Source organism: Seriola dumerili, unplaced genomic scaffold, assembly GCF_002260705.1.
Source record: "Seriola dumerili isolate Sdu_G_001 unplaced genomic scaffold, Sdu_1.0 BDQW01000113.1, whole genome shotgun sequence".
Classification (NCBI taxonomy): Eukaryota; Metazoa; Chordata; class Actinopteri; order Carangiformes; family Carangidae; genus Seriola; species Seriola dumerili.
This window is the reverse complement of record NW_019174368.1, coordinates 2,268,413-2,373,419: the sequence shown is the minus strand read 5'-3', so window position 1 is coordinate 2,373,419 and position 105,007 is coordinate 2,268,413. Positions and strand designations below refer to the sequence as shown.

Sequence of the window (105,007 nt, the reverse complement as noted above, 5' to 3'; positions counted from 1 at the left end):
GCAGCCGCAGAGCAGCAATAAGACACTCTGCACAGGTGACATGAAAAATATTCAATTTCTGTGTGTAATTACATCTATATCATTATACACACAATATGAGTCAATATAAAATGCTGGTTAGACCGGAAAACACCAGCGAATGGCACCAAATTAAATCAATTCCCTGGAAACTAATGATGATATGAGTATGATATTAGTATGACATATAATACGATAGATTAAGCTCGGTGCGATTGAAGCTCATGTGGCAACGCCGTTCATTTCAAAGACATCCTGTGTTCTAAGTGCCTGCCACAGAATCAGACAAACACATGCTCGTTCTGAAAGAAATCTGTTCCAGGATATAAGAGCAGCGCACGTTAATATACGCCTGCAAACTTAACTCTGTGCACAGGGAGAGGAGACGATAATCGCGAACATGTTGTGAGGTGTGTGTGTGTGTGTGTGTGTGTGTGTTGTGTGTGTGTGTGTGGTGATTCGTGTGTCACAGCCGAGTGTGCCAAAATGACAGTATCATCGCTGGGCGCTTCATTATATCTAGGTAGAAAGGAATGAGGAGAGGAAAACCGCTGGAACTGCTGGTTGCCGAGCAATCCATCTCTCTCCCTCTCCTCTTAACCCTTTCTGTCAGCACTCCTTTCACCTTCACTTGGTCTTGCCATTATGTCGGTCCCCGTTCTCTCACTTGCTTGCTACTGTCTCTGTCACTCCAATCTGGTCCCCTCTCTCTTAATCTCCACCCTCCCCACCCCCCCCCCCGCCTCTGCAGTACAAAAAATCTTCAGCTATTCATAGTATGAATCATATGGTCGATTCATTCATCCCCATCATGTCGCACACCTGTCATTCGTTCTGACAATGTGGCTCTGAATCATTCTGTTAGAGAACAGTAACAATTTGTCTGCTAACCTCAGTCATCATTTCACGTGACAGGTGTTAATGTTGGTTGAAATCCTCAACATGCTGCACACAACATGACATGCGCAGCATAATAAACTACCCTGATACATAACTCATCCATCTCGAGACATAAAGGATACGAACTGCTGACACTAATATACTGATGCGGTGCGTTTGAGAGATTTTTGTACATGGAAATGGTTGCATTCTGGAACATTTTATTCCTGTTTCCAAGTCTTTGGAAGCTAGCATAAGTTAGCCGGCTGCTGGCTGTAGCTTTCACATTTGCCACAATCATCTGAGAGTGGTTCCATGCTCTCAAACGACTCTGGGCAAGAAAGAGATTAAGCAAAAAAATATTTCCCAACATGTTCAAAACTATTCCTTAAAGTACTGCCACCCAAATTTTAATCAGGTGTGGAATTTGTGAACTTCTGGCCTTGAATCAAATCAAACTTAAAAAATCACAAAACAAATTAAAGTTCACTCCTGTGTGAACATTGATATTGATGATGTCTGCCACCCAGCAAAAGGTAAAGACGTTTAGAGGTCACGATAAAAGAGCGCTTCACACGCCTGCAGTTTCCAGCTATTTACTCTCTCCGCTCTTTGAACGCCGTGCGTTATGAACTGAAACTGCCATCCCTTAAAGCTACAACTCTACAGCCTGCATGTGGTGTGTATTTGACATCACATGAGGCACCTCGCTCCTCTCTCCACCGTGTGATCATGAGATCTGGTGTGTGCTGTCTATAGCTGCTGCTGTGAAAAATCAGTATCTATGTGTGATGTTTCCCACAAGGAGCTCAGTTCCTACACACACACACACCACACACACAAGAACAATCAGTACCCAGCCAAATTAAAGACAGTGTGTTAGGATTTAGTGCATCTAGTTGGTGACGTTGCAGACTGCAACCAACTTGATACCCTTCCCCTCCCTTTCCAGGCATGTAGGAGAATCTACAAATAATAGAACTTCGTGGGAACGTAAAAAAACGCAAAAGCGTCCTCTATAGAACCGGTGTTTGGTGTGTCCATTATGATGGGCTACTGTAGAAACATGGCAGTGCAAACATGGCAGTTCCCTGTGCAGAGCTCACTCTAAGCCTAACCATGCTAACGGAAACACAACGATTCTTAGTTTCAGGTGATTATACACCGAAGGAAAAACATAATGACGAAGTGTTGCATCCACTAAATATCCTACACGCGCGTCCTTTTAAATCTCATAGGAGCAGTTTTGTTCGCTGTGTTGCAAGTGTGTGGATTTGTGTGTGTGTGTTGTGTGTGTGTGTGTGTGTGTTGTGTGTGTGTGTGTAATCAGCATGTTGTCAACACCAAAAGCAGGGAATTAGGTTAAAATTTAAATAATTCATCTGATTCTTTGTTGGTTCCTCCAGACCCTCTGTCTCACATTTACTGAGATGCAACACATTATTGGTTTGTTCCTACACTGTATAAATAATATACTTTACATTTCACTGGCTTGCCTCCAGACCTTTGACATTAATATATCTTGTTTGCAGGTAAACTGGTAATTGTAAAAAATGTAGACTCGGTACTTGAAGATACTCTTCAGAGCAGAAAGCGAAGGGACGGACAATGAGAGATGTAAAGTGAGAGAGAGGAGGAGAGAGAGAGAGTGCTGCTGTAGATAGTTAGACACAGACACAGAAAAAAAAGCTGAGCAATTTTCTCAAACAAATGACTCTCCTGGAGTCTAAAGTTTTCAAGGATAAAGTGAGTTGTGTCACTGAAATAGAAAAAGAAACTTGCTTTTGCTGGATCATGGAGCCTACAGTACTGCAGCACCGTCATCTGTTCCTTTTTACCCCTCTTCTCCCTCCATACTCGCTCTCTCTCCCTTCCCTCTCTCTCCCATTCTCCATAATCCAGTGAACTCGATCCATAACTTCACAGAGCTCTCTCTTTCTTTTATTACCCTGACACCCCGCCCCCACACAACACACACACACACACACACTACACACACACACACACACACATTATGCACACACAACCTCTCCCTCCATCCTATAATTCAAGCTGACGCACAATAGGAAGGTGAGCCTTGGACGAGAGAGGAGTGTAAAAGTGGATAAAAAGACAGTTAAAGAGAGCGGAAGGAGAGCAAGAGTGAGAAAGTCATTAGTGTTGGAGAGAAGTATCAGGTGATGGGTGGAGAACAGGAGGGGAGGGCAACACCGCAGGGCCAGACAGGGAGCAAGTTTTGCCTCTGAGTGGCCTGCTGAATTCAACACGTCAGGACTCAGACGTCCGGCTCTCCAAACCGGGGACCGACAACGACAACGGAACAACGGAAACGACAACGGACAACGGACAACGACAACGACGGGACTAATCCTAGACAGTTAAACAACAAACACAAAAACTGTGGCTCTGACAGCCTTTGTCAACATTTAAGGTGCGCGAGGTGGTGTGCAACTTCACACGTTGACTCTCTCTATCTTACTTAATAGATTCTCATCCTTTTTCCCCCTCACACCTCACCCCCTCCATCAATAATTTAATAAGTCTTGCTTTGCCAGTGTGACTGAAAAATTAATGTTTGAGCTCGTGGATGTGTGTGGGAGCATTGGGATTGTGGTGTGTTGTTCCAGGGATGATGGATGGGAGTGTGGGCGTCATTCATAGCCGGGTGGGGGACAGAACGGGCCGCTGCGAAGCAGGAGGCTAGCAGGGCAAAAAGGCCAGAACGAGGAGAGTAGGTCAGAATAGTGAGGCATACAGCAGGGACGTTCAGCGCAGTCAGTTGAAGTGTTGTTCGTATCAATGAACATGGTCTCCCTTCAAATGCGTGTTGTTGCTGCTCCCTGGCAGACACCTTATTTTCTAGCTGTTGGTCTGTGGGAGCGCAGGGTGAGAGGTCTGACACCCTCCAGCCCACTTCATCTCGTCGGTCACTAATTGTTGGGAGGAAAGTAGCTGAATATTACGGTGGAGGCCCTAAATTGGACTCCTCTTCTCTTCTCTCTCTCCTTCTCTCTCTCTCCTCTCGTCTCTCATTGTACCTTCAAAAAGCTCTCTCTTCCCCAGATCACCAGTCTATTCACTTCTACAGTCTTACAGCCAGGCTCTCTTTTAGCGCCGCTAGCTTACAGGGCTTACACCAATTTGCTTTAGTTCAGACTGAATTATATCTCAACAACTTCTGGATGTTTGCTGTAAATGCTGAAGAGACATTCGTGTTCCCAGAGGACAAACTGTGGCGATCACTGGGCTTTTCCTCCAGTGCGGTCAGCAGGTCAACGTTATTCACTCGTCCTTGGAAAAAATCTTAATAATCTACAAGTGGACTGGCTTCAAAAGCTGTCCAGACATTGGTGGTTCCCAGAGGCATGCGCCTAATGATTCTTGGTGAATTCCTCTTGACTTTTCTTCTCCACCTCCGCACCCTCAAACTGAGGGCCAGGGAAATCCCGTAAACATGGTACAGGGTCTGCGACCAGAGCTTCGATGCTGACGACAGGACCATGCACTAAATCTCAGGGCATAACATGGAGAGACGGAAAGCTGATTTGACATCACAAATGCAGAAATGCCACAGACACTTTGATGCGATCAAAAAAAAGCCAAAAATAAGAACTTGTTTTGTGTTTGTGTGCTGGTTTTACTCACGCATGCAACCCGTCCTCGTCTTATCCACCAAGCTGAATAATGCCAGGGGTAAGGGGGTGGATGGGTGGTGGGGGTATGCAGAGGAAAGAGGGGAGTGTGAAAAGTGTCCTCATGATACCTGGCAAAGGTAAGCGGTGAGCTCATTGGCATCGAATGAACATCAACCCCATGCAGATATATCGTGGTCATTTTTGTTACTATGTGGTGGCAGTAAAAATCTTAATGCATCTTTAAGTCACTCAGATAAGATTGTTGCTTGTTAAAATGCCAAAACCTAAAAATTTACAGCCTTGCAACGAAACCAAGCTCATTCACAACGGTGGGAAAAACTTACACGGCTGGTATGTTGGATTTGAGTGGTTGTTTTTGTGATGAGAGAAAGTCAAAAGAAAAAAAAAAGCATCATTGAGAACAGGCTAATCACTACGCCCCACAATAAAGCTCTGCAATATTCCAATCTTCATCTCTCATCTCCGTGAGCATTAATTTCAAATTTCAAGCTACCCTGCCGTTCGTACGTTCTACAACTTACAACCATGGAATCCTACAGAGAAAAAAAAAAAAAAAGAGGGATACATCTCCTGACATTAGCAGGCCGAGCTAATGCACATGGTTTTTTTAGCTTTGATTTCCTCTGGGATGTTTTGCCTGTATCCTCCTGATGTTTATTCATACATTTAAATAAACATGTTGTTTCAAGGGAGTCTGCTCAGTACAAGCAACAATATAACTGAAAATAAATGAAAGAGCAGTGGAGACTGCTGGAAGATAAATGCCACTTCTCAAATGACAGTTGATGGCAATTGCTTTAGACAGGAGGGTTTCTCTCATTTACTTTCCATCATCCTGATTATTTTCCAACCTGTCCCGCTCTCCCGACCTCAGATAATTATTATGCATTCGTTGAAAAGACATCCTCAATCTCACGTTGATGTACTGATTTAAATAAAGGTGAACAAAAAAAAGAAAAAAAAAAGAGCATAACATTGTTACACCCACCAGTGTTGTGCTGAACTGAAACGGTGGCCTCGTTTTTCAACTTTCAGACACACAGCAGCTGTGCCTGAGCGCGAGGAGAAGAAAAGCATAATGGGATATCTTACTTGACACAGGTCCACTGTTACTGCTGCGCAGTCCAGCGCAGGTAGCAATGATGGGTGTGTGTGTGTGTGTGGTGGGTGGTGAGGGTTGTGGGTAGGTGGGGTTGGGGTGAAGAGAGCAGCCTGAGAGAGCCTGAGGGGGCTGGACGCCATCAGACGAGGCTTGTGCAGTAGCGCCAGCAGCAGTGTGGATTGTTAGAGGGACAGACCCAGACCCAAACCATATCCACCATACCAGTCACCCATATGGGCCCTGGTCTTCTCAGCAGACCCCCCCCACCCGCACCCACCCACAGGAGACTGCGGCCGGCCAGGAGACAGAGAGAGAGTCAGCTTCGTGTGTGCGGGAAAGAATCATTGTTTTGAGAGCACTACAAAAGATGTGTTTTGTGAAAAGAAAGCGAAAAAAGAGAGAGGAGAGGCAGAGAGAGGAGAGAGAGAGAGAGAGAGACCAGAGCATGCTCTACGAAGAGTCGTGTGTGTTCAGAAAGAGAGATAGAGAGAGAGAGAGATTAAAGACAAGAAGCTAGAGAGCCAGACAGGACTGGCTTGTGTGTGTGTGTTGTGTGTGTGTGTGTGTGTGTGTGTAGTGTGTGTGTGTGACACTACACGTAATAGTGTGTGTGTGTTCACTTACAGTGGGCAGACAGACCCAGTCAAAAACTGCTGAGACGTGAGAGAGACATGCACAAGCGATGCAAAGAAAAGGGGGGAACATTTCTTCGGGGCCCATACAATGAAGCAGCCGAATCAGACGAATTCAGCGACCGTCTGTGCATGTGCGTCTCACAGCACTTCAAAATCCAGAGGTAAGCACAAGAGAAAGCTTAAAAAGAGACTCACGTATGCCATATGCGCTGAAACTGTATAGTTGTTTTATATTAATTAATAACTCAACACTTCATTTGTTCATCAGTGTAACAAAAGAAGAAAGAAATAGTCTTATTGAGCAACTTATAATTGTAGATATCAGTATTATCCTTATTAGAAGTACCTTAATGATGTTTTTTTTTGCAATTTTTGTCATGACGTGGTTAATTTTTGTATTGAGATTAACTTTGATCGTTTCCATACAAAAAAAAGAAGGTAAAATTGTTTTCCCCCAATATTCAGTATCTTACACAACCTGTACAATTATTTGTTTTGTGTGGTTTTTGTTCGTATGGTGTAAAAATTTTGGTATTATTTCAAAGAAAAGAGGGCCACAAAAAAGAGAAAAAGAATGGCCAAGAATAATTATGTTTATCATTTATGTATACAATTGATACTATTCATATGTTACATTTTTTTTTGTTCAACCCACAGTAAATTTTAATCAGGGCTATGTGCAGCTCTCAGTGAAGATGTGTTTTTCATAAACCTGTTCACCTTGTTGAAATACATTTAAGGAGCAACCCCTTATGTCATGTTATCATCAGTTCATCCAGGTGAAGCGCATCCACTCTACCTGTCACATGGATGATAAAGATGGAAAACAGCAATATTAACAAAACAAATAAAACTGTACACAATTTAATAACAAAAAGTTTGTATGCATCAATATAAGCCAATATCAATACATATTAATCCACGTACCACACAGATAAGAACTTTAAAATATTAGTAAACAAGTTTTGTGTAATGGATTCGGGTGAACTGCTAAAATCACATGGGACTTCACGACACGGTCAGTCATATTCACAGTATAATTTCCTCCTGTCTGCATAGATGAAAATCACACAAGTGACCTCATTGAATAATAAAAAAATAAATAAATCAATAAAATCAGCAGTTACAACTCAGTCTTCCATGAACAAACATGTCAATATCTTCCCTCAAAAAAAAAGAAAAAAAAGAAAAAAGAAAGAAATACTAAATAATATGCAAAAATACATTTTCACGCGTCAGTTGAAGCGGCGCTCGATCCCTGCAGCCGACCACGTCACGCTGTTATTTGGTTCCATGTGTCAGGAATTCTCCTGACAGATAAACACACGTCAGCTGAGGTGGTATTTACATCTTCCACCTTCAGGATGTTCCAGCCCACTAACTTTCCACGAGCCATTTTCTTGTGTTGTTCAAAAAAAAAAAAAAAAAGAAAAAGAAAAAGTGACACAGTGTTTTTGCTCTACATGAAGCGTTTGAGTAAATGTGTTGTGGCATGCTCGTGTGCAGAGAAGGAAGGCTGGAACCAAACCTGGCCTTAAGGGTAACAAAGACTCTGACGAGCCCCTGCTCCTCCGCTGTCCCGGCGACCTGCGCATGCGGCTGCACAGCAGAGCAGAGCGGAGCAGCTGGAGGTGGGTGAAGGCCTGATGATAGCATGTTTACCACAGTGTCAGGTGCACCTCCGCTTCCCATCAGTAGCTGTAAACTCGGCCCTAGCTCGCCTTCCAGTGCAGGACAAAACAAAAACAAACAAACCCCCCCCCCCAAAAAAAAAAACGACATGAACTGATGTGGTTGGGCACATACAGTGTACAGTAATTACAAATGCTTATTGCAAATGAGGAGAATAAACATGGTGGTTGTGTGAAAAATATGCAAACCTAACAGAGTTTATGTGCACATGGATACATTTTTCACTTGTTCAATCAACCCTCAAGACATGAAAGCAGTTGAGAAGAAAACAGGAAGAGAGAGATGAATTTCTTCTCTCAGGGCTGTGGAGAAGATTATTAGAGACTTATTGGAATCAGTAGCACACAGAAGAAGAGCAGGCGGAAATAATTCCTGACTGCTATTGGGGACAAAATTGCATATGTTACACAACAAAAATTACAAATTTAGTACTTGTCTCATACAGAGGGAACAAGCATGCACCAAAGTTTGCACAAAATAAATTAGAATCCAAAGCATTAAGTGTTTGCAGCTGTCAAATAACACAGTTTAGTAAATATGTGAGTAAAATATAGCAACAACAAGTTGATTCCCCTGAAGCGAAGCTCGACATAAAATGAAACATGACAGAACAATGTTTCCACTTTTAATAAGGGTTGCAAAATGCAATTTCAGCTTCAAATGGATTCGTCAGTAGATGAAACTTCATCGTATCTGGTGCTGAAATCCTCAGCAATAGTTTAACAAATCAACACTGGGAAATCTCCAGGTGTGCTTCGGCGTGTGTTCATAGTGTGTGCACGTGTGTTGCGTGTGTTTATATGCGTGCGTGGGCGTGCGTGCGTCGTGTCGTGCGTATGTATATATCTTCCTGTTTACCACAGTGATGCTCTATCCCAACGTAGAGGGGAACAGGATAGGCCGGGCCGACTTATGGCTCTAAATTTCTGTGTGCAATCACCGTTAGAGCCCAGGTCAAAAAAGAAAAAAGAGAAAAAGAAAAAAAAAAGAAAAACAGAAGAAAAAAAAAACGGGGCAAACAAAAACACAAATGTCTCGTAAGTTTTTTAACAAAGGATTGGTGTTAAAAATGAAGGATCACAATATACTGCCCTCTATATGCAAAATTATCATTCTATGTATACATGTAATATTGTATTACTAGTAAATGTGTTAGATAAATTGAATTGATCTCAAAAAGCATGAAGAAGAGCTTACCTTAAAAAGAGAGAATATCTAACACAATTCAACGGAAACTTAGCAAAGGACTCCTAAAAACTAAACTTTCCCCTTTTATCACCAAAGTCTACACCTCAAATAAGCATTATCCTCCAATTTCCAAACACTTTAGTGAAAAATAAGAAAAAGCATAATTCTTAACATAAATCAGTATACTGGTTGGTAAACTATCATAATCAAGTAAACATGAGATTGAAAGAAAAAGAGGTTCAATTATATCACTTATGATTAGTAATAATTTGTGTCTTAACTATATTTTTGCATATTTTTGTTCATGTGTTTTTTTTGTTTTTTATGAATTTTTTATTATTGTTTTGTTTATTTCTTAAATTGCTTGTAAAACATATTGAAAGTTACATCCTGTCTGTCTGTTTACTGTACAAAGTGAAAAGAGTTTAAATATATTTATTTACAAGGAAAAGATTGAACGTACTAATGCTGACACTGATTGATGCTCCATCCCACGTCTCGCTTCTGCTCCGTTCTGATTTTCCTCGTCGTTTCCCCTCGCTCTCCCCGTCGCCTTCTCACAACCTTCATCGCTGATTAATGGTTGACCTGACTTTCAAAAATGTGTGCGTATTAAAAATTCCAGAGATCCCAATGTATTTTATTGGGAGAGTCATTTATTGGGGGTGGGTTGGGGGGGTGGGGGTGGGGGGGTTTGGTGGGAAGGGGGGGTGATTCTGTTTGATTTAAGGCTAACTCGATCAGTCTCACTTGGACAGTGTTAACAGAGGCTGTTGGATTTATGAATAGTTATCAAGCAGGTTAGTGGGGGTGTGGAGGGGTGGCGGGTAAGCTGTTATCATTCAATCGTGACTTGCTTTCCTTCACACACACACACACGCACACACGCACACGCACACTAACCTATTACATTGGTGCATTTAGATGCGGGTATAAGATAGAAGAACGCACTGACAAAGATCACACTCTACACCCTCCAGCAGCTCCAGTCTCAGGCCAGCACTCCTGCACAATCTCCTGCAGCCCTTGAACTTCTGACACCGGCAGCTAATCGAAGATCAAACCTTTAAATAACTAATAGAGGCTTCCTTATTCTGTAACAGTTAATATGATGGAGTACATCAGACAGCTGCGGGGGGGGGGGGGGGGTGGGTGGGTGGAGGGGGTGGAGGGATGGGTGATTGGATGATAAGGCATGTCTACTGAGTGCCTGAACCTACACTGAGTAAAAAGGTCCTGTGCAATAAATGAGGCCTCTTCAGCTAAAAAGACTATCTACATTAGTCAAGAAAAAAAAAAAAAAAAGAAAAAGCCTTAAAAGCTTTTTGCAAGATGGCCGCCTTACTGACGCCTCAGTCAGTGTTCAAGAGGCCTCTCTCAAATAGACATCCTCCTTCGGCTCAAGCTTTTATCAGCATCATTGTCATGGGGCAACAACACTTCTCCTACACATCTCGTAGCATTTGGACTACATAAACGACAGTGCATATATTGTCCGGACAGAGCTTCCTGTGCGCGCCTCTCAGACTGCTTACGTGAGTGAAAAGTAATGCCGTCTACGAGATACTAGTGAGAGGCCTGAAAAAAGTAAGTGCCTGGTGACTGTTGTTATGTAACCTGAATAAAAGAAGTGGTCTAAAGGCTGCCGTGTTGTGAAGTGAGACCCATCGGTCTATCCGTGACAGTGGGACATCCTGAATACAACTGCTTCATAAAGCACTGCCCATACTTGACATATGAAATTATTTTACGAAGTTATAAAACATCTCCAACGGCGTCTAGTATCTAAACCATCGGGGTGCGGCGTCTCAAGCCTGCCGTAAAATGTTTACTGCAGTTTTGGCTCAATAAATGTGAAGAAAGAAGAGAACGCCGCAGCAGCAGCCTAAGAGCATGCTGGTCCGTCCCGGTGCTCGTCGCGTCGAGGACCACGTGTGAACTGGAGGACTCATCCACTGGAGACCATTAAGGCACGTCCTTCCTCTCAGTTTCTTCAGCCTCTGACGAAAAAACGTGTTGTTCACAGTAACACAAGTTCAGACCGACAAAAACTGTTTGTGTTTAAGTGTGTGTGTGTGTGTGTGTGTGTGTGTGCGCTTGATTTGTAATGTCTTGAAACATCAAGTAAGGATCTGTCAGCTCAAAACGCGTCTTCCAGATCCGGTTTTTCCAAGAGGAGCAAATAAATGAATGAGCATGGAGTAAAATATTCTACAGAAAACAGAAAAACAGGAGTTAAGGACTCAGTCTTTCTGGCTTGTTGGTTGAACTCAGAACAACCTTCCTGCTGCCACCAGGGGCGACGGCAGATACTGAAACAGCAGTGAAATATTCTACCAACAGAACATAAAACAGGAAAAACTTAAGTGATATCATAAGCTGTGTTATCATAATCAATACTAACATCTTTGTTATTCACAATGTTATCAATATTATTGTTGTTCTTATACCCTGTTTTTTTCTATAAGAATATCTTATTATCATTCTTGATTGTATTTCTCATAGCAAACAAGATCGGCTCTTTTGGCGTCAGGGATGAGGAGGAGGAGGAGGAGGAAGAGCGGGAGGGGGGGCGAGAGAAAAAGAGGGGAGAGAGGGAGAACAGAGGAGTGGGACGCAGGGATGACGGAGAGAGAGAGAGAGAGAGAGAGAGAGAGATGGACAGGCCGGGCTGTCTCCTTCCAGAGAGAGAGCGAGCGAGAGAGAGAGAGGAGGAGGAGAGAGAAGCACTAGTCATCTCTTGTGTCGCGGCTCTGGTAACCGTGACAATGTCTCCTCTTCCGTTGTGACACAGGGGCAGATGGGCAGTTCGCTTCTCCCTCTCTCTCTCTCTCCCTCTCTCTCTCTCTCTCTCTCTCTCTCTGCGCTCTCGCAGTCTTTCCTCATGAGCCCCCTCAGCGGGAGCTCTCGGACGGCCGTCACACGTCCAGTATCAAACCAAGGCGAGGTGTCGTCTCTCTCTCTCTCTGCGATAATAACCGAGCGCGCTGACTTCTGCCTCACTGGTGCAGGAGGTGATGGACTTGTTGCGTTGAGTGCGTCTGTGAGCTCGAGGGGAATGTTAATCGACTGTGTTTGGACATTAAAGTACAGTAGCTTTGGCCGTTTCAGAGTGTCCTGATTTTTTCTTTTTAACCCACATTTTCTTGCCAAAAAAAAGAAAATACAAAAAAAAATAAAAAAAAATAATCAAGACTTTTTCCATTTGTCTTTCATCTTATTTTTCTACTCCACAGTCTCTTCCCTCTCTGTCTCTCATCTTGCTGTCTCAATATGGGCTCGGTTTGCAGTGTGCGGACAGCGTCTTTAAAAATCATCCCTGATCTCCTAACACTGCAGGCCTCCACTCCTCTCCTCCTCCTCCTCCTCCTCCCTCGCCTTCATCCGCTCCTCCTCCTCCCCCTCCCTTTCTTTCTCTCTCACACGTCAGACTCAATGCTGGAGAGTTTCTCGTACACATGGCCATTGCTTCCATTGAAGGGACGTGGGGGGCCGACCCCCAACATGGAGCCGTGGTGGTTCATTCCACCGAGGCTGAGCTCTTTTGGGAACCGGGGGGCTACGTTGGACATCACCCCAGCCGTGGCAGACGCTGGCAGGTATGACGTCGTGCTCATCTGGCCCCTGAAGTCACTTCGGCTGTTTTTGGCAACTTGTTGCTGCTGCTGTTGCTTTTTCATGTAATACTGTTTGGCTCCGTGCATCAGACACTGGTCGTCCCCAAAGGTGGGTATAAAGGGGTTTTGGTTTACCCGGTCGGGGTAAAGGGATTTGGATAAAGAGAACGCTGCCCCACCTCCTCCTTCCATCAAAGACCTGTCCCTGTCTCTAATGTCTCTCTCTCCGATGGAGCGGCGGTGGAGGCCGTCTCCGCCTCTAAACAGACCAAATGGCGAGCCGGGTCCTTTCCGGCCCTCACCTCCATAAAACAACGGGTCCCTGTCTCTTTCCCTCTCTCTCTCCGAGCCCCCGTGGCGCTCAAATATGTGTGCGAAGGGGCTGGTGCCCTCCATGTAGCGTTCTTTCTCCTTCAAGCTTACACTCCTGGGTGGGGGCAGCATCCCTCCCATACCTGGACCGCTCATCCCTCCGCCTCCTCCTAGACCCCCCATCAAACTTCCCATCCCACCTGACTCCTCTTTCTGAAGGTCGACAAATGTGTCATAGGAGTGCTGCCGCCTAAGTGGCTTGCCGAATCCTCCGCTCTTCCTCCTCTGCTGGGCCTGAGATTGAGACTGAGGGCCTGCGCCCATACCTCCTCCTCCTCCCCCACCTTTGCCTCCCCCCATCTGTTCCAAGAGGTGGTTGTTGTCCTCGCTGATATCATAGAGGTTTCCTGTCTTTTTACAGCCCTCGCAGCGCATGCAGGTGGCAGAGCTGGGGCGGCTGTTTCCTCCGCCTCCCGAGGTCCCGCAGCTCATACCACCACCATACCCGCCGCCACCCCCTCCATGCATGGACATCTGCTTGCCCCCTCCTCCGCCGCTAGCCCGACAGTTTCTGCACTCCCACTCTCCCCCCGCCAGCCCAGATCCTCCCCCGCTCTTTGAATCGGACTTTTTGGGTTTGCTCTTAAGAAAGTCATCCACTGGAACCAGGGTGGTGCAGGCCCCCACACCCCCGTCTCTGTTCCCGGGGCCGTCTGTCAGGTCCACATGCTCCCACTGAGGGACGCCCTCTTTGGGCCGAAACTGGTCCAAATAAAAATCCCTAACGCTCTCCTTTTCTCTGAAGATATAGGAGTTCCCGTCGTTGTTTCCTCCTCCACCTCCTCCTCCTCCTCTCTTGCGGTCAGCGGGCAGAAGTGGCGGGGAGGTGGAGCGGTGGCTGTGGTAGTGGTGGTGGCTGATGTGGTAGGGTTTCCTCCTGTAGCCCAGCTCAATCTCGTCCAGCTCCCGTCTGGACTTGGCAGAGGCCGGCCTCTTCTTCAGGCTATCTCGGTACTGTTTGCGCTTCTTGGCGTTGCCCTCCAGGTTTCCGTAAGTGACCGTGTGCGTGGAAATGTCAGAGACGTCGGAGCGTATATTCCCATCGTCGTCTCCTCTCCCTCCACAGTAACCATGCCCAGGGATGAAGGTGGAACTCGAGGCGCCTCCTTTAAAAGAGAACTTCCCGTACAGGTCTGGCAGGCCTCCCTTGAAGCTCTGGCCGGAGGGAGGAGTCTGTCCGGACAGGAGGTCAAACTTGCTCATGTTCCTGTGGGTCAGTGCTGAGCAGGGCTGGGTGGTGAAAATAGGAGCCACCCCTCCACCCAGGCTGTCACAGTCGAACATGCCGCCCTCCAGAGAGCTAGCGCTGCCCAAACTATGGGGCCGGTTGGCAGGAGGTCCACTGAGCCCCAGCGTTGAGCCGTGGTGGTGCAGGTAGTGGTCCTGGTACAGATTACTGTCCTTCAGGTGGAGGTTGCCAAACGTCCTCTCCACCTCACTGATGTAGTCACTGAACATGTTGTCTTCTGGTAGGTACGGAGCCTTGCAGTCCGAGTGGCCCGCCAGGCTGCGGCGGTGTTCGGAGATATCGTAAACGGAGGATTCGCGTCGGATGAAGTCCAGCGCGCTGTGCGGCGAGCCGTTCACCCCGGACAGGGACGCCATGTTCTTGGCGGTGCGTAGGAGGCGCATGATGTTGGAATGGGTGTTGTTCATGGTGGCCGACGGGGAGTTCAGCGCCGAGCTGCTCTTCTCCTCAATCTGCACCCCGTGGATACAGCTGTAGATGCCCTGTGAGGGGGAGACACAGGCAGGAGACGGCATTAAACGCTGCACAACGTCAACTCTTATCATTCACCGCCCGCCCCTGCTTTCTTGATGAGGTAAAGTGAGAGCAGCTCTTTCTGCTGATGCTGTCAATACCTTTCCCAGTAAGTGCTGTACACTGTACAGTATGCACATGTAATTTATAGGCAGTGGAGATAAAGTGAAAGTGTGCGAGCGAGCACACAGCATGAAGATTCAGAGAGGATCGTGTCGCTGGATGGAGGATGATTGATAAAGGCAAAGAGGCCGTAAAAACCCTCGAGTCTCGCTGGTCAATACCTTTAATCAATGTGATTAGAATTCAGCTGACAATATCCTCCGGCAGTTATTAAACACCTCAGTTCCACTGGCCCTCGGAGCCACCGGCCACAACACAATCCCCTCTGAAGATAAAGGCCAAGCCGAGGAGACGCCGGCTGAGCGTCACAGTGACAGAAAGATGAACTGCCCCATTTGCATTCAGTGATGTACGATACAATATTCAGATAAAAAATGGATGTACAGAGGAGAACAAACCAGCGCGTGACAGATGGGGACGGTAAAGGATCAGATCAATTCCAAACAATGATTTTACTCTGTTTTCCTGGACGTCTGTAGATGGCTGTAGGAAATAAAGGGACGCTGCCCACTGTTAGAGATCAAAGATCAGCCGACCTACGCCCTGCTCTCCACTGCGGGGGTCAGGACCCTGCCGAGAGGTTAGGGGTCAGCGGCTGTCAGATATTCTCCACTGTTAAGCTACGACTCTTCCCCGTCTCCTCCCTTTATCCGCTAATATGACTCGTTGACCCTTGGTTCTCCTTCCCCTGGCCACTCGTTTCTGCTAGTTAATTAGCTGCGCGGACAGTGCCTGCATTGCAGCAGAAAGGCCTTCATCCCTCACTCCGGGTTTTATAGATAATGTTATTACTTCTTTCAATTTCACAGTCTGTTAACAGCCAAGTATGTAAAGCTTGACAGTGGCTAAAAGCGAGAGAGGTTAACATAAATACAAAGTGACTCGACGGTATTTGAACCATCTGGGATTTGGACGAATGTATTCCCCCACCTGCGTGATATTATTTCCACTTCGAACATCTTTCAGTGTTTGTCTGGTCCTTATCCGTCTCATCTCTGTTTCTCTTTTCCATCTGCCTGTTTGTATAATTTGTCACCACTTCATCTCTTTTGTTTTTCTTCTTTTATTGTCCTGATTACACCCCCACCTGTTGCTGAATCTGTCGCTGATCTTCCCTCCCGTGAGATCTATGACATAATCGCATCTTGGGATGAATTTTTTTTTTCTTCCCCCCCCCCACAAGCATCCACCTTAATCTGAGGATTATCTTTCCCCATTAGGTTTTCACCTGTGTAGATCTCAAGATTGTGTCGTATTGAGCAGTGGCGGTGTTGGAGGGCAAGGTCAGACACACACTCGCACTGCACTCAGACGGACAGAGTTAATACTGGAGTGCATCAAATCTTGGACATTTAACAAAGCCATTGCTGCTTCGTCTTCGGCAGCAGATTTTGTCTACTCCACATGCCCACATATTGTAACAGTTGGCAGACTGCTGCCGGCCTGGTGCTACAGTAGCTGGTTATTTGGACAGAATGTGTGAATAGCAATAATTGCGGCCTGAGGGTTCCTAAAAATTTTCAATCCACCGGGGGATCACAGTAAAATCTATAAGTGATTACACCAGTACAGAGAGGCAGGAAATCAACAAATAACTAGCTGCCTCGTATGTACCGCTGCATATAGACGACTACTGTACATGCAGCAGCTTATACTCTAATACCGCCTGTGTGAGGTGCAAGTATATGGTGCTAAATGGAAATGAACGCAGTCATGATGCGACGTGAGGGCTGCGAGAAGAGGGGTGATTAAACCTCTAATACATTTACCGTTCTACAGTCATTAGAGGCTTTTTAAATCGATATAATTAATTTGTTTCAGTGTTGCAGGTGGGAGCTGGAGGAGCAGGTAGCCAGGGGAGAGCCGCTCACAAAGCCGCCGAGCCCCTCCGAGGGAGGGAGCGTTTAACCGACCGTGAAGCCATGACTGAAGCCACGTGACTCACGCCGACCATGACAGATGTCTCATTTTTTACACTGCCGGGCCTAAATGTTAATTGCGGCAATAACAATAAAGTTTATTGGATTATGCTGTGAAATTAAAAAAGCGGAATCAATCTGAGTGGCAGCGCAAGAAAGGAGAAAAGAAAAGGGAAGAAACGGCCGAAGCTGGAGAGACAACACTCCAGCGAATGAGAGAGAGAGACAATGTGACGCTGTGGCCGAGGACTGTGGAAAGATAATAAACGATAATTTCCACTGCTGTTGTTTCATAATGCCCGAGCTCTGTGCCACATATGCAAATGAACATTCGATGAATATTTTAACGTTGTGATTCATTTGATTTTATTTGTGGAAGCCCATTGTTCATTTATGTTGTCACACTGCAGCAAAGACAGAGGTAATTTCTGTAAATGACAGCAATCACTGAATGTTATACAAAGCATAAATTGCTCGCAGATCCAGTTCCCATACAAATTATAATGGTGTAATAATCAAAAACAACGCCAAGCAGCCTGTCTTTGGAAATGAGAAGTCAGCTGACATTTTAGCAACTGGTACTTTGTGCTGCTTCTACACAAACAGACACAGACACGCACACACAACCGTAAACAAGGCAGCAGCAACGACATAAAATTAACACCATACAAAATAATCAAAGTTGGGCACTGGAGCGTAATATTAGAGCAGAGAGGGGAAAATGTTATGTTGGTTTTTTTTTTTTTTTTGGGGGGGGGGGTTTTCTGAAGCCTTGCTGTCTTGCACAAAGCAGCGCCGGCACGACACCAGCATATCAAATGGGAGAGAGAGAGAGAGAGAGAGAGAGAGAGAGAGAGAGAGAGAGAGAGAGCAGCAGTGTGTGTGCTGTAAATTAGCCACGTGGTTTAGCCCGCAGCGGTTCACCTTCAGAGGCACACAGTGAATTACACCGGAGCCATGTCAAAACAATTGGAATGCAAATCAAATACCTCGGGGGTGACTTTGGTCCCCTGGGATCCGGTAATCTACCCTCACCGGTTCTGTGGCTGATTTTAGTTGAGTGAAATATTGATTTTGGCTCAACATTTTGTAAATATTTACCTCATGGACGTCAGAAAAGGCCTAGGCGTCGAAAAAACCAAAAGGAGAGAGCTCCTATAGCTGTTTATACCCCGGAAGCGAGGATTTGGTTTGGTTGGTCACGTAGGACACGAGCTCATTCACAACGTTCAATGAACCCTTTCATTTCAGAGACATAAGAGGGAGTAAAGCTGATGATGGAGGGACGAATAAATGAAGGTGAATTTACAGACAAGGAGGAGTCAGCGATGAAGAGGTTAATTGGAGAATTATAACCCGTCTTTTAAAGCAGGAGTCAAGTGAGGTGCTAGGCTTTTAGAGAGCGCTCACAATAATAATCAGCTCTCAGAAAACAGTTGTGGTTGTGTAATCAAATTTTCAAAGACATGATTTCTTCATCTGCTCCTCCAAGCAATTTAAACACTTGAAAAAAATACAACGAAACCCCAATGAACTTTCCAGAAGTTTTCACCTTTGGTTTTAACTTTGGCAAAGACGGCGGAGTGGCTGCTGAAGGCTGTACGGAAGTTTGCAGGGAAGCGGATGTTTTATTTGTATCAGCCACGGCGGAAAGAGGGCCAGGTTGCAAAGTGTGATACTACCGGGCTTATGCTGGATATTGATGCTTGGAAACACAAGCAAGGTGTTAAATGTGTGGCTCTGTCTTGAACAGACTTTATCTGAATGTGTAATTCTGAATATTTAGCTGATTAACAGTTTTCCAACAGTGGTAATTCTGCTGCGCCACACACTCGTACACATCTGCTTCCAACATGAACAAAAGCTGTATTTTCTTGTAATTTCTCACCCTGCTGATGCTGAAGACGAAGCCGGGCTGGCCCGAGCACACGCCCATGAAGCAGAAGCGAAGCTGCCAGTAGAACCAGTGTTCACAGATGAAGGTGATGAGCGACAGAGCCATGGCCGCGCCGAGCATGTAGAAGACGCCGGCCATGTTGTCCACGTCCAGCTGGCTGGACATCACCTCGTTCTTCTCGTGGTGGCAGATCCCCGTCAGCCACAGGGACTCCAGCTCCTCCATCTCACCTGGATGGAGGGAATGTAAGGGAGTGGGGAGAGGATGAAGGGAGAAACAGATGGCATGGAGAGTGAAGAAGGCAGTGAGAGGTGGATGAGAGGGCAGGACAGAAGAGGGATGGTAAATAGGTGGAGGAAGTGGGATGGACAGAAGAATAAAAGGAGACGAGACGCCATGATGACATGCGGAGCGGTGTTTTTATAATTCATATGGGAATTGAAATAAAGGGGTGTGAAAAAAAGTGGGAAGGAATGTAAAATATGGAGTAGAAAGGAGGGATATGATGTAATAACAGGATGGGTATTGGAGGACACAAGGGATGGAGAGATGATGCAACAGAAGAAGAGAGGAGGAGAGATGGCGGGCAGGCGGGGTGGAAGGGGAGTCAGGAGAGTTAGAAGTGAAACACAGCTCTCAGTTTTGCAGCAGACATCACAACTCACAGGATAAGAGTAAAACACACACACGCGCGCACGCCATTGGTCACATGCTAATTTCACTCACCTGATCTGAACGCACCTCTGTTAATAACTGTCTGTGGGTTTTTTATAACAAGCATCTAAATTAAATGCTATGCAAATTGTAAAGAACAGGTGTTTGCATGTGTGTGTGTATGTGTGTGTGTGTGTGTGTGTGGGTTCGAGCGGCTGCCCATGCCTCTGACGCTGGTCCCTGAGCTTCTGGTCTCTTTTGTGGGTCACCTTCTGTTTCATCACGAGCTGTTCTCTATCAAAGCCGACTGTGGCAGGACAGGCGTCGCTTAATTAATCATACATTCAGCCGCTGTCGCTGCACGTCGCCGCGACTCTTGCACCGGAGCACTGGCTGGCCTCCGGAACAACAACAACAACAACAACAACAACAACAACAACAACGGAGCTCCACAGCATACAAACGCAGGCAGCGGCACCGCACACGTGCATGCCGGCAAAACTACACAGAACACAGATCATGCAACTGCCTCTGGTCATATCTACTGATAAACAGATAAATTGTAACTGTGACAATTCTGTGTCCATTTTGACGCGATAGTTTATGTTGTTTATTGGTCATCTGACACGTGGTGTGAGGAGGACTGTCCCTGACCGGATTTGAATGCAGGAAATCACAGTTACACACTTTGTGCTCGAGACTTCTATGAAGGTTCAACACGGTTAAAAGTGACTGTCAATAAATAATATTTTTTCATTATTAACACATTTTTTTTCAGGGCAACTATAATAATGTTTTAGACTGATGAAGGTGTTGTTTTTCTATAGTGCCATAGTTTGACTATGGATATACTTTAAGATGTTTCTCTGTTTATCTCAAAGTCTGAGGTCTTTGATTTTTATGATGAAGTTGATTTTTACTGTTTAGTGTACACAACACTTCAGTTTGACATTTCTGTAATACTGTCATTTCAATTTCTGGCAAAGTTAGATGAAAAGATTAATACTTGTTTCATGTCTGTACGCTAAACATGAAGCTACCGCCAGCTAAGTTAGCTTAGCTTAGCAAAGAAATAGGGAGGAACAGCTAACCTGGCTAAGTTTGAAGGCAACAAAATCCCAGACTAGCATCTCCAAATTAACTAACTGACAGGTGACATTTCATTAGTTTAATCATGGCAAAAACCCAACTGTAAAAACAACCATTAGCTATTTAACAGGTGGTTATGTGCCTAGCTATTTCTTTATGCTAAGCTAAGCTAACCAGCTGCTGACAGTAGCTTCACATTTACCGTACAGACTTAATTTCCAGCTCTCCACCAGAAAGCAAATAAGCATCTTAATAACATAATAAATGTTTAATTATTGCCCCTTGCTCTGGACAATAATGCAAGGGGAATTAAATTAAGTAAAAATGAAATAAACACTGGAAGATTAAACTGAGAGAATGACAATGAATCATACAACAATCATACTGGACAGTTATAAATTGTTTTTGGTTTTTCCCATTAAACTTTATTGTCATCTTCTTTCCTGTTTCCCTCTTCTTACCTCGTTAGTCCAATAAGTAAAAGTATGGAATAATGGAATACATAAATTTAAGTGGTTTATTAAATCAGATAAAATAGTTTAAAAAGTATGTTTTAAAACTGAGGGAAAAGTAATTATTTTCTAACTGATGTCTCTGATATCTCTGAAATGATGCAACAGGTATTTCATTGGCTTCAAGGGCAAAAAGTCATTAAAACTCTTCTATCTTTCCATCCAACAGCTAATTAGAAAATCACCAATCAAAAAAAAAAAAAAATTTCACAACAGCTGTGATGTATTTTTTGCTCATGTCTGCGTCAAACTACCCAGACTCCCTTCCAGCCTTCGTACCAGGCCACTGGGCTTTCCACGTGAGTCTGATCACTTTCTAGGCCACCAGGAGGGGAGTGGATGGTGAGACGTGGCAAAGTGACATTGAAATCCTGAGAGGGTGCGAGACAGGGCCGCTTGGTTCCTGTATAAATGTTGTTGCAGCGGCGGGGGGGGGGTTACTGCGAGCCGACCCATATTCAAACACACACACATACACATGTGCTCATACAAAAACATACACACACATACACACACACATTGATACATGTTGGAAAAATACATTTTGTCAGTTAAACACATAAATAATCAAACCTATAATCAATAAGTCACTCTTTCTGAATTGTATGTAGGTTAATAAAAATAAACCTGTGTCACAAATAGTCAGAAACTCTACTGCTCTCTCTTTATCTCTCTAACACACACACACACACACACACACACACACTACTCTCTCTTATACACGTAGGCACTCTCATTTCAGAGGCATGACCCATATTCACATGTGCGTGCACACACACACACACACACACACACAAACTCGCAAACTCATGCACACACGCTGTCGAAATACACCAGGAGCTATGCTGGCACCCCTAACTGGGACGCACTATAGTGGACCCCGGAGGGCCCTTGGTTCAGGATGCTCACAACACGCTGGACCATGCCCAAATAAACTAGCTACAACACAGACGCCAAACTTCCATTACATTTCCCATTCGGAATTGAGCTGTATATCAAAGCAGGACATTGTGAAATTAGACTGTTAAAGTCGATAAACTCAGCGAGCAGCCGTTGTCTGTGACGTTTTGACTTGTTTACGATGAAGAGTTTTTGCTTGAAAACCATAAAGCATGTACTATATGGGTAAGGAATGGACATTTTGAACACATTTCATTTCACTCCCTGCTCGTTCTGAGATTCATTAATGCTCCAGCCAGAGCTGACAGGAATGAAGTGCGTTTCAAAAGAACAAGCCCTGGAGAGCTTGAACAGTCTCCCGTAAAAGGCGAGCGTGATCATAAAGCGTATGGCCCCCACGGTGGAGCTAAATCTCAACTTATATTTCTAGCAGCACCTTTTCTCTCTGTACTGGATGTATAAGGGAGAGTGGGTTTACTGTACATTTGACTTGCAGAGCCAGTTAAACACTAAAATTGTGGCCCCTTACACAAACTACGAGTTTCTCCTCCCTCTGCTAGTTCTTATTCTAAACAGATGGGAGTGGGTGAAACCAAGAGTATGACTAACCTTTTTTTTTTTTTTTTTGCATGAGATAAGGGCAGATATTCTTGCAAATATTGTATTTTAAAATAATATAGATAAGAAATAAACTTGTGGGGAAATTGTGAGCAAATCCAAGTGCCTCAAATTAGCTCTTGAAGGATGGCCATTAGAATTTCAATATTATTCTCATAGATTTGGTCATGGTTATGGTTATGGTGACACTGTATACACTGAGTTCATTCCTGAGATCTGGGAATGTCTCAGACATAAATGACATTAGTAAACTGTCCGTGCTGATGCATCGGAGTTCACTCAGACCGTACTTACTGTAGCTGTGCACTCAGTGTTTTGAGGTGTTATTACCAGTTTAGATCAACTCTTAACTAAACCCCCAGATCCCAGCAATTAACTTGTTGAGTACCATGTTATCATAATACTTGATACATGGTAGAAACTGTAGCCTAAGTCAATAAAATACGCCCACAGTTGAAATAAGCCAGACTTCTCCTTTAATGTTTGTCGGGCTGTCAATCAGTTTCCTTCCCTGGTAGAGTAGAGTATTATCTCAGTGACTATCCGGTGCATCTTTTGAGTAATTAAATATACAGCTCATCACATCAACGCAGCTGTATGCACGACAGAGTCTCTGCTCACTGAGGGCATTAAGCTGTGCAGTATCTATGAATAAATGAGGAAACGAAAAGAAAACAGCACACTGTCTCACCGTCTCCAAAGAGCTGCAGGATGGCCAGGTCCACATGTCTCTTCCAGAGTGACTCCTTCTGGATGGCGATGCCATAACCCGTGGTGGCGAAGATGTAGCCGCTGCCAATGGTCACCAGCTTGCAGCCCTCGTCCCTGCCAGCCATGTAGTTCAGTACGGCTGCATCATAAATGAAAGCGTCTAGTTTGCTAATGAAAAAGAGAGAGAGGGAGAAAGAGGGAGAGAGTGAGAGAAAGAGAGAGAGAGAGAGAGAGATAGGTTACAATTAATTAGCACTTAGGAGTCAGACATCACTGCTGCAACATTCCAATTAACCTGCTAAATAGCACTAAGCTGCTGATAAGTGTAATAGACTTCCACTTGGTTTGCCAAAGGCTGGAGCTGGCACACAGACTGGCGAAAAGGCACACTCGATGAAAACTGAAGAGGGGGAGTCCAAGTATTATTGGAGTTTTTCAACTACAATATGTTTACATGAAAACAAGTAGAAAAAGGACATAAACAAGACACTTTAGCATGGACTAATTTTCTCCCCACGATTTGTACTTTGTATTTCAGCATATGATGACTATATAATGACCCTATGACCTTCCCATATTTTCAGGGTGCTGTTCACCGCCACTCTCTCCTGCTTCTGATTGCCTTAAAAACTATGACAGCTGCTGCAGTTAAATTGAATTCAACCCCTTGAACTCAACGTAATAAAAAAGGATTTACGAAATGTTAAAAATGAGAAGGATTAAATATCATCCCAGTTAACAAAATTAAACTTCTGGTCCATCATATGCCTGGATCTTCGGCCCAAGTACGGCCCACATATTCCCACACCTGGGCAGATTCTGGCTGCGACCGTTCGGTATTAGTCGGAATATTTTCTGTGTTTGGGCCAGAATTGGTCCCGATGTGCAAGTAACATCTGAATCGTGCTGTGCATGGGCCAGATTTGGGCCGTAGAACCGGGCATATACTGGGCCAGAAGAAAAGAAGCATGTGGCCCAAGTATGAGCCAGATTTATTTTGCTATCTGAGATAAAGTTTAAAACGTTTACTACTTTAAACTCATTTTGTTACGAAAATCTTTTTGCTAGCATTGTAACAGTTGGTCAAAGTCTGTGGTTTTACCATAGATCTGAAATCAAACTACGACTATCAAACAACAGGTGTATTTTACTGTGCAGGTCCTCACCCGGCCTTGAGACTCTGCAGAGCCTCGTTGACGTTTCTCTGGTGGAACTTGGTCATGTAGGAGTGCATTTCTGGGTAGTTGTTCCTAATGTTCCTCTCCGTGCTCCCATTTGGGACAGTGCCGAACCGAAAAGGAGGCGAGAAGTCATTCGGACTCTGGAACTAAATACACAACACGGAGCAATTGAGAGACAGCGAGAGGGAGAGAGAGAGAGAGAGAGAGAGAGAGAGGCATGTAAAAACATCTTCTTTACACACCTGAGGTACAGATGAGAAAAAGAAGACGGGGGAGATTAGGAGAGAGCAGCACATGATCAAAGAAAAATCTTTCATCATACCTTTTTGTCTGAGAGACCAGACACCTGGTCCACGTATTCCTCCTGGATCATGAAAGCGGCCAGGTTGGCAGTGTAAGAGGCCAGGAAGATGACAGCAAAGAAGGCCCACACTGACACCATGATCTTACTGGTGGTGCCTTTGGGATTCTGCACCGGCACAGAGTTGTTGAAGACCAGACCCCACAGCAGCCAGATGGCTTTACCGATGGTGAAGGATGGACCGTGAGGCTCTGAAAGAAACGGTCGCGGTTAAAGAACACGTGACAGATCAACTCTGTCGGACTGTTGGACTGCTTCTAATGAGCTGAGCAGGGATTTCATTTAGTAGCAGGAAACTGAAGGTCGTCTTTAATTCAGTCATTGGTCGGAGTTTGCTTTAGGAAGGAAACATGCTCATACCCTGGTCTGGCATCTACAGTAAACAGCTGTTGTTTCTTACTTCATACTAACAGCACAGTAATGTCGGACGCTGGTCCACATTCATATCTTACTCAGGAAGAATTGTAAATAAATAAATAAGTTTGTCCAGCACTTTGGTTTATGTCCAAATACCTTCAAAACCAGTGACATTCCCATCTGACTCAGCTGCACATTTTGTGTTCACTGTTAGCTAGCAAAGGTTAGCGTGCTAATAATATGAGATGGTGAACATCGGTGTGCTAGCTTGGCCTTCGTGAGCATATTACCATGCTAGCGTTAGCATTCACAGCTGCTAGCACAGTTGTAGATTCTTGTGGTGTTATTTTATGTCACTTTTATCGACTTTATACACTCAGCTGCCAGTTTACTGTCTGGTGCAACAGTCCTGCAACAAAACCCACCTTCATAAGAGTACTTTAATGCTCAGCTCTGTTTTGCAGAGTATTGATTCAACTGTACTGTCGTTCTGGAGGCTGCAGTTTGTGGTGCTGTTGAAATATATTGCATTATACAGAAACAGACACCTTAGACACCTGAACACAATACAATTCAAAAGCACCACAAACTGCTGCCTCCAAACCGACCACACAGTTAAATCAATGCCTGTCAAACACTGTTTCAACAAAAACTGAACATTATAACCTTCATGAGAGGAGGATTTATGTTTTAAAAACTGTCCATATATAGCACCAGTGTGAATTTAATTAATACATTTTTGATTTTTTGCAGGAACTGTGTTGATTCAATTCATCCATGAGCATCTGACAGAAGACTGGTTCATTCCAGCCATTATACTGTGATTAGGAGTTGGTTCAAAATGTTTGTGTGTGGGTACGTGTGAGAGAGAAAGAGAGAGTGTATGTGTGTGTGTGTGTGTGTGTGTGTGGGTGTTTATTGTTGTAAGAAGCTTTTGTTCATGGACAAACCGACTTTATCGTGCCAAATATCTCCTCTGTGAAGTTTGCAAGAAAGTTGGTTAAATGAATTGGGCAAAGACTTTACAAATCCACAGTCAAGCCATTGATACATTATTGCGTCGAATCCTTTGAGTCCAAACTTCGATCTGCACTCTTCATGATACCAAACTCCCACAGCGCTACAAGCAGATAAAACAAGGAGGCACACAGAAGAGAACAGCGCTTTAGGGAGGGCTACATCTCCTCCAGAACATGATGAAGGATGAGAGGAATGAAAAAAAGATAGCCATTGTCTATATATAGCCACATCAGAGACAGAGTTGTGGGAAGACATTGATTTTTTTTTTTTTCTTTTCTTTTTGATTCTTATCTTTTTGGTGAGGGAGATCTAACACAAAAGTAGCCCCTTGCTGTCGGCGCTGACGTGTGATTTTGGGAAATATGGAAATGAATGCAAATGACTGGTCCGGTGTGAAGGAAGCAGCACTAGAGGTGTGTTGAAACCAAAGCAGAGAGACACACCTGTAAATGATAAAAAAAAAAAAAAGAAAAAAAGAAAGAGAGCAGCGAGGAGGAAGAGGATGAAGAGGAGGAGAGGAGAATGAAGTCATTGGGTCAGCGAGGACGGCTGGTGTATATGTGGAGGCGGCTCGCAGTGTCTGTTTGTCTGTTTCTCCGTCAGTCTTTGTGCGAAAAGACAATTCGTACGAGACGACCCGCAGACAGAAAGCATTAACCTGCAAAGCTTCTGTACCTGTGGTTGTTTTTTTTTTTTTTTTTTGTCTGGAGTGAATTACTAGTTGGAGCATCACACATCGAACACTCGCTCACTGAAGGACTAAACTGCCTGCCGCCATGTTCTCTGTAAACTTTGGATCCTCATCAAACTTCATCAGCAAAGACGAAAGTATTTTTTTATGTTTTCATCCCCAGGCAGATAACACTTGGCTTGATTAAGAACCATTCCACCATCTTTTTCTTTTTTTTTTCTTTGCCAAAACTTTTGTACTGCTTTCATGCGCTGGTGGCAGTCTCACATCCAAGTCATCATTCAAGTCTGGCTGCTCAACATCCTGCCGTTTAGAAGCTATTCAGAAAATCAGAAACCAAGAAAATGTCAGAAAATTAAACCCAACAGGGAAATAAACACTGCAGAGTGTTGGTTGTGGTAGTGTGTACAACCCACCAGCTTTCAGGGTTATTATTTCATTTATCAGATTGGGCAAATTGGTGAAAAGTAGCCTGTGAAAATGGTGATGCCAACAACAAAAAAAAAAAAAAGTCCTGTGTTATTTCACGTATTTGCTTTGGTTTGCGTTTGTGTTAGAAGTGTGATTCTCAGACCCACTAACGCATCCTCACTGTTCATCAAGAGGCAATCCTGTCTCCTACACAGTACACTTATATACCACTAATTTGCTTGGGCAAATATGTTTTGGATTAAACGTGGTGGGTTGTTGTGGCACACGAAGCACCAGACTTCAATATGTCACCAACGCCTGATGAACATTGACTGTGCTGCCAGTCGACGATGATGATGATGATGTTCAGAATGACTGATTTCTGTTGGCAGTGGCGGTTTTGTTGTTATGTAGATAAACAGAATTACATTTGTTAGGAAAAATGGATTCTGCACACTGCAAATGATCTGTTTAAAAATTTACAAAGAAACAGAAAAGAGGAAGTACACAAGTCCAACTTTTACTTTTTCCCAAAGTAAAACATCATTTCACATTTTGTAATTTCACTGCTCAACTCAACCTAAGCGCGCGCCCTCCCATCTGGTGTTTTCTGCATTTATTTGCATCTATATCCTCAAACAGTAGTGCAGGTACCATGCCTGTGTCTACGTGTGTGTGTGTGTGTGTGTGTGTGTGTGTGTGTGTGTGTGTGTGTGTGTGTTGAGCTGAGGCCTCTCACCTTTGCCGTCAGCCAGACAGCGGTTGTAGCCCACAGGGCTGAAGTACTCGAATATAAACACAGCCACTGCTGACACCAGCAACAGCATCACAAACATCATCACCCACACATCCGCACTGAAGGGCTCTGGAGGGAGGGAGACAAGGGAGGGGAGGGATTGAGGGAGGGAGCATGGACGGATGGAGATAAGGAAAAGAGAAGAAGGGGGATGGGGGGGGGTGAGGGTTGTGAGGAGGAAGAAGATGGGGAAGTGGCGAGGGACATTGGGATGGCGGGAGGAATAGGGGAAAAGAGTGAGGGCGGCAGAGAGAAAGAGAGGAAGTGAAAATGAAGCAAGAGAGGGAGAGGGCAAGAGAGATATGCAAATGTAGTGCGCCAGATTGAGAAGAGGAAGGAAGAGTCAGAGAAATGGAGTGGGAGTGGGAAATATAAGAGGGCAAAGAGACAGGGAGAGGAAAAGAGAATAAATACACAGTTAGCCATATTTTCACGTACTCCACTGTAACTCCTCAGAACATGAATGCATTAAAACGAGGCTCTAATCTCTCGGTGTGTCCACTAAAATCACATTTCACTCAACTGGACTGACTGGACAAAGATCCATGTAACACACACAACTCAGCCTGTCAGTGAAAAGACAATTACATCAAACTTAAATAAGAGTTCAAGTCTTTTTCCAAAGGCTTTTTGAAACCGATCTGCGGTGTCTCCGAGTCAAAACAGATCAACGTACCAAACATGTAGACATAAAGTATTTGATATATATATATATAGAATCAAAATGTGTTTGTCTTTATTGTAGCAGCTCTTACGGCAGATGCAAATTTCAGCTTTGAAGCGTCAATGCTTTAGGACTGTAGAGCACAGAACACAGAACCTAAAGCCACCGTTTCCAACCAGGAAGAGGAGGCCATTACCGAAACAGCTGTTCTAATAACCGCTACGACACTCTGTAGAAAAGATAACAATCCTACACGACTGATTGTTGGCTTTGCTTTTATGTTTTATGAAACCCTCGCGGTCACGATGTTCATAGAAAATGTCAGGATGTGACCTTGAGTGACCTCTTCCTTTCACCCATCCCTCAGCTCCTGACAGCCGACTCCTGCGTTCCTCACCTAAGAAGGCCGAGGGCGAGACGGTGCCGTTGCTACGGGAGACCATGACGCTGATGCCCGTCTCGATGAAAGGGACGGAAAAGTCGATGACCTCCGACCTCTCCTCGTTGATGGTCAAAGAGCCGACGGCCATGTGGGCGTTCTTTAACACCACCTAGGCAAGAGGAGGGGAAACAGAAAGAAGGACACCGTCGTTTACAACCATCATCCATCATCTCATCCAACAAGCAACAACCGACTGGAGCGATGTGAGCTAATGAGCGCACTTTAAAGGACGAATCTGTTCTAAAACTTCAGTTTTTCCCTGAGGGGTGAACGCCTTGTGTGCTGCGGCAACAAACAAAAAAAACATTCAAAAAACTCATTTAACACAGTCAAGAATAGCTTATAGTAAAAAAAAAACAGCGTAAAAATAGCATTTCACAGCGATCAGTTCACTTGAAGGTGATTGTGGCGTCTTTCTAAATGTGAGTGATTCTTGTTTGACAGCGACAGAGGTGGACGTCTCTACAGTGTGCACTTCAACGAGGCTCCAAATGGCTTTTGTGATTGCGCCTTTGCATTTCTGGGTCCATTCTGTTGTCGGTTCTGTTCTTAATTCACTGGATGAATGTGAATAAGCCTCTTAGCAGTAATGTAATCCATTAAGAGCAAATATCGGGTTTTAGTGTTGAGCCCTTAGATGCATCATTTTACACTGATGTGCAGCGATTACACAGATAAACTCGGCTGTGCTGTAGAAGAGGGCGAAACGGCAATTTGTCAACTGACCACGATGCAACTCAGCAACAGGTCTGTTCTGAGTGCTACCAGTTGCTGTCTGCATTAACGTGTATGAAGCAGCAGATTCAGACACTCTCTCTTTTAGCTACCAAAGGGTATTCTGGGAAATGTAGGAGACAAAATCTGACATAACAGCAGACGGGACAGTGGATGCATTAAAAAAGAATCAGCGAGGGGAAAGAAATATACGAAACTGGAGACGTTAGAGATGAGAGAGAGGGAGCACGGCAGGTGAGACAGAAGGCCATCACGCTTTACACACACACACACACACACACACACACACACACACACACACACACACACACCAAGCGCTCAGAGTGGACACTCGTGATGCTCACCAGGGGGAGGGAAAGAGGGAGAGAGAGACAGAAAGAGGGAGGAAGAAAGTGGGTTACCACAGTGGGTCATGGCTGCTTGAAATAGCCACCCCAATGCCTCTCCTTCCCCCCCCCCGCCCTTCAGTACCTCTGCACAGGTAGTATATTTAGCCCCAAATTTTACAGCCCTACAGCACAGGGGTAAAGTGGGACGAGACTGTCTCACTGAGTTAATAAGGCGTGTGTGACTCAAAGTGCTTCAGCGTTAGAGTGTGTGTGTGTGTGTGTGTGTGTGTGTGTGTGTGTGTGTGTGTGTGTGTGTGTGTGTGTGTGTGTGTGTGTGTGTGAGTGTGTGAGTGTGTGTGTGTGCGCGCATAGGAGTGAGTCATAAAGGGAAAAAGACAGAGAGTAAGAGAAGGGAGCGAACCTTTGTTCTCCACCTGTGAAGTGGACCTTTACAGGCAGGGAGAATATTACACATCGACTCTGCACATTATCTGCACTTCTCAAAGTGTTTGTGTCCGCTTGTGTGTGTGTGTGTCTGTGTGTGTGTGTGTGTGTGTGTGTGTGTGTGTGTGTGTGTGTGTGTGTGTGTGTGTGTGTGTTTGTGCAACTGTAACTTCTCAATCTTACTTCTTCTATCAGCATGTAAGTACCAATGTGCATCTTCACTTGTGTATATGTATGTGTGCGTGTGTGTGTGTGTGTGTGTTTGTGTGTGGAATGTGCGAACGTCTCCCCGGGTGTAGAGAACGAGTCCATCCAGCAGTATACTCACTTCCTCTCTCTCTCTCTCTCTCTCTCTCTCTCTCCATCTCCCTCCTACGACTTGTTCTCCGCGTGTTATGAAAGTGACCCATGTGGGTGTTATTGAGAATGAGTGAGCGCCGATCTGCGTTTGTGTGCGAGTATGTGTCTCTGCTGGTGTGTGTGCATGCGTGTGTGTGTGTGTGTACCAGTGTCTTTATGTGATTCTGCTAGTGAGGCCAAACTCATGTAATCAAGTGTATTGCCTCTAATATTTTAGATTAGGAGCATTAGGGGCAGCACGAGTCAGTGCAGCCCATGAAACCTGACACTGACTGCCAGAATCAAATTAGGACGAAGTGAAGACCTTTCTCAACGCGCTCATTGATTTTTTTTTTTTCCTTTTTGATCTTTTGTCTTTCGAAGCTGTGGAAAATTGTGTAAAGGCTCTCAGCGAGCTCAGTGAGTGTCCAGAAGTGTGCCGAAGCACGTCCTTCTGTGTGTGTGTGTGTGTGTGTGTGTGTGTGTGTGTGTGTGTGTCAGCATCTGCCCAGATCTCTGTCCATTAAGAGTGTGACATATACTGTAGTTCTGGCTGCGTTCCAGCTGGAGAGAGATACGGGTCGGGTTTTGTTAGATACAGCAGATATGGGCGAACCAACGTGATGTGTGTGTGTGTGTGTGTGTGTGTGTGTGTGTGAGAGAGAGAGAGAGAGAGAGAGAGAGGAAAGAGGGAGATGAAGTGCGACCTCGCTGTGCACATATGGAAGCGGTCTAGATGTGTGTTCCTGTGTCCATGTGTCTGCATTCATGCACGTACTCTCTTATTTCTGTGATCGTTCATGCGTCAGCGTCCCTTGTCGGCATGTGTGTCTGTGTGTGAAAGAGAGAGGTAGACGAATGCCCTCCCTCCCCCCCTCCCCCCTCCCTCCCTCCCTCCTCCTAATGACCATCCATCTGTGGAGGTGAGAAGGAGATGGCACATTACAGCGCTTTTAGTCAGGGTGATAGAGTTTATTACAGGTGACCACACTTACAGCTCAGTGCCCACTAAAGACACAGGCCGACTGGCAACGTCGCTGAAATTGCTTTATATAATAGATTCAATGGGTCAGTTTAATGTAAATTGAGTAGCAAAAGTTTTAATGTGGGGAAAACACGGACACATTATTTCGCCTGTGACTCGCGAAGGTTATTCAAACTTCAACGTCCACGCAAAGAGGGGGACAGGGCGCGTTTTTCACCCTGTGACCTTTGAGGTGCTATCGATCTGTTTGCCTTCTCCTTCATTAACAAATAGCCAAAGTCAGACAGCACAAACGCAGCTCGCCCGTCAAGGTGGAAGTATGAGAACTGACAAGGACCTTACCTCGGGACCAATGTCGATTAGAGAATGTTTAAAGCCCAAAGTGAATTGTTGCAGCTGACTGAACTGCACACACCCCTGGGTGAGGTGCTTAGCCCATCTGACATAAGTGTTAGGCCTGTTGGGCAGGGGGGCTTGACCCGGAAAGGAAAGCTCATAATTCAAGGTATGAAAACACACTTCAAAGAGGAAATGAACCCTTCAGGCGGCTCCAACGGAAGCTAAATATAGCCCAGGTCATTGAGGCTCAGAGGGGTGAACGCAGACTGTAACTGTGTCTTCCCTTTCATCTCTTCTTCACCTTCACCTACACCTCAAACATTACCAAAACCCAGAGTTACAGCGGCTGCATGCTGACCACGATTTACACTATCATTTTGTGGGCTCTTCAGCGTCAAGACTCACTTGATGTAGATTTATTTTCTAGTAGTAAGAATTTGAAACAACTTTTTGATACTGTGGAAAAAGAATACAAGCTTTTGTCTCTGAATCTGAGACTAAATTCATCATCTTTGGCAACAAATTTAAAAGAAAAACTTACAATAAGTGATGTTGAAACTGAGAGGGTGTCTGAAATCAATATTTGGAAGTGATAATGAATAATAAAGTATGCTGGCAACCACAAAGAGTTTATGTCAAAGCAAAAATGTGAAAATCTATTGCAATACTGCATTAAATGAAGTACTCACACTTCTGTATGGAAGTTTGAGGAAACGCATATAAATCAACTTGAAAAGAAAACTGTACGAATTATAAACAAAACAACTTTTCCACACACGCCCCTCCTCTCTGACCACTTTTGGATTAGCTAGGCGGTAGGCGGAGTCAGGCACTGCCAAGATGGCGATGGCGGAGCAGCTCACTCTGAACTTCAGAAACCTGAATTTACAGTCAATGAGCAGGAATAGCGTCAAATTTTTCTGATGTTACTTTTGACATCAAGTGGGAAGGCACAATAAGCTGTAGCTTCACCCTACACCTGTTCAATCTGTAGGATTGTTGTCTTCTGTACTATTTTGTCAGAGGTAACTAAAGCCTGGTTTCATCTCCTGCGCTGACCTCAAACAAAAGGAAGAAATTCTCCTTTCCTCACCTGATATTTAGCCAAATACCCCAAAGTCTTTAGGCAAAGCACACAGCCCACATGTTGTTATATCATCTTTTAAACAGCAGTAACATCAGTAATGATAAGATGGTGTTGCAAAGAGTTAGGGTGCAATCTTCATTTGCAAGCTTTTCCAACAAATTACAAATGAGACTGTTGAATAATTTATACCATGACACGCACAAAGAGGCTGTATTTGTTGACCTGCGACATCTGGCAGCTTCCCACTCACTGAACACTTACAGTAGTGGATAGTGAGGGTTTTAGATTTGGCCACTTTGGTGATATTTTATAGTCGGTGTGAGCGGTTACGGCTGGTTTTGTATCTCACATACTGTATGTTACACACAGTTACTGACGGCGTGATCTGCAAAAAATACATGCGAGAGACACGCGAAGACAAACACACGAGACAGACGCGTGTCATCTCTCCTCACCTCGCCCACCATGCCATTCCAGGTGCCATTGATCTTCTTGCCATGTTTGCCGTTCGTGACCAGGTACAGGTCATAGGTGAACTTGACAGTCTTGGCGATCTTCTTCAAGATGTCGATGCAGAAACCTTTACAGCAGCGCTTGATGTAGATCCCCGACTCCTTCGTCTGATTGCTGCGTCGACAGACAGACACAAGGACAGACGATTATTTAATCAAATATGTACTTCTGTGCGAACTGCTAATTGAAATCATGATTCGGTGTATCTGGCACTGTCACTCTCACACTGACTAAGTATGAACTGATTCTACCTCTGGCTGTGCAAAGCTGCCATGGGAAATTAACATAATTCACAAGCAACATTTAGGCAGTTGCCAGGTTTTTTCTTTTCATCTCTGCTTTGGTCAGTTCTACAGGAGGTAAATCTGTGAGCCACTGTGGCAGATGGACAGCAAGAAAAAAAAAAAAGAAGCTGCCTCTATCAATAGGTACTGCTGAATTCACACTCACTACTCAACAGAAATTACAGTTTTGGTCTTGTAAGGAATTCTTATTCTCGCTTCTCGGGTATTTCACTCCAGACTCTGACACTGATTCGATATATATCCGAGCGCCGGGTCTCACAGTGTCTTGATCTGTTTCCGGCAGGGAACAGTGTTCCTCATGCAGGTCCCGCTGAGCGGATCCACGTCCTCCACAATGACGAACGGAGCCTCCTCCAATGTCACGATGGACAGGTGGTCATCCTCCCTGTTTGCTGCCCCACCGTACAGTTCATAGCGAGGCCACACATGGTACTTCATAGACAGGGAGCCATTCTCCCATTTACCCACCTGGGCAGAGAAACAGCAAACAAGCAAATCATACACAGTCAAAGATATAGCTTTATTTTTTTCATCTAGAACTGAGTTCTCGATTTATTTTTTTTACCACTGGGTAACTGCAGTTTTAGAGACCAATAGTCTTAGGCTTGAATTCTTTTGTGAGTCAGTGTGAGTACGCAGCTCATCGACTCAGTGATAATAAATGTAGCAGTAAAGCACACACGTGAAAAGAATCTCTGGGCAGGAATCCAATTCAAATGGAATTGGATTCAATTTAGATTTCACGATGAAATAACTGCAAACATTTACCAAAGTTTACTAGACCAAAAAAGCAAAGTAGAGTTTGTATGTTTGTTATGCATGTTATGGGGGGTTTTTTGCCTCATTTTCTAATTGTGATAAGTCCAACTGCCAATAAAACAAGGAAGAGGAGAAGAGAGGAGAGGAGAAGAAGAGGAGAGGAGAGGAGGTGGCCGGGACCCAGTGCAGAGAATGAGAGCAAGGTTAACATGAAGGGCGAGACTGAAACGGGGGAAAGAGCAGAATTCAGATCAGGAGGAGAGGGCGGGGAGAGAAACAGCGAAACAGAGAAGTGGATGGAGAGATATGAGAATGAACTCCATTTGCAGAGGGAAAGGGAAGAGACAAAACTGTAAATGGAGGGAAAGAGTCAAGAGAGAGAAAGAAAGCCGGAGGTAGAGCTCATTCGGATGCAAAATGATGGCTCTTCTGTAGACGAGTGTCCAGCTGTACGTCTGGAGGGCCCTCCGGCGCTTGTGGCTCTACTCCACAGAATAAGCGCCATCAATGAGTCAATTTCCCCCAGATGCCGGTCACATGAAACCATACCTGGAGACTCTGTCTGTGCCCTTTCCTCCACGTGTGCCCAGTAGGCCACTGTCATCAAGGGAGAGGATGTGGGTGGAAATGGATATGGATCATCAGATAATTGGACACACAATAATGGGAGATAGGGGAGGACAGGGAGCTGTGGGGCGAGTGTGTAAAGTCAGGATCGCACACTTGTTAAATATGTAAATGTCCACACACACAGTCACACACACACACACACACACTCACACACACACACACACACACACACACAGCACTCCAGGGAGCACAAACTTGGCAAGGCTGCCTGGAGTGGACAAGCTGAGCCTGTGTATCCCTCGGGCACAATGCAGCCTTCTTCTATCTGCACAAAGAGTAAGTAAGTGATAGAGACAGACCGGGACGGAGGGATAAAGAGGGCGGGGAGGGAGGTGGAGGGGAAAGGGTTAAAATCACGCTGGAGGGGAGTAAACGGGACTGGACACTACAGAGTCTTCACACTACTTCAAAGGTGCAGTGGAAGGATGGTTGTAGGAGCTGGAACTCATTAGGATCCAAGAAAAGTGGTTCAGCTGGAAGTCAGGCTAAGAATTAAACATGAGTGAGGGAGTGAGAGAAGGAGGAGGAGGAGGAGGAGGAGGAGGAGAGAGAAGGGGTGGTGCAGGCTGCGAGGGGAGGAAGAGAGAGAGAGAGAGAGAGACACAGAGAGAGGGGAGACAGGAGGGGAGCGATTCACCTTGTTCTCTGATCAGAGGACAGAATATAGATTAGAGAGGCAGAAGAAAGAGAGAAATACTGAGAATAAAGAACAGGGAGAGTCAAAGGAGTCAGACTGCAGAACACACGTACAATGGAGAGGAAGCGTCAGGAAAACACAGATGCATGCTGGTGACTTTGCAGGTGGCGAGGTGCATCAGGTTCATTTAAGGTTGTTGGTTCAGAGTGTGACTCAGGATTAAATTGCCCCGTGTGCACCACCACCTTCTCTGACATCTGCATCTTTATTTATCTCTCCCGGCTTCGAATTTTTAACCTTCATTTATTTAGAGAGAGCTGACCGAGAACAAACTGCCCAGTACGGCTACGCTACAAAAAAGTACAGCTATTAAAAAGTTTTAAGTATGTAGTTTTTGTTTTTTTTTTTTGCTTTTCTTTCTTTGACCACCACCATTAAGCCTCTCCCCGAACTGTAACTATTTAATTATCCTTGAAGCCACTTGTAGCAGTGTCAGGTATAACAGCGTGGTTTGTCAGAGCTAATTCAGCTACAAGATGTTAAAGGAGCAAAATGTTTCCCATTATGCAATATATTTAGGAGAAGTCGGGAGAAGTTGTGCCCCCTGAAAACACTCACAGTCCATTAGCAGTCGCTCCTAATGACCACTTGTACGATAACAAATGAAGAGTGGAAGCAGTGGAAACACGGTAGAACACAAAATAAAATAGAATAACACCGGTGACAATGCAGGAACACATACAGTGAAACATTTTCCAGGAGTCTGTTGTCCCGGTTCTGCTGTGGCTAATTTAGTTACTTTAAGGCCACCAGGACCATCTGCTGGTGAGTCTGCACGTGCACAAACCGACAGACGTAGGATGAGTAACATTTGTTACAGTGGTTCGTATGAAGGAGAGAACTTGTTTCGACATACGGTTCATCGCGGTTGAAGCTGCCACCTAAACCTGAGGTCCTGTGACCGCGGCACTTCAGATTCTGATCAACAGAGGTGGCAAATTTCGGGGGCAAAATAGCTCCTTTAATGGGCTGCGTTTGAGTCACTACTTCTACTCGTTCTGTTGTCTGACAACAGAAACAGAAAAGCATGTAAATGAGAACAGCTGTACTGGGAATTTGGCTGTATTGGAATACAGTATATGTGAGCACAGAGCGCAGCAGAGAGGCGAACACACTGGCTCCCAGTGAGTTCTGAAAAGATCTCCTGGTGGTCAAATGAGAAAAAAAAAACCCAAACAAAAACAAAACAAAACTTTTTTTGGGGGGGAGTTTTTGGCAGACAAAAGCCCCCAAAGTGAGGGATGACTTTGTCAAAATACTACATAAATAATGGTTAATATGAAATAGTTCATCAAACTTTTAAAATGAACAGCTGTGGACTCCTGCAGCGTTCTTCGCACATCTCCACTCTGGAGTCTGTGCTGCAGTATATTGCTCAAAGGCACCTTTGCCTAGTTGATAATATCTAATCAGAGTAGCGGCTGTAAAGCTTGAGGCTTAAAATGCTTAAAAAGTGAAAATCAGTTGATAAGAGATGCAGATAGAGAAGACGCAGACGGGTACTCGTGGACCAATCAGGAACTGTACTTACGAAACACAGCTAACTCCGCGGCATTGTTCCCACCCTGTCATTCATTCTTTAACATGACCGTTTTTGGACAGTTTTTCTTGCAATTTAAGCAGCGACACGAACACAGATGTACACACCCACACACACACACACACACACACACATACATGGACGTTCTCTCCCCCATCCCTAATATCTCTCTCACCCTGTCCCACTGTCTCTCCTTGTTGAGCAGAATGATGACCAGCTTGGGGTGCATCTGGTATCCGTCCTCGCTGAACGACAGATTACGTCCCTCAAACGTCACATTCATCAGGTACCTGCGGAGGGACACATTGAACGAGAGAGAGAGAGACAGAGGAAAAGGCTCATTGAGGCACATGTCACTTCCTGAAAAATATCTTTGGCAGCGGCGGCTCACAAATGTTTTATTCGCTCTATATATCTATATCCTTTCTTGTTCAGCGGCTCAATTTCCCAAACATTAAAGTTTCATCGCGTGTTTATTTTCTAAGCATTTATCTTTTCAGACAGACACACTGACATTACACGAATTCATCAACTGCCAGGAAACAGCTACCAGCTGATGTCTAACCATCAGCTCTCCCATTAATAGATGAATGTATTGTACATTAGTCATCAGTCGCAGACAGACATTTGAGCAGAACAGCCAATGATGTTTTTCAGACAAGACCGAGGTAATAGAAGTTCAGCAAATGATTTCTCCCTTGTTACAGGTTCAGGTTCCCATGTTAGCTTTGCTTAGCTTAGCTTAGCACAAAGCCTAGAAAACAGATAGCTTGACTGATAACAAAATCCACCTACCGGCATTTTGAAAGTTCACAAATTAACACACTATAGCTGATTTGTTTAATATATACACAAACCGCAGTATAAAGAAATCAACCAGCACTGATTCTGGGAAGTTACTGGTTCCAAACAAGCAATATTACATAATTGTAGATATATTTTTACACTTTGGTTTTTATACAGATTAAATAAACAAGATATTATGTGTTTATTAGTGAGATTTAGATGGGCCAGTGGGTGGATTGTGTTACCTTTGCACTGAGCCAGGCTAGCTGTTTCCCTCTGTTTCCATTCTTTGAGCTAAGCTAAGCTAAACTAAGCTAAGCTAACCGCCCTGTTTCCCTGACTGGATGAAGAGCTAAGTGTGTTTGGTTCACAAGTTATCAAGGTGGTAATAAAAAATGTAATAAACACAAAGCATATCCATCCTCCTCCTCCTCCTCATCATCATCATCATCATCATGTCAACAAAAAAAAAACAGCAAAAAATCTGTATCAATGTGGAATGGATCATTACACTTTCTAAGAGCTCAAATGTTCTTGAATGGACAGTTTTCAAGCTTCGATAAATAAACAGCATTTTGAAGTTGTTTTATTGGAACTGAAACAGTTTTTTCTGACAGTTAAAAAAAAGGATTTAGTTATGTTCAAGAAGTCTTACACCACACTGTAGTTATGACTCAGGTAGCATGAAGCAGTAGAACAAATGATCTGGCCGGACACACGAGTGACTAGTTAACAAATAGTTGAAATCGATGAAATCATAGTTACATCTTCTAAAAGACAAATTGAGCAGTTTTGCTGCGGCCCATTGACAAACTGTAACGCGAGCTCTGGAGAGAGAGAGATGGAGAGAGGAGGCACAAAAATGAGCAATGCAGTTTGTATCTGGCATCAAATGTAACAAAAAGTACTATATAATACACCAATAGCAGCTTGTCAGATAAGTGTGTGTTAGTGTGTTGGCGTGTGTGTGTGTGTGTGTGTGTGTCTGTTTGTGTCTGCCTCTGTGTGTCTACTTCAGTCGGTGTGTTTGTGTGGTGGAGAAGGAGAAACGGAGAGAAAGCAGCATTGTTTCTGTCAGGTGAAATCATTTCACCTTCCTTCAACTAAACACAACACATGCACACACACACACACACACACACACACAGGCACAGTGTGTGATTATGGTAAATGTGTGTGGGAGTGTGTAAGTGTGTGTATATGAGAGCAGGAATGTTTATGTCAGGTGAACTCAAGATCACTTCACTGTCGTCCCACATGCGCGCGCACACAGACACACACACACACACACACACACACACACACACACACACACACACACACACACACACACACACAGCATCTCTTAACTCTTTCATTCCCTCCCGCTTCACTCTCTCTCTCTCTCGTTCCATCCCTCTGTCTCTCTGTGACTGTTTCCATGGAAACACTACCTCAAAACCGTGCACGCCATATATATGTAGATGAATAAATACATGACAAGAGAAAGTGTGTGCATGCGTGTGTGTGAGGCGCTGGTTTGGTGTTGCTGGGGGGGGGTGACAAACGTCTGGAGCCGCGGCGATGAAGCTCGACCTCACTGCGGCTTCACTCTGAACGTTACACGCCTCCTCTCTGCTGCACTCGCGCCGTTTTACCTTTAAACCCGTCACACCAGATCACAGCTGATCAGGGAGCTTACACCTGATGGAAGCGTCTCAGGAATATAATAGTCTAATTAACGTGAACTTTCTCTTTGTGTCTATACATCTACTGCTCTAGGCAAGTCCTATGTACAGAATGGAGTGATTTATGTAATACTCCAGCAATTACTCTAATGCCAGCTTCCTTATTCTATTTCCTGTATTAAATATTGATATTTTCAATGGGCCGTGATGAGCAGAATCATCCTGCATCATACCGTCTCATGCAGCCCCATGTGTCCGGCTAACAGCCCCATCCTGTAGAGGCTTGGCACTGATACAAAGTGCACAGAATCTGCTGCATAAATCATAAGCCATTTACAAAATGACTTGACGCTGTGCCCCCTTTAATCTTTACTGAGCAAGCTATGGTTACATGCTACAATGTGGGGCCTTTGTGTGCGTCTAAGTGTGTGTGTGTGCGTGTGTGTGTGTGTGTGCTTCTGCAACCTACACATGTTGACGGCAGTAACAGAGCGAAACACAAGCATATGTGTGTTGCCATGGCACCCACAACCACTGTGACTTCCAGGCCCAATCTGTTGCGTTACTATGGTAACGGTAATCTCGCAGAGGGTGGGAGTGAGAGAGAGAGAGAGAGAGAGAGAGAGAGAGAGAGAGAGAGAGGTAGGAGTCACAGAAAAAGAGGGAGGGGATGGGACTTATTACTACTAGACTGCAAAGCTCTCTTCCCTCTCCTCTCATCACGCTGTGACTACCGTGGTTACAGGACGGCACCTCCCCATTCTGTCACCTCCGCTGAACTTCCTGTACCACTACCGATACAACCGGACACACACACACACACACACACGTGTCGACACACACTTAAACGGTGGCGGTTTACTCAGCAGTCGCACTCACAGAGGAATGTGCGGTGTACACACACACATCTGGAAGTCGGTCCTCTTACGGGCCACTGAGCAGCTCCACTGGGGCTGCTGGGTGTTAAGTGTCTTGCTTAAAGCTGGATGAACAAACAGTCACCTTCATCGCCTCCTCTCGCCACGCCAGAGACACAAATAAACATGTGAACATAAACCTGTCCCCCCTTCCCTGTATCTTCTACAGCTACTGTGTGAGCCATGAGATGGTGAGATGAGATGATATAATGTGTGTGAATAGCCTGATAAGACGGAGGCACACGTCCCTCTACCTATTAAACCCCTTGTTTTGATATCCTGTTGCTCCCGTCAGTTTCCAGCTCAAGCTCGAGGAGAGTGTCTCAGCTGTACTGTACAGCAGGTGAATTAAAATTCAAACAGCAGCAAGCAGCAAGCCGTCTCCACCTGGCGAATGAGAGCGAGCGACACTGACCGGACTCCGACCGAATCTACACTCACACTGTCTTCGCCAATCACTGCCTCCGACTGGTGCGGCGTTAAGGACATTTCAGCAAATACGTCCTCTCTAGTTTTATTTGAGGAAGATTCATGTTATTGTAAATCAGAACAGCACAATGCACACACACACACACACACACACACACACGGACACAAACACTTGCCATGCTAACTCCACGGCCTGACACAGATACGTTTTAGCGCATGTTCTGGTGTGAATAATGGAGGAGTTGTGTGAAATATTGATAAGTCATTTTTAATAAATTAACCCTGACATGAATTAGTCATGAATTACACTCCTTAGCAATTACTGTGGTGCAATGTACTTATTGGATTTGTAGAGGGGGGGGGGGGATCTATATGGAGAACGATAACATGCCCCAGATGGCACTGTGTGGTCGAGGCAGACAAACATACTGTAGCTTCGCCGCATGCACGCTCAGGGTATACCGTGTGAATGTATGTGTGTGTGTGTGTGTGTGTGTGTGTATGGGGGAGGAGGTGTGAATTTGTTGTGCATGTATGTGTTTGCACATGTATGCATCTAGTGTTATCCATGTGTGTATTCAGACCTGGGAACTGAATGTGTAAACAGTGTAATAAATTGTGCTGATGGGAAGAAAGCGGAACGATGACACGCCAGGAAGTGAGGACCAGAAAGGAGGGGAGGTGGAGAATGGCACGAGGTGTGCGGTTTTGATCTGATTTACTTTTGACAAATAATAGACTTTACATTTCAGAGATAATGGATAACACACTTGGGGCAATATTATTCTTCTAGAGAAAGAGGAAGATGCACAAACCAAAGTTGCCAATCTGGATTTGAATCAGTGACCTCGCTGTCACGCAGCATACGTCTACGTCACTACAACATCAGGACGATGCAGTTATCCCGTGGCAGCAGCGCACCGGAAACATTAGTCAAGTGTTGGTTAGTATAACATTGTTCTACATCGACGTCAACGAGAGTGACAAGAACCTAAAAGACGTGTAAAACTCTTGCAGCGTCATGATTTATCGATCATGCTGATGTTTCAGTCGGATGTGCGAATATCTTCATCGGAAAGTTTTGAGTTTTGAAGAAATATTAATACTGTCTGAGCGGTGGGAAACTTTTTGAATATATCTGCCTAGTTTGGTCTCTGCAGGTCTTTGAGCTGATTACAATAATAATAATAATGATTATAATGATAACAATAATAATAATAATAATAATGGTGATGATGAAGAGGACTCCAGCAGCTGCGGCACTTGGACTACGGAAAAGAAACAGAAAAGCAGAGAAATAAATAAAGCTGGCAGAGAAAAGGAGATTTGGAGACGGAGACAGATGAAAAGATTTAGGAGGAGAAAGAGAGACAGAACCAGGAGACGACAGAGCAGGAGCATCCTGACCTAGTTCCAAACCAAGCCCCATCTCAAACAGGTAGCTTTTTAATGTCTACCACCGGCCTGCCCCATAAACACACACTCAGACGGCCTTTATATACTCAGTCTGAAATAGCTGGGAGCACAGACACACACAAACACACCCAGGTGGACCACGCTGTCCATTGAGCTGGCACACACTCATCCCTCAGCTCAATAAGGTCAAAGTGCTGCTTCAGAGTGTTCTGCACACACACACACACACATGCAAACACACAAACACACACAGCGTACACTCTATTGAAAGCCTCACTGAGGCAACAAAAGTTCAAAAATGTCCACAGAGCTTAAAAGGACTTGACACCTTTCCAACTCCAAGCTCATTTGGAACCTGTCCACGCCTGGCAAGGTCAGGGCCACTGTTGTCAAACTCATGATTCTCACACTGCTGTGTATTGCTCACCAGTGGGTCTCTCTTTCCGTCCCCCCCCCCCCCCCCCGCTCTGTCTTTCGCTCTCTGCGCTCTGCTCTCGTCTTCCTCTTTCTGCTATCTTCGCTTGTCAGGCTCAGACTGTAGCATTAGCTGGAATGTCACAGTGCCGGCTACAGTGGACTTAATTTACTTAGCGGAGTGACATGTCCTTCTCTTGTGGTATTCTATGGAGGCGCTAAGGGCTGGACAAGGAAATGCTAAGCAGAGAGGGATCAGCATAATGTATGGCTTATAAAGTCAAGTAGATGACCGTGACCATGCGGCAGTTCTTCGCCATTCAACAGTGGACTGAAATGTAAACTAGATGTGATTTCCATATTACCACGCATCCCCATACTGAACTGCTTTGTAATCCACATCTTTAAAAACGTGTGTGTGATTTAGGACGTGTGCATCTATTGTAACGTGAAGGATTTCCTTTCCTTTCCTTCCGTCACCCATTTGATGTTGGAGATTTTCCAATATGAAGCTGCAACATCAAATTTTCAAATATGGCGGCTGGTCTGGAAAAAAAAAAAAAAGAAGTCACACTCATTAAAAATCTACAGTTTAAGTTCTTGAGTTGGTGAGTTTTTGAGAGGCGGGAAGTTCCCGTCTAAACCCGACCAGGGGAGCTCGCACCCAGCGTGAAAAGGCTGTTGAGCAGCTCAATTGACTGTAAATAATGTATGATTTGATTAATAAAATACATCCACATAATGAGTCAACACAATTAAGAGTGCATGAAAACTAGTTAGCAAGCGAGCTGACGAGTTGAAACAGATAGCTAACTGTAACAGATCAATGGCTGAAATATTTAGCAGTTGAAAGAGATAACAAAAAGTGACGGATGAATTATTAAAACAGCTAAAAAAAAAATAAAAGAATAAATAACTGAAATAGCCAAGTTGAGCTGCAACGAAGCAGCGGCTCAAAACACAACTTTTATGTTACATGATGTCTTTTATGTTATTAGGAGAAGTGTAAAAATATTTCTACACGAATGACGTATGAACAGGTGCGGGAGGGGGCAGAGCACCAGTTACTTTATGGAGCGTCCCTCTCCTGCATGTGAGGCGGGGTATCTCTGGGCTTTTGCTGTGTCTGAAACGAGATACTTCAGTCACTACACTCACATGTAAACTCACTGCTGCAGTGCGTGAATTTCAGCAGGGTTGTGTTCTCCCAAAAAAAAAATCAAACACCGCCATCACCGGAAATGACGATTGCAACATGTGACCATGTTTTTCTTTCCTGCGCGTCTGTGCTGACGGCATCTCCTCCTTCCCTGGTGGCTGTTTTCACAAGTTTGAAAACACGTTGTTGGTCCCTTCCCTTCCACTACGCAGCCAACATGGCGACCGTTGAGGGTGAGAAGTGTCCATCATCACCACCCGGGTACTTACAGCTCCCTGCATGTTGCTGCACTTCTCAATGTGAACACACTCCTGCGCTGGAAACACAGCATTTGTTCTTCAGTAATAAATTCCTTGAAAAGGTTTATTTACAAATTTACAAAATGGTGTTTGAATTCTTTGGAGCGTGACAGTCGGTCTACGGGTTTCCCACCCAACGAGAGAGCTTTCTGATCGAGTGGCTTCCCTTTCTACCTGCTGCTACTCGCGTCCATTCATCCACTGATTCACTTAGTGGAGAACCAACCAAGGCGGCAGGTCCTCCATCCATCCATCTATCCATCCATCCATCCATCCATCCATCCATCCATCCATCCATCCATCCATCCATCCATCCGTCCATCCAACCAAGCAGCCGGCAAGCCAGGCAACCAGCCATTCATTCAGTTGTCTAGTATATAGACTGTAGGCCAAATGCTAATCTCTTGATTGAGCACCTGAAGACAAAGGTTATCACCGAACAAATTTAGTTAAGGCAGTGAGGGGCGAAGGATCTTAGCAGCGCTCGCAACTGATCTAATCAACAACACAGCTAAGTTGATTATAAAACTGCAGGTCTGGAGCGCAGACAATGGTTGGGGAGGAGCAGAACAGTGGAGAAGAGAGGGAAAACCAGCAGAGGAGGAGGAAGAGGAGAGGAAGAGGAGAGGAGGAGAAGGTGTGAGCAGATAAAACAGAGCAGAGCAGCGCTCGACAAAAGAAAATAAAGTGGAACAAAGCAGAGAAGAGGAGAGCAGATGTATGAAAGGGGCAGAACAAAGGAGAAGACCACGGGGCAGGAGAGGACGGAGTCGAGAGAGAAGAGCAGAGAGCAGCACAGGACCACAGCGGAGCAGAGCACAGCGAGGCAACACATGAACAGAGCGGGGGAATTGCATTCTGGGGCAACGGCAGCTGCCATAAACTCCACTCTTATCTCAAAGCAGGAAGCAGCGGTGAAACAAAACGAAGTGAAGCTTCAGGAAGGAGTGAAGCGGCAGACAGGGGTTGAAATGACATCTAAAGAGTTTACTGGAACGGACAACAAAAGCTTTGCTGCTTTAGCGCAGGATGCAGTTAAGTGTGAAGCATGAGCAGAACATTTCTCCACGTCCCTCATGCACAGCACAATCCAAAAAAAAAGAAGAAAAAGGTGTGTGTGCTTGTGTGTTTCTACAGTGGCGCTCCTGCAAAGTGTGAATGTGAAAACTAGCATTTCAGAAAGCGGAATGAGCAGAGGCTTTGTGTCAGTATTAGTAAAAATATGCGTCATACTGTGTGTGTGTGTGTGTGTGTGTGTGTGTGTGTGTGTGTGTGTGTGTGTGTGTGTGTGTAATTGAGCCTCACATTAGCCACCATGCAGTTGCTTTTGTACCAAACCATGAGTAGGAAACAAGATTGATCGACAGCAGCAACTAGAGCCGTATCCTGAAAGATGACTGACAATCTCCTTAGCACACACACACACACACAAACTGTACTGCACCTAAACACACACACATCTGGCCCTCACTGATGTCACTCTTTAGCACAACAAAAACACACACAAACACAAACACACACACACACACACTAGACAAACAAGGGCTGAAACTGCCCCTGAGTATAACACTGTGCTGAGCTCTGGAGCGCAGCACGACAGGGGCCAGTGTTCGCCGACTCAAACGCCATTGGGACCAATTAGGTAGCGCGCAGAGCAAAGCGCCACCGAACGCCGCGCTTCACCACCAGTTCAAAAGGCCTGCTGCTGAGACGGACAGCTGGGGGGGTGGGGTTGGATTTTCCTGAGGAAGGGGCATGTGAAGGGGGGGGGGGGGGGGGGGGGGGGTTGATCACAGTATGCAGGGGGATGAAGGTGCATGTGTACGGGTGTGTGTTTTTTACACGCGTGTTCCGGCATCTGCTGCGTCCGTGGTTGTGCTGATCTACGGCGGAACGAGCTCCACCTGAACCTGTGCGCTTTTTGAAGCTGCTGTGTGTAGCATTTTAATATCCATAAATCATTGCCACATTAATTTGGAGACATTAGTGTAATTGCAAATAAATGACGGTAAACAAACGAGACCACTGCTGAGACACACGGCCTCTGCACTGTATTTTATATTGTGCACCACAGAGTTAGTTTCCATTGAGCTTGTGCAAAAAGTAAGTTGTTTTACTTGTTTTACTGCACACGATGTTCCTGCAGTGACTTTCTCACAGTGACATACTTTGCACAATTAACTGTCAACAAACACCAAACCAGTAATGGTTTGTCAGTCGGGTTTTTAAAGGCTCTTAAAAAATGCAGCCTTTTTTGAAAGAGCATTTAGGATGCAGAGTGCAAATGACATTATTGTGTTGCATTATGGGAAATGTAGGCTCCAGCATTTTTTGGAGCTCAATCCCTACTAGAAATCAAAATGTCAGGATATACAGTATCTGCCCCTGCACCCACAATGCAATGCCACTGTAATGTGTGAATAAGACGGGACACACTGCTAATCACTGGACACAGTTCTTGGTTCGCTGATTACCAGTTGTCCATCATGCGTCTATCCAGTCGTATTCTACTGTAGCATAAAATGTGCGAGGCTCTGTCACGTCACCATTTCTTTAAACATTTACGTGTTTACGCTCCTCGTACATTAAACCACACAATCCGGCCCCCACCACCACTCACCTGAGCACTTCGTTGGGGTTGCCTGAGATGGGGGTCTTCTTGTCAGGAGCTCCGTGGCACTCAGACTTGAGCAGGGTGTGAGGTCCGCGGTCCATCATCATGGTGGAGGTGGCCATAGTGATGATCGCCACGCCGTCGCGGACGCGGGCCTCTAAGCCGTAGTCCCACTCGTCGTAGGACACGGAGAGCAGGCCTGGGTGGAGAGGCAGAGAGGAGGAAAGAGAAAGATCAGAGGATACGTGGGAAGAGGAAAGAGGGGGAAAAGAGACGGCGAGGTAGAAGGTGGCGGAGAGAGGTAAGTAGGGAAGGATTTGGGAATGTGCGGTAACTAAAGCATGAGAGTGAGAGAGGTGAATGTGATTATGCGGGGAAGAGTGAAGCGACAGAGAGACAAAGGAGACAGATGGAGAAAAGTGAAGCAGGAAGAGATAGGGATAATTCTGTGAGGGTATACAGCGTGAACATGTTTTGAACACACTCCAAGAGAGAGAGAGACAGAGAGAGACAGAGCACTCACTACGTGATGACTCAGAGAGCAGATGAAAAGCACTCCCACCCTGCTTGACTAAGCGTCTATCACCTCGCTGTGTTTGTCCATCTGTCTGTCTAAAGCCCTGTCTGTCTCTGTTTGTTGGCCTTTGCACTGTCTGTATGTCTGTTTATCTGTCCTTCTGTCTGCCTGTGTCCTGTTCTCTTTTGACAGTCTGTCTGTTTGTGAACATTCATTTGTGTGTGTGTGTGTGTGTGTGTGTCTCCATGCCCATCTCTTTAACCTTCCAACTTCAACTGTTTGCCAGGATGCCCGTCTTCCCTCCGCACTTCTGCCCCTTTCTGCTGACGACCGTCGTGGAGCGAGAAGCGAGTAGATCGAGGATATTTCAAGTATTTCCAAAGCTGGGGACGGCGGCACTCGACCTTCACAGTTTGGTCTGCTCAGATTCACACAAACATTAATGACACTAATTTATCAGTGTGGACCCTGGAGACATAACTTATTTTATCAATGTGTTTTTTTTATTCTTTTAAAAACACATGGAAACACTGAGTATAGTTGATTTACAATGAAAATTAGACCAATTATGCATCTGCTCAAACAGAGCTGACATTTTGATAATGAGTTTCACTGATATTAAACTGCCGTTATTGATAACATGATTAACTCGTGACAAACAGTCACCGTTAATTGATGACACAGTGCACGCTGTCCAGCACTGAGCCCAGTGTGTTCAATCTCTTTTTAATGACTAGTCATTTAGTTCTCCCGTCCACCACTGTCAGGATTTTATCAGGTTAGCACTAACAGGTGAGATTGTTACGGGGCTTCGGCTCACAAAGGGAATTTTTGTGGATCCATTTCAGATCTTCTTTCATTTATTTCTATTTTCTATTATTCTATTTCTTTCATTATTTAGGAGAATCATTTGTGCACCTTTGGTTTGAGAGATAGGTCCTTATTGGACTGCGTCTAACTACGTATAGCGGGTCTCGACCACCCAAATAATCACAAACCTGCACTTGGGAGACGAGCACGTCCCGTCGAGCATCTAGACGCTCATTACCTTCCTCAAGGTTCATGTGAGCTCTTAAGAAAGAAAGGAGTGTTGCTCATTTATTTTTCTCCAGACACTTCAGCAGTTATGTTCAAGCAAATAAACATGTTATTCTCTAACTTTATCCTACAACACACTAACAAAGCTGCTTCTTTATTTACATGGCTTCTAAACGGATCATCAGCTGGTGAGGATGCCGACTCTTTGCATGGCACATGAAGCTTTAGCCTCAGTCTTTTAGCATTATTAAATGAAGGTAGCCATTATGCACATATTTAAAACTCTTTTACTGGTTTCTCAGTTTAAAATAAATCGTCTGAAAATATTAAATTGTCAGCTGGAGACTGATTTTTCAACCGACTGACAGAGCTGGCTCGATAAAGCTGATCAAATCTGCTAGCGACAGTCCACGGAAAGGAGAAGCCAGCTTTTGTTTCCTTTTGTGTAAAATCCAAGTCCCATCGTCAATTTAACACAGAAACCTCGATCAACCCGGTCTTATCTAAAACACAGCTTCAGCTGCCCTTCTGACTTTTGAAAACGGCCAATAACTGGTCTTTCTTTCAGGTCACACGGCTCTCAGTGAAGCACGCCCTGCGTTCAAGTCAATTTATCAGGCTATCTGTCTCTCTGTCTGCCTTTTAATCCGTCCCTCTCTCTCTGTCCATCAGTTGTTCTGCATCTATCTGACAGCGTATGACCACATGTCAGCCACTCCACTACCATGTCAGTGGGCAGAAATAGACAGGCGGCCTGGCAACCTGCCTTCCTCGCGGGGCCTCAGCGCTGACAGCTCCGGCCCACCAGGACCACATCTAATGTCACACACTGTTGACACTTTCTCAACACTCACTCACTCACTCACTCACTCACTCACTCCCATCGCTCATTCCTTTTTACACATATCACTTTTATTATTTTAGGGGAAGGGTAAGACGTGTGTGTGTGTGTGTGTGTTGGCAGCATGTATGCGCTGCGGATGCCCATGTTCGTTGTGGTGTATTCTTTTCTACATGTTGATGTTAATATTCATACATCTCTCAGGACATGTTTAAATGTCATAACACAGACATGTCAACTGGCGATGTTATAGCTGAGCAGCTGTAAAGGTTGTTTTCTTTCTGGCTGTGGTCTCTGTTTAAAGGCAAAGGCTGTGTCGCTGTCACAGATACGCACACACGAAAACAAAAAAACTCAAACACCGTTTCCACACGCAGGCTGACTGATTGGAGATCGTAATAGCGGAACTACCGTATCACCGGGTATTTTTGGAAACAGCTTATTATTGTCAGTGATGTCAGATTGGGTGGTTACGTTAGCACGGTCTGTGCAGCAGGAGTGAGTAACTCAGATCAGGAAGAATAGAGACAGAAAGGCTGTTAGTAAAAGAGAGGGAGAGAGAGAGAGAGAGAGAGAGAGAGAGAGAGAGAGGACTGAAAGGGGAGGAGGAGGAAAAAGAGGGACAGAATGAGCAGGGAGAGAAACTGACAGACACAAGGATATGGAAGGAAAAAAGAAAAAATTGAAGGGAGCAAACAGTTGGACGGGAGTCAGAGGACGCTGAGATTTAGTGAGACAGAAAACATGGTGAACAACAGTATGAAATAAGGAGGAAAGGGAAGGAAGAAGGAGGGTGGGAGGAGAAATGGTTCCCCAGAGCGCCACTTAAGGAAGGCATCAGTGGAATTACCCAGGAGAATTGGAGGCTCTTCATCACACATGGTGCAAATTATTAAGTGTGCCTAGTAAGCAAATTAGCCCCACAGCCAGCGTGCACCTTCTGCTGAACCCTGAACCGCTGCATTCACCCAGAGCACACACCACCACAGCATCAGTCACATGCTGTGCCACGGTGTCGTCGGGCTCCGCGGAGGTTCAGAAGTTGGTGCAGCTGACTGCAGCTACAGGCTTCATGTGGCTTTTCTGATGTTGAGGTTGAAACGCAGAGATAAGGCTCGGTTGAATGACTGAGTTCTGCAGCTGAATGACTGATGTCTACAAATATCTTGCTGGTGTATTTCTCTTGCAGCGTACAATCTTAATTCTGGTTAATTCGGGCCAGTGTTCTTTTAAAATCTATTGTGTGGCAAAACAAATGCACTCGTTGCTATTGTCAGGATATTAATGCTTCCGCAACAGCACGACTAAAACACAATTTCAAAAGGCAATAATGAACGTCTTTCAGATGCTTTGTGAGGCTGCTCTCAGTGCAGGTTTTTACAGACTGTCGCTGCTGAAGCCGTGAAGTAAAATCCTTCCGTCATGTTCGTCTCTTTGGCAGAGGGCAGCATTGACAAGCACAGATCCTGCAGCAGCAGCAGTGCTGTGAGCAGAAGCTCAGCCATCTGCATACTGACTTAGGCTGTATGCACATTTCAACATCCAAACTATAATATGATTTCGATGTTTCCCGCCAGTGCAGTAAATTACAGTAAATATATGTCAATAAGTACATCAGGTACCAAACTGTGTCATCATTTAAACTGACACAAAATATAAATCATCTGCTGTATTAAATCTCCACCATTTTGTTGTTTAAGTCAGACTATAAGGACTACCATGAGTGTCATGTATATTTGCAAATCCTGCATCCTATTCATCACGCATTAAATGAGTGGCTGACATTTAACCTACTATCTGTCATTATGTCCCGTACGATTAATCCCATGATAATTCAATGCTAACTCAAAGAGGTTCGTGTGTGTCCATCAACGCAGCCACTCCAGCAGCTCCACTCTGTAATCATTCAGGCAGTACACGAGCTAGTCACGATTATCTCCGTGGCAACATAAATCAAGAGGGGAGTTGTTGTGTGTGATTTACATAACTGATATGGTGATATATCAAACTTTATAGAGTGGAACCCTAATTTGGAAACGGGCAAACTGAAGAAAAACACACGCACACACACACACACACACACACTCACAAAGAGTTTTGTTCAGTCTGTCCTACATGTAAACACTCGCCTCCCACCGTATGAGGTACACACAAAAGCACAAACACACAACCCATTTGATTACACTCAACCATTATTTTCTCATGCAAATTAAACCGTGACCCACTCGCACATTTCACACACAAACGCACATCGACATTACACACAAAGGCATACAAAAAACACACCCGTAGGCACACACACACACACACACACACTCACTCATAGGAGCACACCTAACTCCAATTTAGAGTAAATCATCCATGGATGCCAATAAGGGAGCAGAGGTAAAAAAAAAAAAAAGTTTGAGTTACGGTGCTTGAACAGCACAACGATCTCAGGTTCGGCCGGGCGACCGTTTCCCAGAAACTGCTGAGGACAGGCAGCGGTGTAATATCTCGCCTTCGCTGTAAATCAACAAGCCAAACACCGACAAATTATCAAGCTCATGTGTCCGGGGTAAATATACTACCCGCTCCACGGTTTATTCTCCTACAGAGAGTAAAACAGAACGAAGTCGGAGAAGGTTCCATTAGTTCTCACGGTGGCCACATCAGCGGCAGTTAAAGGTTTGATTCCCACTGTGAGCTGGCCTTTCTAAAAGTGTCCGTCCACCCCCAGGTGCTGGAAGTCGTGTTACATGAGGCAGTCTGACAGCTGTGCCTGACAGATTTGCGTGAGCAGGTTGAGTGGTTTATGTACCCCAACTTAGATGTCACTTTGGTTCCACGTTTGACCTTCAAAGGTTAGAATGACCTCCAGTGGTGTTGTGGGGGGGTGGGTGGGGAGGGTGGGAGGGGAATGCGCCCTCACTTCTTATTAGGAAAGGTCAGTTTGTTTTTGGTTTTGTTTTTTTTGTCTCGCAGGAAAAATACAAATCAAAATAACATCTGAAAGGCTCGGGGTTCCTTCTGCGGCGGCAGGTTAGCCGAGCGTGAGACGACGAATACTGCAAACGGACACAGACACATCTTCACTGAAGGTACAAGCCTTTGTCTTTGCTTAGCATCTTAGCGTTTTAGCATTTTAGCCTTGGTCTGTATTAACAGCCATACATTCACAGTTCAGCATTGCATCATTTTTATGGAGAGTATGTCGTAAAGCTATTGTAGTGTACAGCAGGCTGCTATCACCACATGATCAAGGCAAGAGCACCACAACAACAACAACAACAACAACAACAACAACAACAGCAACAACAAGACACTGCTGCTCCTGAGCCAAGTGTTTTCTAGCATTTCAACCACAACTTCCAGCCTCAGTGATGGAATAAAAATGTTTGTTAGCTTTTAAGCTCGTGGCAGAGTCATTTGACAGAATAAGTTCCAGTTAGAAGCTTTTTGCAGAACTTTTTAATTGCATCTCACAGTCGTCCTTAGCTGATGATGAAAGAAGATTATGAAATAAGACCATAACACTCAGGGTTTTTGCTTTCATAAAGTGAGACAATGAAATGCTTGAAAGAAGAAAAGCCACATTCTTAACCCTCGTCAGGAGGGTTTGCTGCCACAGCCTCACTTGGTCTGGTGTGACTCGTAGCTTATGATGGGTAATGTTAGCCAATGTTAGGCTAATGTTAACTAGCTAATGTAAAATTGTCTAACATTAGAAAGAATCATTTTGCTGACTGTATGACTTCTGCTACTGCTGCACTACTTTTCAGCATTTAATATTATCTCCTAGTAAAGCGCTGGGGAGACAAAGGTTAGGGATTCGACTCAGACTGACGGCACCTATGTAGAAAATGCGCGCATTCATGACGCTTTTAATGCACTTTGGATAAACATGAACCAAACGCTGCATGTAATGTGATTGCTGTACTTACAAAGGGCTTAGGATTTGAGCTCAAGGCAAGCAAACATCTTTCCACATTGAGGTTATTCCACATAAAAATGAAGCGCAATTTTAGTTTTCCAAACACGAACATGACCTCCTACCTGTGGGGAACTCCGCGGGCACGACATCGGTGTCTCCAGCTACCAGCGAGGGCACTATCCACGTGTAGCCGTAGCCAGTGATCCCAACAGAGTGGGCCACCTCGAAGATGGTGTTGGCCTCCTCTTTTGTGCAGTAGAGAAGGATGACAGGACTCTGGAGCTTCTTCAGCTGGTTCTGGATCTTCGAATCTCCGTCATCAACGGACATGTCAAGTAGTAAAACTTCTTCCAGTTCCCAGCCCACAAAGCTGTTCTCGATGGTGCTACGGACCTGAATGGGACAGAAGAAAATTGAAGGTTGTGTCATGGATTCTCCTACAATTTCTTTTGAGACTTGTACTTTTCATCAATTTAATCTGACACTTGTTCCATAGTAACTTTTGCATTAATGTAAGAGCTGCTGAATTAAGCATCACTGGGATTATTAGAGGGTGCAGAGGTCCGGTGGTTGGGTCCACACCGACCCCAAGCTTGTTTCTAATTAGCATCATATGTTAAAAAAAAAATCATGTTCATTTTTAGGGCTGAAATATTTCTATTGTGACACAAAGAGATTGAAGGTTATTCATATTGTGGTCTGCGCCATCTTCCCTCGCATGTCGTCTCAGCTGAGCACGGTTACCTTGGTGACAAAGTCCTGGTAACCCGGGTAGTAGGTGGTGACGATGGAGAAGATGTACCAGTCGTATTCCTCCATGATGTTCAGCATGACCGAAGCCTGCTGCTCGATGGAGGGGCCGAACTGAAAGAACATGGAGTTGTCATCCTGGAAATGACACACGCACACGCACACACACACACACACACACACACACACACACACAGAGGGACATAGGTGCAGAGTGTAAATGGCCTGGACTTTAATTTAGTTGGCTTCACACACAGAGGAGAACAGCTACTACTTAAAGGACAGCGGTGGTTTTGTAACATTATTGGTGGGAACATTAATTTAGCTGCTTTTATTCTCTCGCTCACAGAGGAGAAAGGCGAGGGGACACCAGTGGGCTTGTAATGATACTGGTCAGGAGTTTCATTAGTTGCCTTTATGACTCCTTTAATGAGTTTGTACACGTGGGTGTCTGGAGCAAAATCTGGACACTCGAAAAGCTGCTGTCCTCAATCTCATCGATCATTTTCATCGTCAGTTTGTTTTATTACAGCCGCGTTAGAACAAATGTGATTTCAATGTAACCTGCAAGGCGCTAGATATTAAGATGTGCTAGGAGCGGCTCACACCCACCCTGAGCACACTGCACGTAAAACATTCACTAAGTCCCTTCCCTTGGCAGGGCTCAATCTAAATATGGGAGATACAGAACGTACAGTAAACCAAAGAGCGGTACAGTCAGGGACAGACACTCCAATAAACATCGCTCACACGCTGATATCCAAGCCGGCCACTCGCCACCAGTGTTGAAAAGGAATATTGAGCCGGACAGAAGAAGAGGAGGAGGTGAGAAATGCAAGTCTAGACGAGACTCTGCAGTTCTGCGACATGTGCTCGTTATTGTCCGTGTGTGTGAGTCACTCTATGAGACACAATGTACAGTAGCATATTTATGTTCTTGGATATTCTTGCTCCTGATTTATATGAATGAGCCTCATTTTTTTTCTTGTGTTGGATTGTGGATTGTATGTGAGTAAAATCAGTTGTAGCTGACAGCCAGGCCTGGCAGGCAGGCAGGCAGGGTGTTGAAATCTCTCTGGCTTCTTAGGGCTCTCTCAGTGCTTCACTCAACATCAAAGGCTAACCTGCCCCTCCCAGGGGATGCACACGGGTTGATCCGTTACCTTGTTTCTGCATTAATGAGATCAGGGCTATACCGTCGAGGTGGCACGCCAAGAGGCACAACGCGCATGTGAAACACTTGCCGAAACGCTCTCGCAAATAATGAGTGTAATGTGCCGCATCCTTGAGGTTGGAAACGTGTCATTATCCCGTGTTTTACGCGGAATATAAAAACGTGCAGTGTGTGCACCTCATGCTGAATTCAATGCAGGAGCTGTGTTTCAAAAAAAAAAAAAAAAAAACAACAACAACCATGAAATAATGATGCACGCACTGATGTTGTATTCGTGTTTCTCAGCTGACTTGAAACCATTTGTTCCTCAGCTTTCTATCTCTTCTCTGCCTCTTCCTCTCTCATCCTTCATCCATCTCTATCCATCTCTTCTCCCGCTCTGTCGTCCCATTTATACCAGTGGAATTACTGCCAGGGCACAGTTATAATTGAATTTCCAGACTCGCACACTCCCATTCCCCCCTTTATCCTCGAGACAGACCCCCCTCCCCCAATTTCCTCTGGCTTTCTCTCTCTATCTCCCTCTCTTCTTCTTAAGAGCAGTATTAATGTACTGTCCAACGCACTCATTCAGAGTGCCAGAGGTCTGCAGAATTTTCATTAGCCTTTGAGAGAAATACATGCTAAAAGAAGTTGCAAGACGGACGCAGGAGCAGGACAAGAGGGAGGGAGGGTGAGGGATATGGGAGTAAAAAAAAAAAAAATAGCTGGTGGGAGTGGGTTGAATGATAAGACAGCTTGAGTAAAATGAAGTGCTGCAAAACACCTCTCTTCATTTACAGCAACAATAATTAGGGTCTGGCTACATTACCACCTCTGTTGGCACAAGGTGATCGATTAGTGAGTATTAAAATTCCCAGAGGGGGCAGCGGGGCCAGCGAGTCAGTCAGCCAGATGCAGGAAGCCGGGCCAGCAAGGCTTTGAATATGCTCGGGAGCCGGTCACTGTCGTCTCTGTGGATCCACGGCTGACGTCAGCGCTGGCTACTGTACAGAGACAACAATACACTACAACACACAATACAGCGGGATGAGCGGATGGTGGAGACCAGTGGGGGGAGAGAGAGAGAGAGAGAGATGGCGAGATGTAGAAAAAGAGCAGATAAAAGAGTGGAAGAGAGAGCAGATAAGAGAAAAGAGAGAAACAGAGGGAAACTAAAGGGAGAGAAAGGAATTAAGCAAGCGAGAATAAAGGATAGAGATGTACAAACAGCAGCGAGGATGTAGCCGAGATTTGAAGCCTCCGGAGGGACAGAGGCAGAGGACAATGTGGTGACAATGGGATGAATGGAGAGGAAGAGGGCAGGCTGGCAGACGGCTGTGATCCTGTATGGAGCGAGTGAGCAGTGAAGGGGCAGGAAGCCAGGAGTCAGTGAAGGAGCAGGCAGAACCGAAGTGTGTGTGTGTGTGTGTGTGTGTGTGTGTGTGTGTCAGGCAGTCAGCCAGCCAGCCATTTAGGCAGGAGGAGGCTAAGCCTGAGTTGTTCAACCACAGAGGACTGCTGCTGTCAGAGAGAGGAAGCGAGAGACAGGGACACGCGTGTGCCCTCCTCTACGTGAAGCGTGTGTCTGTCTGTGTGTGTGTGTGTTTGTGTGTGTGTGTGTGTGTGTGTGTTAGTGTCTGATAGAGACGTATCAGGTATGTATGTGTCAGTTTATGTGTGTATCAATGAATATGTGTGAGTTTGTGCCTCTAATTGTATCTGTGTGTGTCTGGAGGTGCGTATTTGTGTAGAATTGGCCTCAATAAGGCTCTCTGTTACATATATACAGTGTGTGTGTGTGTGTGTGTGTGTGTGTAGTTCATGGTTGGCAGGCCTTGGTCTGCCAGAGTTGCCTGTTCTGCCCCAGAGCCTCCAAATGAGTGCACTCACACACTCTTGGAGCAGTTATTTGACTTGGAGGGGAGAGAGAGTCAATAACTCAGGTATTTCAATTACACAGACAGGGGCACATCAGTGACTGCAAAAGAAATAGACCCACTTCCAATCTTGTTCTGGAATATGCACACACACACACACACACACACACACACACACACACACGTAGCAGCATTGAAAACCCATCCTCAACAAGAACACTCACACACTCACAATACAAAACACCAAATGACAAATCAACACCGCAATCACACACTTATACTGGGGTGTTGCTTTAGACACACACACACACACACACACACACACACACACACATCAAACTCAAACAGTAAACCAGAACATGGAGATACTGAAGTAACACAAACACATTTGCACTTCTATTCGCTGCGTTCTGTTCAAACTGAGTTCAGACGTAACCACGACAACAAGTCACGACAACATCACCATAAAACGATATATATCAGTACACTGGGCCGTGCTTTTTAGCTGCAGAAGTGTGTGTTTTCACCATGACAGACATACGCTGCTGAAAAATGTTTAAAAGCTCAGTCACTTATATCAAATAACACAGAATACGTGACCGGGATTGGCTGTGCACGTGCTGTTACTTTAAGATAACACACTGTACGTATTGTTCGTGTCAGCTGGTGCAGTGCTGGGCTGCAGCTCAGTGGTAAATTCAAACAGCACATTTTTCCAACCCAATAAAATACACATATTATCATTATTATGAAAGTTAACTTGAGTCCTCAGTTAGATGTTTGTTACTGATGTAATGGAGCGCTCTGATATGAATATTTATTGATGAGTTTGTAGTGATTTGTAAAGATTTTCATTGTTTACTACTTTTTGCCTCTCCTGGTTTAATGGAGACAATAATGGGAATAAGTTTTCTGGTTTAAATATGTTAACCCTTGAAATTTAATGGGTTTTCTAGATGCACAAACACATTCTCACAGGTGCACTTGGTTCTAAAGAAACCAAGAGTCCGAGTCCTGTGTTGCACAATGGTGCATGTGAATGGATCCAAGCATCCTCAGTATCCGCTCTAATTACATACGTCATCATCACCACACCAAGAAATACTGTAGGTAAAGAAAAATCATTCCTATTAAATAAATGATATTTTGGAATTTGATTCACAGATTATTAAATTGTTTATGAAATGGAAATCATATCACACGGTTGGACACAGATTGTTTTATTGTGGGTGCAGGAGGTGAAAACAGGACTTTCAGTATTTTCTAGAAATTAGTCTTTGAAGCATGAGTGAATTATTTTTGGTGTTAGTTTATATGTCTTTGGGAAAGGAAAAAAACAACTTGATATATGTGTTATTTTATAATAAATGCATGGTTTACCTGTCCTCACACAGTCATATAAAACACAAGAAGTACAACAGATAGTATGTGAGAATGTGGGAAAAAAAAGGGCTTACATCCTAATTAGCCTGTGTAAAAGCACTAGGCTGCCATTCCCTCAGCAATAATATTGATTTCAAGGCATTTTAACAAACATTAAGTGTATACCATGTTGGTATGGTTTTTTTTATTTCTTTGCGAGGAAGCAGCGATGAGTAAAAGACAGAGAGGAAGAATGTGAGTGGAAGAAAGACAAAGACGAAGATAGAAAGGTAGAGCGAGCCAGAGAGAGATGATGGTGTCTGTTGCTGGGAGGTTTTTGGCAATGCATATTTCTATCCTGCCTATAAAGGCTCCTTTGAACTTGAGCAGGGGGTGGGGTGGAGGGTGGGGGGGTGAGGGTGGGAGGTGAGGGTGGGGGTGGGGGTGCTGCTATTGACTGCTGCTGCACTGGCTGATGGAAAGAGAGGCCAGCCAGCGAGAGAGAGCGAGTGGGAGAGCGAGACAGAGGGAAAGAGGATGGATGGAGGGATGAAAAAGAGAGAGCAGGAGTGGGAGGTGAGGCGGGGAGGAAAGGGGGGGGGGGCAGCTGGCCTTCGCTTGAATATAGTGAATTTAAAAGACTGTGGGCAGGAGATATAAACTCACCACAGCCACAGGCATTTTCACACACACACACACACACACACACACACACACACACACACACACACACACACACTAGACATGGATGCAGGGATACACACACAAGTGCTGAAGTGTGTTCTTTTCTGATAAAGCCGGTGAGCACAAGCCGCCATCACCACGTGCACTGAAATTACGTATTGATGATGAGCCGTCCTCCCTGCTCCCCCCCCCTTCATTCCTCTCTGTCCCTTATTCGCACTCTCTCACTTCACACACACACACACACACACACACACTTATCTCTACCTCAATTAAACCTCCCCTCGCTCCCCATCTCTCTTTTTCCCTCCACGTCGCCTTTCTCGTGCCTCATCATCACATTTCTTATCATGGAAGCCTACTTATCTTTAATCAAACACATACAAGCTTAATTAGCCGGCACATTTGTCAGACCATCATCTAATTAACAGTGACCTTATTTTAAGTACTTTTTGAACCCTAATTAAAAAAAAAGCACAGGTCTTCATTAAAATATTTGACTAATTTTGACTCGACACGATTTTGAATTTCGCAATATGACGACACCGTCACGGCCGCCGTGCCCTTCCACGGATTTACAGGATGAAGAGACGGAAAACGAAACGACAGAAAAGAAACCGGAGGGGAACAAATTAAACTGGGCGAGAGACACGATGCGGGAGAGGGTGTTTTGTTTCACATCTTGACACAATCAGACAGTGTCTGAATGGAAGTTAATACCACTTAACACACACACACACACACACACACACACACACAGGCGCAGACACACCAAAGCACAGATCGTTTCTCTGTGGCCCATTTCTGCTCTAAGTTTAGCAGACGACCCACTGAGGGGCCTCTGCAGTCTGATGCTTTTCCTGCTGCTGCTCTTGTTTGTCCGCTGGTCCTTGTAGAGTGGTTATAGTTCTTTCTGTGTGTGTGTGCATGTGTTAATGTGTGTGTGTGCGTGTGTGAGTCTCATAGAGTTAGGCTAAGGAGACTAAATAGGGTGGCTTGAGGGAAGGGTGAGTCTACAAAATATATGAACATAGTCAAGCTTTTATATCTGTGTATTTGTCTCTGAAGATGTATAGCTTGGAGAGATACAGCATGTGATAAATAATGAGGTGGAGAGTGAGTGTTTATCTCTGTACAACAGAAGTTAGTAGCATATTGCGGATGAGCTGTGACATAGACCGGCTGAGACGTCCCCAGACATAGAAAACTCAGCGGAGACATGTCCACACTATTACACTTTCATTTTAAAACATCATTTTGAAATGAAAAGAATCTCCATCCACACTAACACCTGAAAACACATGTCACCTGACCGTTCACGTGCACTGGACATGCACGTGCCGGTGTAAAACAGGAAGCAGTTGCGTAGTTGCATAAAAACACGACAAACCAAATGAGGAACAGCGAAAAAGGCGGTTTGCACAAATTTGCCAACCTCACACAGCCAGGAAGTAGACAGGCCCATGCAGGTTACAACTCACAAGCTCGGTTTTAGCCGACGACCAACCAAAAGAGAATTCAGTCGGATGGGACTTTCTCTCAAACCTTCATCGAACATTAAAACCACCTGTTTTAGATGATAAGATGAAGCAACAGACGTAGAACGGAGTCACACTCATGTCGAAGGAAGCGGCGAACTATCAAACATCCGGTGTAAAGATGAAAATGACTTCTGAACGCAACCGATTCATGCACGGCCATAAGAATCTATCAAAGCTATCTCGTCAAACTAAAGCCTCCTAATTAGACAGACTGTCATTCATAATATTATAATGTTTGATTTTGGATCTTTGGAGCTTTAAGAACTCTGATGAACTGAGTTTTGAAATGTTCCTGAATGAGTCCCAGGAGCGGGAGGAGAGGAAGTGGGGACGGTGCAGACGCCGAGGTGCGGGAGGACCACGGAGAGTCCCAAGGCGGCTGTAAAGTGGTTTAGGGAGTCAGGGAGGTGAACATGCTTCTGTACAGACATCTTTCTTCCTGTCCCTTGGTACAAGCAGAGAGGAGGTGGGAGAAGGTGACGGCGGGTTGAGCGGGAGGGAAGTGAGACAGAGAGAGGAGGGAGGGAGGGAGATGGGGACAGTACGGTCCAGATGAAGGATGTTATTTATCCATTTATTCCCCGTCCACTCTCTCCGTCTGTCCTCTGCTATCTCTGCCTCTCCTGTCACATCTACTGATTTCAATCTCCTGCTCTGGCTTGCCCCTCAACTCTCCACTCTCTCCCCCTATCGTCCCCCGCTCTCTCCCTCCTTCGCTCCCTTCCACCCTCCTTCTCGCCGTCTTCCCTCCTCCCTCCTCTTCATTCTTTGACAGCCTGGATAACTTTTCCCTCCCCTCTCGTCTTAGCCTCCCCCTGCTACGTTCCTCTCCTCTGTCTTCCTCTGTTGCTCTCTTCCCTCCTTCCTCCCTCTCTCCATCTATCATGCATCCCAGGGTGCACCTGGGCTGCGCTGTCAGCTGTAGGCCCAGAGCCATCATCATGCTGGGGCTGTTTCTCACCACTTCACACTACGAAACTGAATTCTCTCTCTCTCTCTCTCTCTCTCTCTCACACACACACACACACACACGAATCCACTATAAGGGTCTCTTCACCTCACCCCCAATTTAACCCTTTCTCCACGAGACATCGGTGTGTGCTGCAGCAATGAAACAAGGGCAAAGGTCAACATTTACCCTTACGACTGTCTTCAGCCTGGAGAAGGGAGGGAAACATGCAACCACCTGATCTTCAGAGGGAGGAGAAAGAGCAAGGGGTGAGGAGGAGGAGGAGGAGGAGGAGGAGGGGGAGGGGGAGGAGAGTGAGAGGTGAACAGAGAGCAAAGGGAAAGAGAGTGAGAGTACAGTTGATATCTGCGTCTATGTTCTTTTCCTGGCAACACGATAAAGACTCACTCTCAGTCACTGTCAGTGCTGAGACCACCCTCTCTATCTCCGTTCTCCCTCCTCCTCCTCCTCCTCCTCCTCCTCCTCGTCCTCTCCAAACCCGTCCCTCCCAAAACCAAAGACTACTCCCTCCATCTCCCTCGTCTTTTTTATCTCCCTGCTGCTCTCTTCCCTCATCCTCTACATTTTACATGAACATTTCAGGCATTTAGCTGGCGCGCTCATCCACAGTGACTTAACGAGTACAACTGCAGAGTGAGCCTCAGGTCCTCCGTCTCCGGCACCTCAAGGAGCAGGGGTGCAGAGGTCAAGGCGGCGGCAGTGGCGGCGGCAGTGGCGGCGGCTCGATGACAGATGTAACAAATGTTCCGTATCAGTGGAATGATGAGAGGAGGAAATTACGAGGAGCCACGTGATAAAAAAGAAAACCGAGAGAGGTTTACGCGTTCGTACTTCTCTCGCCCCCGATTCACTCAGACCACCCTCTTCCTGTCTCTGCTTCCCCATCCCTCACTAGTAGTAAGGCCCCCCCACAGAGGACTCCCTCCATTAACTGCCGTGAAAATTCAAATTCAAATCTGCTTTATTGGCGTGACAGCGGCGGGGGGTTGTCTCCACAACAGAACATGTTAAAAGACGGGCTAAGACAATAAGCCAATCTTTATGCTCCTCTCCTCCTTCCTCACTCTCACTCGTTCCAGTCTTCCCTCTCTGACTGACTAACCTCGTTTCTGCTTCATCAAGCCGCGCACGAGCACTTTAAAGCCCTCCTCTTCTTGGTGTGTACTTGTGGCTACCTATGTGCATGTGTGCGCCCTCATTAAAAGAAAGTAGAGCCAGTGAAGCTTTAAAAAAGAAAAAAAAAGAAAAGGACGAGAGGGCAGAGAGCCAGAGTTGCATGTAGCAGAGATGTGAGAGAGATGTGTTCGGCTGTAGGGCAGATGGATTTATGAATACTTCTGACTATATCGTTCCTAGTCCCACTGTTTTATTGTGAAGGAATCACAATAAAAGCCACTCTATCTTTTCACATCTGTGTCAGCCGATCATTTCTAATTTTTTGCAAGAAAAAGGAGCAGCCACAGTGAGCGGCTAGAAAAAAAAAGAAAAACTAATCAATGCAACAAAAAAAAAAAAATATATAGAAGAAAATAAATCAATAAAAATCAAAGTAGGATTTATATTTTGAAGGAGCTCATGTGTTGCTCTGCTGGTTTCCCTGAGGCTGTGACGTGCTCTGACATACAGTATGTTGCTGCCTCTACATCAATGTCATTGATGTCAGTTTTTTTTTCCCTGAGTAAATACAGTGGAAACTGCTTGTGTGACCATGGTAACAGCGATCACACAGTGAATCAGTCCGTACACAAATGCTGTTTAAACAATTCGCTTCAAGTGTTTTTCATTTTTAGGTCTTTTCATACATGACAACATATGGAGTCACAGTGTGTGTGTGTGTGTGTGTGTGTGTGTGTGTGTGTGTGTGTGTGTGTGCACTCGTGCCATGTGACATCTTCAAGGATGTGAAAGGTGATGCTAGACTCTTTTCTTCATTTATTTCAAATTTAACTAATTTATTTCCAGATTTTTTTAAGATTGATGATGTGATCCATTTGCTCCAGATATCAGGAAACGTTTCGACTAAATCGTTTCAACGCTCTCTCTCTCTCTCTCTGCGCCCCTCTCCACTCTCACTCTCCCCTCTTTAAAAAAAAAAAAGAAAAGAAATAACTCTACTTTCTTCCTCTCACATTAACCACTCATCTCGCCATCTCTCTCTCTCTCTCTCTCTTCCACACACTTAAACCGAACACAGAGACACACGTGTGGCCCGTCTTCCTTCTCCCCTCTGCGTGTTGCCGTGACAGGCGTCCTCTGTGGCTGCCAAAGCTTTTTAACCACAACAATATCTAAATGGCACACAATGGCCCATTAGAGTCATCAAGCCGTTAAACCAGCAACCAGCAATCTCCAGCATGGCAATTAGGAATATTTCATTCACCCTCCCACTCCAGTACACACACACACACACACACACACACGCACACACACACACACACACACACACTCGCCACCCATCCATTATTCTCTTCCTGTCTCTCATGCACATGCTCCCCCCCTCTCTTTCATCTCTTCCTCTCCTTCTGTGTTACCCGTCCTCTCACCATCTCTTTTGGACATGCACACTCTTGCGCTCACGTGCACTTTACCTCACACCAATCCACTCTCTCTCTCTCTCTCCTTCTCTCTCTCTCTTTCACCACGGTCGCCCTACAACAGCGGCCCCACAATCAGTGGCACGATCGATTAAAAGATTTCACACGGGTGGACGCAGCATTTACAGCGAACCAGATTAAGTGAAAAGAAGGAGCAGGCACGGGGAGGAGGGAGAGAGAGAGGGTTTAGAGCGCTGCTGTCATGTGTTGTCTTAAAAGCAAGTCACATCAGACCTGCAGCCGTCCTCTACGACACGAATGTGTGGGGACGGGACACAGGTTTGGAAAGGAAAGAGCGCCTGCCCTGTGGCGGCGCACTGCTGGTCCAACAGCGGAACAGCACCCGTCTGTCACAGCAGTAAAGCTCACCTTTGAACCTTTGAACTGAGGGTGCAAAGAAACGTGAGACGTGAGAAGCAGGGAGGGGAGGGGAGGGGAGGGGGGAGTCTGGCCGGAGATTAATGCCTTTTTTCTTGTTTAATAAATACAACTAGAATTTAAATTTTTTCTACAAGCTCAGACTGTGCACTTCACTTGTGTATTTCCATTTAATGCTTCTTTATATTTTCATTCCACCACATCTCAGTGGGACACACTGTCATTTTTTTTTTCTCTGCTACATTTATTTGATGAATTTACCAGGTACTTTTCAATTAAAAGGCTTCATCCAAAATCTATAATCAGTTTATAAAACACGACGCCTTGCTACAGATTAATCTACCTAACAGAGTATGAAACAGTTTAAATTAGTTCCACCCTGACCACCTACGACATACATCCGCACTTTACTCAAGCGCATTCAACGCCAATTTATTTTACCACAATTTCACAATGATTTCCTCAAGAGGTTCAAATGTGAAATATGTAATTTATGTGCTTGCTGTTGATCTTCCTTGAAAGAATGTATAGATCTCTGTGAGCCTCGACTCGTCTAAAACCTGGAAGTGTAAACCTGGTGTTTCTGAGTTTACCTGATTAAAATAAGTCAAAAAAATCCTCAGCCTAACCTGACTTGAGCCTTCCTGCTCCGCTTTGGTGTAAATATCAAGCAACACGGAGCTCACAGCCAATAAATATCTTGATTTTATTTCTTAAAACGGTTGGAAATCTGCGAAGGGGAAGCTGCATGTACTGAAGACACACTGGGAAAGTCGTTTGCCAGGCCTGCAGTGACACATAAAGCACCAGGGAGGAGAATATTAACCAAAAGGTTCTGGGCATCGAATCAAACATTTTGATGAGGAGGGTTTGATCATCCTGAATGATGCTTGTTAAAAATAATCAATCCAAGCACCTCTTTCCAGCCACTGGTTCACAGCTGGGTTTGTGACGAACGGAAGGCGCCTATAAACCCTTTACTGGCTGATTAACCCTTTAGATGTGATTTCATATGCACAAACACCCCCTGATGGATGGTTTTCTACATCCATAAGCACTGGTTATAATTTCACACCTAGTCAGCCTGCTCCCCCCCCCCCTCTCCGCCTGACAGTTGGTTGCAACAGCAGCCACAGAGTACACACAGTGGAGGTGCGAGCTATTCTTCCTTTCCCCTCGCTGTGCCTCTGTGCACATGCACCCATGATTGAACGCACATGCATAGCCCCTGTGCTGCAACAAACATGCACATTTGTACATGCGCATGATGTGCACCTGTGTACATTCATGCACACACGCACACACACACACACACCAGCTGTGGCACTAAAGCCAGCTTTTGGCAGTCACATCCGCTCTCTCCTCGCCTCCCTGCATGCTGCTGTGTCACCGAACAGAAGTTGAATCCTGCATCTGGAGAAAGTGCTGGTGACTCTCACACACACAGACACGCACACACACACACACACACACACACACACACACACGTCAATGGCAAATACTTTACTGCTGTGCATGTCTGTAATGGCAGGTATTTATCGGACATACTGACACTGCAGCAGCATCCAGGCTTCATGTGAACAGGGAGGAAGACACAAAAAATAGAATTTCAAGTGCTTGTTTTTCCATCTACATCTATACTATACTACGGCTTTATTGTTGTCTCCCTCTCACCTTGTTAATATTTGCTCTCCTGCCTCCATCACATCTCTGCTCTGTCTCTGTCTCCATCCAAAGAATCTGAATTCTTAATTAAAATGTATTAATTTTGAAAAGATGCTAAAAATATCTGCCAGAACATGGTATCACTGTGGTGCATGAGCACACACAACCACACTCACACACACACACACACACAAGCAACGTAGCCACTGGGTTTATTTTATAATCTTACACTACAAAGAATAAATCTATCACACGTAGAAAGCAGAGCACATACAGTAAAACAAATACTGTACGCTGAGATTGAAACTGCGGAGACACATTGCACCTCGTTTCTCACCTTAAGCGTGAAACAACCAAGATAACACGTGTAATTGAAATGCAGGTAAGACACATGTGAACTGCAAAGCCAAAGCAGCGGCTACGCTCAACATGAATTAGACCGAGTCAGACAGGCAGGCTGCATTCGCCAGACAAATCCCACAGCAGGTAATGGAGGTGCAGCACTGCACCGCCAGGCGCAGCGCTTTGCATTAAAGCGAGTTTGCGTGATGAGTTGCCTCGCCCCTGTGAGAGCACTCTCAGGGTATGAACTCCGAAAGCAGCCGTGACGTATCGCACACTCGCTGGCTGCAGGGTGAATGGAGGAACAGTGTTTACTGTGCAGGTGAGCCGGGCGTCAGTCGACTAAATGAGTTCACATAACATCAGTAATGGACTCGTGAAGATGCACATATACGCTGAATACATTCTGTTAAGGACATAATTAGAACCAACTACTGTCCCAGCATGTTTTATTAAACACAACCAGTTGGAGTATGCTAATAGGGTCATTAAGTGAGTTAATTAATGCATTAATTAGCAAATTATTCTGCCACAAACACTTGTCCTCACATAATAAATGTATGCTATTAATGCAAAATCTAATAACTATGAAGGAGTTATGGACAAAAATTAGTTTTCCTCATTAAAATGCAGCTAAATTAAAGTTAAAACAGAAAGACAAACATGTAACAGGCCGGAGAACAAAAAATGAAAAACATAAGACTACAATGATCCCAGTTAAGAGCAATGCTACAACATTAGGGTCCAATCCAATCCAGTTCCATGCCAATTAGCAGCAGTTGTCAGCTGCACTTTGATATAGGAGTTTTCAAAGCGAAATGAGACGACTCACAGTTTCAAACAGGCCAAAAACATCTGTGTCTAAACTGCAGGTGCACTCGCCAAAAACAACGCAAGTCTATTTTCAGCTTTTACAAAGCGGAAACCAAACCAGCTGGGACGTGACGGACACACGCAGCACAGGACACACAAAGTAGTTCAATATTGTTTTTTGGTTTTTTTTTTACGTGTTGTGGAGGACAGTAACTAAGTACATTTATTCAAGTACATTTTACTTGAGTATCATTATTTTACTTCCACTTCAACCCAGAGGGAAATATTGTCCCTTTTTTTTACTCCACCACATTTATCTGACAGCTGCATTTACTGGTTAGTTTCCATATGTCAATATGATATATGATATGCATGATTAAAGTTTAAACCAACAAAATAATCGCCACGGTGACATTTCCCCTCTAAACCTCTCAAATGGTTTCATTTAAATAACTGTTGTTACCCAATATTTCACTCTTAATACTTTTTCTTCTTTCCTTTCCCATGATTCATCTCGTGACTCTTTGGCGGGGCCTGACCTCAGGGTGGGAACCACTAACTGTAAATAAAACTACATCCTCCTGACCTGCTACAACAGTGGAATGATGCTTACGCAGTATTAACAATCTAATAATGTAACATATAATAACATGCATCAGTCACAGGGACCCTTTTACTGAAAGCACATTTAGCTGATAATACTTTTGTACTTTTATTTGCTGCCTCTCTGCTGGGATACCCGTCATGTTCTGCGCTCCAGGGTCATAAAAAAAGGTGGAGTAAGGAAAACGAGGATTATTTAATCAAGGGAATTCTCATACCTGACAGAAAAACTATAATCCCAAATAGCCTGAAAAATCCCCGGCCTGATGCAAAGCATCCCGGCTCCACCTCTGCCTCTTTCTTCTCAGTGATATTAAATTATCACCTGACCAGGATTCTCATTAGAGTAAAGAGGCAGGTGCTCCATCACTGGAATTTCATTTCCATCAGGCCGCTGCCCTGTCCTCCTCAGAGTAATGCGCTCTGCATGCAGCGTAAAGCGCGACTTAATGTTTGCTTTATTTGTCCGGCCTGTGCAGTCGACAGGGCAGGGGTCACTCCTCTTCAATCAGGAAGCAGCTTTAAGAGGGGAGGGTGGGGGAGAGAGAGACAGAGAGAGAGAGACGCAGGAATGGGTGAGTGAAGAGAGAGAGAGAGAGAGAGGGATGGAGGGGAGGGGAGGGAGTAACTGAGGAGAGGAAGAGTCAGACGCCACAGGGACTGGGGAGGGGGGAGGAGGGGGGAGGCAGGAGAGACAACAGACAAATGCTTCAAACCTTGTTTAAGTTTGCATGACTCTTTTTTTTTTCCTCTCGTCACACATTTTGTTCCTCCAGCTTTGTCGCTTCACATCCATCTCCCTTCCTCCCATCTGCACTTGTCCCGCACATCCCATCCCTCCATTTTTATCAGCCTCTATCTTCTTTGGATGTTGTTATCCCACACACACACACACACACACACACACACACACTCTTCCTCGTTTCCCACGCTCAACCTTTTTACTTGCATGTCCTTAACTGTCCTTTCCCTGCTTCGCTGGCGATACACCCGACACCCGTTCCCTTATCATCTGAACTTTATCCAAACCCATCTGTCCATTCTCTTTCAAGTTACGCCTCCGTCTCTCACTCTCCTGTTTTATCTTTTCCTCCTGTTCCTGATTGGATTATTATTATTCCCCAAATGGATTTTCGTTCTGACGATTCAGCATTTAGAATGAATATTTAAAGTCGAATTTCTAAAGTTATTATCCTCCAAATGGATTATTATGCACAGCACTCAGCTGGAATTTATAAAGTAGAGTTTAGCGTGTTGATTTTTTCAATTTGGCTCGTCTTGCGAGTCTTCCCAACCCTGAATGCTCTTTCTCTTTCTCTCTCTCTCTCTCACGCTTTTTCCCTTTGTCTCTTGCCATCTCTCACTCTGTCCTACTTTTGAACCCAGTTATTCTATCCATTCCTCTATCCTCCCTCCAGACCCTCACTCTCCCTCTCCGTCTCCATTGCCAAACCCGCCCCCTTCGTCCCCTCGTCCCCTCGCCTTCCCGCCCTCGTTCCTCCTCCTTCTCTCACTCTTTCCTGCTATCTCCCCCTTGTCCCGCTTCTCCCATTTTTTTTTCTCTTCCCCCCTCTCAATCACTCTCCCGGCAATGTTAATTCAAATTGCCTGGTTTGGGAGGACAGTACAGTTCCAATAATGCCGAAAGCACTTAGGAGAACATAATCAATCTCTCTCGCTCTCAGTTTCTCCCCTCCTTCTCTTCCTCTCTGTTTTCTCACCCTATTTTATATTCCCTCCATATGTGGAACAGGACTCAAACTCCTACTTCCTGCTTTAACTCCCTCTATCTCAACACTCTCGTCCAATCAAGCCTTTTTTCGTTCGAGTATTTTATCCCTGCTCTCGTCTAAATGCGTCTCTTCTGTTAATGTGAGCATGACACCCTATATGGCCCGGTTGTTTCACGGCTCGGGCTCGGCCCTTTTGCTTCAGTGAAGGGAAATCTTGCAGTTGTTTCAGGCTTCAAGAGTAGGAAGTTGGTAAACATGCAGGATTCAAAATATTTCAAAAAATCAGGCGCGCCGGCGTCGTACGATGAAGGAAAACACACTCAACGTGTTTGTCAGGCCTGAAGGACACGCACAGTGACAGACTGGTGAGAAACAGTGAATGTTTACAAGAAAACTCCACAGGGAGCCCTTAATGCTGCCTTAGTGCTCCCTCCAGTTTTTTTTTGTTTTTGTTTTTTTTTTTTTTTTTTTTTTTTTGGGGGGGGGGGGCTCTTTCCTGTGTCATCAGAGCAATCAGTGCTCCAGCACAACGGGCTCCTTCCAAGAAAAAAGATTTCCACTTTTTGGGGAGAAGCGGTACGCCGGCCGCGACGCACGACATCAGTGACTGACCTCACCGATGTCCTTGTGCCTTAATACGAGCAAATTCCTACAGGTTTCCAAGCGCACAGTGCAACTGGACGTCTATGACGCAGGTGTTTTTTGTTTTTTTTTTGCTGTCCTAAATTAACTCTGCAGTATTAAACTGTAGCTAAAGACAGCTGCAGGGAGGCTTAGCTAACATATCCTGGAGCTGGGGTTATACGTGTAACCATGACAAACGACTACAAACACAAGATAAATAACTTCTCATGGAGAATCATGCAAATGTAAAGGTTTGTATTTGTGTGAATATGGAGGTCCGGTGTAACAGAAAGCAGAACTACATCTTATAGGTAAAGTAGGATCGAGATTCGAAAGCAGTTTGGTAGAATTCATCTTTCTCTCTCCTCCTTCCTGTTTAGCCTGCTGTTGCCTAGCAACGCAAACGGCAGAAATCCTGAGGCCCCGGGGGGGGATGGGGGGGGCGACTATATTTTATGGTGTTTAAAACAAAAACAAAAGATAACATTTTGTTACGTAAGTACACAGACAACTGATGAAATGGATGACACAGAGGCTACGAAACACTTTGCTGCTGCCTGGTATTATCCCTCACATATCACAGCTCGTGTCCACATACTTTTGTCCACGTGGTGTATCGCTACACGCTCTCTTACATGAACATTTGCCTCACTTAAATCCTCCTCTTTCCCTCTATGTGTCCCTCCACCCACCTCTCCTTTTTTTTTACCTCACAAACAAATTCCACTCCCACTCCTCTTTTCTCTCTCCCTCTCTCTCTCCCCTCTTTCTCCCCTGTCAGTCTGTCCCTCGCTCTTTCATGTACATGCACACCTCTCTTCAGGTGTCAGCTGCTGCCCTGTCGGGTTTAAGGGGAGATAGGTGGAGAAGAGGAGCAGAGATGAAGAGACAGAAAGAGAGAGGAGTGGAGGCAGAGAGAGAGAGAGAGAGAGAGAGAGAGGGTGACAAAGTGAGAGAGAGGTTGAGAGAGGCTAAGAGAGGGAGTGAAACACTTCTAATTCACAGAGACAGGCTGCGTTTCCGTGGCAACGTGGTTTCCATCGTAACAGCCCTGCTAAGGATGCCATTAGTGGGGAACAAAAAGAGAATGCCACTCACTGCTTGTACGGCACACACACACACAAACACACACATATACATATGCAAACACACACAAACACACACACTAACACACACACAAAACAACAGTCACCTACAGTACATGCATTTATACATTCTACTACACTAACAAACACACACAAGCACTCAGACAAGCTGCACGCACATGCACCCACCCACACGCCTGCTCTTTTCTGCACCTTTCGACTCACAACTCAACACGCATCCTGCTGCCGCTTCCCCCGCTGCCCACACAGGAACTCAAGCTAGTACAGACACACACTCATCTGTCTCACACCTGCCGTCGGTCCCGCCGCGGCTCCCGTACACCGGCAAATCTTTCCGCACTTTGAGCTGAGCGGCGAGGGCCCCATCAGGCCGCGGTGGGCACACGGGCATCTGAGGAGGAGCCTCTGACGTCCTCGTGCGCCACGGGAACTTGTTGGGAAACAACGTGCTGAGGGGATGTTAATACTTTGATGCATGTTTTGCATTGCTGGCCCTGTGCGCACATTTGCATTTGAGCATTCAGCGGTTTTTCTCTTATCAAAAGGGACACGCCAAAATCAGCCACAAGAGGAAGAGATTAAATTTGTAAATCGCCAACGTACCGAGCAGACAACAGTAAGGACTGTGAAGGTCAAAGCAGGCAGCACCAAGACTGCAGAAGTAACCTACTCCCTCCCTACAATATTCATGTATAATGGAGGGAGGCTGGGCGAATAAGTAAGAGTCAGACAGGAAGTGCTTTCCTTTAGTATTCAGAAGACACGTTGATAGTTTGTTATACAGACGGCACGCTGCTGACCCTTTGTTTCACCACTCAGTGATGCTCAACTGCATCTTGATAGGTCTGACAGGATGAAGGGGCCAGAGAGGAGGATCCGGTAGAAAATGACTTTGTACCTGTTGTCTACGTGCAAAAGGGGAGTTCATATTATTAACTGGTCATTTATAATGTCATGCAAAGTCAGAAGTCATGTTGTTTATTTTTCTACTCGGACAAACTGATGTACTCCAGTGCCTCAGATAAATCAGGGCAGTATTTTAGGAGTGTGTCTCCAAAAAAAAAAAGAAAAAAGGCAAGCATGAAGAAGTTAAAGAACGTAACGCTTTTTAATACGAGCTGCTAAAATGTGTAATGTGCACAATTACGCTCTCTAAGCCCTGATACTAGACAGCATGTTGATATTACTGTAGGCAGCAGGCATGTTGCTCGCTCTCTGCTTTGCTCCGGGGCGTCAGAGACAATAACCTACTTTCCACTGCGGGGCCGAGCAGGCGAACACAGACTCGTTCCTAACCTACTGCATGTCACTGAAATTTCATCTCAAAAATAAAATGTGATTTGTTTTTCTTCATTATTGCCAGAGGAGATCAAACAAAACAAATGTTTAAAATGGTTTCATTCCAAAATGAGACTTAAAAAAAAATTAATAAATAAAAAATTGGAAAGCACTTTTAAAGTAATGATATGAAAATAAAACATATCAGGGGTTACTATAGGTTACTGGAGCATTTTGAAATGAAATCCTTGCGCTATAAATCTTGCTGTGTTATTACATTTACATTTAATCATGCGCCCTTGCAAGGGGGAAGGCGGTTGAAGTTACACTCGCTACAGCCTGAATTACTTATGAGAATGTGCTTGAACTCTATGGCCAGAACACACAGTGACTCACTTGCAGGGGGGGTTTAATATTTTTCAGGCGTCTGAGATACTGAGAATCATGATGTTAATACCAGTATAGGAAGCAGCACATTCCCAACCCCCGGCGTCGCTCTGGGGCTCGGGAGATGTCGGTCCACTACAGGAACAGGCTGTCACTCTCATATAGCACTGCAGAGCCGCAAAAGCTGTTCGCAGCCATATGGGTCAGGTGCAACCCCCTATGTACAAAACGTACCGCGTATGTAAAGGTAGGTTTTTCCATGGGGAGATGCTGCGGTGTGTGTGTGTGTGTGTGTGTGTGTGTGTCAGGGGGTGAAGTGGGAGGGGGGTTAAGTTGTCACGTGGCGTTTTTCCTGACTGCGTTGATGCTGTTCATACTGCCGCACAAGTCGGCAAGAAAGACGCAAAGGTGGGAGAAATTATTTTGAAATTGGTGTCGTGCTAAAACAGATACGGGTGAATGGCTTTCTTGATAACAGAAACTCCTGCGGGGTGTAACACGGAGAAAAGTGATGCTTGTGCCCAGAGATACCTGAGTGGTTAAGTCGGCCACCCCTGGAGCCGTGTGCGTCCCCCCCCCTGCTGACCTTGGATCAAAACGCTGTCACAACTTTCTCTTCTCTGTTTAACTCTCTGCTTTTTCAGAGCCTAAATCATCAAGAACCACTGACTAGATGTCCATGTAATGATTGTGGTTTTCAAATGCCATTGAGCCATGTTGATTAGCATTTAAAGTGAAACACAGTATGTGGGTATGGGGTGGGGTGAGGTGAGGTGGGGTGGGGGGTTGGCAGGATTACAGTACATCACAGAAACACCATATTACCATATTTAAAAAAAAAAAAAAAAAAAAAAAGAACTTTGAAATGATAAACTCACAAACAGTGACGCACCTGCACAGGAGAATCACGTCAAACTGAAGGGCAATTCTAATTAGCCGTGTGAGCTTAAAAAGACATCCGACAGACAAGATTTTAATGTACAAGTTTCAAAGCGACGTGAGTCAGCTAACGACGCTCCCAAAATTACAGCCTCAAAATAGCATCAGCGCTGAACTGACATCACTTGATGCAAAGGTCGTGCTCAGGTTGAGGATTTGTCAAAGGTTTAACTGTTTAAACAGACCACCACCAGCTCCGCCGACCAACTGTTGGCAGAAGATTTTCCAAAACTCTGGATTAAAGTTCCTCTCCAGACAAGTTTGAAGTTCTGTTAAAACACTCTGCGATGATTAATATTTTGTTTAACTGGTTTTCACACATAAAAAGTGGGGGGGGAAAAAAATCTACTCTTTCTTCTTCATTGAGAAATTCTGGATCAGGCCTTATGCCCCGCCCACCACCACACTAGGATGACCAGTGAAAGAGCAGCGCGTCTCAAGATGGTTAGAGAAGGAAACATCAGAGACTCTCAGCAACACATATTGACACATGAGGAGTCTGTTGAGACCTAAATGAGCGACTAGCAGACGTATCAGAACCGTTAGCGCAGTTAGCATCTTAATGCTGTTTGTTAGCTTGCACCTGGCAGCGGCTGACACAGTGTTAGCGGTTGCGCTAACGCAAACGCTCGCTCTCTGTACTGACAAGGTTTCAGGTTTATTTTATTTTGTAAAATCCTCACTTCCTACATTATCTGCTCATGGTAACTACAGTAAGGTCACAGTTACAGGGAAAGACTGAGGAAAATAAACTAAGGTTAGGGAACAGTTAGCGTTAGGTAACAAGAACACTTGGTGTGAGGTTTGGAAACGATTCTAGTTCCAGTTCATAAAAAGGCGACAGCTAATTGCAGGTCTGAGATGATGAGATGAGGAAGCATCAGACTCACTACGAGCCATCCACCACCCCAGCCTCCACTCTCTTACTGTCTGCCTTGCTTGATAAAGGGCACACTACTTCCTGCATTAGCACTAAGCATTGGTACTGGCCGTAAATCACGAGGTGCCCAATTGTCCAATATAGATGTTGTTAAGTAGAAGGGCTCGCTCTGCAATGTAACTTGATTTCTGAAAACAAGGCTCAGGTTTTACTGCCAGCTGCTTAACTTCATGGTGGCTCTGTAATATATAGGCAATATACAGCACAGGCATCTTTAGGGAGCCATTTGGTGCAGTGATTTCTTTGCATGGTCACATAACAGCCAAGGTGCCGTTAATATGGCTAAATGGCAGCGGCGCAGGACCCCAAGGTGAAAACACGGATTGTGTCGTGATGTTGCTATAGGAGATAATAGCCGCTACACGGGGCTGCTTTCATGAACATCAGCTGCTTTCCATGGTCTCTACCATCACGTTATAAAACAACATCCCTGAACTTTAAGAGTGCAGAGAGCAAAGTAGACTTCCACCTCCTTCATCCCTCAAAAGAACCAGAGTCTTCCCCACTGCACACAAATCAGGAGCTGGACGGCAACAATCGAAGCACAACAAACTATTGAGGGAGGGCAAAATGTGGCTCATTCTCCTCGTTTACTGTCTGTGTATCTTCCTGGATCTTTTCTTTGACTCGGTCCGCACTCTCCGGCACAAATCTGGTATTTTCTGTTTTCACACGTGAGATCCGAATCATACGAGCAAATACTAATTTGGTTCCCGGTCACTTATCTCTGTTGCCGGCATCACTCGTAGAGAGAGATAAAAGTTCAGCTGCAGTATGTTGCAGACTCTACTTGATCGAGTGTGATGCACGGCACGATGTTGGTACTTACACGTTCTTATCTAAGAAAAATAACCTTGGTATATAAGTTGTGGGAACTACACAAAGACTCTGCTGCGACAGTATCAGCTGTGTCTCCGTGGCAAAGGATGCACACCACAAATATTAAAATGTCATAAACTTTAGCTGTGGTTAATGGCCTGAGTTGCAAGCCACAACCTTATACCCCCCCCGGCCCCCATCTTTCCTATTACTCTTTGCCATTAGAGCATCGTTAGAATTATGTATGATACGTAAAAAAAAAAAAATTACTTTGAATAAAAGCAAATGGATGTATTGATGGAGGTTTATGGGTGGGATGCTTGTATGTGTACGGGACCGTTTTTTTGTTGTTGTTGTTGTTGTTGTGCGAGTTGTCGTCCTAGTACACAGCGTTCTGTTTATTAGCATATTGCATTGTTTAAAAGCCCCCCTCAGCGCCAGAGCGCCTCATGCCAATAAAAGTCTATTAAGCCTGTTTGACTTTGCTAATGCAAATCAGTCTTTGACGGAGAACAGGGCAGCCGGAGCTCCAGTCCGACCAAACCCAGCGCCTGACGCAGGACTGATGTGACGGAGAGCAAATACAGGAGTCAATGCAAATAAGAAAATACCCAGAGGGGGTTGTTTTATTGATAATGATGATGATGATGATGATGACAATGACTCAACATGGTAATGTGATAAAGATAATGGGGTGCCAAACAATAAAATGTCCAGTGGCATGATAATAATAGTGATGATGATGATGATGATGAAGATGACGATTATTATGTCACAAAAAAAAAAAATGTAGTTTTTATAACGAGAATATTTTAACGTTTTGACAACTAATACTGGATTAAATCAAAATGAACTGAACTTTCGTGAACTTTTCTTTTGCAACGAATGATTCAGACTTTTATTTGGACAGTCCGGTTCAAACCTTTTAGATATTTTATGGGATGTAGATTCAGATTAAAACCCATGAATAGATTCTTCTGGTCGAGTTGTTTCTGCTAGAGGTTCAATAGCTAAGGACAGTCCAGTGGAGAAACTCTTTGGAGGCTAAATGAGAACCACAGTATTCGATCTGTAAGTATTTGTGCTTTAGGCTTCCTGTACAAAAGATTTAAATTTATCTCTATGTAAAATTTGATCATTGTACCTGGTGAAATGTATGAGTATAGAGAACAGAATATTAAAGACTCGGGCCTGGAACAAATCCAGTCTGGTCTGATTTGATTAAAAAGTGTATTGAGCCCGTTGGCAAGAGACTTTGCTAAAAAAAAAAAAAATCTTCTGATCATTCCTTTATTTATGTATTTATTAAGTTATTATGTGTTTCTTAAATGATAAACATGGGGATGCTGGAGCAAGTACATTCAGTTTATGGGACTTAAGGTTCCTACTGTCAAACCCCTGCAGAGAACATCATGTGCCATCATTTTTCTGAGTTTGCTGCGCAGCACTGAAGAAACTGGAGGAAGTTGGCAACTCGTGCACGTACAGTATATGTCAGTGTGTGGCATTAACTCCATTCTGTGTGCTGGTTTTGTAGTTGAAATTATTTAAGGTGGCTCTGCTTCCATAATGAAAATGAACTAATCTGCGAGATGTAAATACTTTTCACTACATGCCTTTTTACTGCCGCATCTATGCCTCCGATCTGCGGCAACATTTAAACCTTCCAGATAAACCCTGCCCCCAACAGTGCTGTGGTAAGTGTAATAACTCACATGATATTTTCTCTCCTGCCCAAATGTGAAATCCAAAAAAAAAAAAAGTAACTATAGATGCACAGTATATACATCCAAACATAAAATCCTGCCTGTCCCTGGTGAGCAATATAAGATGAGGATACTGAGCCAAGTGTATTCGGGCTGACTGGCACTTGGTACTGTACCGAAAGTATCCACGCGGAGTGAGCATCATACATGCCGGAGGTGTATCTTCGTCTCCCAGCGCTGTCTGTTTGTCACGTCTGACTCATACATCTGTGTACTGTATCTCTAAACGTGTTGGTGTGGATGCTGAAGGCCGGGCAGATTGCCCGCCGGTCGACAGCGCGAGGACGAACTGCAGGCGTGTGGGTAAATGCAGACAGACAGAGAGAGTGAAGACTAAAGAGGAGGTGGTGTTTGCTGTAATTTAGGAGAACAAGGGAGGGGAGGGGCAACATTTACATTCATCACAGGAGCTCGCCTCGCCTCAACTCACATGACGTGAGAAAGAGAGGGAGAGGAGAAGGAGAGCAGCGGAACAGTTAAGATAAAAAATAGAGAGGGAGAGATGCAACGAGACAGAATGGGGTTGAGCAAAAAGATCTTTTCTGTGTTTCTTGTTTTTTTTTTCCCTTCAACCCCAGGAATGCTTTTGTGGCGATTACTCTATAAACACAAGCAGCTGGATTTTCAAAAGAAAGCTAATATATGATATTCTCAGGATCTGTTTCAAACAATCTAATCTATGAGCTGCAATAAAGATAACAACAAAAAAAGAAGCATTTTTATCAGTAATTACAAAGAACAGACGAATTATCCCGTTTCAAAAAATAATGCACTTCATACAATTCTACAACAAATGACACCAAAACGAAGAAGGAGCACGAGGACAGTGAGTTTGCTCCTGCGGCTCCTTTATAAAGTGCATATGTCTTTACTCTGACGATTACATTTACTGCACAGCTACTCCTCTCGTAGGAGAGTCCAGCTGTGTGTGTGGTAGTGCACACAGAGGGCGGGAGGGGGGTGTCGACGGCGGACTGCTCGCCTGTTTTTCCACCTGGCGTCCGTCTCAGGGTGAAAGGATTTGTCGGGGTCAGCTCAGATGGAAACAGCCTCTGACACCTGAATAGATTGGATTGTCACTTGGTGATTGTGTGTGTGTGTGTGTGTGTGTGTGTGTGTGTGTGTGTGTGTGTGTGTGTGTGTGTGTGTGAGAGAGAGTGTGTGAAACTTGTTGTTTGTGGTTCTGTTTGTTGATTACCTCGCGTTTACTTTTCTATGTGCGTGTCGGGAAGTCTGTGAAGACATAGGAAGGACCAGTGGAGTTTATGTAAGCGACTGCAGCGCGTGTGTGTGTGTGTGTGTGTGTGTGTGTGTGTGTGTGTGTGTGACGCAGCATGTGGCTCTGATGAGGACCAGCTTGGCACAGCACTGGTGAGTAATTGAGCGAGTACACTGTGGTCTTCACTCATGCCTGTCTTCTTCCACATCCGTGCCTCCTTCTCTTCTTTACTTCTCCTCCTTCTATCTCTTTTCTCTCTCTCCTCTATCATCCTAACTTTTCTTTCCTCTCCCTGTCGTCCCTTCCTACAGTTGCTCCACACAGGAGGCGAACGGGTGAGGCAGAGCGTGGACAACGCAAACAGGGAGACGACAAAAAGAAAAGAATGAAATCAGAAATGAGTCTGTCTGAAAATAAAACATTAAATATGAGGCTGATAAACAGTTTGTAGAGCTGCGTAAATATTCAAATATTTCCATGTACCAACCTTCAGTTCAATCAGATCTTGATTTGATACGATGATATTTCAAAAAGCTGAAACAATTAGTTGATCAATCTATTAGTTAATCAACAAAAAAGTTTTATTTTAATAATCAGTCACCTTTTTTCAAGCCAAAAAGCTTCTACATCCAGCTCACCGTCTTCCTGCTCCGATGTGAATCTCTTTAGGTTTTGGTTTCTGTATTATTGCGTGTGTCTGTGTTCTGATATTTTATAGACCAAGTGAATTATTGATTAATCAAGAAAATAATCCGCAGAGTGATACATGCAACGTTACATTATTTGTTATCATTTTACAAAGACCAGCAGGAATAAATCCAAGATAAAAATAAAAACTTTGAGTTACTGATATATATATATATATATATATACAGGGTTTTTTATAACACTGTTCATCCATTTGATTAATCTATGGGGGATTTTGCATGTAGCTGCTATATTGTGATATATATCAATGTCTGAAATATGTATTAAGTACAGTAGACGAACTGGCTGATCCGGTTTAAAATGTTTCACATGATCAGTGGGGTTATCCAGACGCATCCTTTGGCTTATTTTCTTCCAGTTTGTTTCCCTTTGTTTACATTGCTCTGTATTCTGCAGCAGAACACTTCAACGCTCCTTCTCCCGAATCACTTTGAGGACGGACTGACCGAAGCTGTGGGGGATTTGTGCACCGATATGACCGTGGACACAGGGATCCTCCCGTCCCGCCCCAAAACTCCACTGAACTTCTCCCTGTGCCAGCTCTGGAGCCGAGTGCCGCTGAGCAAACAGAGCTCAAGTCTCAGTGAGTATACAGGTACCCCCCACCCCCCCCCACCACTGCACCGCATTCAACAGCAGTTTCGATTTTGCTCTGGTACATTGTCACACTGTCAAAAAGAAGAAGAAAAAAAAAAACATACGACAATCCAGAGACCGACACACACTTTTATACTGATGAATATTCATGACTGTGGCTTTTAACTCCCAGTTCAAAACGGAGTCAAACTTGTATCTATCCATAAAAGATGTGATTCTTTTAACAGGCGAAGCCCCAGTGCCTGGAGTCTGTCAGTCTGTTTCCGTCTCTGCCTCACGGCTGCTTTAAAATAACTGACAGGTGGGTCCTGACCAGTGATTAATAGCATAATTAAGATTTCACATTTTTCTCTCACAATTTCTATTTATATTGTTGGCATCCGAAAGTGCCGCATGTCATGTGCGCTTCAACGGCATTTTAAAATCAATATATCACGATTGAATTAATGCGACGAGAGATGATTAAGACGCAATTTCAATCGAAACGTTTCCTTTCACAAATGTGGCTGTGAAAACTGTGGGGGGAAAAAAAAAATTTTGGCTAAATCTGACCCTGTGGCACAAACTATCAAATCTAATGTTGAAGCTGCCAGTGATTATACTAATTAATCAAAGTGAATGACGTATGGATGTTAAAACACTACTCATCTCAGGGTTATTTGACGTGGGGTTGTGTGAGGTCGTCATATATAGTCGGTACATTACCTGCAGGAGATTTTAAAATCGGTTAGGAAAGCCGGGGGACACACACACACTTTTAAAAAACGCCCACAGAAACAATCCAATAACCACTGAGCTAGCGTATTCCTACGCACCTACGGAGCGCACTGTATCGCACCGCAGGTCAGCTGAGTGATTCAGAAAGCGGCGTAATACAGTGGGTAGTTCAGCGGGTTGAAAAATGTAGCGCCAAAGCAAAGTGCTGTTTTAACAGGAAGATAAACCTCTGAAAATATTCCACATGAAGCTTCGTTTGAACGGATATAGGATGGTTTCGGTGGGCGTTTTTTTTTTTTTAAAAGGTGGCTAAAACACCTTTTTCTCTGGTGGCCCCGCCCACAGCAACACATGGCTCTGCCGGTCCGTCGGTGCTCCCGGTCCGATCTCCTAACTGAGAGCGAGCTGATCAGAATCTACTGCAGGTAAAGTACCGACTATTCACGACTACCTCACACGACCCCACGTCAAAAAACATCCCTTTAAAGTGAAGACGGGGTGAAGTCACGGGAACACAGCGGGCGCTGGAGCTCACCATCCATCACCAGGAACACGACAAAGGTTTATATATGGACAGATGTAAACAGCTGGAGTGGAAATTGGTCGTGTTAAAGGTTGAAGAGGTTGGTGTCCGGTGTTAGGCGGGGCGGGAGGAATGTCTTTGATCCTTTCATCGGGGCAGTAATTAACCAGTCCAAAATTTCTCCTCCCCTCCCCTCCCCTCCCCTCTCCTCCATATACACTGTATGGCTTTATAGCAAAGCTCTGACTCATCTCTGCCCATGAATAGATAGAGGTCCATTCCCTCTCCACCTCTGAATCGGGGCGGAGGCAGGCGGAGATAAGGCTAATAAGGGTCCTGGCATAGGGCTGGTGTAAGGTCCACGAGGGGATAAGAGGGGAGGATGGATGTCAAAGAAGGGGAGAAAAGGGGGGCGGGGGGGGTTTGCTTGTAGATCATTGTGGTGGTGATGGTGGTGGTGATGTAGGGAGGAGCGGGAGAAAAGGGAGGCCTGGGTGATTTGTGTCTAAGGGGATAAGAGGTAGAGGAGGAGGGGTGAGGAGTGAGGAAAGGAGAGCAGAGAGGGAGTGAGGGGAGATAAGGCTGGTGTTATAGTTGCGATGAAGTGAGAGGAGGGAGGGAGGGAGGGGAGAAGGAGGAGGAGGGCGTAAGGGCACGGCCGGAGGGAGTCGGGAGACGCGAACGGAGGGTTGGCATGGAGGGAAGGTGCGGCCGGTCCTGTACCGGGGGGGACGGAGTGAGAATGGAAAGAAAAGAGGCCAAGCAGGAGGAGAAGGGAGGGGAGGGGAGGGGAGGGGCAGGAGACAGTGCCTGAACCAGAGAGGAGGTGAGGATGGGTGGCTGCAGGCGTGGAGCGATGTTTTCTTTTCTTTCGGAGCTCGGAGGAGGGGGGAGCGACTGGGTGGGGAGAAAGAAGGTCAGTGGGGGAGGAGGGTGAATTAACACCTGTGCATCTGGTGTAAATCTGTCTGTCTGCCTCATGTGAGGTGCCACGGGATGAACCAGACCTTTTGCCAGCCAGCCACATTCATCATAAGGGAAGAGAGGGCGAATGAAAGAGGAGCAAAAAGGAAGGGAGGAGGTGGACGGAGGGAAAAGCCAGAAAGGCAGGATGAACGAAACAGAGTGAGGGCGCTTTCAGTTCATCATCCGGCGTGTAGAAAATATACAGCATTGTGTTTTTGTTTTTGCGATATCAATCATTTTGGAAAAGCCCTTCCTCATCTCATTTGTATTTATTTCCCTGGTCCTCGTGAAGGAAACATAACCACTATATCTGCCGGCGTTAATCTACTGAATGGGAGCAATCTGTCTGTAATGTCAAGCAAAAGAGCAGAGGAGAGAAATAGGGTTTGAGATGGAAAGACTGAAAGTGAGGCAGTACAGGGAGGGAGAGGGGGGAGGAGAGGGAGGAGGGGGGGGTATAGAAAAAAGTTATGGGGTGAGTTTAAAAATGGCCACATTCTAAATGGCCGGAGTAAATTGAGACCAACGGGGTTGGAAAATAGGACACATAAATTTAGGGCTCTCGATATTTCTCACTACCTCCTTCTTACCCTCTCTCTCTCTCTCTCTCTCTCTCTCTCTCTCCCTTGCTCTCGATCTTTCTCTCTCCAGAAAAGGGGAACACACACAGTGGGTTGTCACATTTTTCTAAACCAGGACAATGAGAAGGTAAGAAGAGACTAGCAGCGGGACGTTTCGTGGAGCCAGGAAAACCCAGCTCACCTGACGCCGAACCTGACGCCGGCCCCCTGTAGGTGAAGCTGTCGGTGCCGCCAGCAGTCATGCCAGAAGACAGCGTTCAGCCTTTCATACAATTTTAAACGAACAATTTGTTTTATTTTCTAGGGATGTTTAGCTTCTTCATATCGTGTTCAACAGACAGAAACACAGAAACAAGATTCAATCTCAGGATATATGAAAGTTATTAAAAGTTACCAGATAAGAGCATTTCCAGGTCAAGCTTTTTGCAAGTGAAACTAATTATATCACATGACAGAGAGTTGGCACCCAGGAGTAAAACTGGACAAAGGTAGCAGCAAAAAAACAAAACAAAGAGAACATATCCAGGATGAGAGGATGGATCAGAGAGCTGTTACTGTAGTCGACAAAAAAAAATCCATGAATGAACGAAACAATCAGGGGAGAGAGATGTGAAAGAGACGGGAACAGAGGGAGGGACAGGAAAAAGAGGAAGAGAAATTAAAAAAAAATCTGACAACAGGACGCGCTGAGGGGGACATCAGGCACGGGAACACTCGCTTTTAATTCTCTTATCGTTTACAAATGCTCCTAATTGCGTCCGTGTTCGAGCAAGGACGCGGTGCTGCCAAGCCGAACAGCACATTACATTAATAGAGTACAGGACCTCAGTGATTATTACAACAATAGGTGCTATTGTAGGACATTAATTGGGAATATAAATGCAGGTACATTTATGTTCAACCCACTGGACTGAAACCCCCGAGAGGACGTGGTGAGCGTACCTCAAACAGGAAGTGACGCCCAAACAGGTCGATTTCTTTGTGACGGAAAATGAATTAAAAAAAAGGAAATTTTTTCCCCCCCGACTGCAGGTTAAACATCAGAACGGAGGACAGCGTGTTTCTTTGCAAAATGAGGTATGGACATTAATTGTTCCACTGAATTCACCCCAGTTCAACTGGCTCACACACACACACACACACACACACACACACGCATCCTCTACAACAATTATCGCTGGATACAGTTCAACACCAATTCTATACCATCATCAAGCCTCTTCCCTCTGAAGAATTAGCACATTTGTACACACACACACACACACACACACACACACACACACGGACACACACACACGGACACACACAGGGACACAAAATCACTCTCTCTCCTGTTATACAAAAGCTCGGACGCCCACAGGCAAATGACCACATTTGAAGCCTGAATTATTTGGGCAAAAGTTAATTGATGGCATCCTGCTGTTTTTTTGTTCCTGGAGACGGTTGCCAGTTACACAAAAGATGGCAACGAACAGATTTTGTTTGTGTGTGGGAGCACGTGTGTGTGTGTGTGTGTGTGTGTGTGTGTACATGATGGTGATGTGGCAGCAGCAGCAGTTCATTGTGGATCTAGTTTGGCATTTCTTCCATTATCTATTTAATATTCATACATGAATCACCCTTGTAGCTTATGTCTTGTTTTTTGTATACTTAAGAAAACTCGTGTGTGGGCGTTTGCACGCCTGCGCCGTTTTATTTTTCTTGTGTGTCTGCTTGCATATGTTTGCATGTGTGCAAATGTTATTCATATTATATTATAGCTTCCCTCAGGTTATCAGGCTTGGCTGCTTTTTCCTTTTTTTTTTTTTCATTAATTGCTGACGATCTTACATTTAAATCCTGTGCACAAGTGGATGCTATCTCCTCGCTCATCTACAGCAGCAGCAGCTTCCACTCACAGATTAGCCCGCTGTTCGTATTGTGAAGCAGCCCTGGGGCGATCGGCGACAACTACAGCTATTTGTACCACTACAAAGCCTTACCTTCTAGACAAGCTGAGGAAAATGGCTCGCCATGTCTTGATAATATGAGCATTAGCCAAAGCTTTAGATCAGACTGATTACTGCAGTCCAACAGACGCTGTGGAGGGACAACTAGCAGGGTGGTGCTGGAAACCACTACTGACAAAAGACTGGCAACTACAGCCATGTTGGCTTGGTAACGACACACAAAACATTCACATAAACACACATACACACACACACACCCTTAAACTGTTGGATGCCTTCCCTCCCTCTTCTCCGTCTCCTCCTCCTCCTTTATCATATCCTGTCTTTCACAGATGTGGCTACAGCTGTGCTCTATCCATCTTTCTCTCCTCCTTCATTCCTCCTTGCACTGAGGCTGCGATATCCTGAGCAAAGAGGCGGCTTCTCTTTTTCGTTGTACCATGGTCCGCGCTGGATAGATGGCGATACACCTGCTGCTGCTGCGCTTCCTGCAAACACACGCTCTGCGTCACTCCGCCTTCCCCTCTCTCCGTCTTTCTCTTCCCCAGTCGTGCGGCCATGCACTCAGTGCACTCTTCCTCTTTCTTACCGCCCCGGCCCTCCCTCACAGATCTAACCCATTGATATAGATGTGCGTGCCCTTTGCCTCCATCCCTCTCTCCCCTTTTCCCCTTCCTCCCCCTTTTCTCCATTCCCATCCCGCCTGGCCTCCTCCTTCATCTATCTAACTCTCCCTTCTTTTTCAAGCTCAAGTTCACTTTTTCTCTGCACTGGCAGTATCTACAGCTGACACCCACTCCACACTGGTGAAGCTCTATGTGCAGATACAACCACTGTGGTAGCTGTAGTCCCACTTCTCATTGCTGAGCTGCTGCTGCAGTTCTGCTCCGTCCCCCGAGAGGAATTGTTCTAAAAAACAAAAAATAAAAAAATCCAGTTTTGCTCTTGTTACAGATGTCAGAGAGCTCACAGAGCTGCACGGCTGATTGAGAGACAGTTATGCTGGAAAAAGTCCATATTCTTTAAGCCTTGGAATGACGACACTGGGCCGGACGGGGACCAGCATCTCCCACTGGCACATGATGCTGCGCTTAGCTTTGTTTTCGGCGCCGCAAAATACCAAGTAACACTCCTTGTAGATGCATATGTGAGCAGAACAATTTGTTATTCTGATTCTGATTCAACCTGACTCCTCACACAGAGCTACACTAGTCCGCTCCAGAGGGTACGTTTTTATGGAATTATCTTGTACCGTTCCTCCGAAATCTTTTCCTATTGAGGCTGCACTAAAAATCGAAACGCTGTATTCTCCGCCTTCTGTGTCGCTCTCTGTTATCATCCTTCCTTGGATGTGTAATGAAAAAGGAGGGGTTGTCTTGCCAACTGTAATAGCAGCAGTTGGCCTTCAGTCTTGATGGGTGCGCACTTTTTTGTGTGTGTGTGTGTGTGTGTGTGTGCTTTTGAGTGTATTCGTGTGTGTGATGGAGCGAGGCCGTAAGATAAACACCTCATATTAAATTCCCCATTTCCTAATCTCTGTCAGTCCACTTCCTATAACTCAACCTTTCATTCTATCTAACACAATTACTCTTTTTTTCCTCCGTGTCTGCCGTCCATGCAGAGGAAAACTTTTCTCTCCTCACGCTCTCTCTCTCTCTCTCTCTCTCTCTCTCTCTCTCTCTCTCTCTCTCTCCCCCTCTCTCTCTCTCTGTGTCTCCCGCTTGCACGCCCTCCCCACCTTCCTCCCGGTCTGAACGGTGTCAAACTCTCCTGTCTCCTCTTCTGCTGTTGACTCAGCCCTTGTCTCTGCACCTCATCTGTCCATCAGCTCTGCAGGCAGCTCTGGCTGAACACCACCTGATCTGGCCAGATCACCCCTTCAAACTATTCCTGCCTCTCCTCCCCTGCTTTCACTGAAAGTAGAAATTCTTCCGCCCAGTCTCATTTGCACTATCTCGATTTCTCCACTTTCCCCTCATGTTCCTCTCTCTCTCTCTCTCTCTCTCCCTCCCTCTGATCCTTCTCTATCGTATTTTCGCCACTCCATTGTCTCAGCCCATTAAGCAGACACAAATCCGTTTGGAGACTGAGCCTTAGCGCAGCCCCGTCCTCGCTCTCCTGGGCCCCGGTGCAGCCAGGAGGAAGCTCTCAGGAGAGGCGGACTCTGGCTTGTGGCCGGGGAAATCCATTTAAACCTCTGCCACAAAACGCTGCTCTTTCCCGCTGCCTGCTGCACTTAGGGCACATGCGCTTAATGAATGATACCGTCCCCGCGTACGCACACAGACACACCCAGACCCCTGCGCCTTCCCATGCAATAAAACACAAACATACATTTATAAAGGTAATGTAGCTACCATGCACCAGAGGAGCAGTTGGAGCGCTGTAAATGATTTATATGTTTTGTGGACACGGGGTCGGGGGGTTAAAGACACATGTGGCTGCAGCGCTGGGGCAGAGAGAACGGAAATTTAAGAAACCGGAGAAGGTGTGTGCACGAAACGAGCGTTGTGCTGCGGGAGGAAAATGTGTGCACTGCGGAGCGGTCTTTGTGCTTTGAAGGGTTCAGTTTTAAATGGGAGTGGACCGTTCCCTGCCATTTCTCTCCTTAGCGCTCTAATGAGAAGGAACAGAGAGAAGAGATTCAGCGGTAGCCGCTGGCCTCGCCGTGTCACTGCGACTCATGTCTCCGCTGGTACGACGACCTGTTGACACCGGAGGGTCAGCAGACAAACTGCGGAGCGACAATGCGGAGACAGGGATGGCTGAGATAAGACTGAGACTCTATGAGGCTCCCGGATCAAACAGCGACCGGCAGGAGCGGGTGGTGTCAGCGTTTTAGTATATGTTTCATTTAATGGACTTTTTCCTTATTATTTAATACAGCTGGATTTGTGTATAAAGTAACAAATGAATGAGCTGATTTTGTGGAATGGGCTCCAAGCACAGATCCCAGGCGGACACAGATAAAGCAGCAGCAGATTGCTTTATCCCATTAGGCAAGGCCTAGTAAATAGGCAGAGATCTAGCTCTCTATTCTGGTGCAATCTCCAGCTGATCCTGTCACTGGCATCGGAGCTGTTGGCAGTTTGTCTTTCAAGTCAGACACCCCAGCTTACCCTGTCGGTCTGTCTGCACCCCCCCCCCTACCCCTCACCGTGTTAATACTGATGCAGTATGGTGGGATGGGAGGAGTCAGGAAAACCCTCCATTGCGGCCAAAACTAGTCAAAATGGCTTCTCTGTTTAAGGCAGATATGAGGAGGACGGCGCAGCAGCGAAGGGCTGAAGTTTGCGGGCGCGCTTCTGAAGCACCATTTTCTCACTTTCAAGCACACACAAGTGGATGTCAGGCTCCAACGCTGTCATTGTGAAGGAGAGCCCCGCTGCATCTGACCAGCAACACGTACACGAGTGGACCCCCGTTACATTTTCACATTAAATGCACAGAAAATAAAAGATAACAACAAAATGACAAATTCATCACAATTACGCATTAAAACGTCTGCGGTCGTTTAAACCGAGGGGGGTGGGGGACCGGTCGTCACATCTATCTTCTGTTGATGAAAAGGAACTCGCTGCGTGCGGTGACGTAATCCACCCGTGACATGATTTCACAGCAGTGACAGCGACGCAGCCATGATTGACAGCTAAATGCAGCCAATCGAAAACAGAATCCAGCAGAGATTTAAGGTGGTAGTGAAGAGCGGCCTTGCGAGAGCCAAACAGCATTACATCATGCGCCACAGCAGCAAATGAATCAGTAGGTCTGCAGTGAATGCTCAACTTCCAATAGCAAGACTGAACGATTAAAAATGCAGGTGGATTATTGTATAAGTTGTTTGTTTTTTTTGTGACAACCATCTGATCTCTCACATCTTTATGCAGTGACAGTTTTTCCGCTGTGAGCCCCTGCTTTATTTCAACGCTCCCACCACGTGTACGTCCTCGCACAATTACTGAAAATTCATCTCTTTTGTTTTCACGGAACACGTGCGGGTGCAGTGCAAAGACTTAAGGTGTCCTACCTTGGCAGCCATGATCATGGAGGAGCCCCCGCGGACTCCGAGGATGGGGATGTGGGTCTGGGCTGAGATGAAGTCCAGGATCTGGGCGATGGCCTCCTGGTCGGTGTCGTCCCCAAACACCACGCCCTGCAGCCAGTGCTCGGTCATTAGGTCACAGATGCTCTTGATGATACTTTTAGGGTCCGTCTCATTCATGGTCAGCACCTCCACGTTGGGCGCCATGTGGAGAAAGTCCTCCTTCTCCCGCGCCCCGGCCAGCGCCACCTCGCTGGAGTTGCCCACCAGGACGACGGCGATGCTGAGGCCTCGCAGGATGTTGGGCAGGGCCATGTGGTGCGGAGGGGGCTGGGGGATGGGGATGTAGTGGCCGCCGCCGCCACCGCCTCCCCCGCCCTTCTCTCTCCGTGAGTGGCAGGCCGGGGGCAGGTGGAGAAGGCAGAGCAGCAGGAGAAGGAGGGAGAGGCAGGGAGAGGCGCTGGTGCGGCGGTGGAGCGATGGAGGCGGAGGCGGATGTAGGGGTCGGGCTCGCCTCTCTTGCTCTTGGGCGACCGAGGGGGCGGAGGGGCATGCCCCGGCGCGGCCGTGAGGTGGGGAGGGGCTGCGGCGGCCGCAGACAGGCATGGTGGAGGAGTGGGAGAGTAATACCTGGAGCGACAGAGGAAGAGGTCGGGAGGAACAGAAAGAGATGAAGACAGGAAAGAAAAAGAAGAAAGAGGGAAAATGAAGGAAAAAGAAAAGAAGGTGGGAGAGGGAGAGAGGGAGAGAGAGGTTAACGTAGCACCGTGCAACATTGATTGAATCAAGTGAATTGCCGAGAGGCCACATGCATCATATGAATCAGTGCATATCAATGTCGGCCCACAGAAATGGGGCAATGAGGGGGGAGAGGGAAACCTCGCGGAAAACGAGGCTTTAAACACACAGAGGGACGAGAGACGAGGTCACACTTGACACACATAAATAGTTCATAAACACACACACACACAGATACGCGGTACGATGGCTCACAGTTTACGTATAATCTCACGCGGATCAATAATTCATGTGGAATGTTCTGAGGCAGCATTATGGTATATATTATGGAAGACATAAACTCTCCCTCCAGATGAGATGCTGGCTTCTTGATCGGGGAGGACGGGAGAGGAGAGGAGTGAGGGAGGACGGGAGGGAGCGACAGAGAGGAAGGAAGGAGCGATCATCATATAGGGAACGAGAACGAGACAAAGGGCAGACGGCGGAAAAGGCGGCTTTGCGCAACAACTCCGGCTGACTGACAAACTGTCTGGAGCGAGATGAGTGACACGCCGACCTGAGACGCAGACAGACTGACTGACGCCAAAATTGATTAAGTGATTGACAGCTAAAGGCGCTCGGAGCAATTCGCAAGACTGTGGTATGATACCCGCCCTCCTCCCTCAACCCCTATTGGCCTAGTTTAGCACTCACAGTCATTTGCTGTCCATCTCTCCATCCTTCCACCTCCCTCCCACGCTCTCCTTGACCGTATCTCTCTCTCTCTCTCTCTCTCTCCATCTGACTCCCTCTTCTCTGAGCTTATTTATAGAGCTTTTCATTAACGTGGCTGCGGAGGGGAGGGGAGGGACGGGCCAGGTGGACCGGTGAAAAGAAGAGAGAGAGGAGACGGGAGGGAAGAGATGACGGAGAGCGAGACGGGACGGCAGCAACAGCGCCGGATACGAAAGGCAGACATGGAACGGAGGCTGTGTGTCCTCTGTATGTATACATCTGAGTGTGTGGGAGGGCGTGTGTCCTCTTGAGTTTATCGGCATATAGCTGGTGTAGGTGTGCGGTCGGTGGGAATAGATGTTCACTGAGGTTCTGTGGGCAGAGAGATCCAGGACGGTGGGGGTGTAGTTGCTCATAAACTTGCTCTGAGTGGTGTATTGTGTGTATATCTCGTACGTGACTGTCTTTAACGAGGCAGATGGAAGGTACAAAGAAGAACAAAAACCACTAAAACAATAACCACCCAATGACGCTGACAGCTAATAAGACAGGAAGTGACAGAGAGGAAGAAAAAGCGAGAGGGAGATTGAGAGAGGGATAAAGGGATGTATGCGGAGATGACAGAACAACTTCTTTAGGGAAAACTAATTGCTGGAGGTTCGTCAGCTCTAATTACAGGTCCCTGTGTTAATAGTCAATTGCACACCACTCTCCGGGAAGGATGGAGAGGTGGGAGGGAGGGAATGAGGGAGGGATGATAAGAGGCACGAGGAGACAGAAAAGGGAGGAGGAGGGAGTGGGAGGAAAAGGAGAGAAAGACAGATAGCGTAAACCGAGGAGGACCTTGGTGAGACGCAAGAAAGATGAAAGAAAGCGGGGAGGAGGGGAAGAAAGGAGAGGCAGAGAGAAAGGCAAGAAAGAGGGATGGAAGAGAAGAGGAGGAACAGGAAGCGACACGAGAGAGAGAGAGAGAGAGAGAGAGAGAGAGATGCCCTCTTTGAATCTGGACTTCTCTGGCAGCACTCTGTTTCCATGGCAACAATTAAAATAGGCCTGCATGCGCACACACATACAGACACAGTTGATGGACACAGAGATACACACACACACACACACACACACACACACACACACACACGCCAGCATACACACAATTTGCAATAAGCATTGATCATGTAAATGCAGTGATGTCGTCCAGCGCGGATCACTCTGCATCCTTAAAGTCTTTCATACACCGATTCCTCTCACGCTCAGATTAGCATAGAGACCTCTGACACATTTTACATGTGAATACACACACACACACACACACACACACACACACACATGCATGCATACATGCATACACTCACACCAAATTCACCATCTCCTATCTCCCCTGTCACACACAGTAGTAGCCTGAAGCCGCACACACACACACACACACACACACACACACACACACACACACACACACACCGGCGCTCGACACACACACACGTGCGCCCCCGGGGTACAGATTATATTAGCCACCGCACTGTGTAACTCCAATGATCATTCAGAAAGATGAGGCCATTAAAAAGTCCCATAGTGAGTCAAAGCATGTCTCATAAAGAAACACAAAAGGCGCGTATTAAACTGTGGATTACATGAGCGAGGTTATGACACTAAATGACCCCATTTCCCCGTCAGCCAGCCCCCGCGTCTCACCCACCATTTGCTCTATTAGCCACACCAGCGCACACAGCAGCCGTATCAGTTACACACGGGTGGACCGCAGATAGCCTCCACCAGCCCAAGACCCCGCAGGTCCGAACCCCCAACACACACACACACACACACACACATACTTCTCTGTTTTTTCTCAACCGCTTCTTTTTAAAATGGGGAAAGTTTCCTGAACGCACGTGCACAAACATATTTAACATCTAAACACACACTTTGATCCTACTTGCAGGAAAATATCGGCTGTGGACACTGCTCATTTATTTCGCTACATACGAGACATATATGTGTTATTAAGATAATGAACCACACACCCTTAGATAATAAAGCCGAAATGATAAGTTGATTAATCAATTTGAATTTGAAGCTTCATGAATGGAAAAAAATGAATGAGCAACTATTCTGATTAATCTTCGGGAACAATGTTCCAACTTCTCACACAAAAACTGCAATATATATATTTAGATATAGTTAGATAGATAGACATTAAACCTTGGGTTTTGTACAGAAGAAGAAATTTTAAAGCCCCTGAAAACTTTCCAAGGTTTCCCAATCTCTCAACGATTGAAAATGAAGTGTAAAGGAACGTGGAGAGAGTCATAACTTCCACTTTCCACTGGCTGTTTCAGGGGAAGAGGCGGGACAAGCGTCACACAACCATCATCTTTGGTGTTTTGCAGACCGTCTCTCCCTTCTAACATCATTACTCTGCAAGCAACGCACCAACCGTCATCAGGTTTTGATTCGAATGTCTTAAACTAGGGAGAAGACGTGTGAAACTCTGGTAGAAAACAGTGTGACCGTGTTGGACTCAATCACTCAAGAGGCTGTTGTCATGTGCTCTGTACACCAAACCATGAACTGATTGTTTGAGAAAGTCATCAGTAGATTTATCCAAAAGTCATTAGCTGCAGCCTTCATTGTTCGGCTGCCAGTTTTTGCTGCTAATCACACTGTTTCACTGTGTGTGTGCCACCCAGGATCTGCTTTAGAAGTTACTGCTCGTGGGTTGCTGCAAGAGATTGCGGTAAACACTCATCAAGTCCTTCTGACGGATCTCAAAAAAAGCTTTTAACGACTGAAATGTTGGTGACCGGCTAATTTTCAAACTGTACACAAGCTCTGCCGCACTGTGGCAATGTGATGTGTGTGACATCTATGAATATGACTTCTTACATATTTGCTAATACAGCAGCGTTTGAAGAGAGCGCATTTCTTCTTCTTTCTTTAGTCCCTGCCGCCTGGTTTATGACTGCTTCAGACGCAACAAGGCATCTGCCAATTAGGTAAGAACACAGTGTTTCAGGTAGTTACCCACCCCGACCAAACAAAACCAGGTACTAAGTGGACCCAAATGGACTATAAATGCGGTAATAGCCATTAATGAATGTTGAGGCTGACATGGCTCATATTGCCGTAGTGGAAAGTTGACAGAGGAGGGGTTATGAGGCATGACACAACTCTGTAATTGGCTCCCCTCTTCTTTCTTTTTTTTTTGTCAGCTATAAATCACACAATTATAACTAGCAGGGAGTACACAGTGCATCTCCGCATGTGACCAAATGCGGACCAGCTGTTAGAGGGCAGGTGATGACGTGGTCCACACACACACACACACACACACAAACACACACACATGCGCGCATACGCAATCAGGAAAATTGGCTTTCCACTTTATCAAAATACCCTTAACATGGCTTTACAGGTGAAGCGACAGGCAAGCGTATTGTTGTGAGTTCTGTATTTAATATATGTGACTGAACAGCACTCTGTTCCAATCACAGCACATTCTGCTCTCACAGTAATAAATCCCCACAGGACAGGAAACATTACTGCCGAGAATGGTTTGTGCGCTCGTGGGCAGTATGAATGTGTGTGTCTGTGTGTGTGTGTGTGTGTGTGTGTGTGTGTGTGTGCAGTTGATGAATTTGGTTTGAAAGGTTGTGAACAGTGCTAGCAGTGGCTTGCTCTCCCTAATGCATTTTTAGAACTGACATTTATGTTTTTTTGTTCAAGTGAAAGGCGGCAGGAAAACAAAATGTAACCTCAGCGCTAATCTTTAACGACGAGATGGCTTTGATTTGAAATTGATTCTACGGCGCGCGGCACATGACAATATTAAAAACATTTTTCAGTCTGTGGTAGCATTTTTTGAGAAGGCGAGCACCCCCCCCCCCTTCTTCACAAAACACCCACCCACCCACTCCGCCCTGGGGGATGTGACCAGGCCACGTCGCGGGTCACTGCGCCGCATACTGATGAGCGGAGAAATCAGCTGGATGCTAGAATCGCTGCCAAACCTGCGATACGTGAGAATATGAAAGAAATGCCCGTCTAATGTGAGAACTCATTATAACCTGCGCTGATAAATATTCATGCAGCCTGTCTGTGCAGCCTGCTGTGGAGGTGGAAGGTGGTGTGTGTGTGTGTGTGTGTGTGTGTGTGTGTGTGTGTGTGTGTGATTATGTGTTTGGACCTGTGTCTGTACATGATGTTCTGAAGCAGCCACTCACCAGCCCCCTCACCAGAGCAGACCAGCCAGGCTTTGCGATCACATGTTGGCTGAGGCTCCAGGACCAATCTCCTGGCGTAATGGTGTCTATTCCCAGAAAGAGGGGACGTTGAGGCGCCCATCGCTCTCCTCCTGCCCCGGTTCCCCCTCTTTCTCTTTCTCTCCATCTATTTATCTCTTTCTCTCTCTGTTTTATCATTTTGTCTCCGCGAACAATGCTTCCTCTAAATTCTCCCACTTATCTCTCTCTCGAGCTCGCACTCTCTCATCACCCTCTTCTCATTATGTGGTAAGTGTCAGGTTTGTCGATGGTGTTATTTGCATGAAAACTGGAGGACAAAGGCGATGGGCAATTTTTCACATTCACTGCCTGGTTTGATATTTAGGAGGACAGACAGAAGATGGCACGGAAAGACAATCTCCCTATATCTCTCTGGATGACTTCAAACCATCTATGGTGCCTTGTGCATTATCTTAACCTGCTAAGTCAGGCGTGCTGGAGTAGCTTCATTTCTCCTTTTAATTGAAATGAGAATGTCATGATGAGAGGTTCGCAGCGGCAGAATAAGTACCAGGAGTTTGAAAAATTGCCCGTTACGTCAAACCCACACACACTTGAGGCTACTTACGAGTATAATTCTTTTGTCAGGGCTAGCTTGTGATTTCATTAGAAGAAATGAACAGACGAGGAGGAGAAACGTTCAGTCGTTCAGGTGCCACATTGTGCTTTCCTCTTCAAGTTTCCAAGGCTAAACCCCACAGGTAGCACCTCGCCCCGACCCAGAGCTAGTGCTGACAGGTGATGGAAGAAAAGGTTACCCGGACAACGTCTTTGACCGCCACAGCAGCGAGACGTGTGGGCGGCCGATCACACCCACGCAACCTGTGGTGGGTGGGAGGAAGGGAACAGACTACCCACTGCATTAACTGCAACACTTGTCTTAAAGTCTCTATTTAAGACTCATGTGTTCGCCTGTTTGTCTTTTTACAGGTGTGAAATTGTTCCGTTGGCAACAGCAGGCACAGGCAGAAATGTCGCTCCGAGACGGACGACGTTTAGTCAAAGTTCTGGTTGATCAGAAAATGAATATGTGGCGTCTGAGCTCTGGATAATTAGACGTACAGATGTTTGTTATATATGGAGTAATTATGGCGGGAGGACAGCCACGGGGGCACAGTCACTTCCTGTGCATAAGGACTATGATTACGCCCATGCTTCTCAAAATTTCCTACTTTATTTATAAGTTGAGTGTGTGTGTGTGTGTGTGTGTGTGTGTGTGTGTGTGTGTGTGTGTGTAACCTGCTGTACAGTGTTGTGTCCTCCAGTCTCTTGCAGCTCTACAGCTCCCTGCTTGTCTGTGCCTCTGCTCCAGGCTTACTGCATCCGTGATGAGCAGGACAGAGTCCCAGGTGAGAGAACTAAACTCCCTCTGCAATCACGGGACAAACCACCGGGAGGGTCGGCCCGCCCGCCCCGTCCCGCCTGCCCCGTCCCGCCTGCCATCTCCGCCTGCCTTCCGTTAAGCCATTTTAGTGTGAACAAGATGTACGTTGATATTAAAAGTGAATCTCTGTCTGCCTTGCTCTCCAGCTGCTGCAGCCCTGGCGAGAGAGTCCGAACCAAACACTCATCAATATTATCCACAGGTCCATACTTTATTTTCCAATTCAGTCTGGCAGAAGAACCAAACGCGCTTCAGGCATCATCTGGAACAAACTATTGATCCAAAATGATTTTAAATGAGTTTCCTCTTTTTATTCCTGCACATATTTGGTAGCATTGTTTTCATATCATTCTGAATAGTTGGATCGTTTTGTTTGTACAAATTTCACTCAGGTCTAATCTTCAAAATGAGAATTATTCAGGGGTTTGTTTCCACTAATATCATGAGGTGTTCAAATGTAGGGCAACATGCCTGTGTTTAGTAAACTGAATCCCTAAATTAGTAATTATGTGAGCAAGCAGTGAGCTACAAGGTTTTTTAAAATAGCAAGCAAAGATTAATAATAAACGTATACCATTTATATATCCGTCTTTGTAGTGTTACTGAGGAACCAAAGAGCCTGTGGTTCATTCACAGACTGCGATCGGCGGGAGGATGCCAAGAGAACAGAAGGTAGGGGCGGGAAGCGGGTGCATTTATAAATCCATTATTAAACGCATGATGATTCCCAAAATTGGAAATTGGTTAAGGATGAACTCAATACGACAAGCTGAAGTTGATCCACACTCACCGGCACAAAGGCCGAGTCTCAACAGTCTGTAGATCTTGTATGGGATGTGATGTAAGGTAAGCCCTCAGACAAATCACGCTGCTTTCCCCAATTACAGGACGGTATGAAGAGTCCATCCTTAATGAATTAATAAAATTATGAGGATCATAAAATTCCAGCTGGTCTCTGGCCAAAGAGGCAGGACAGAAATCACGGAAATGTTGAACTGGTCGGGGTTATTTGACGCCGGGTTGTGTGAGATACTCATCTACAGTCGGTGTGGTAGATTTGGATCGGTGCGCTGCCAGTTTAGAGAAGCAGCCAGGAAGCTGAGCGATGTGACCAGCTGCAAAAACTACAACACTACAGTTTGTGAACTGTCGAACCACTGTATTCCTACAAATAATTGCATCTATGACATGCACTATACTGCTATAAAGATAAAGCGGTGAAAATGTTCCAAATATATCGTGCACTTAAACTGATATTAGCTTCTTTCTGTGGGCATTTTTCATCACTCAGCTGCTGTGCCAGGACTCCTGGCTGCTTCTCTAAACTGGCAGGTCTGCTGAAGGTAACACACTGACTATAGACAAGGATCTCACACAACCCCACCTCCAATGACAAAGAACTTTCCCCGACCTGATGCGGGTCTACTGGGCAACTTTGACAACTTCCCCCTGGTCCAGCGCTCCCTCTGTGGATCCGGTTTTATTCATTTATTGTCTACACGCTTGTGGCCTTCCACTAGATAAAGTACACCACCATCTACTGCTCTTATTTGCCCTGGTACACTACTCTTCATTAGGGGGGACTCGTCATTGTAATGCATCAGTGATTCCCAAAGATTTCCATCCTGCCGAATCATCTTATGCAAAGCAACTGTGTTCGGTTTCCTGGAGTAAACCGTAGGGTGGAGGCCAGCTGAGTTGCATTTGGACAGTCACTGGCACGACTATGCTGGAAGTGTAGGGGAAAAACTCTGTGTCCCTGCGTTCAAACAGCACATTTGATATCAATAACGCCCCCCCCCCCCGACTGAGAAACAACAATGCAGACGTGCTGTTCCCGGCCCCGCCGAGCCGCCCAGTGAGAGCGCCAGAGCCCCCGAAACTCACTCGGCTAATTTACAGGGCAGACAAGAGTCACGATGTGAAGCACTTTCTCATTGTTCCCGGAGATGTGGCAGCTGTTGAACGGGTAAACCCGCCTGCAGCTGTTTGATCATGTGCTGGTCCTGCAGCGGAGGGAGTCAGACACGACCATAATGCATGATCAACTCGTTCGTCCACACACACTCTTTCAAGCCAGGGGTCATAACAGAGCAACAACAGTTTTGTCTAGTCTCAGGTGTGTGTGTGTGTGTGTTTGTGTGTGTGTCTCATGTGTGTTTGTTACTAACCACCTTCCATCTACCATCAGCTGTTTATTTTTTTTGCATATCAAGTCTCCTATAGACACAAAGACACTTAAACACTTCAGATTGACAAATGTGTTTTGACAACACTCAGGGAGATAAGCACTCGGTGTCTAGGATCTCTCCCAGGGACACGTTTCTATTTACACCTACTCTGCCTCGCAAAGGAGACGCTTAATCTTCTCCATGATTTGTGGCTTCAGCACCGAAAATCCCTCTCTCCGCTCTGTTCCTTTTTTCTCCTCCATCCTTACTTTTCTTTCTGTTCCCCTCTCCCTTCTGTCTCGTTTTATCTGCTGGCTGTCTCCCCTCAGCTGCCTTGCATCAGCATTAGTGCTTCAGTCCATGTGTCATTGTGAAAGACCTCTACAGGAGCGTTTATATGCGTGGTGTTATGCAGCAGACTGCATTGTCTGCTGAAAGGTAAAGCTAGGGATAGGAAGAGTACAGTGCATTGAGTGACCCCCCCCCCCCGTGCCAATAACAGCGCTGTAATCACTTTAAATGTGTTTTATTGTCAAGCTTTTCACAGATTAGAGCAGCAATAATCTGTCCTCCTCCATCCATCTCATTCCAAGCTGTTATTTTTGGCACCAGGATTCTGCCTTTTTGGATTAGTAGGTGTGCAAGAGTTTGTGTTTTTGTTTTTTTTTGTTTGTTTGTTTGTTTGATTGTTTGTTTTTTCTTTGTAAGGCTGAGTGTGTGCTCACGTGTGTTCACGGTTTTATAGAAAGGTATCTGCACCACTCCATTGTGGGAGAAAATAATCTGGATGTGGATGTGGCGCAGGACGGGTCTCTTAAAGGGAGGCGCTGGAACACAGTGTGGCTGCGTGCTCGAAATCTGCCTCTTCGAGTGGAAATCAACATCTCATGGGTACGCTTGGATAAATCAAAACCCCATCCCTGAAATATGCTTAAGCAAGAACACGCCCTAATCCACCCCTGTACTGTGTCTGCTGTGTCCGACAGCACAATGCACTACCTGCAGAGGGAGGAGGACAAGGAAGAAAAAGAACTTTTTTTTTTTGTTCATTTTAAGGAAGTTTTACTCAGAGGTGTCATGCCGTTCATCATCTAACATCTGGCCACATCTTGAAGGCTCTATGCGAAACCCTCCTGTCCACATGTAATGACGGAGAGGTTATATAAGATCACCCACCCGTAATGTTTTACAGACCTCAGCTAGCAGAAAGCTATCTCCTCGCTCTCCCCTGAGGCTGAATATTGACTGATGACTTTCATTTTCAGCCATCAATTTCTGTTGCTAATTTTACACATTTCAATTAACTCCAGGTATTCTTGCACGGGACGTGCTATGATTAGAATCCGCATGGGGATGGATTTTCCTACACAAGCCTTGATGCTGCCATTTTCACTGGTTTTCAATAAAGAGAGGCTACTCATGTCTCCAGCGGGGGTTTTTTTTTTTTTTCGCATGATCATCACAATTTTCTTGCAGACGTAAGGATGTCACGGCTGTCTCTCTTGCAGTCTTTTCCCGGGCTGGTGTGCCGAGCACCTCTCTCTCTCTCTCTCTCTCTCTCTCTCTCCGCCACGGGATGATGATGAGACTCCCCACAGGGATAATGACATCTAAGAGCGTCTCTCCAACGGATGTCCCCCGGATTTAATCCCACCAAACGCTCAGCCGCGCGAGCGAGAGAGAGAGAGAGAGAGAGAGAGAGAGAGAGGAAGAGGCGCACCCCTGGAGAAGAACAGCAGCAGCACTGCACAACAGACGCGGACAGACGGGGCAGCTTTGCCAGTTCAACAGGCAGCAGCCAATGAGATACACCAAAAAAAGACAGTCAGTCAGTCTGCCCGGCTCAGCAGCAGAACAGAAGCAGACAGGAACAAACACACTGCCACAGGTGAACACCTAAGCGATGTGGGTGGCACCGGAGTAAAAAAACTGGTCTCCACAAAGCTAAGACAGCTTTTCTAATCCGAGAACAGTATGACAGGATGTCTACTGCAGACGCTCTACAGATAAAATGCCTCGGTGAAGCCTGGTATGTTCTCTGTGAGCTGATAATATACCATCCCCCTGGATAAAAAGCAGCTTTTTGAAAGCACCTGTTACTAGTAAAGAAATTCTTCTTTGCCTGCTCCCGTCCGCAACAAGGTCAGCGTGAGTGGTCAGCTGCACAATAACAACCTTGCAGCTGGTAGAGAGTCAGCGTGTTGCTCAAGGGCACCTCTGCAGGTCAGACACTCAGCAGAGGACAGTCACAACAGCTCCTACGTCACATCACTTTCAGGATCAGTGGCGAAATATAGTTTAGTGCACATCAATACTAATAAACGATGCAGGGAACATAAAAACAGGCAGAAACCGTCTGAAATACCAGCTGATATAAAGTAGAGGGTGTTATATCCAGTATGCACAAGCCAATGTTTGACAACAATACAGGTCTAATACTAGAAGTGAGATTTTTTGTGTGATAAATAGTCGTTTTATCTCTCTAATACGGATCTATAGTCTGAAATACAGTAAATAAAGTTAAATTATTGTTGCATTAGCACCTAAACTAACTTGCAGGCGGTGAATAAACTCATCAGCCTACTTGCATGTGAAATGCAGATGCATAAAGACGACCCCCACACATGAACTAACTTCTCAAACAGCTCCGTGACGCACCGACCGCAAACAGTTTACTTATAATTATTCATGGATGCAAATGTAACCAAATGGTAGCGCTGACTACCGGGAGCATGTGTAAAAGATGATCTGACTCCAGCTCCGGGTCAGGAGACCTCCGGAGCCTCTCTCCGCCGCCTGTCGCCATGACTACCGGGAGGACTCCATTTGCAGCTCCGCAGTCAGCAGATTGAATCGCTCCAGTACATTCAATTAGCAACCCATTATCATTCATGAGTTTGTTTGTGCAAAGCTGTAAGATTGAATTCCAGTTAGTCCTTCCTGCTCGCACTCGCCTGCTGATGTAACGTAAAGGGAGGCAGAGGCGACGGCACTACAGCGACAGCCCTGTGCTCCATCCCGGCTCCGCCGCCGCGCTCCATTGGGCTAATTTCTGCTTCGTCGAGGCCTCGGCTCATCCCCGTATCTCCCTGGGACGGTTTCAGTTGTACTTGCAAGACATGCAAAGGTCATAAATTAGTAATAGAGCCCCTTGAAGGAGACATGTTGTCAAGCTTCAACCTGGTGGTACTCCTAAGAGGAGCTTTTAAGACTCACTGTTTTGCATATGAATATATTCATAGATTTGGGTTTTATTTATTTCATTTGACAGTATAGCGCAGCCCTTGTCGCTACCCTTTGACGGCGAGGAGAAGAAAAGCAGAGCTGCTCCCTCTCTCCCTCCCTCCCTCTCTTGCAGTCTCTGTCCTCATGAATGGCACAAAAAACAGGAGCTATTTTCATTGTTTATCCCATTCACCGCAACATGACCAGTGGACAAAAGCTGCCTCTTGTTAGCATCATAACAACGGCCGCACTCTCTTCTCCCCTTTGATAGGATCACCCAACCCAACAACAACATGTTTCACTTGTTGAGACACAATTAAAGGAGTGGTAGCGTGTGGTAAACAGGCCCCACTGGCCAGGCAGCTTTAGTGGTGTGTTTCTGTAACTCCTGGCTGTTTTGCGTGATATAATGGTGTTGACCCCAGTGGCGCCAGACCCTCCATATAGAGTTATTATATTTATGCAACAGCTAAGCTCCTCAACTATTTCACAATGCTGTCAGCCTTCAGTAGCAGTGCATGGTCCGGGCCCTGCTGTGGACATTCTCAATTTCTGGTGGAAAATTGAGCAGCGAAAGAGAGAGAGAGAGAGAGGAAGGGGGGAGGCAGACAGAGCAAGACAGAGAGAGTAAGAGTCAGAGGGGGAGAAGGAGTGAGCCCTGTATATTTTATTCATTGGCAGCAGAGTACAATTCATAATCAGGGCAGACTGATTCACAGTTTTAATTAAAAAGTAGCCTTATAGCGCCGGTGGTAACATCTTGATTTATGAAGACCCGACCACAGGCTCCCATCCACCAGAGAGAGTGAGTCCACCGTAGAGGAGGAGGGCCGCGGAGAGAGGAGCGAGGGGGGGGGTGCTAACACTCATGAGGAGAGGAAGTGTCTCGTTTCTCACAGCAAGGTGGTTGGCACTGTGGGCATATAACTCAGTGCGAGTGTGTGTCGGGGTGTGCGTGCGTGACAAGCATATGTGCAGGTCTGTCTACTACAAGCCCGACCGATATATCAACACGGCCGATATTACAGGTTGATTCCGGTATCGGCACACCGGGTGGCTTATAAATGTAAGATCAAACTGCAGTATAGATGTTTGTTTTAGACACAGTGTCACCTTTATAAAGTTTATCTAACAATGTGAAGTTTATTTTTTTTAACAGTACAAAGTCTTGTCCACGATTCTTCAATAGCCAAATGTAAAGGATGTTTATATATGTTGCATGTTTATGTTAATGAAACAAGTATTTGCCTGTATGTTCTTATGTTATCAAACGGCGGCATAGCACGTAAATCTGATCCCTGCACAGATGTTTTATTTGAAGTGTTGATCCATAAGAAGATATATTTGTGGTTTTAATGTAGTTTTGCATCTTCTCTCTCAGGCTTCTCTCTGGAGCTCTAGTAACAATAGGTCAGTGAGCCAATCAGAGGAGAGGAGGCTCTGAGCCTCTCTTCTGATTGGCTGACTGCTTTCAGAGCTGATTGAATAAAAAATACAGCAGATTTCAGGTAAAACACTCAGTGAAACCGAATCCTGCTAGGTTGGATGGTGGGTCCAGGTGGGCGGGGCTTGGCTGAGAGTTTGTTGTGACATCATAAAGTTACAGGAAGTCCTGACGGCTGGTTCTAAGATTCAGTTTCTGAACTCAGGCTGTGTGCATTTCTCTGTGGACTGAGGCTTTGATACTTTCACAGTATTAATATAGAACCTAGACCTGATCTATAATCAAACAACACATGGACATCTACCTTTACACTATGAGGACCTTTAATGCCTAATTATAATCAAAAGAGACAATATGGGACCTTTAACAAGTAAACATGCATCTTTAGTGAGTGACACTTTCACTGTGAGGTTTTAGAACATTATAGAAGATTTATAGGTCGTCATTATCTGACAAAGGTGGAGAGAGATCTCGCTCTGGTCCCTACACTCAGAGAGGATTACTGTATCACTGAATTTCATAATAAAAGACAATCGCATACGACTTGCCTGGAGTCGTGTTTTATCTGTTACCATTAAGGTGAATTAGTTTCCATCAAGGTCTGGCCCAGTCTGTTACAGCACACAGAAGCTGCATAATAAAATTTAACATGAGCTGCTTCACAAACAGGAGGCAGTGCTGCTAATTTATTTGCAAGCTAACCATTTTAATATTAGCTGGCTGGCCACATAATGTACCAATATTAAACCTTTCTGAAACACTGTTAGAAATCTGTGTTGCGGACAGCTGTGTTTCCTCTGACTGTTTTTCTCACCTTTTTTTCTGCTCGTCTTTCGTTTTTCTCTTTCAAGCCTGATTGCACTTTTTCTTTTTAAAAGGCATGAAGACAGGGGAGAGTCCCTGAAAGGCTCTACTATTGTTTTAGACACACAAAAAAAGTTTGTCAACATTAAAAGTTTACTTACAATGCTTATCATGATTGCAGATAAAACATATTTTTTGAGGGCCCTCCCCATGTCGGAGCCCCGAGTACTTAGTCCCACTGTTCCCCTATATGATGCGTCTATTCTCAAAGATCCAGTATGAGTCAGACTCCAGTCTGCATGTACGTGAGCAGCTGCACTTCACCATGCATGCCTCTGACCTTATACACTGTGGATAAAAAAGACAGCACATGGGAATATCCGTGAAAAGACAGATAGGTGGTGGTATAGATGTTGGCTGTAGAATAAAAAGGCTTTTGGAAAATGGCCAGCGCTGCAAATTTAACCAGGGCTGATGGAATTTGTGTTGGTCTGACAGTAATGTTAAGTTTATGTCAGCCACTCCATTTAAATCACCACCATAACAGAATCCCTTGATACAGAGAGATTTTAATTAAAAAACTGAGAGAGAGAGAGAGAGAGAGAGAGAGATAAATGTAGAGAGAGCATGACAGGAAAGAGA

General features: G+C 45.4%; 1 protein-coding gene across 1 annotated transcript; it reads right to left on the bottom strand.

Moving 5' to 3' along the window:
* Window positions 1–12,589: 12,589 nt before the first annotated feature.
* On the bottom strand, window positions 12,590–89,788 carry LOC111223739 (glutamate receptor ionotropic, NMDA 2B-like). The gene is made up of 15 exons (XM_022748000.1): window positions 89,594–89,788; window positions 54,724–54,867; window positions 54,102–54,372; window positions 47,677–47,869; window positions 38,145–38,259; window positions 34,603–34,811; window positions 33,981–34,152; window positions 29,223–29,376; window positions 28,105–28,230; window positions 24,848–25,077; window positions 24,511–24,671; window positions 23,325–23,512; window positions 18,852–19,090; window positions 12,834–14,890; window positions 12,590–12,782 (listed from the first exon to the last, which is right to left on the bottom strand). The coding sequence occupies exons 1-15, from the start codon at window positions 89,786–89,788 to the stop codon at window positions 12,590–12,592; spliced, it is 4,647 nt and encodes a 1,548-aa protein (XP_022603721.1).
* Window positions 89,789–105,007: the final 15,219 nt, after the last annotated feature.

What these genes read in the sequence shown, in the direction of transcription:
- LOC111223739 (XM_022748000.1), bottom strand. Translation starts at nt 89,788, where the DNA reads ATGAATGAGACGGACCCTAAAAGTATCATCAAGAGCATCTGTGACCTA. An exon ending in CTGTCTGGCTGACGGCAAAG is followed by an intron (nt 25,078 to 28,104) that starts GTGAGAGGCCTC and finishes CGTTTCTTTCAG; the next exon opens with AGCCTCACGGTCCATCCTTC. An exon ending in CTGGTCTCTCAGACAAAAAG is followed by an intron (nt 24,672 to 24,847) that starts GTATGATGAAAG and finishes TTGTGTATTTAG; the next exon opens with TTCCAGAGTCCGAATGACTT.